This window comes from Silurus meridionalis, chromosome 8 (assembly GCF_014805685.1).
Source record: "Silurus meridionalis isolate SWU-2019-XX chromosome 8, ASM1480568v1, whole genome shotgun sequence".
NCBI classification, from domain to species: Eukaryota; Metazoa; Chordata; class Actinopteri; order Siluriformes; family Siluridae; genus Silurus; species Silurus meridionalis.
The window spans coordinates 2,542,405-2,686,583 of NC_060891.1; the positions used below are offsets into that span (position 1 = coordinate 2,542,405).

Below are 144,179 nucleotides of genomic sequence, written 5' to 3' on the forward strand. Positions count from 1 at the left end.
GCATCTCTAAGGATGCAACGGACACAGCAGCATCCCCCCACCAACACCCCCCTTACAACAATCACACACTCGCACAAACACAACGATTACACCACATCCACAACACAAACAACGACAGAGGGGCCGGGCCTGAGAGAAACGATAAGCATGCACACAATTAAACCAGCGGAGAAGAAGGAGGAGGAGGAGGACGACACGATGTGCTGAATGAAGACGCTGTGAACTCGCCTCAGAAACAGCACATGTGTGATTACATCAGCACTGACAAACAAAACACCTGCACACACACACACACACACACACACACACACAATATATATAAATATTAAAATGTTTCTGCAGGTTTAAACAAGTTAAATTTGACATATTAAGAATTAAAATTCAAGATCTATAATCACAACATCAAACGTATTCGCTAAACTTTTACTTCACCAAACTTTTCACCATTTTACGTTTGTGGTACAAACCAAGAGTTTTGCCGCAATAACAGGAAGCTGATTGGCTGTTGAATGTTGGAATAATTTATAGTCAGAATACAACAAATTATATTTAGACTAGAGAAAGAAAGAAATACAACTCTACAGACACTAACAACACAAGGAGCATTTCAATGAGCGTTTGAGGGAGCGTTACATGGACATCGGAAAATTAAGGCCTTTTTATTAATTTATAAATAAATGTTATATTATTTAAGACCTGCAACTTAAGAATTTAAGACTTTTTAAGACATAAAATTTTGATTTTATTGTAATTAGATTTTAGACTTTTTAATATTCTGCAGAAACCCTTTATTAATTATAATAATAATAATAATAATAATAATAATAAAATAATACAAATATATAACAAATAATCGATATTTTACTAACACGATAGATAGATAGATAGATAGATAGATAGATAGATAGATAGATAGATAGATAGATAGATAGATAGATAGATAGATAAAATAAAAAATAATAATAAATGAAGAAATTCAACAATAACGCAAACAAAAAAAAAAAGATTTATGAACAAATAATGAAATGACAGAAAATATCAAATAATCTAAAACAAACCAAAAAAATCTAACTGTAAAAAAAAAAAAAAAAAGATCTGATATAGAGCAATAAAATTTCCAACCCCACAGGTTTTTTTCTATTTATTTTTTTGTCATACTGACTGCAGTAAAGACACTGCAATGTGACGTAATGTGAGAATGTGAGTGAGAGCAGAGCGAGATGTTCTATATTTTCTATAAAAATTGAAATCAAGCACTTTGTTGATTATTTTCCTAAAATTTTCCTACTTCTTAGAGGAACTTTTGAGGCAGACTACTTTATTTCGCTTAGAACCCTGTACTCCTAGTGGTTCTGCTTTATTATCTCTCTCTCTCTCTCTCTCTCTCTCTCTCTCTCTCTTTATATATATATATATTTAGATATATACACACGCACATAGGGAAGGAGGATAATGATATATATGCAGAAAGCAGCTTTGGCTGGGTCTGCGCCAGGACTCGGGCTGCCTGGAGAGCTGCGCGGCGGCTGTTGCAGCGGATGTGATTGCGCTGCCAGTCAAGCCGCACACCCGCGTGTGTGAAGAGGTGATTAACAGACGTGGGAGATCACACGTATACGTGTCATCAAGCGGAGCTGTTGATGTTAGCCTGGGGACCGAAAGAAGTCGCAAAAAAAAACGCACGCGGGTGTGTTTGCATGCTCGCAGCAGGACTACGAAGAAGAAGGAAGAAGAAAAAGAAAGAGGATAAAGTAAAGCCAAAAAATAAAAGAATGAGAAGGTTGTAGGGGTGATAGTAGGAAAGACAGGAGAGGCAACGATGATGGTCGCTGTGGATAAACAGGAGGTGAGACCGAGCAGACACGCGGGTGCGTTCTAACACGGACACCATTAGATTTGTGTGGATAAACAACCTGTTACCCACAAGCCCAATTAATGACATGTTTATAGCGCAATTTAAAAAAGGTTCTCAGGCATTCACTTTCTCCTCCTTTACGCAGACCAGAAACACAGTCCCAACTCAATAATAAGTGGAACTTATTATAACAGGGCATAAAAAGGACATACGATCTTATAGCCAGGTGTCCACAAACTTCATCACATTTTATCAAATCGAATATAAATCAGTTACAATAGAGCCGTTTTTCTTTCTTTCTAAAAGCTAATACACAAAAAACATAAAGATATGTCATGATATGGCGGCACCGGAAATCCTCGGTTGGAATACAGTTACAAAGAAATACACTGGCGACTCCGTTAAATGTTATAAACGTCTAGATTTTGATGTGTTTATTAGTAGTGTATGTCAAGTGTCCTCTATATGAACAAGTTGTTGCTATAGAAACGCTAACATTATCACATGCATACATCCAGATTCATGTGCAAACTCTGAGCTTGTTCTTTACACTGGTTATATAAAAGGAAAAAGATTAAATAAATAAAAGGCGGCGTAGGAGAACGCTGAGGATGGAACCACCAGGAAGAAGGGAAAGAGGTTCATGGATGTGGTGAGGGAAGACATGCAGGTTGTTGGTTTGAAAGAGGCAGATGTAGAGGACAGGGTAGTGTGGAGACAGATGATCCGCTGTGGCGACCCCTAATGGGAGCAGCCGAAGGAAGAAGAAGAAGAAGAAGAAGGTACATGTCAGAAGCCATCCGCAGAACATGCGTTTAACTGTAGAACATGCACTCGCTGAAGATCTGTGTGTGTGTCGTATCATTTGAAATGCATATTGATTCGACTAATTAATTCCAAATATTTCACAAGAGTGAAGGAAGGAGAAAGAGGAAAACACACACACACACACACACAGTGTATAATTAACTTCTCTGTGCTTTAACTGTCCCTGTGCTGCAGCACTCTGACACTGGGCCATTGTGTGTGTGTGTGTGTGTGTGTGTGTGTGTGTGTGTGTGTGTGTGTGTGCACACGTGTGTTGCTGTCCTTCTTCCCTGAGGAAACGGGTGCACTAGCCGCTTTAATGAAGTCCCACAGAAGGAAAGCAAAACCTGTCTTGTTTTTTTCAAGCTCGCCTTTTGGGCCAAGAGCGTAATTGGGGACTGAGTATCCAATTAATGCTGAACAACCGAGAGGCCTTGTGCAGAGAGCATAAGGTGACTCGGCTAATATTGTTTGTACTTGCTACGTAATAGTAAGGGAGGAAGGACGAGGCGGAGCTTTGGGACACGATCACGCTTTAAGGACGCTGTAAATGAAATCGTTGGCCGGAGGGATGAGGGAATACCGAGGGACGCAGATTATTTAGCCTAAGTGGCCGATCGTTGTCTGGTGCAGCATTAGGGTCCTCACGAACCAGGAGGAGGACATCGACAATTTCGGGTTCTCCCCGGCCTAGCAACTAGGTCACAAACAAACGCGGTGAGGAAAAGCGGCGGCAGCGGCGACTACCGAGAACGAAATCACATTAATGCCGCAGGGACGGGGGAGTCCCTCAATCCCTTCTTCATTAAAACTAAATAAAAAAAAGCCGGGTCATTTATCTCCTTCCCTCTAAAGCCATAAACACAAATAGTTTTACTCGGCTATTTTTCTTTCACTCAGTGCCATGGCATAGATCATCGTCAATAAAAGTCTCGTCCTGATGATGCGCTGGGGTTAAATTGGAATGTAAAAGGAAGCGAAGAGTGATTGGAAGAAAGATGATGTAAATAATGACGCCGGGGTTAGTCGCTTGGAGAAGCGTGGGAAATTATAAAAAGGCCTTCAGGTTTTTCCTTTCGTGATGGCTACCTTTGCATCCTTAAGAAGGAAAGGAAAAAAACCACTCATTACAGGAACAATAGAACGGGGTGGAGAAGGGGGTGACAAGGCTTTACAGCTGGGTCCTCCGAAAAGCAAGCAGGCGGTACATTGTGTCTGTTATTAATTGCATTACAATTAGCCAGATTTAACCCTTATTAATGACGTCCCTGTAAGGATGTCAGGATGACACTGCACCTCTCGAGTATGGACCCGCAGGAAGACAGGCTCGAAATTCTAACGGTCTCACAAGCTCAGGTACGAGGATGAACTGCAAGAGTTTTCAACACGCGCTTATTAATGTAGCAATGTATCAAACAACCACTGGGGGAAAGGATTAAAAAAAAAAATCTCAAAAAGGCACCGGTGAAATTAAAGTGTGTTTAAAAAAAATAAATAAATGGACGTGAATAAATTAAAAATAGATATGCAGCAGGCCTGCCTGGAAGCGTAATTGTTTTCAATTATAAAGTGCTTACTAACACATTTAAAATGGTGCTAGACTACAAGCCCAGAGGGGATGAAGCTCCTAATTTGGGTAATTCAGGCTTTGACAGAATCCGAACACTTACAGCGAGGGTTTTAAAGTGTATTTAAAGCTCTCCGAATGTGAACGTTACCAAGGGGACTGTAAACTGGCCCGGGTCACGGCAAGGGAAAGGGAACGAGAGAACATTATTACCATGGTTTTGGCACCACGGGAGGCCTCCACACCAGGCTCATCATCATCATACTCTTCCTTTTCTTCCTTTTTTTTTGTTTGTTTCAAATAGTCCATTCAGGGTCGATCAAACAAAGCCATGCCTCCTGCTCGAGTCGTTTCTCCTTTTTCCTTCTCACCCCCCTGTCCAATGAGACTGGGGACACGTACGACACTTTAATAGTTTGCTTCATCTATCTTCCATTGTTGCTTTTGCACCTTTGATACTGAAGTTATTCAGTGTTATGCTGCACGTCCTGAAAGCAGAAGAACTTTGACTTTGACCTGCAGCCCGTTCCCAGTGTGTATAAATAAGTTACGGCTCCAACCTCGACATCACGGCAGCTATTTTAGTGCCCCGTGAAGATCCTGGTCCAGATAAGGGGCCGCCCGTTTGAATGACACCTCTGTTACTTGTACGGAAGGAAACGGTAGCGCAACCCTTTCGTATTTCAACTTCAACTTGACCTCTGACCCTGGATCGGATATCAAAACACGGTGCCATCTGGCCTCGGTCAGGACCCAGTGTCGGCTCCGGAGCACGAGGTTAATATCATACAGTTAGGGAGCGGGATAGAGACCGCAATTATCTTCAATTCCAGGACAGAAAATCCTATTATTCAATCGCAGCTCAGACAGATGGGGAGGCTGCGACGTCCTCTCCCATTCCTGAGCAAGCCAATCTGCTGGCTAAAGCCACAGCAGTGATGGGGAAGGTACACAATGGTGGGAGAGGGCAGGAGGGCAGCAAGGTTCGCTTTCGTTTTTTGTATCAGGGCGCGGTGCTTGGTGAAACCTGAGCTGGGACCGGCGGCTCCATCTCCTCCCTACAGCACGGACACCACAATAGAACCTGCAGGGAGCGTTTGAAACCCTTCAACAGCAACCGCTGGGAGGTGAAGCGACAGATGAACGCATCCCATGAGAACCACTTCTCTAAGGGGGTACACAGACCTTATGCGATATGTGTTGGGAATAGGCAGGAACCAGACTAAATATGGGGCACACTCTACTAAAATGGTCCCGAAATACATTACAGAAAGGCGGCCGGTTTCCTTTTACCAAAGGCGATGCTAATGCATGTTTCCCAGCCAGCTGAGGTCTGTGTACTTTCAGGCCCCAGAGAGCTGTTTTACAGAGCGAGAGCAAGAGCAAGACCAAGCCTGAGCTTATTAAAGGAACGTACACCCAATTTCTCAAAATATGTGCTTGTGGTTTAAAAAAAAGAAAAACTTCTTGTTGGAACAAAAAAAAACCCACAAAAAAAACACAACAGTATATGTACTATCAAGTCCACTGACTTATGAAGCAAAGCAAATGGACTTGAATGATAAATAGAACATCAATCTTAGCGACTCTGGACATGCCACCCACAAACCCTGCTTTCACCTGTGGTGAGGATTTAATAGCTGAGAACACCACACAAAAGGTTGTGTGTGAAAAACCATGAATAACCCGTAAGCACCATGGCTAGAGTGACCACAATGGTGGTGTTCCAGACCACAAAGCCATACCGTCATACCACGGCAGTGTGAGAAATTGCCCAAGGCATGCATTAGGGCCCCATCGTGGACTGTTCCACTGCGAGAAAAAAAAGGAAAAGACATTAGCGAGTCACTTTAAGTGAAGACGTAGCACAGAAAAAAAAAATCCATTCTGTCTTTTTCTACTAGTTTATGATCGACTCGGTTACGTGAACACGACGCCTATTAAACGGACTAGATAACTACATAATGGGCATTTTGCTGTCCGTATGCCGTGCCAGACACGAACCATGCTATCGGAACAGTGTTCGCCGTTAAAAGCCCTTCATCAAGAACGTAATTGATTCCCGGTTATTAAATGAATTTATTAACTAAATTGGTTATTAAATGTCCGTGAAGCTTCCGTAATGGCGCTCCCAGCATGAAGTCCATTAGTCGGCACGACCTAATTTAAGACGTGCACACGAAGCCGATTTAGAAGCGGCACAATTTTGATATCAGAAAGGCAGTGATCAAGGGCTAACGGCCCGGAACACAAGTTTCGTACACTCTCCTCAGGCTTCCTTTAAAGTTCATAATAAAAAATAAATACAAAAAAAACACAGCAAATCTCTGCGTGTGCAAGTGTCATGATAATTAAGATAGCTGCCTCCTTTGATGCCTCCTCGATGGCCCCAGCAGTTATCAAGGCCACGTCTGGAAGTCATCATTTATCCGAGAAACAGAAACACGGAAGGTGTCGAGAGAAGCGAGCGGAGGGGGCTGCTGGGACGCCAAGACAAAAATGAGATATTGGAACGTTCAACTTGGACGGTGAGAAGTAAGAAGGTTCCACTTATGCTGTCAAAAACGTCTTTTGATGCTCACTAAATCCTCGAATTGGATTCAAGCTTTGCAAGTCGGCTCGCAGTTTTAGTCAAAGAGGAGTCTGGATCCAAGGCATTAAATGCAAAGACAAAGATGAGCGATTACGACGTTGACAGTATAAGTGAGACGATCCCGTTGCATCTGAAACAATCTCACCAACCCCTTTTGCAAGCTTTGCGACTTGGCCTCCTGGTTCAGTTCGTTCTGGGAGAAGTCGAGATTAATGGCAAAGTACGTTAAGACAAATATAAAAAACAATATCCAAACGTTGCAATCAAGGAAACAGGATTCAAGTCGGGCCTCGATTTCAGGTTGAACTTGTGAGTAGATTTGAGCGGACGCATTTAAAGACAGTCGGAAGAAACAAAGAGCGATCCCGTCTGCCATATTTACTGATGCCTGTTAATCCTCCTTTACGGGGCCACCGAAGGCGAACTAAAATAAGGCCTCGGGTTGCGGTTTCCACTTGCAGCAGTCTGGATCAGTGGCATTAGGGGGGAAAAAAAACCTTTGCCTTTCCCTTAAATTACACCCACAAAAACAGTGTAGTATAAACTCACAAGGCACCCTGTGGAAGCAAAGAAAAAGAATGGCCTACCTGCTTATTTCGGTGGAGTTTCTCCATCGTTTCACCCAAAACAGAAATTAAACGTGTATCTACATTTTATCATGTCTGGTATCGCCTTTGAAAATTGCAGGTAGTGGTAGTGTTTAACATTCTCTTGTCAAGCATCCCCCTGCTGAGACAATAAATGCCTGTCCAGTTTTGCTCGCAGCGGCAGCAGCAGATTAGAAACAGCAGGAGGAACGGTGTAGTGTGAATACAATACCGATAAGAACGCGCCTCTTAGCCCCACTGCTACGCCTCGCTTCTGCGAATGTGAGAACCTGCTGTTTTCTAATATTTACACACAACTAGAATCGCAAATGTACCATAACTGCATTGAAAGAGCACTTTCTGTCAGCCGCCTAAAATCAGTCTATATAGTTCTTTCCATGGGTGTTTTCGAGATGGAGGGCACAGGGGGTGCGACGACAAATAGGAACACAATGAGAGTGAAATTTATTTTCATCTAAATGAGAACGAGATACATAAAATAAAATAAAAAAAGACTAAATTCATGAAGCCGGAGAGATGAAAATGAGATATGAGACGGCACTTCTTCTTCTTCCAAACACAATAGATTAACGTAAGAGATTTTTCAAGTATAACACAATTTAAGTTGATATTTTCAAAAGAAATTTTCTTTCTCGCCCATTTGCTCTCGACATAAACCTCTGATCGGATCTGTGCGCCCCGTCCCCTGCCACCCCACCGGTCCCGTATCTGAACAGTTCAATGTCAAGAACACCATTTATCAAGTGCATATGAATGGGGACAATGCGGTCCCATGACCCTGTGAACGGTATAACATTACCCGTGTAAAGCTGCCTTTCTTTATGAGGTATCAGAGTGCAGTGCCTTAAGGGCTGTTGATTGATGGATATCACACTACCATGCTGATCACACCAGCTTTCACAATCTTTTAAAACTAATCAAGGTTTTTGCACAGAGGACCTGACCCTTACATCAGAGTAAAGGCACACTATCTGGAGCTTATTTACTGATCCTGTGTCTCATCGGATAAAAAAAACAAAAAAAAAAAAAAACTACTATCATAGACCCGTTTCCTCAGTCATAGATTATGAAGACACATGAGAAACCAGCCCATGACTTGATCACTTTGGGCTTCCTGGACGGTCCACCAGGAGCCTTGACAAGCTTTGGTAAGAAATGGTGACTTTGTTTAAGTCACTGTTAGACATGTTCTATTTTGAGCATCAAATTTAAAATGTGATCCATTTCATACAATAAGAATATATTTGCATATTTATTTATTGCCAGCAAACTTGGACGTCTGACGCTTTCGAATGATTGATTCCAACATTTACAAGTTTCGAATCTACTTTTCCTCAGAAGCAGCACAATGAATCCAGGTACAGTACTGTGCAAAAGTCTTAAGCCACCACGTGTTTCACCAATGGTTTAAGGACTACACATAATTCTCTCTCAATCGCTTCAGTAGAAAACAAGCAGAAAACAGATTTGTATGTGGTATTAATAGAGAGAGAGAATCTTCCAGAGCTTCCACAGTCTAAAACAGCCAGTATTTGGCGTGACCTCCACTTACACTTGCGAAATAGCAGTAACATGCCTCTCGAAAACCTTAATGAAATGAAATCATTATAAATTTCAGTGCTAGCACCTGTATTCGTCCTACTATTTCAGGTAAAAATGATGGCTGTGAGAAAAGTCAATTGCACCAGGTTTGTGTAGGACAAACTTATAAGTTGAATTAATTTTAGGTTTGTTATTAAGAGCAACTTTCATTCACATCAGTCCAAATCAATTAGAAACATAAAGTCATCATTTTGCACCAGCACCATTTCTAGGCATGGCCACACTAGCCAATCGAATAGGACGCAACCAGCTGGGGGCGCCAGTGAGCACCTATGATGATTAATTTTACTAATTAGTAGTTTTTTAGTCATTTTTGTATTCCGTATTATGATTACTTGCGATTTTCCGAGACGTCTCTCTGGTGATAGTAGCTGCCGCTCAAATATGCAAATGTCTATTTATGTCCTTGTAGTTGTTTTTCCAGTTACATTTTTTCATCTTCTTCTTTCAACACTTAGCAGTGGATAACGCACAATTTTGTTGTGTTACCAAATAAATAAGTTTTTTTGCATTTAAATGATATACAGTATATTTACATATAATCTAAATTCAGGCAATTTCACAATGATTATGAAATCTTTTTTAGATGGTTGCAAATGATTTGTATGGTGTGGGGGTGGAGCTTTATGGTGGGAGGGCGGGGCAATTGAAGGGCCCTGTTTTGCACCATCAAGGCCACTCAATAGCAAAGCTAGTGGTGGCTTGAAACTTTTGCACGGCACTGTATACTGAGGGTTTTGATGTAACTGTGTGAGTTGACTGTAGTCAGAAAACACAATTTGCATTAAACACAGGTTTGTCATAATCGTCTTTTTCTGAATCCATTAGAAAAATAATAGAACAACACTAACCTGCTGTATTTGGATCACTGTATTTCCTCATACCCCAAAGCTGGCTGTATAGATCTTGGATTTATGAAACATGCACAAAGTTGAGTTTTTTCAGGTGAAATTAAATGAGATCCAAACACAAGTTTAATATTAAACAATGTTTTAAAATTGCAAATCAATGGATCAGTCAATCCACAAAAACAGATACTGCTAAAAAAAAAAAAAAATCCCACAGGTTTTCAATGCAAATCAAATTTAACAAACGAACTTCGGGGAACTTTGAGGAATTTGCATCACTGAACTACTGTTTTGGCAGCAGGAATGTCAGAGGAGCATCTCGTTCTTACCATCCTAATCCTGCCCTAGTGTTTTCTTCTTTATTTACACCGATCTGGTACCGAACCTCCTCCTGTATCTACCGCTTGATCTGTATTTGTGGATTCCTGTATCTCAAAGATCGTCCTGCTCATGATCTACACACCTCGGTTGAATTGTGCTCATGTAAACCTCACCATCAACGCTGACATACTATAAGTTCGCTACGTAGCCCAGAGGACGATGGGTTCCCGTTTTAACTCTCGGGTTGCTGAGTGTGTCCTGTTTCTGTCTCTTTCGCTTTGCTTATTAAGGGCAGGAAGACGGGTTCCTGTAAAGCTGCTTTGCAACATTGTCTAATGTAAAGGAAAGTGTGATCTAAGTACAGTAAAAAGTTTAATTAAATGAAAAGTTCAACAATGCAGTTTGTGTGTGAAGTAGGTGTGTGTGTTTGATTGAATTGGGGTCCATCTCACCCAAAAAACGTCAAAAATCCCAAGCTTGTTGCGCTTTAAGACATACAGTGACCTATAAAGTGAAGAATGTAGAGTTTAATTCTGACCCACGTCTCAAAACGGCAAAATGGTGCATCAGAAAACGATCTGGACACCAATATAATTCCAGTTTAAACACATTTACATTTGATTCATTTACTTCATCTGGACGAAAGTATCCAAGTATTTGGACACCTGCCTTTTCCAGCCGTTCTACAAACTATTACAGCAACGTTTGAGGCACACACTTCTACAGGACGTCTTTGGATGCTTTCACTTCAACTTGGAGATCCAAACCTGCTCCAGCTTGACAATGCCCCTGTGCACAAAGCCAGCTCCATGAAGATCTGCTATAGAGCTAGAAACCCTATTGCACACCTTTGGGATGAATGTGAACGCTGACTGCACCCCAGACCTCCTCACCTTCTCAACTTCTTCAGTTCCTGACTTTACTAACACCCTTGTGGCTGAATGAATCTCCACAAGCACACCCTAAAATCTAGTGAAACATCTTCCCTGAAAAATGGAGGTTTTTATAGCAGCAAATGGGAATTAAATGTTAAATAGGACAATCAAAAAGCACATACCAACCTTCTGGTCAGGTGTCCACAAACTTTAGTCCATATAATGTATGAAGAATATTTTAGAGGAGATTAAAGTGCTACTAGAATTGGTGTAATGATGGATGTAAATATTACAATACTATAAAAAAGAATAATAAAAAAAAAAACATTTTTAACCCCATTCAGAAAATATGATGTTTTTGATCATGTGGATAAACAATTAAAATATTTTTTTTAAATAACAGTTTTTAAAATAATTTAAAAGCTTAAATGATGTCAGGGAAGTTAAGTGGCCTGAAAATTTTCATTCAGCGGTGAAGGCTCTGGGTTATCATCAAGCTGCCACTCTTGGGCCCTTGAGCAAGGCCCTTAGCCCCTTTGTGTGTATCATGGCTGACCTGCGCTCTGCCCCCAGCTTCTTAACATCACTGGAAAATGCGAAGAAAGAATTCCACTGTGATGCACCTTTTATTGTCAGGTTACGCTCATGTGACTTTGTAACACTCGAGCATAACTTTTATAAACGAGGTCAAAACAATCGGTTTGTATTATTCTAATAATACAAATTAAACAGACAGTCAACCCCCCATGAGTCGCAGCTCGGAAAGTTCTTAAAACCTAACTAACAGCAAGTTGCGGATTATCTTAAAATCCGCAGCGAGACTGTATGTTCAGGAATGTTAGGAATAACTTTTTAACTGTTTTCACTAACAAATTTCACTAAAATTTTTCAAACACATTATTGTATTTAAGTAACAATGTCTAGATGAATTCACTAAAGGTACCATAGGGGTGCGTCCGAAAGATTTTCAGAACGTAACCCCTGCGTGTCCCGGGGGACGACTGTATATAATTGTGATAATACAGGGAATCGTATACGGCACTCAGATCTCTGTGATCGGACCGCAAATCTTTGATCTCCTCCGAATAGTCACACTGTGCCCAAATCCGCAACACTGAAATCTACCGAAAGTCTTTTTTTATATTGATTTTAAAACCAAAAACACGTCTTGTTGAGCAAAGCGAGAAGTTTCAAAACAATTCTTCATAAAAACTGAAGAACTTTCAATAAGGTCATCCCTCATCCTCAGCCTCGACAGTAAGAGATGAGTTCCATACAGGGCAAATTGGACCCGATAACACGACAAGGCTGTCGAATTGAAGACGAGCGAACCCGACATCCACATAAGTAAAAGTAGCGAGGGGGTCGCGAGGTGCAGTTTAAAGCGGCGCTGAGAAACATTCGTGGTTCAGCATGGAGCCCGTGCACCAAACCGCCTCTGTTTTCGAGAAACACTGGATATAAACGCGGGTCAATCAATGGCCGACGCTCAGACCCATCAAAGCTGCAGGCCTGCTCCGTGTGTGGCCGGTGGAGGGAACAGGTGGTAAAGTTGTGTTTAAATGCTCTGCCCCCCCTAAGTGCCCTAGTGCGCCATCATTATGTGCTACTGCCCCCTACTGTGAGGCAATGGCTCTACACACCCAAGGTCACCGGTAAAGGAAGGGAAGAAAGCAGGCAGGGGTGCACTTTACTCCGCACGGATGGAGCGATCAATAGCGCCCCTGCAGCTTGGCTCCAAAAACAAACATTAGCAGAAAATCTCTCTCTCTCTCTCTCTCTCTCAGTCGCTGGGCCCAACTTTATGGCTAACATGGCAGAGCTGTGGCCTGCGATTATCAACAACAAGGTCTCTAGATCTGGATAATTAGCACTCGTCCTAATTACCCCCCCAGAACATCCAGTACTCAATGGTTTAACATTACGAAGCACTTGTTTTGCCCGAGAGTGTGAACCATTCCAAGATAAAGAGTATGTTCCAAGAGAACCACAGATCTAACCCTTAACCCTTAAGGGTACAGAGCTAATACGCCTCGAATGCCTCCGAGTAACCAACCAGCTTAAAAACAATGCAAGTCACTCTATTCTGGGGGACTCTTTGGTTTTCATTTAAAATTTATAATTTTATTATTCCAGATTTTTCCAGACTTAAATATGCAGACTTAAGATTTTTAAGACCATATTAAACATCTGAAATAATGATTTCAAATTCCAACTATCACATGCATTACTTTACAATCTCTGATTTATGTCAGAGTCAGAATTTCTGATGTTTTCCATGTGTTTATTCGAACAATTATGGGTGCGGTACTGTTACCTCACAACTTAACCAATCACAGCTGTGCAGATCTTGTGGCAGCGCTGAGAATCTGCTCCAAACACTATAAAGAAACACCTTTTGCGCATGTACACCATGTTTTGTTTTGTTTCATTTGAAAGCGCGTATTTTTCTTTTCTCACACTGAGACGACGTTTTCAGTCAAACGAAAATTTTTGAAAACGTTTCCGTTTTCAGTTGAAATTGTGTTTTTTTAAAATGAACCGGATTATTGTAGATGCATTTCTTTTTTTTTTTTAGTAAAAAAAATATTTGTAACATTTTTTACATTTTATGTTTTATAAAAGCGAATAGCGAAATAGTACGGTACCACAAATATTTTTCAATACTCACTGCCCACCAAACACGCTGATCCAATACTAATCCAGAACTGAAAATCTCTTCAAAAAAAATAAATAAATAAATTCATAGTTTTCCAAAATGCATAGGAACCCTGCATACATTATACTAAAAACCTCAGCGCAAAAATCTTCTTTGTGAGAGGTCACCTGTTTAAGAAGCTACAAAGAACCACCACCCCCAATCTGATTTAGACGTTATTACATTAAGACATTTCTTTAGATAAAGACGAGTAAACCTAATTTGCACATTTCCTCAATCTCGGTTCACACCGATGTCAAACAATCCAGATATTATCTGCATTTATTATTCAGTGAAAAAAAAAAAAAAAAAAAACTTCTACAAAATGTCACCTCAATTCAGAGTGACACACTTCAGAACATTTATTTTTTTTAATCCGTTCTCATCTAGTTATTCTTTGCCCTCGGAATGACGGAAAGACGGTGCTTAGCCTTAAAAATCGCTCTCTCTCTCCGCGATCAAACCCCGTAAGAAAGTTACAAGATGCGATCCCGAGTATGACGCACCCGCAACTAACTTTTAATGATCGCTCTGTGAGGAACCGCGAGAGGGGAGAAGACTGGAGCTCTGGAGTGACAAACAGCGGGACCCAAGTGTTCGCCTTTTGTCTTCTCCTGATCAAATGGTGGAAGAGAGGAGAGGTAAGGCGCAGAGGCACACAGCCTCTTTCCCTGAAGAGCGTCTCAGCTCCGGGATCAAAGAGCAAAGAGTGAAAGAGAGAGAGAGAGAGAGAGAGAGCGCCAGCCGCACGTAGGCTTTCATTCGGCATCGAGAGAAGAGCGAGATGCGGCGTGGAAAGAGTCGGCACTCGGCAAGCTCCTTCGGGGATTTCCTTATCGAGGGCAAAGCAATCCCCCCCGGACCTCGTCGGCACGGGTCTGATTATTCACGCCATTACAAAGGGGATGAAAATAACTCGTAACTCAAAGCAAGCGTAGGGATTTTTTTTTTGGATATTTATTATTTTACTGAGAATGTACTCAACATCCTGTAGTGGGGGGAAAAAAAGTTAAGGAAAAGGAAATGTACAGCGAGGAAATCCAGAGTTAAAAAAAAGAACAAAAGAAGTTGTTAACGTTTAAAAGAGGAGAGCTACGCGGTCTTCTTGGGCCTGCCGCGGCTTTTCTTTACTTCTGCCTTGGGGGATGTCGGAGTTTCCATCTCTCGTATGGGCTTCTTCGGGCTGGACTTCTTCACGCTGGTCTTCCTCACGCTTGTCTTCTTCACGCCGTTCACTTCTATATGACGATAAAACAGTTTTAGTTTGAAATAAAGAAAAGCGGTGTGAGACAAGGACAAGACAAAAAAAAAACCTGCATCCTTTGATTCTAGAGCGTAGTCTTATCTATTCAAGATCATGATATTTTTCATAATCCATTTTTAGGCTTAAGTGATGAGAAGCAATATGACGGCTAATTATTTACGTAGCTGACGATAATATTGCATTATACACCAAACAGGCATAACATTATGACCACCTGCTTGATATTGTGTTGGTCCCCTTTTGCTGCTAAAACAGTCATGACCCATCGAGCATCAACAGCATGAACTTCTTCAGCAGTTTGAGCTACAGGCGCTCATCTGTTGGATCGGACCACACGGACCAGCCATTCGCTCCCCACCTGCATCAATGAGCCTCGGCCGCCCACGACCCTGTCGCCGGTTCACCACTGTTCCATCCTTGGAGCACTTTTGATAGATACTGACCACTGCAGACCAGGAACAGCCCACAAGAGCTGCAGTTTCGGGGACGCTCGAACCCAGTCGTCTAGATGCCACGATTTGTCAAATTTGCTCAAATCCTTACGCCCATTTTTCCAGCTTCTAACACGTCAACTTTAAAGAAAAAATGTTCACTTGCTTCCTAATAAATAAATCCACCCACTAACAGGTGCCATGATGAAGAGATCATATAACAATGTCAATGTTATGCCTGATCGATGAATATTTTTGGTGCGTAATCCTTATTAGAAAACAAATAAAATGACCTGGACCTCATACCGAAGAGCTGCTGCAGTAATCATAAAGACTGCTTCGTCTTGTTTAATACTCTGTGGGATTTTTTTCCCCCTCACCACTGTCTATTTTTGTAAAAAGCTGCTTCGTGGGAATATTTCAAATACTAGAGAAAATAAAATACAGTTATAAATAAAACCGATTCATAACCGTGTGCTGCTTCGGTGCATCAGGGATCTGATCTAAAGTAGAGAAAAGATCTAATCTAAGGTAGCCAGAAAGCTGACTGCAAGAAGTGAGCACTTACCCTTCTTCTGAGCCGGACGCCTCTTCTTTGCAGGAGCGCTATCGGTTTCATCATTAGATCCCTCTTTTTCTGCTGCTTTTTTCCGCTTAGGAGCCTTAAAAAAGAGGAGAGAAAAGAAATGGTCAAATCACTTGCCTACAGCGTCCTTAGGGGGAGCTTGAATCTAATATTAAAAAGGGATCCTTTCCTCTGCAATACACGAGGAAACTATTACGTACACCGTAAGCCTTAAGCGTGACGTCTGAGCAAATGTAATTACGACTCCAGCAAGGTTTAAAAAAATAAAAAAATAAAAAAATCCGGCGAGGGAAGGAATCATTGAAATATCAAACACAATAGGTCTATTTCAATACTGCTTAGAGTGATTTGGATTTTCAAGGTTATATCTGTGACTCGAGATTACAGGTCAGAGACGCAATTTCATTCCGCGCTTTAAAACCGGCAAACAATCGTTTATGTTTGGAGTTCATTTATTACGCTGCTTTTTTCCCAACGTTTCGGATCCTGTTCCGTGCTAATTCGAGCACGGGATGGAGAGAGGAGCGGATGGGTGGAAATCGCACTAAACTGAACCCGGGGTTAGCTCGAAGATGCACTTAACGACAGCAATCAAATTCCCCCCGTCCTCCACTCAGACTGCGTAATGGATGCTCGCCTGTCTCTCGGACTCGAACCATCATTCCTTATCTCTGTTTTTTTCCCCCTTTCTCTCTCGCTCGCTCCGTTTCCTTTCCATCCCCTCCTCACATTTCCCTTCCATTTTGCCAATTGCTGCCTCATGATTACCATCCAGACCCCGCTGAGCTGAACAGATTGGCTCGATAATTACATACAATAACTGCAGTGGGCAGGTAACCCTCAGCTGGCACGGGCCAGCTCCCTGGTGGCACCTTCCATATGCAAACGGCATTGTGGGAAGGCGAGGAGAGTCCGTCGCCTCCCGTGTCGCGGGCGTGCGCACTGATTGCCGGCCTGGTGCTCACTCCGAGGTGACCGTGTCAGCAAATTTGTGATACATTAGCAGGCAATAAACACAGGCACTCAGGACCTGACAGAGGGAGGGAGCGAAAAAGAAAGGGAGGAACTCTTTGTTGACAAGGTTTTTTTTCTTTTTGCACTGGACAATTTCGCTTTAAAGCAAATATCCAATACCATGTGACGTCTAATTTAAATTGAATCCCAAGTCAGTGCAATAATTTATTAAAATAAAGTCAACAATAGGAATGACAGCACCGTCAAGAGTTTGAGTTACTGATCGGAAGGTTCAAGGCCCTGCAGGACCAAACTGACACTGTCGGGCCCTTGAGCGAGGCCCTTGACACTTTCTGTTCCGACCCATGTTTCCTAACAAGCTGCTGTGTTTGTATGTGACAATAATAAATAAATAAAAATCCTCTCTTCTATCATGTAAAATGTGAATGTATAAGTGGTGACCCCCAATAGTGGAAGATTCGATGCTTTGATATGAGCAGCCTGATTTGACTACCAATTTCGCACTCGAAGTGGATCGTACCATTTCGGTTATACAGGGGTGATCAATGTCTGATTTAAGATAGAAATACTGTTTTTACCCAATAAGTTACTTTAGAGCCGATTATGATAATGCTGTAAATGTTAAAATAATTTTTACCCCAGTCTCACTCACACACACACACACACACACACACACACACACACACACACACACACACACACACACACACACACACACACACACACACACACACACACACACACACACACACACACACACACTTCTTACCTTGACTGAGGACGGCCCTGCAGACACTGAGAAGTCCAGCCGGTCATCGTCAGTGGCACCGGCGCTTTTCAGTCCCTGCTGCAGGATGCTGCGCAGCTTCGCGTAGTCGGGTTTGTCTGTGTATTCCAGCGTCTTCACCTCCTCCATGAACTTTATCATTTCCTCTGAAAGACGGAGAGAGGTCGTTACAAACACCTCATGGAGAGTTCTTACGTGTATACAGTACCACAATATTCCGTCTGTGTGTATTAATAATCCGGACGACTTTTCTAAAGACCAAGTAGCTTTAAAAACAACAAAACAATCCATTTGGTACAATCCAGAAGAGACTCACGGCAAAAACAGAAAACTGATCGGCTTATGCATGTTGCTCTCATTTGTAGTCGTAACACAGCGGATTATATTTAGACTAGCAACAGAAACTGAAGAACAAAAGCATTCTAAAGTGCCGTGGGAACATTTTAATGAGCATTGCATGGACATCGGATATCGGAGTTTCATAAAATTCAGGGATAAACCTATAGTTAAATCTTATGACGTGGGAAATTTTCAAAGAGTGAGTGAGTGTGAGTGTAAGTGTGTGTGTGTGTGTATTTCCCGACATCAGCCTCTGAAAGCGTCCTTCCGCACAAATATAATGCATTCGGGCATGTTGTTATGGATCAGTGAAAGAAACAACGGAAACGCACTGCACAACTGGCAGAAAGTAGAACTTTTGCCCGCCTCCACGTAAGGACCCATTTCCATTTCACAACCCGATAAAAGGAGGAAGGTGTGTGTTTAACACCGCACCAGGAACCGGGCGCGCTTCCTGCACTTCGCAACAGGCGCCGGCACTCTGACCTTCAGGCTAAGTTTAGTGGAAAAAGAGGGGGGGCGACAAAACATCACACGCTGTTTCGTATACTGCGCCGCTCACAAACTGTTGTTTATCGTCGGCTCCTCAAATTGTCACACCAAACAGAATTAGCCATGATGGCCTCGCTAAGCGCGCCGCCTCCCGTCACCTCGGCGTTGGGACGAGACGTGCGCGAGCAAGACAACAGCCTGAGGAGGGATCTCTCCTTCTGCTGTGCGCCTGTCACCGTGCTTCAGAAGTGCCATCGCATCATCCGGCGAGCAAACGGTTCCTCTGACGCCTTTGATAAAATAAAAAAAAAAGAAAAGAAAAAAAAAAGAGAAAAAACTACGGAGAAAAGAGCGGGCACATCCTGAAGTTGTGCAAAAGTTAAAGAATGACTATGAGGAGTAAAATCAAGATATGCACAATGCAACGCCGTGCTCAGAAGAGAACCTCCTTAACGTGTTTACATTTTGGGGCGAATCCCAAATGACTCGTACACAGTACACGCATAATACTTTCATTAGTGCTGTGACCTTCCGTCCAATCAGAATTGAGAAATGTACAGCACTTTAGGCAAGCGCACACACACACACACACACACACACACACACACACACACACACACACACACACACACACACACACACACACACCTCTGCCTTCCTGATCCACGGTGAAGTGGTCACACTCTCTGGAAAGTTGGAGTGAGAAGTTGGAGGGAATTAGCACAGGGTCGATCCATTAGTTCTCATTATTGCTAAATCAACGGCTGTGCGCTCATTACGGGAGCACGGACGCGCCGCGATGCTGTTTATGCGGCAGGATCGGGAAAGTGCTTCAGACCAATTAATGCTTGGCTGACGCACAAAAGCGCATCCTCATCTGGCCACATCACAGGTGCTCTTTAAAGGCCCTGGAGCTCAGTCCAGATTTCCGACTTGGCTTTAATTAATCTGGGCTACGAGTAGTTTGTTCAGATTTTCCCAGCATCAGGATGCTCATATAACAGTTAATGTTTTATATCCTTTTACTCAGAGAAATAACAGAAACGTCTTTATCTACGGGTCAGACTCTGAGATTGTTGGTTAATATATTTCAGGGTGGTATGATGTGGGATGGAGACAGCCTTGGAGAATCTGCAAGGACGGTGTTGTGTAAGGGACAGCGTTAAAGATTTAAAAAAAAAAGTAATAATAAATAACAAAAAATGCTGACGCCATAGTATGCATTGTCTGAGAAAACGGGGAAAGAGGCAGCAGAGTGTGGGTAGGTGAGGACTGAAGTATAGAGGGATGAGTTGATCGTGACAGGGATGAGGACAGAAATTGAAAAACAGTGACAGTAAGAGGACACTGATGGAGAAAGCAAGGGGACAGAGAACAGCAACTGTGATGGAACGGGTCAAGGATGAAGATGATGTTATAGTGAGGCAGGGACAGAAATGTCCTCTGCAGGGGAACAGTCATAGATTGGGGTTAAATTATGTTTGTTTCTTTTCCTGAAAAAATCCGAGAGCTTTGATTTGTCCAGCGCTGATACCTTATGGAGTGTTTCCCCTCACCTGGCTCATGTCCTGTAGTAAAACAGCTCTTCATGAAATCTCTAATGTTGCTGCGACATCTAAAAGAAAAAAACGACTTTATTCTGTAAATGGTATTAAATTATATCCAGCATTACATACGTAAATAAAGAACTGTTTAATAACAAATTGCATTTTTTTTTGTTAATATATGAAAAATGACTAAAAAACTGGCCTCATTAAAAATGCAACAATGTATGAATATGTATGATATGCAAATTAGACACATGCCTATGAAGTCCTGCCATGGTAAATCCATTAAACAAAAAAAATGGACATTAATATCTGAATCTCGTAAAGGAAACATCTGTCGGCCAACGCCAGGTAACTGCTTATTGACGTCCCTCGTTATCTGTGCTAGGAGAACTAGCTTACTTTCACAATGAGCGAATTTCAATATACCTGAATTGGCATAATCATGTTTTAATTATTTATTTATATTTTTTTGGGAAACAAATTTATAATAAAACCACAGTTTTAGCCCTGGCCTGCTTTGAGACGCATTAAGGCATTTAGAACATTAAACCCACCGTATTTTCGAGTCTCGGACATAAACAGGGTCCTGGAGTTTATCCTCCCAGGGCAGGCGGCTGCACAGCCACTGGATCATACAGTAGCCCAGGATTTCAAGATCGCCTCTTCTTGAGGGAGCTGTAAAGAAGCAGGACAGTAAGCAAAGCTGACCGTGACGGAACCAAGATGGCAATAAATCGGCACACTGGAGCGTCCCTTGTGCCCTGTGGGCTGGCTAATATTAAGTATAATCGGTTCATTAATTAAAGATTTCATATACACACAAACTCCGTGATGCGCATCGATGCTGGTGAACTCGATGGTTCCGTCGTGGCATTTCTTCGGGTCCTCCTTGTATTCCTTCGGCACGCCTTCCGGCGAGTATCTGTAGGCCAGTCCGTAATCCACCAAGTAAACCTGCCACGAAATACGCGCAGACAATTTCAGAATGATAAATTAGAAAAACAACGGGGGGGGATAAAAAAAAAAGAAAATAAATAAATCAGCAGTACCGAGCCACTAATCTCAAGGGGCCACTTTTTAAAAAATTCTAGTTTTAAAATAGCGGTTTAATAATACACTGCTGATACATTATTAATCTCTAAATTAAATGTTTGGCCGTGCCTCTGCCTACCTCCCCCCTCCCTTTATTTGCTTCAGACTCATCTCAGCAGTCATTTAATATCGACTGTTTACACGCTAAGCATAAAAAGCTTAAATTATGTCTCATTAGGCGAAGGCAGGAAAAGTGAAAATGTTGCAGTGATTTGGTGCTGAAATAAGGCTTCACAAACAAAATGTTTTTTTTTCCCCCAACCAGTGTTTACAGCAAAAGGCAGGAAACAAACACACACACACACACACACACACACATACATAATTACATACATACCTACATAATTATGTACTCCTTCTTTCCCTCACACACACACACACACACACACACACACACACACACACACACACACACACACACACACACACACACACACAACTACTTAACCTTTTGAAACTTAAATGGAATTAACTGGGATTATACTTCATGCATCAACTCAATGACCTATAATGACCAATTCTGGATTATTTTGTGTATGTGGGGGCGTGGCCTCAGTAGACCTGCAATAAGTGTGTTGTGTGGATCAGATTGATGAATGTGCAGTGGAGAAATTCAACAGAAATCTCATTAAATCTGGTTGTTTTAACAAAGATTATCTAAATGTAATTTCCCTGATAAGGGATAACCTGAAAATTTGTACATTTGCAGTTCATTGCCATTAATTCCTATATTTTCCCATTAAATCCCATGGAAAGTTTCCAGTCCTGATTGCAATTACATGGGATGTCATGAATTTACATAAAACAGCTGATGTGGAAACAGAAAATCAAACTTCACAATTATATCGAGGAGAACAAAACTGTCTGAAAAGTCTTCTTAGCAAATTTATTTTCAACTATAAATAAATAAGCTTAGTTTAATGCTACACGAGTCCAATTGGAGCAGGAACTAAAACCACAAAACCTCACATGCCAAAAGTAATCCTTAGTTCCAGTGGCTACACGTAATCTCTGCTAAATACAGGTAGTCGTCTTCTTACGACAAACCGGTCGTAACACAATTTGGACGTAAGTAGAGTAGGCTATATGTACAGTACTGTGAAATGATGTTATAAAAATCTTTAAGTAGTATTTTGTCATAATTTTATTTTATTATTGTTAAACTGTATATATCATCATTTTCTTTGTTCATTTTATGCCATTTGTATCATCGCTACACCATTTTGTTTCTTACTGTCGTACGCCGCGGCTAGCGATTGTGGTTGTATAGTCGAATGGTCGTAAGTCGACGACTGTCTGTACTCTGAAATGCACGTGCACAGAACTGACCTGATTGGGGTTTTTATGAGAGAGCAGGAGGTTGGAGGCTTTAACGTCGGCGTGGACGTATTCGTGGTCATGGATGTACTCGAGGATGTCGAGCTGGAGAGAAAACGGAGAGGAGTTGTCAGGTGAAAAGTAGTTACTGATATGGAGAGATCTATGATTATACAATTCATATTATAACATTTATGGCATAAAGAGTATCATATATATATTCACACATACACACAGTATCTCACATCTCAGTACACCCCGCGACCATTTGAGTGCGTCTGGAAAAACCTCTGCATGACCCTGGCCACTGTACTGTAACTCAGTTTCTCAGGGTAACTGAGGGTGTTACTGATGATCTTATAGCCTCTGCATCTTTGTGGAGAGCAACAATTCTGATTCCCAAAAATCCTCAGTGTCTTTACCATGAGGTGCCATGTTGAACATCCGGTGTTCAGTATGAGAGAATTAAACTCGAAGCAGCAAAATCTAACTGCTCTAATACAAAACACACAAATGTGTATGGTCCTGTCAAGCAGACAGACTTCGTTACACCAAGTACAGCTGTTATAACTTAAAGTGTACTCAGAAATCACCAGCTATTTCGACAATAATGGATGTACGAGTTATTTTTTAGAGGACAGTAAATCTTTAATGCTGTACAAGCTGCATATTGACTCAAATATAACCAACCTATATCTCTATATATATTTATTTCTATAGTATTTTTTGAGAAGATGTACTATAATGGTTGCTGAAATTTCATAAGTGTACTCACTGTGGTTGTGTCTATGTGTGTGTGTATATATATATATATATATATATATATATATATATATATATATATATATATATATATATATAGCTTTTTCCCAATCTAACTCACAAGTCTAAGGCCTAGCTGTAGAACCAGCTTGCGTGGAAATCTCTTGCCGCCTTCCTCAAACTTCTTCTGTAGATCCGTACCGAATCGGTCCATGACCATGAACCTGTACCTAAAACATCACATCGTGTCATCACGTGTCATTTACTCATCAGTGCGATATTGCAAAAAAGTAAAAAAGCCACTCTCTCAACCTCATCTTACCTCTTTCCTCCTTTCTCATGAAGTCCTGAGCCCCAATATTTTGGCACCCCCAAGTATTTGAGTTTCCGAGACTTTATCCAAGTTCCGACTGGAAAAAAAAACAAAGTCAGGAATGTATGTTTCTTCCATAAATATGCATATATAAATAAAACAGGGAAAAAAAAAAATCAAGAAATTGTAATAAGGACTATTCTGTATTCTGGGAGTTAACGTCCTATCATATGCAGAAAAGAAAGAAAGAAAAAAATCACCACTCAAAAATAATATAAAGGTAGAAACCCCGGAGGGACGACAGAGAGAAAGGCAGGCGCAAAGTAATCTGCTGGTGGGACAAATATTTACCAACGTCACAATATCCTAATGAATAAACCATGAGCACTGGTTAGTAATATAACAGCTAATTGTCAAGGGATGGTGACATTTGGGTTGTTATTAAATAAAATGCATTGCTGTGACCTCGAGGCAATCGGTGTTTGTGCATCTCTGCACGCCGAGCCTGGAACTTTCTTTAATTAAGGGACCAGCTCTTTTTTTTCTTTTAGATCAGAGTGTTTCATAAAGCCTGAGAGAGTGAGTTTGGAGTCAGGAGATCGTACTTAGTTCAGGTTTGGCGGCTCGCATGTAAAACTTCAGCTCGGAGAAGAGAGGGCCGTTATCGCTCGGTTCCTACAGAAAAAAAAAAACATCAGATTTAACAGCAAATCACACTTTCAGAAGTAAGTAAAATAACTAGATCTTGGACTCTAACTCTCGATCTGGACTACAACTTTCTGATTTCAGAACCAAACTTGCGCAAAAATTGTGTAAATCCATAGAATTTCGGAATATTTTTCCGTTTTGGATTAAATCTGCTGAAATCAGAATCTTCTGACCAATCGGAATTGTGGAATTGCCAAATTTCTGTTGCTGGATATAATGAATTAAAGGATATGGACATTTCTGGTTCTGCAGAAATACTGTAGAGCTCTTGCATAGGAAGAAATGCAGCCCAAATAAATGATAAAGTTCACAGCTCACCACTTTGATGACGTAAGGTGCATCGGGTCCGACGGCCTTTGGCGTATTGTCGCTTGCTGAATGAAAAGAGCGATGAATGTAGTTCATGTGTTGGCAACGTGATTACGTCTTAAGAAGTCGCATTAAAGGGTGTGGAGATTCTTACCCAGATACAGCAGGCCGAAGCCTCCCTGGCCAATAGGTGTCCCGAGCTTCCAGGTTTTCTTCGCCGTGTCAGTCAGAACCTCTCCGGGGGGAAACTCCTCGGCCAGCTTTCTTTTCGCCGGGCCTTTTGCTTTCCCAGCTGCCTTGGCTTTGGGTGGCATTTGGACCTGTTCTTTAACATTACAAAAATGTACCGATTAGCTGAGAATGGCACTAATGCATTCATTTAGTTCATTATTTCATTATCAATTGTATTAAGAACCAAACTATAAAATAATGCGATAATTTGGGGAAAAAAAACATTAAAATAGCTGATCGGTCAGATCGGTGTTGACTGATTTGCAATAACAACTTTCTTTCGGCTTCTCCCGTTAGGGGTCGCCACAGCGGATCCTCCGCATGTTTTGATTTGGCACGTTTTACGCTGGATGCCCTTCCTAACGCAACCCTCCCCAATTTATCCGGGCTTGGGACACTGAGAGTGGCTGGGGATGGTTCCCGGACCGGGAATCAAACCCGGGTCGCAGCGGTGAGAGCGCTGCATCTTAACCACTAGACCACCAGGGGAGACTGATTTGCAATAACAGCAGCAAGAAAATCCCAGGTTAATATTAACACTCACTTTAATGCTTCTCGTAACTGTTTATTGAGAGACGACTCGTACACAAGTGACTACACAGCAGACTCTTTACATGATCAGAGTGTAATAAGATATGGATGACGAGGTTTCTGGAATGAGTGTAAGCGGTTTGTAGCGGTAAATAACTTTTCCACCACAGGAAAGTTTTCAGGACAGAGGGGATCACGCATTTTCTTGGTGACAGTATAAAGCATGGGCAGGTGGTGGTAGTGAAGGAATGGCTGTATTTAGCCGACATAATGGAATAGAAGTGATACAATAACTTCTTGAACTTTGAACTTTTTGGCATTAAATCCATAAATGAATGAAAAGTAGAACGTATCTGTGAACGCAAGTGTTGGCAAACTGAAGCTGCATAACTCTGAAAAATCTTCCTTCGACATTAAACACATGATATTTAAACACTGATAATTCTTTGAATATGTGTAGAATCTCAACTATTCCCACCCCCCACTTTCCACAAAACTTAAAAAAAAGCAGTACCAGTGTCTATTACATGAAACCGAAACAGGTGTTTTATCACTATTGAGCACTGAAAGTCAGTCCTCTTTTCGTCACGTGATACTTCTGACATGACATCATGGCTTGTACATGATATAATTTGCATATTATTTATATAAATACATTTATATTTAAAACAAAAAGATCATTATTGCAACCTAAAATGTGATTTTTTTACTATTCCTAAAGGTTCCTCAACACTGCCTAGGTAGAATAAAGCATAAACAATTTTTAATGTTGATTTTAACTTATAATACAGCACTTTTATAATACTGCAAAAACCGCATCATTCGAAATCTCGCGGAATCTCGCGATATCTCGACATTCAGCCTGTTAGCGTAGAGACTTGTCAATATCGTCAGTTATTAAAAATTAAAAATAACAACGTCACGTTCACGTTCCTTTCGCCTCTAGCATTCAAGATATAATAAATAAGTTACAGCAATAATATAATAAAGCAATAACTTTATGCAGCATATTAAAGCATTTATATATTACAAATAAAAGCCTAAACATTCAGGCGCGCGCGTCGGTTGAAGTTAGCTCGCTATGCTAACACTGCGATGCTAACTTCGCTAACAACTTCAATAACAAACAGCCTTAATAACTCAGTGTATCTTTTATATATGTATTAATAAACGACTACAAAACACCACAGACCTGAATACAAACACTTAGTGAGAATTAACACCGCCGCCTCAAACCTCCAAACTTCCCGCACTGCTCTCACTGCGGAAACGAACCGAGACACCTCATTGGTCAGCACGGAAACACGCAATTTCCGGTTGTCACGCAGGGATTTGTAGTTTTTTTTATTCACCCGCCCCTTTCCTTAGAATAGATTTATTCGTTCCACTATTTAATGCTTTTCATTACACACACAAAACTTCAGACATGCAATGGGCCTAAACAACAAATAAACAAATACATGAATACACAATCAAATAAATAAAGATCATATGTGGGAAAAAAAAATTAACCATGTATAACTATCAAAAATAAATAAACTGTGTAAAGACATAAAATGTGAAAATAAATAAAATGTTTGTAAACAAAAAAAAAAAAAGATTGTACGGAAATAAAAATAAAATAAATAAATAAATAAATAAATAAAACAAACCAAATGTGGGAATAAATAAATTATTAAAAATAATTTGTAAAAAAAAAAAAAAAAAAAAAAGAGAAAGAAAATACATACAAAATCTAGCACGTGGGATAGATATATAATTTCAAAAAAAAAAAAACAGTAATAACGTGGCAATACATAAGTTACTGTTTAAAAAAAAATTCACGTAATAAATCATTTGTAAAAAAAAAAAATCAAATAGAATAAATAAAATATTTGTTAAAAGAATAGATATAAAAAAAATCATGTGTAATAAATAAATAAGTTCTTTAAAATTTATCAATCACATGTGGGAACAATGAAATTATTTGTATTAAAAAACACGTTAAATAAAATAAATAATTAGAAAAAAATTATGGGAATGTGGGAACAAATAATTCATTTGTAAAAAAGAAAAAAGAAAAAAAGAAGTGAAACAAAATAAATCATTTGAAAAAAAAACAAGTCTTTGGGAATAAATAAATCATTGTTAAAAATAAAAAAAAATGCACATAAATATATGTTAATAAATAAATAAATGTATTTGTAAAGAAAATTAATGAATCATGTGGAATAAATGTTAAAAAAAATATTACAAATGGACATAAATAAATCATGTAAAACTAAATAAATCATATACAAATATATTAATCATGTAGAATAAATAAAGAATTAGTTAAAAATCTTATATAGAAATAAATTCATCATGCTGAAATAAATGGATGTTTTTTTTTTTATCACAGAATCACATTCAGGGTTTGGTTCTCTTGGTTCCAGGTTGTATTTTTAAGCAGTGTGTTTACTCAATGCTGAACTACAAGGAGCTCCATGAAGCACTCGGGTCATACATTATTGACATGGTGGTGTCCTGTAGCAGCTTTGTAAAGGCTTTAAGCACAGGTTTCTTGTTTCCATATGCCACCTGACTGCTTCGGATCTGTGACAGAACCCTTTCTGTCCTTGAGTGGACATGTGGCTGTTCTTTGTGGACCCAAACTGTCCTTCGTAATGACTGCCGATATCGCAGGAGTGATTCGAATTGATCGTGGGAAGCCTCTAATATCCGATCGACAGCAGTGATGACGATGAGCGACCATGCTGAGGAAGAGGAAGTGGCACACCGGCTCGGGGGAAAAAGTCGAAGGGAAAAACGTGTCTCGTTTCCCCCGGATGAGGAGATGGTTTCGGGATACGCTGAGAGCAAGGACGCGCGACAGGACGGTAATGCATCCTTAATCATCATCATCATCATCATCAATATATATCACGCCATGGTGCTGTTGCATTCTACATCCTATTTGGTCACGAGGTCTTGATGACGTAAGAAGTAAAACACTTCTGTTATAGAACAACCCACGACAATGTGATACTGTGTTGCTACTCGACTTACGTTACAATAACTTGCAGGTTCGCAATTTATTCACAAGGTAAATGATGAGTAACAGGTTGTACTTATACTATTTTCATACATTTCGAGTTCGTTATATTTGTCAAAATGCTTCGAAATATTAATAATACCCCCACAAAAAGATTTCAAAACAACATATAATGTCGCCTTTGACTTTTTTGGTGAAGGGCGCCAATAGTTTTGCATTTGACACTATACACTAGAGAGATGCATCTCCATACTATGCATAGTCTGCGATACAAAACATTATAGATACATATGAAGCAGCTACTGATGCGATGCGATGTGATGCGATTCCCTAAATTACGAAGATCCGATTTCCATTTCGATTCAACACTATACGATGCAACGGAAAAAACATGATGCTATTATACGCGATTTAATGTTTCTTTGAAAAGCAAATTGTAAAATTTACTTAAGTGCCTTCTCACTTCTAACACAGCACTTTGTAGTATAAAAGAAAAAAAATGAGAATAAAACCAGACGTTCTTTTCCTGTTGTGTCTGCAGGAAGTTACAGCTCTACCTCTGCCATGTTAATCTGTATTCTGTGTGACTCTCAGGACCCTCATCCGTGTTACATGTATTTCATGTTATAAAGCATCTGCGCAAAAGGTCACTTTTCTCACTTGCATCCTAAATGCAACTAAAAATGGATAAAAGCTTTTAGGAATAAAGCCCACAGAGACTTCTATAAGAAAAAGATCAACTCTGTTTAATGAGGATGGTCCTAATAGCAGCACACTTCATTTTTATTCTTCATCTTCTTCTTTCGGCTGCTCTCATTAGGGTGCGCCACAGCGGATCATCTGTCTCCATCTGTCTTCTACATCTGTATCTTTCAAACCAACTACCTGCATGTCTTCCCTCACCACATCCATAAACCTCCTCCTTGGTCTTCCTGTTCTCCTCTTTCCTGGTGGCTCCATCCTCAGCATTCTCCTACTGATATACCCCATGTCCCTCCTCTGCACATGTCCAAACCATCTTAATCACTTCTCTCTCACTTTGTCCCCAAAACGTCCTCTAATAAACTCATTTCTAATCCTGTCCATCGTCGTCACTCCCAACGAACATCTCAACATCTTCAGCTCTATAAACGTATGAAAAGATGCTACCGGTGAGGAGGATTGACTCGGGTTTGGATTTTATTTATTTTTGTACACAATCACGATTAAGAGAATTTCAGCGGCTCATCCGGCGGTGACCTACATGTTTTGAAAGAGACGGATTAAATCAAATGAATGTTAATTAAAGTCCAGGATTTGTGCGATGCGAAACCGTGAGGCATGCGCACACACACACACACACACACACACACACACACACACACACACACACACAAACAAACCACGTCTGTACTTTGGGTAAAAGTTTCTTCGCCGTGTTTGTCTTTGTTTGTGAATTCGCGAGTAAATCAGGAGTTCATCACGTCTCTTGCGCTCTCCGAGACGCCACCCCACCCCCACCTCCCGAACGCATTTACCTTGCGTTAATGAAGCATAGAGAAGTGTATTAGGTTGAAAAGAAAAAAAAAAAAAAAGAAAGAAGAAGAAGAAGGAAGAAAACATTTTTAAAATGCGCTTTCATCAGTAGGGCTAATTGTAGAGTGCTCATTAAGGCACAATAAACACTGGATTAGTGGATAAGGAATGAAAGGCTGCTGTTGTTGTTGTTGTTGTTGTTGTTTGTTGAGTCTTTTATTTCTCTATCCTATTTTAGGCGACAGTCGAAACCTGTCGGATATCATTTCGGCCTACGAGCGGAGCTGCGCGAAGCACAAAGTCGCACCCGATCCCAGGACACTGGACCAAATCAAGGTACGGCGAGTTAAACGCTTTGTTCCGATTCATGTCACGTGCACAGTCCGATATGCGAATCGCACGTCTTGTCACGTGATATAGAATCGTACGAATCGTACAGTATATATTATATTATGAAACTGAACGATCGCTTTCATAAAAACACTGCAAGAACCAATCATGATTCAAATCACTCAATCATGAAACATACACTGACCCGACACAACATTAAAACCACCTGCCTAAGACTGTGTAGGTTCCTCCATGTGCCTCCAAACCAGCCCTGAGCTGTTAAGGCCTGGACTCCACAAGGTGTCCTGTGATATCCGACACCTAGACATGAACTCCAGGTCATTTAAAAGTCCTGTAGGTTTTTGGATGAAGCATCTATGAGTTTGACACATTTGTTGAGTGCTTTGCATGGATGCTTGGTCAGACTTGTGGAATTTGGAGGCCGGATCTCACTGTTATGCTCCTCAATCCGTTCCTAAACACAGTGCAGGTGCGCAGCGAGTGTAATCCTGCCATTAGAAAACACTTGGTAACTTGGTCTGCAAGATGTGTTACGTAGGACGTGTCAAAGGAGCATCCACATAGACACCCCAAGTTTCTCAGCAGAACATCACCCAGAGTAGCACACTGCCTCCACAGGCTCATCGTCTGCCTTTTGTGCATCCTGGTGCCATTTTTTCCCCAGGTAAGCGACACACACACACACACACACACAGTGTCGTACACTTGAAGAAATCATGCTTCATCAGACCCTCTTCCGTTGCTGCATGGTCCAGCTCTGATGCTCACCTGCCCACTGGAGGAGGCTTGGCGAAAGCATTTGGGTTGCAGGAGCTTTTCGATTTGGTCCGATCCCTGTCTCAGGTTCACCACTTGTCCTTCCTTGGAGCACCTTTGGTACGTATTAACTACAGAACCCCTGGAACACCACCACAAGCCCTAGTGTTTTGACCCAGTGGTCGATCCATCACAGTTTGGCACAGATGCCTACACTTGCCCATTTTTCCTGCTTCCAACACATCAACTTCAAGGACTGACTGTTCACCAGGTGCCTGGTATATAAACCCTGTGAAAGGTACAACAAGATAATCAACATAATGCCATGTTGGGCCTGTCAGTGTTTTTAATGTTATGGCTGATCCGTGACACGAGTCACGTGATGAGAAAAAAAGTAGGAAAAATCACATAGGAGATAAAACTGGAATCTACTGAAAACAAGTGAAAAATCACATGGGAGAAAACGAATCTCTTGAGGCAAGAAATATTCATGACGGAAAAAAAGTCATATGAGAAACCACAGATGAACAAATAAATCATTTTATAATGGGAATAAATTCGGAAAAATTTAATTTTGTTCCGAAGAATCTAAAAAAATCAGGTGCAAATCAGAAAAAAATTCAAATAAAAAGAATAAATAAATAAAAAATAAATAATAATAATAATTATTATTATTATTATAATATATAATTAATATATATAATTAATAATTAATATAATAATAATAATTATTATTATTATTATAATTATTATATATAATTAATATATATAATAATAATAATAATAATAATATATAATTAATATATATAATTAATATATATATAATAATAATAATAATATTATTATTATTATTATTATTATTATTATTATTATTATATAATTAATATAATAATAATAATAATAATAATAATAATAATAATAATTGCATGTAAACTTCCATGAGGATGATTTGTGCTTACCAAAAACTTCAGGCTCAACAAGACAGAAAATCAAGAAAACACACACACACACACACACACACACACACACACACACACACACACACACACACAGAGGCATGCATGCATGCATAATTCAGATCGTGCATGCGCTCGCTCCTTTTCCCTTTGACCAGCCATGTTAAGAGCATCGTTTCCCCCTCTGCATAAATTGACGATTAGATCAAGGGGAATTATTTGCAGAAAATGAGAGACTTAGCGGTACTTACATCAAGCGCACACGATCACTATTAGCTCTGAGGTGCTAATGAGCACGGGTGCGTTTAAACAAATGTAGGTGGTCCGACCCAAAAGAAGAAGAGGAAGAAAGAAAAAAAAAAGCATGGGGAGAAAAAAAACCCACTGTATTGCAGTAGAGATATTTAGCCGAATCTCTAATAAGGCCTTATGCAAAATGCAACTCGCTGCTTAAAGAGCAAATTGATCAAATTAGGTATTTTCAGGCAGGACGGCCCCTGGAGGAAACTATTTAAAGCTTTTATCGTACCCGTGGGCTTTCGCTTTGCTTTCAGATGGTGTAAGAGGATAAAACAGTGCTGCGTCTTCATACCGTAAGAGTGGAGGGAACAAGAAGAAACCTGAGGACCATGAGCCTAATAATGTTCTTCTTCTTAGTATTATTATTATCATTACCACCAATCTCATCATCATCATCATCATCATTATTATTATTATTATTATTATTATTATTATTATTATTATTATTATTATTATTATTATTATGTACAGTCTATTCATATTTAACATTTAATATTAAGGATTCAATTACATTTCTAGGGCATTTTTTATCAATGGTCCCAAAGCAGCTTTACAGAAATAAATAGGTTATAAAATATGAATTCATATGTTAGTGCTTATAATTTAATCCCTAATGAGCAAACCAGTGGTGACTGTGGGAAGGAAAAAAACCCTGATATGGCATGAGGAAGAAACCTCGAAAAATAACATCATCCTCAACATACATTCATAACAGTTCCATCATTGTTGAGGTGTTTAAAAACACAACTGACCGCAGTCGTGACTAATATTAAATGATATTAACAACAGTCCAAAACCAAATCAAAGTTCGTGAGTTGCTCAGTCACTTCATGGATCCTTAAACTTTTAGATGGAACCATCTCCAGCTGCACAGTGTCTCCAAATGAGGAGTCTTCGCTTTCTGAACAACGTACTCACAAACTTCCAAGCTGGGGATCACAGATTCTGTTCAAATCTACAAAAAAAGGATTCTATTTATCCAATACATTTTTGAATTTTTGATTTTTTTTAAATACAGCAGCAGCTTTGATCTTAGTTCATGCTGTGATTTTATCTTTATTTGAAAGTTATAGTTTCTGTGGTAATTACAGTATCAATGTCGTTAATATATTAACGGCAAATTCAAAATCTAATTGGTAAAAGAAAAGACAAAAAGAGGGGGAAAAAAAAAAATCATCGCTGATCCAGGGAAGGAGTCTCCAGTGTCAGCACCTCTTTATTTGTGTCTTATGAGAGACAGAGAGAGAGAGAGAGAGAGAGAGAGAGAGAGAGAGAGAGAGAGAGAAGGTAGGCTGTTTATTAGCGATCACAGGAACCAACTTCCATGAATGTAGCTGCAAATGGATAAAAAGTACAGTGTGCCACTACATTAATGAATTACAAAAAAATTTAATTGTTCACAAATTGCTGTGTGTAATAATAATAATAGATTTTTTTTAGATGTTTTTTTTAAGTGTGCTAATTCCTCTCAGGAGAGTTCGAGGCTGATGGTATCTTAAAAAGAAGCTAAAGGCCTCTGCTAAATGCTCTGAATGGAAATGGAAATTATAATAATAATAAGAAGAAGAAAAAAAAAAGAAGACAAGAAGAAAAAAAGAAAGAAGAAAAGACTTCAGATCCGATTCCAAATAGTTACTTTTTTTGGTACACAATAAAAAATAATAAAACGCGCTCGTGCGCATTGCGCTCTCCACTTTCTTGATTGGACGTCTGATCCGAGCTCTCGTTTCATCACGGAGAGAAAATTCGGGCGTATAAATAGCTTTAATGCGCATCATGCTCCCCGGACCGTCCTGATTCCCTGATTAAAGCCTCCTCCTGCAGGGGTGTTCATTCCTCCTGCACATCCTTTCACATCAAATGTCCACATTCTGTATGCATACTGACAATAAAAAAAATACGTCTTTTTGTCCACTTCTGAGACGAGGAGCGAGACGCGAGGCAGCGTTGTTTTCTTTTCTTTTAAAAGTCAATTAAAAATTTGGGGTATTTTATTTTATTTTTTAATGATAAATTAAGTTACCCATTTTGTTCGTGCTCTTTCTAGACACTGCGGGTTTAATTGCTAATTGTTAACTGGGAATGAATATATTTGCATATTAATTAGCACCTCCATTTGCATTTTTAATTTGCTGCCTTCAAAGGGTGCGAGATAAAAGGTCGTGTTTTTTTTAATAATTTATCCTTTATTGCAGAAAAGATGCTGAAAGGAAAAATGTGCAAGCGATTTTTAACCCCTGTGAGCTTTTCCTGTAAATTCAGAATTTTTTTTTCTTTACAACTAATTAATATTGCAAAGAAAAAAAATTTGTGCATCCAAAAAAAAAAAAATGCTGATTTTCTTTTTTTTTTTTTTTGTTTTGGAAATAATGAGAAATGCACCAGAGAAGGTTTGTGTCAAAGTCTGCCTGATAAACCGCGTCCCACATGTTTTGTCTCTACGTTTTGTCCTCTGCCTCCTGACACATCACCTCCTTTGGCACGTGTCCATTTCATTTTCGGCAGTGGGCGGCGCGGGACGTCGCTCCGTGTTTATTACAATGAAAAGCATAAAAAAAAAAGGTTCGAATGAAGAGCTCAGTGTCATCGATGTTGAGATGTGGAGCAGCTACAAGCTCCGTTTGTTTTCCTCCTAACACACACACACACACACACACACACACACACACACACACACACACACACAGTGCAATCAGAGATGTTTATAGCAGACTGATCCAGGACCTTGATTAGTCTGATACCTATGAGTTGCTAAGAGCCATCTGCTGTCTGTCCGTGAGATAAACGTCTGCTGTTCTCATCGCTTCATCAATAATACTTCAGTCTTCTGACTCACTTCCAGAAGGATCAGGTGAACTTGATTCACGCGATTCATATGATTCACATTTGGTTTTAAAACAGTTCAGTTGTCTCTTATTATTATCTAATTCCTTCACCCCACACACTCCCCCCCTACATGATTCATTCACCCATTCGATTCTTTTCCCACCACGATACGATACCAACCACACATTCCCCCTCACACACACATGACTCCTTCCCCTTACATGATTACTCCCCCCACATAATTCCTCTTCCCCACATCATTCCTCCCCAACACGATACCCACCACATCATTCCTCCCCTACACGATCCCCCAAATGATTCCTCCCCTACATTATTCCTGCCCTAAACAATACCCCCAACATGATTCCTCCCCTACACCCCTCACATGATTCCTCCCCTACATGAACCCCCACATGATTCCTTCCCTACATGAACCCCCACATAATTCCTCCCCTACATGACCCCCACATGATTCCTTCCCTACATGATCCTCCCCGACATGATTCCCCACATGATTCTTCCCTACATGACCGCCACATGATTCCTCCCCTACATGACCACCCACAGGATTCCACCACCTATATGATCCCCCACATGATTCTTCCCCTACACGATCCCCCCATGATTCCTCCCCATACGATCCCCCACCGGATTCCTCCCCTACACGATCCCCCCACGTGATTCCTCCCCTACATGATCCTCCCACATGATTCCCCTACAAGACCCCTCTTATTGATTCCTCCCCTACACAATTCCTGCACCTACACAATCCCCCACTCAATTCCTTCAACCCTCCAAAACGATCCCTCCACATGACCTCCCACTCGATTCCTTTTCCACGATCCGTTCTCCCAACATGATCCACCACCACACACGTTTTATTATTTTCCCACATAAAATGAATTTTTGTTCCCCACATAATCATTTCTTTTTTTTTTTTATTGTATTTTTTTTTTATTTACTCAGGATTTTGTCTCAGGTTTGGTGGCGGGTTTGTCAGAAGGAAAACCGTTTTCATCACTTTTATTTGAGATGCAGTCGTATCAGATTTATGCACCACGTACAACAGGGCTAATTAATGCGTCAACAGATGACCAGCTGTTTCTAATGAATAAAGCCTGCACTAATTAATATAGAACATTTGAATCGAGTCATAGTTAGTGTTTTAGTGTAGAAATGCATTAACCTTTAAACCATATCTGTCTGTCTGTCTGTCTGTCTGTCTGTCTGTCTGTCTGTCTGTCTGTCTGTCTATCTATCTATCTATCTATCTATCTATCTATCTATCTATCTATCTATCCATCCATCCATCCATCCATCCATCCATCCATCCATCCATCCTGCAGGAAATCACCTGCTTGACTAACAGAGCCAGATGTCTTGATCTCCAGGGTGAGTTCACTGATTGATTTTTTTGTTTGTATCCTGTAAACAATATATTATGTCTAAGCTCGCCTGCTTCCTCTCATTCCATCTAAAGAATAAAAAAGTGGTACATTTTCATGGTTTCTTTTTAATTTCATTCCTTCATTTCCTGCTCCTAGTGCTCTCATGCGCTCCGCTCCCACACCAGTTCATTCAGCTGGTTTAAACCCCCCCTTTTTTTTTCATAATAATTATAATATACTCACTTTGTGTCTTCGCTTCAAACTTAATGAATTACTGCTATGGATAAAAATGTTTCTTTAGAATCACTTTGCGCTTTTCTTATCTATTTACAGTGATATCTGTAACATCTGTGGAACGATTCCTGCTCCCACTTGCATCAGAGCAGCTGCAATCAGACCTTGAAAAAATACATAAGAAAAAGTCACAGCTTTACCCAGACTCCTTATGAGACTCTTTATGAGACTCCTTATGAGACTCCTTGACACACAACCTTTCTACTGAACGAACATCACAAGGTGTCGTTCCAATCCCACAGCATCCTCCCTACACTTCTTATTCAGAATAAGAATCTGCACTAAATACTCAGTTACACTGTAAAGAATGTACAATTTAAAATAACGACAACATTATTAACTATTAAATCATAACAAATAAATGGTTGCCTATAGTTATATTGTAAATAATAAATAACCAAGAAATATGGATGTTTTGCGTATTTCCCCAAATCACATTAAACAGCTTTAATATTAAATCTCCTACACAATGACACCATCTGCATCTGTAACTTCCCAAACCGTACACAGCCTCATTTACACAGTGGTGCATGAAATACACAAACCATGTAGTTGAGTTACACTTGGTAAAATGTGACTCCAGTAAAAGTAAAAGTGTCCCTTTAAACTTTAGTAAACATACAAAAGCATTTGTCTTCAAATGTACTTAAGTATCCAAAGTACTATAATTTATTATATATTATGGCTATAATGTTTCTATTATCATTTTAGTCACAAAACTCAGCTCAGTTGATGTGAAAAGACTCGAATGTGACTCTCAGCACACTGATCTATTATTAGAATGATATTAATGACAAACACTGATTGATTTCTATTACAATGATCATGAGCTTGAAACCAACTGCTTTAATAAAATGGTGTAAATGAGGTCACGTGTGTTGTGGTGAGTTCGAGTCTTCATCATTAATTCCTCTCTAAATGCTGTTGAACTGATGCTGAACTGTACGTTGATGATCGGTTCGTTGGTGCCACCAAGCAGCGATGAAAACAAGTTCAAAACGGAGCTGGCGCTCGACCGTGATCGGTGGCTCGATGCGTGTTTGACCGGTTACGATTTGATTCGCTCATAAATAAAAAGAAACTGTAATTTCCGGACTATAAAGCGCACCCATATATAAGCCCCACTGAATTTGACAAAGATTGTTATTTTAAACATAAATAAGCCGCACCTGTATATAAGCCACTGAAACTAATGAACTTTACACAGGCTTTAATGAAAGACAGAGTCTGTTACACGGTGTAACAGGTGAAATATGTTGCGCTTCCTTCAAGAGCATAGCTGTATTTTGGGAATAGCCTGCTGACGCATTTTTCCGCTATTACTGCATGTGTGCAAGACCGAGGAATATGTCCTTATTATTTTTTGATGCTCATTTCTAAGTTTCTTTGACTAAACCATAACGCTGTTGCCAAGAAAAATAAAAAAGCACGAGTTTTGGAAACCTGTCTGTGCTTATATGATTTCTGTTGCAACTGGAGTTAGCGAGCTCTCCCTTCACCCAGACGCTACAACGGCTTGTATCTAAACAGTAGCCGACCAAGAAAGTCATTGTTCACTGTCTTCCTCCTTCCTTTCACAACTATTTTTCTTTTAGCATCGCGGGGTTCAAAATGTGGGAAAAAAGTAGAGGCTTATAGTTCGAAAAATACGGTAATAAACCTGGTCCTTACTTGTATGCTTCTTTCCTGACCTAACACCTGCATGGAATCTCAGTCCAGGTGAAGATCTCCAGTCTCACTCTTGTGCATATTTGGTCGAAATGACGATAAAAGCTTCTTGAATTGACTTGAAAACAAGAACAAGAAATCTACTATGCTATGTCTGCTATGAGTATTTGCATTAATTTGAAAAACATTATTACAACATCCACTTGAGGTAATAATGAGATCAGGCCTGATTTGAGCCTGCCATGACTACAGCATCCGCCCTGGGACTGTGTGTGTGTGTGTGTTTTTCAAATTTTTATAAGTTTGTTTCATAATTTCTTGAGATTTCATCGCTGGAAACATGGCGGTTTTTTTTCCGCTGATCCCGTCATGCGGGACCGGACCCAAATCTGGCAAAGCGAGATACCATCAGGAACTCCGTCAAGCCTCTTAATTGAAATCTGCACCCGGATCCTGCAGGGCTTGGATTAAAAAGCGCGGTCGCTTTGATGAGAGGGGAAACGGCGGTTATTGATATCGATATGAGCGGATGGCAGATTTTAAACGCCGGTCAGCGCCTTGCAGCTTCCTGCTCCGTCATACACTGATGACATCTTGACTCCGAGACGCCGTATCATTATCACGCAACGGCAGAGGGGATTAGAAAAATGGGATTTCAGATCCCGCTATGTAGGGTGCACTTAAGTGATTATTGACTTTTTTTTTATTTAACAAATGATTATGCTAATGATGAATAAATTATCATCTCTCCGGCACATGGCTGTAAGAGATCTGGCTTCTCCCCGACCACGAAGATAAGAGTTTATGAGGGGATGGGGGTCCAATAAAGATTCACCGCTGTGACCATCAAAGTGTTTCTCTAGGCTTTGTTTGGGAGAGAGGGAAAAAAAAAGTTCCTGAAAAATGACTTTGATTCTCCTCGGCGTGGCGGAACGTGATCGCGTCCGTGTCGAACATTCCCATTGCTCCTTAATGAACGCCAACTGACAAGTCTCATCTGTGGAGATTCAAAGTGCACGTCGAAGGCTTGCGGGACAAGCGTGTCGCCGTCGTACGCCGATTTTCTGACTTTGAATAGTATATATATATATATATATATATATATATATATATATATATATATAAAATAGTTGTTTGGTTTTATGTCCGTTTTTTACTCTCAAAAAATGTCTTTCCCCCCAGGTGTTCGTTTGGATTATCGCATGTGCGAGTCTCTGGAGGAGATCCTGAAATCCGTCCGCTTTAATCTGATCAACCTGCAGGGGGCGGAGCTTGAGGAAAATGTAGGTTCGCTCGACAGAAGTGTTTTTTTACACAATAGTATACCTAAATAGGGTTGCATTTTGATTCTGATAGGTCAGTGGGTGTTATATAAAAGTGTTTGCGGTACTGTGATCATTTTTACAGTAACACATTTTTCAAGGAGTATTTTTAAATGGAAAATAAAATAGCTATTATCCTTTTTTCTATAGGGAGCCTCGTCACTGATGGATATGATTTCCTACTACGAATCAGCCACACATCTGGATGTGTCCTCTAACACGGATATGGGAGTCTCAGGGTGGCAGGCCCTCTCACGTTTACTCATACAGGTGCGAAAATAGCGAATGTATGAATTTCAGATGGAATCTAATAGGATTTTGGTCGATGAGAAGTGAAATGGCTGGTCTGGTTTGCCAACTATCTTCTTCCTCTTCTTCTTCTTCTTTTTCGGCTTCTCCCATTAGGGGTCACCACAGCGGATCATCCATCTCCATACCCCCCTGTCCTCTATATCTGCCTTTTTCAACCCAACTACCTGCATGTCTTCCTTCACCACATCCATAAACCTCCTCCTTGGCCTTCCTCTTTTCCTCCTTCCTGGTGGCTCCATCCTCAGCATTCTCCTACTGATATACCCCATGTCCCTCCTCTGCACATGTCCAAACCATCTCAATCTTGCCTCCCCCACTTTCTCCCCAAAACGTCCTACATCCTACATGTCCCTCTGATAAACTAATTTCTAATCCTGTCCATCGTCTTCACTCCCAACGAAAATCTCAACATCTTCAGCTCTGCTACCTCCAGCTCCACCTCCAGTATTTTACTCAATGCCACTGTCTCTAATCCATACCACATCCCAGGTCTCACCACAGTCCTAAAAACTTTCCCTTCTACTCTTGCAGATACTCTTCTATCACACATCACTCCTCCCACTCTTCTCCACCCACTCCACCCTGCCTGCACTCTTTTCTTCACTTCTCTAACACACTCTCCCTCTCCATTACTTTGCACTGTTGACCCCAGGTACCTGAACTCCTCCACCTTCTCCACCTCTTTTCCCTGCAACCGCACCACTCCACTGCCCTCTCTCTCATTTACACACATGTACTCTGTCTGACTACTACTGACTTTCATTCCCCTTCTCTCCAGCACGTACCTTTATCTCTCCAGGCTCTTCTCAACCTGCTCCCTACTCTCACCACAAATCTCAATATCATCTGCAAACATCATAGTCCATCATCCTGTCCATCACCACTGCAAACTCAAAGCCAATCCTTGATGCAGTTCCACCTCCACCTTGAACCAGTCTGTCGTTCCTACTGCGCACTTCACTGCTGTCACACTGTCCTAATACGTCCTGCACCACCCTCACATACTTCTCTAACACACCGCTGCCATCTCCCCTAAACACCTCCATGCTTCTACTGATATGTCATCTGGTCCAATCGACTTTCCACTCTTTATCCACTTAGAAGCTATAATATTATGCTACTCAAGATGGTCTCCATTTTTTTTTTTTTTTTAAGATTTTGTTTTATTGAAGAAAGTCCATGACCATTTAGAAGCTCCAGTTTGAGAACAGTACCTCTGTGAATGACTGATTTCCCACAATGCCCTGGCTTTTTTTTTCTTCCCCTCCTGATGTGACCTGCTCGACTTAATCTAGTAGTTTTTGTAATAAATATTTAACGCAGTTTTAATGAAAAATAAGACATGTAATTTTGTCCCTGCACTGATTTATAAGCCGGAAGAAAGGGACCGAGCCCGTCATCAATGCCTTTTCCTGCGCTCTCACGCTCCGTCCTCTGATCTGATTTGTATTCGAAGCGCGGCGGAAGTAATGAATTATCGCGCATCGGAGACGAAAATATTCGCACAGCGAGATATTGCTGTATTCACACTTTGATTTTAATGGCTATCATTACACTTCACTTTAGTTCGCGGCGATATTATGTTCAATTAGCGGCGTCTCTAGATGAAAGACAGGCAAGCTACGCCCTCGTGGTTCTTCACGGACGTTCGGCGGTCAAACCGAAGGCATGCTCTTAGGCGGTATTATAGTAGATCAATCGCATTGCTGTCGACAACAAAAGAAAGGGTTGTGGAGAGAGAGAGAGAGAGAGAGAGAGAGAGAGAGAATCTGGACACTTTTTGAAGCTGTGGACTAGGGGATGGAGCCTAACGATGGCCGCCAGATCTACGGCAAGTCCTCAGGTCATGGGTTGTTTTTCTAGTTTTTGACATTTCCTGCTTTTTCAGACAGGCTGTGCTGGAATTAAAGAGGGGTAGATAGAGAGGCCGGGCCAAAGTAAGGGCATTCTCTTTTCTACCTGTTTAGAGCGGATGCTTGTGGAGGTTGGATGCCTGTAACATCCCCATCGAGGATTATCCTGCACAGGCCCTGTCGAGAGCCCTGCTAAGCAGCCGACTGACAGTACTGCACCTTGAAAACACTGGACTGAGTGGAAAGCCGCTCTTCACGCTCGGTACGGTTGTCCTACACAAACACACACAAACTTTGAGGAAGACTCACAACAACAGAACTAATATATATATATATAACAATCTAACAATCTCATATGCACAATGACATATTATTATGATATACAACACACAAAGCGAACTATTCCTGAGCAGGTGTATGGAAATACTTTATTAATTATAGGTGTGTTACATATCATATACGTGATTTAACATTATATACATGTTTTTACAATGTTTTATGAATAAACGGAGTGCTATTAATCTTTGAGGAACGCCTCGCACTGAACTGAATCAAACCTGTTCAATGGTAAATGCTTCAAAAATGGCCTCTGAGTCACTATTGTGTGCATTCCTGCCCCTGCTGGCTAGGTAATAGGCCTGGAATAAGGTGTGTGAGTGTGTGTGTGTGTGTGTGTGTGTGTGTGTGTGTGTGTGTGTGTGAGCATTGTACGTACACGGCTCCGGCCAGCAGGAACAGATGAAGAAGAACAGCGAGAGGAGTGGCAGATTTTGGCCCCGTGACCCTAACAGTCAGACTCGGCCAGGATTAGATGTCCTAATCTTCTTGCCTGTCAGTTTACACGCTGTCGCACCGGTCCGTGTGTGCGCCTCCGTGTCCAGATCGCTGTGAGCGCCCACTGGAACAGTAATATTAGATCCTTTAAGGATGCAATACTTGACCGCATAACTAGTTAACTTGAAAGTCTCGGTGTGTTGGAAATTGCCCCTTTATTTACTCACTTCTTGTATATACAGAGCACTGTGTGGGACAGGCAGGAGACACTTCAGAATTAAGTTCAGGCAACAACTGAATACCGAGTGCCCTGAAGATGCACAAGTATATGTATAAATACGTGTACATGTGTACATGTGTGTGTGTTGGGATGTGCTGCTTTTGAAAAATAAAAGCGCTTCCTGAAGCACATCCTCACATATTCATCTTTGGTAAAACAAAGAAAAAAAAAAGAAAATGCATGATGAGCAGTTTAACATTAGAATAAATTGAGAATACAGATGAATTTAGGGTTTGCAGAACATTTTGAACGAGATGTTCAGCCAGATGTTAGCAATAAAGAAACGGTTAAAATTTGAAGAAGCCAGGTCGCTACTCTCATCTCTTCTCTTCTCTTCTCATCTCTTCTCATCTCTTCTCTTCTCTTCTCTTCTCTTCTCTTCTCTTCTCTTCTCTTCTCTTCTCCCTCCTGTAGTTATCGCACTTTTGTAAGCGTTTAATGCATGTACACTTGTCAAGCCCTTGTCCCTTTGGCTTAATGTCCACATCGAGCCGAGTTGCATCTGTTTGATCGCGGTAATGTCTCAACGGAGAAGAGCGAGAGCTGCTCTGGACATGGTCCATTAGCGAGAGCAGTGTGAGAGGACCTTAAATGAGTGGGAGGACTCGAGCGGCACATCCCGCTCTGTTTCTCTAAGCAAAGCCTGGATCTGTTTGATATTTTGGTGCCGTGCCGGCGCCCCCTGTGCTTCTCGCTAGAATGCCCAGCTGCTGATCGTGGCCATCGATCGGGCGCGTCCCTTGATTAAGGGGACTTGCTAGCTCACACCGTGGAGTCTGTCCGATCAATCCAACGATCCCACTATTCACTTCCCGCTGTGTGTGATGGCCATGTTGGCATTCGGCATGCGACCAAAAGAGTCTGATCGGATCTGCCGCATTGATCCGGACAGCAGGACTGTGTGAGGCCACGGACAAAAAGCCCATGAAAGGGGTCTCTGTTCTGAAAGGACACAAAATGTTGTTGATTATAAAGATGCCAGCAAGTGATGTAAATAATAAAAAAAAAAAAAACATGAAAATTTGATTCGGAATCTCTATTTATTTTTCACCTGCTATTTTTCACGAAGGTCCTTCTTTTATATGTGTTTGTTGACATGTCCTAGCGGCTCCACACGCTAAGATTATTTCCCATTTCTTTCTCGGAGTTTGCTCTCTAAAGAAGAACATCGCTCTGCAGGAACTCTACCTGTGTGATAACGAGCTCAACAGCTTCCACGACGCCATGCAGTTAGGAGAGCTTCTCAAATACAAGCGCACTCTCCGAACCCTCGACCTTACCAATAACGCCATATCAGACTCGGGTATGGCCATTTCTTTGTTCCCAAACTGCACCTATGTGTAAAGCTTACTTTCATTACCATTACATTTATGTGAAACTGAGCTCCAAAAATGACTTTTCTCCTTCCTGGAGCTGCAGGTCTTGAGGAGCTCTGTGATGGTCTGAGAGTTCAGAAGTCTGGTTTGAGGACGTTAGTGCTGCATAACAACCGGATTACTCACCGCGCCATGACTCATCTAGGAAGTGTTCTGGTGAGTTGCAGCGCGTGTTCATTATGAACGCTTTTATGCAGCGCCGTTTGCCAATTAGTCTGATGAAGTGCGTAATATGTTAATACATTATGCCCCGATTTTCCAGACAAATGCAAAGACTAAAAAAAGAAAATTAAAGCAGCACTGTAAAACCCAGGCCTTTTAAATACTACAAAATGTTAACTACAGTTGGGTTTTTAAGTTTTTGTGTAAATGTTCCACTTTATAAATCATACAGTCGAGGAAACTGGGAAATAACAGACATTGGGAATTGGGGAAATGCTAAACTACAGAAAATGGCAATTAAAAAAATGTGGTAAACTTTAAAGATTAGGTAATTAAAGATTAGAGATGACCATTAGTGATTATAAATGATATATTAAAGATATAGCGATTAAATATTCCAAACTATAGAAGCTGTGATTTTAGAAATCGGTCAAATAAATAAATTTGGAACATGGAAAACCTCTAAAACTGGGAATTGGAAAATATGTTGGGATAAATATTTATATGTATATGTTACACTTTAACCTTCACTGAAAAATCCTCCCTTAGCATGAACATCAGCTTTACATGCTCTCAGCATCCGGACGGTTAATTTCTCCAAACATTCAGCTAAAAAAAGGTTCTTCTTCACTAGTTGGAGATCTCTTCTGACCTTGGGATTCAGTTCATCCCAGAGAAGTTCAGGTTTAGGTGCAGTGACCGGGCCGTTCCATGATAGATCACACTCCAGACGTCTGTTTGCTCTCTAAATAACGTTTCGGCTCATCGTCTTGTTGTGCGGTGAAGTCGGATCCGATGCATGTTGGAGTATGGATTAAGCATGGGTTGCCATGTTGGTTTCTTTCACCCAGATCCAAAACAACCCCAAAACTATAATCCTCCACCTCCATGTTTGACTGTGGGGTGTGAGGCAGTCTGATCTGATCTTTCTCTTCTTCTGTTAGAGATAAAAATGTCACATTTGTACTTTTCTGTACAACTTTCTTCCAGTCATTCACTGTCCATTGTCGCATATAAACCAAAGGAACGTGGACGTGTCTCAAAATCCAAAATGTTTCCAAAAATTTTACATTTGTATATAAAGAAATAAGGAATTGGGAAATGATAAACAATAAAAACTGAACATTTTCAAGACAATAATTATAGTATATTTGGTTTCTAAACAAGGCAATCAGTTTGATCGGCATGTTGTTTGTTTGTTTGTTTGTTTTTAGTTAATTCCATCCAACACATCTACTCATCATGCCTATTATGCCATGACACGGATGATCCAGCAATAATCTGCATTGGCGCCAATTTATTTCAACACTGTGACCATAAAGATTGTTCTTCCAGCTGTACCATGTCTCTGCATAATTAGTTTAGTCATTTGCACAATTGTTGTCAGCAGTCTTAACAGGTTCATGTTCTTCACAAATCTTTTTTTTTTTTTTTTAAATTGAAAAAAGTTCTCAAACCTCTTCGTGACAGCTCCTGGAATCTTTTGTCTGAGACGGAGTTTGACAGGATGGCAGGGGAAAAAAAACGACCAAAAAAAAAACCAGGGAACAAAAAAAGGAAGCGTCTATCTTTTCTTCACTGGATGGCGGCTTATGTGTAATCCTTAATAATATCCATTCCCCTTTAGTAGCTCTGATTGTCAGAATAAACTGTACTTTTTGTCATTTGAATGGCGATCCAAATCAAAAGGGTACAAATTAAAGGGTCGCTTTTGTCTCCTTCTCGGCCGCTGGCACGTTCGCCCGCGAATCCATCCAGGCCAAAAATAAAGCTGGCTCATTCCATTTTGCCTGCACTAAATAAGAACAGTTTGATTAAATAATAGATATGTGTTTAGTGGGCTTTCCCATGCGCTGTGTCATTAAGAAGGATAAGTAGACATCCATGCGACCATAATGAATATAATTAGTGCAATGGCTGGTCGTGTCGAATATGACACAGGAAGGGCTGTTATTAACCTCTCCGTTTTTTTTTCCTTTCTTTTGCATTTCTTTATTCCGGGCGCCTTTAAAAGAAGGCGAGAGCAGGAAGGATAAATGGGTTAGTCGGTCAGATGATGAAGTCTGGCTCATGTCAGTAGGCGCTAATTAAATCATTATTTTTTTTTCCCCCCTGCCCATGACGTTTGCGGAATCCCTTCACGTTCCGGATGAATGTCCTCAGACTCGTATGACGGACCAAACCGTGGATGGAACGTGTATTTAAAAACCACACGCTGATGCTCTTTTAGTGATTTAAATATGTATATATGCACAACGATCATGCTAATGTGTTCTCGGCGTACTCTTTGTCGTAGCTATTAACAGCTAATTCTTCGAATCTGTTCAAACTTTTGTGATAATTTGTGCTAACTGGTTGATTTGCATTTTGACGTCGATTGAAATTTGATGAACGCGATTGCTCTCGTTCGTCTCCTAGCCTCTGTTGAGAACGCTGGAAACTTTGGACCTTAGCGATAACGACCTACAGGACAGAGGGATGCACGTGCTGAAGGAGGCGCTAATCAGTAATCGATCGATTACGCGACTCGGCCTGGCCTCCGTAGGAATAACGTGTGAGGGTATGGATCATCCGCTTTCCCTATTTCAACGTGTGTCATCAATAAATTAAATTCCTGTAATTTCTGTTCGACTTCGATGCTCGTTTCAGGTGCCGTAGTGTTGGCCGAGTTCTTGGCGGAGTCTCGGTTCCTCCAAATGCTGGACGTGAGCCAGAACCTCATCCTCACCGGAGGCCTGATGGCTTTCGCGCTGGCTCTGAAGCTCAACCGTACTCTCGCTCATTTAGACCTGGACCGAAATCCAAACGAGGAGGAGGTAAGGGAATGCACTTCATCAGAAGAAACCAAAGTCTTCCCATGGTGTAATTTGAGCAAAATGTTGGAACATTATACATGATGTGAATTATTTAGTGGGAAAAGCCTGTTCCCTTCGAGCTCATCAACAGTGACTCAAGCCAACGGTACATATTGCAATGCCAGAGACTTCATAGCACTTCACAACATGTAATTTTGTCAGTCATCTCCCTGACTAAGGCCTCATCCAAGGATAACACTTGGCTGCCTTGGCTTGTCTGAAACATACTACAGGACTACCTCGCCATCATCGAGCCATGATTTATTTCATGGTCTGACAGAACTTGCACCACCTCACAGCACCACCTGCAGTACTGGAGCACATCTACATGATGGCCAATATAAAACCATAATCCGAGCGCAAGTACTTAATAAGAAGACGACGCTGATTGAAGATGTTGTTGGTTCATCTTTGCATAACTAATGACATCTACTACAATCACTCAGGACCACTGCACAACGTAACAGTAATGAACTGTAATGAATGGACATTTGGTGCCACACAGATGAGGATGAGGTTCTATTTTGAGTCTGGTTCCGCTCAATGTTGCTTGCTCATGCCATCTCAGGGAGTTTTTTTTTTACCACAGTCACCACTATCTCGCACATTAGAGACAAACTTACAATTATAAGGAACAAACATATACAGTCTTTTATTACCGATTAATTTGTTTAAAGCCCCTTTGCGACAATGTCCGTTTTAAATAAAAATGAATTGAATTGAATTAATGGATACATCGATCAGGCATACCATTATGACCACCTGCCTGATATTGTGTTAGTCCCCTTTTACTGCTAAAACAGTCATGACCCATTGAGCATCAACAGCATGAACTTTTTCAGCAGTGCTTCAGCTGCTCACGACCCTGTCGCCGGTTCACCACTGTTCCAGGAACAGCCCACAAGAGCTGCAGTTTTGGAGACGCTCGGAGACAAATCGTCTAGACGTCAACCTTGCCCATTTTTCCTGCTTTTAACACGTCATCTTTGAGGACAAAATGTTCACTTGCTGCCTAATAAATAAATCCACCCACTAACAGGTGCCATGATGAAGAGATCATCAGTGTTCTTCACTTTACCTTTTAAAATGTTATGATGTCATAATGTTACGCCTGATCAGTGTATGTTCAAGTCATCCATAATCGTCTAATTCAACAGATTATTATTATAAAGTGTTCATTATTAGTATAACGTGTCAATTCATGGCCACTGAAAGTCCATCCGTTTAGATCGTCCTTTCTCATGTCCTAGCTTTAATATTAAGAGTGACAGATGTAGCAGGATTGTAGTGAGTACAAGTGAACCAAAAATATTGCTTTATTGTAATAACATTACTTGCAGCACTGGAACTGTTGCACTGTATATGACAGCCAATGGGAAACCACAGGGATTATCCAAACTCACATAGGTGATGAATTTGTTGATAAAGGAAAGGGCAAATATTAATATTACAATAAAGCCAATGCTGAATTTGAATGTGTGTGTGTGTGTGTGTGTGTGTGTGTGTGTGTGTGTGTGTACACGTGTGTAGTTTTTAATGCTTAAACAATGCAGCGTAGTTTCAGGTTCAGACTAAAACACTTTCAACGTTTAATACCCAAACTTTCAGCTTCGATACTCACAGACCTGCCAGATATCCCACTACCCCCCAAATAAAAAAAAATAATAATGAAAAAACATGATGTGGCGGCTTTAATGCACGCCCCAGCTCGATTAGGAGAAAAAATAATTAAGCTCAGTTGCCATCTGTTTGTCATGATTTTATCTCCTCTAACTTATTTGCATATTAAAGCATTAATTAAATTCTCAGAGGAAAGTAACGCTCACTTTAAAACACACTCCAAAGCCTCCGCTCTCGTTTTGGAAACGGGAAAGGGTTTTTATTTTATTTATTTATCTAATTTATTTCTGATTTCTGATGTATTTTTCTGTGAATTCCCTTTTCCTGTCAATCAGTTTACGCTTTATAATATTTCGTAAAGATGGAGCATCTGTCGTTTATATAAAAAAAAAAAAAGGTGTATTTTTAAATGGCATGGATACACGTCGGCGTATTATAATCGTTTTTGGAAACGATGGATTACAGAAATAGTTTGGAGAAAACAAAAAATGATTTTACCCAAAATATGTTGTACTCATGACTGCGTTTTCAGCATTATATTATAATTAATTGAGCGAAATAAATTCGAAGTGAAACAATTGTGGTTCTGCTTATCTAATATGGCCGCCCCAAACATTATGTCATCGATGCATAGCCACGTTTTCAGATTATGCAAGAGTACCTATCTTTTATACAGAGCCTGTCAACAGTGTGGAAACGTCTATTTTTTATGGTTTTTCAGATATTTTATGGAACAAACTGGGGTAACCTAATGCCATTAAGGTAAACTTTGACCAAACAAATATATAAATGTCAAAACCCTCCCTTAGCATGAAGAACATCTTCACACATTTTAGACGTAGACGGTGTCATTGTCTTTTTGAAGTCGGTCTTTCCGCAGTCCAGGTGGAATTGCATGGATATTGATGTATGGAATGGTTGCCATGTTGATTTCTTTCACCCTGAATAAGACTCCAACATTCTCTGCTCTAAAACAACCCCAAGCCATTCAGCTTCCACCTCCATGTTTGAACGTGGGGGTGAGGCAGTCTGACCACATCTTCTCTCCTGTTCTATGCCTTACAGAAGTTTTTCTGTTGGAGTCAGAAATGTCACATTTGGATTTGAAGTTTTTTTCCAGTCCAATTCTTGTGTTTATGTCTACCTAGCTTGTAGCACAGAAACAAAAGAAACATGCATGTGTCTCAAAAACTTTTTGAGAAAGTAAACATCGCTGCTTTTCCAGATGTGTATAATAATGTACATATTATTGTAGATATTATGATTTAAGCTTTTTTCTGGAAGAGCGCAGCATTTTGTGTCAGAAAAATGCTTGCTATAGGAAATATTCGGTGAAAACTTGACACGTTAATTATCAGCTAGCTGGGATTATTATCTTAGCATGGGTGCGAGTAACAAACACGTCCGTGTACGTGGTTACGGTAAAAAACAACCCCCAAAATATTCCTTTAAACCGTTTTAAGGAGGCATATTTTACTGACCGTGTGTGTATGTATGTGTGTGTGTGTGTGTGTGTGTGTGTGCTTGTGTACCCTACTGGGATTTGTCTAGGTCAGGGCACAACACAGCAGAACGAGTGACACTTGTATTAAGTAAATCTTATCATCAGAAATCAGCAGGCGATCAGATCGAGTGTTTCAGAGATTCACTCTGGTGGAATTCCCTTCGGCCTGAAAAAATCCATCTTTCAAATGAAATGTGTATGTGACAAAGCGTGCACGTCTACGTGTATATATGTGTGTGTGCGTGTGTGTGTGTGTGTGTGTGTGTGTGTGTGATGCAATTTGGGATGCACATGTTTAAAAAGCTAGGAAGGTGGCAGGGAGGAGAGAGAGAAAAAAAAAAAAAGTCGGTCCTCGGGTCTTTGTTTACAGCGACTGATTTGGCATGCGTGTCGATGCTCGGCTTCATTTGATCGTCGGCCCCTTGTTGGCGTGAATTATTAATTATTTACCCGTCTAAAATATTCATAGAAGGAGTTTTATGAAACATTCCGGGGACAAGCTATCAGTGGCTGTAGCGTGGTAGTTTATTCTCGTTTTTCTTGTTGGTGTTGCTTATCAGAGGACCATGTTGACACGATGTTCCTCACGATCGTCCTCAGCTGAGGGTCAGACCCTGCCAGGTTTTAGTGAGTGTGTGTGTGTGTGTGTGTGTTTGCTCCTCGAACATGAGTTTGGAGGTGGTCAGTGACAACCTGGTGTGGGCTTTAAGCTCCTAGGAGTTTGGGGGGGGTAAATTTTTTTTTGGTTGGTCAGGGTGTGTGAATCTTTGAAAGAGGAAGCTCTGAGAGAGCAAACAAAGAACAAGAGAAAAAAAGAAGCAGAAAGAGGAAGGAAGAGAACCAACTCATCCTGGGCCAACCAGTGAGCTCCTGAAATATTGGCTCCCTTCTTTATTTTCCTGTAAATGACACAATTTTGTCTTTTTTTGGTGTTTGTTTTTGCTTTAGTTGAAATGCTCCTTTCAAAAATACTGGCACCCTGGAAATTGGCCCTAAAAAAAACATTTCACACGAATGCAATTTTTGGAAAGCGTAACCTCTTGGCAGAGGCAAACAGTGGTCCGGGGTCGTCCTTTACGTCTTCCCACAGGCAAATTATAACCCGGATTGGCCTGATTCTGTAGCTTTTTTCATTCTTCAGTCTCTTTTATGTCTCTTTTAAGTCTCGTTTTAAGACTGTTTAGTCGTTTTGTTGTTCGTCATGGTGATGTATTGTATCTCGATTTAACATCAGTACATTAGACGGTCCCAAATATGACCACATCTAGTTTTTGAGGCGAAATGCTGCTCGGTTTGCACATGAAATTTTTCATTCTCTTGTGGGGTGCCAATAATTATCGCATAAACTATCAACAAACACACACAGTGAACTGTATAGATACAGATGGACTCACATACTGTATATTTCACACCCACATACACAAATACACTTGAAAACACCCAGCACACACAACGTAAAAAAAAACAGATATGGGCGACGCGAGCGCTGATTACATTAGTTACATTCAATGCAGCTAAAATGAACTCTAATGCAATCACTGCAACAGGGTTGGTTTTTACCTTTTTGTTGTTTTTTTTTATCGATGGTATGATTGCGACCGAATATATCATCGCGCTACTTCATCTCAGGTTTCCTGTCGGTTTCTGGGGGAACGAGAACAGGCGTGATATAGAAAAATAACGTTCAGGCGTTCAAGGTGTTCATCAGAATCAGCCCTCGGAGACATCTCACATCACGTCTACCGCTTCGGGTTGGATAACACCCTCGCGGCTTGATTAATTCCGATCTGGTATTGTGGAACGGTTTGGAGTGGAGTTTGTATTTTATATCATTACTTCTCCAGGTTTTGGGATCGAGTTTGGTGGTTACACGTGTATTAAATATCACATCGATGAAATGCTCTAATACAATATGTGGAACATATGAGTGGGATTTCTGACTTTTCTGCAGCATTACATTTTTCATTCACTCCAGACAAGACAATGCCCTAGTATACAAAGCCAGCTCCATGAAGATCTGCTTTACATGGGTTGGAATGGAAGATCTCCTGCTATAGAGCTTCAACCCTATTGAACACCTTTGGGATGAATGTAAACACTGACTCCGCCCTGGACCTCCTCACCTCACCTACATGACTTTACTAACACCTTTGTGGCTGAATGAATCTCCACAAATCTCCACAAGCACACTCCAACATCTAGTGAAACATCTTCTCAGAAGAGTGGAGGGAATTAAAACAACATAAAAAAAATCAGCATACTAGAAATGTACAACTTTGTCATGGCAGTCCAACAAATCCAACCTTATAAATATGAATATATCATCATCTACACTTCCTCAAAATGCTCCTGCATATCCTGTAAAAAAAACCCAAATTGTTCATATCCTGCTACAGTAGTAGCAAACATGCTGCACAACATGTTAAACAAATTACAGGAAACAGAAATACTCTCAAAAAAATCTGAAATCACAGAGTTCCCAAATCCACCAATAGAAGAATGGAACTGATGCATTAATCACAGGAGCGCTTTAAAGAAAAAAAAAAATCCCTAATAAATAATTAAATACATACATAAATTAGATTTTTACTGAATCCACAAAACAATTCTATCAGCAAAAAAAACCTCCTGAATGAATTAATCTGTTACACATGGAAATCCGTACTATTGAGAAGTCCCACGTATTTACAGGAATGCTTATAAGTGTGGATTCTTTTTTGTCTTTTTTGTCCTAAAATCATCATTTTTATCCATGAATCTCTGCCTGGGAAGACGGAAAATTCTGGATGACCGAGTCCTCAGTGAGACAAAAAGCAAAAGGATGATATACAACAGATAAAAATGAGGGTTTGGAGCACTTAAGGCTTTATTTTTGCAGCAGGAGCCGGAGCTATTCAAATCTCCGCCAAAAAACAGAAGAAAATCTTCCTCTCGTTCTTTCCATCTCTCTCTCTCTCTCTCTCTCTCTCTCTCTCTCTCTCTCTCTCTCTTTCTCGTTGCACCCTCAATCCAAACAGTCTTGCTCAGTTCCTGGTTTATTTTCAGGGGCAAAACAGGCATATTTGCCAGCTGTGTAATTTACTGTGGCGCTCATTTGCATATTAAAGCATTAATTAGCCCCTCAGAGTGCGCGAGCGTGTATAGTGTAATCACTGGCCGTGTAGTGTTTGGGTCGGGTGTTTGCGCCGTCGGGAGAGCGCGGGGGTCTCTGGGTGCTCGTGTTGACCGTGCGGTGCATGCTTGTCGGCTTTGTTTCTCTCTCTCTCTCCCTTTTTTTTCCCTTCTTGTTCTCTTTTACTCTCTCTCCCCCCTGCTGGAGAGGGGGATGAGGCGAGGTTGCGCTGCTCAGTTTTCCAGCTTTTTCTGGGCCCTTTGATGTGTCACACTCGATCTGTCTCCCTGTCATTTTAATCGCTCTACTTTACCCCCATCAGTGCAGTCAGAGGTGTGACCTACAGTTTCGCAGGAAGGAGGTAGCTTTTCTCTCTCTCTCTCTCTCTCTCTCTCTCTCTCTCTCACTCTTGCTTCTTTTCTTCATCTTCTTCATTTGATGGTGATGGAGTGTGGGGGTGGGAAAGAGGTGGAGGAAAGTCGGAAAGACAAACTGGCTTGTGAAAGACAGGATTTGTTTAAAGGCCACGGCACAAGTCGCATGTCACAAATCCAAACCGGCAACGTGACGTATTCAAGAGCTATGCGTAGGAATGGTTACTAAGCGATAGATGATTGATAAGATGCCGAAAAAAAACAAAATAAATAGGCGCTCAAGTGCATAGAAGAAAAAATATTTTTGAAAGTTTATCGTAACTTTTTGTTCTAAAACACTTTTGCGACTTCGACGCGGCGGGGAAAGGCATCTCTTCGTCTCCTCGGCTGGAAATGGCCCGTCGGATGAGCCGGTCCGTCAGAGTTCTTTGCATTTCCCTTTGGGCATGTCCTCCGACTGTACGCTCAAGCGCTCCGAGTCACCAGTCAGCCGCTCTGAGGCTCATCTGAATATCATGAAGCCCTCGAGTCGCTGCTTTTTTTTTTTTATCGGGGCTTCATCCAGCTACGATCCTTCCTTTCCCTTTCAAATATCCACCATGCTGAAGCACCCCACCTCCTTTTGAATATGGATGCTTTATTAAGTGCGAGTGACATGACACACGTCTAGGTGTGTGAGTGATGGAGGAGCTCTTCACGACAGTAAATCAGAACTTCTGGCTTTTGTCATGATCGATTTGCGAAACGAAAGTTCATGCATCGGACGAGGTCCAAGTAAAAATGATACCAAAAATAAAATCACGTGTCATTTAATTTTTTTTATGAAACGTACACCCATGGTGGGAAATATGGTGGAACTCGAAAGATTACTAACTTGAAAATAAGCACAAATTGAGTCTAAATTATAGAAATTGTAAAGCGCTGTATATTACATAAAGAATGACACACGGTTAAGGAAAAATATTTAAAGGCACATTTCGTTATTGAGCTCAGCCTTCCTTTCCTATTGATTTGCTTTAAAATCAATAACTACAAATAATAAATCAATGGTTTATTTTTTACTTGATCTATTACACACACACACACACCCCACCCCCAACAGTATCCATTCCCCCCCGTTTTTTTTATTTACGGGTGCAAATCAGCAGTCAACATGTACCGAGGCTCAAAGGCTCGTGTTGTGTCTGAATTGGGAAAGTTTCACAACAATACCATGTGTTGTGTACGTTTAACACGTCTGCGTGGAATAGTTTTGTCTGTTAGTGAAAACACCTTGACTGAAGTGTAGCGCCACTCGCCGCGCCTTCGGCTGTCTTCGGGTAACTTTCTCGACTGTTCTTGATTCGAGACAATTGAAACGAATCAATCATCGAGATGAGAAGTTAAAATGAGATCAGTTTTTCTATCCCTCCCGTTGCCGTTTCTCACATGAGCATCCGGTGTCGCTAGCAAGCTCGCTCGGTTCACAGTCCTAAACAATGGCTGAGAAGAACAGAGCTGCTATGAATTAACACCATCACCTTTCGGCTGACACATTTTCCGGTGTGACTTTGAGAAGATTTTTTTTTGCCTCCGTTGCACTGTCGCATGTCCTAGAGTGGATCTAAGGAGTCCTGTTTTTGTTCTGCTCTCCCACCTGACTGAATTGGCGGCACGCTATTTGTGTTAGCGTGACCACAGAGGGTATCTGTGGAGTGAGCTGGATGGGGTAGGTAGTAGGGCACTGGATGTCCCCGTCCCTGTCACACCGGCCCAGGCTGCCTGGGCACCATGGAGGGGAGATAATTGGATTTGTTGTCACCTCCAGTGGCTGCCAGGAGCGGGCGTCTGCTCTGCTTAGCGATGAAGACATCAGCATGACAGGGACCCTGTGAAAGGATCAGCTGGCATAGCGGGCACCACTAATAAAGTGCCAAGGTTGTCACGTCCAGGCGGGCAAGAGCAGGCCAGCTGTTCAAGCGCCCCGTGTCCCAACGCCAGGCCAGAGGGGAGCGAAAGTGGGCATCCATCATTAGTTGGCTCGCCAGAACTCTCAGTTCAGGAGGCACGGGTTTGATCTCTGGCCCTCTGACTCATGAGCCGAGCTGGGCACTGTGGCAGCGGCGGCGCTGGAGGCCAACGCTACGGCACCATGTCATTCCATACTCATGTATGGCACCTGTTTGGCGTTGGGCTGAGATGATGATGGGCTAGCAGGTGAGACGCCCCGGTGGTAATCAGTCCCTTGCTGTCCATCGCTCCATCATCGCTTCGCCGTGTGCCATGTCCTACAGAGAGCAGTACTCGCTCTTCCACACACTTCACACATTGTTCTTTTTACTTTGGAGGCGTGCGCCATTTTTCGGAAGCCTTATACTGGAGCCATAATAGTAAAGTGACTAACAAACAACAGAAGATTTTTTTTCTCGCCAAGTCTACAAAAACCTCACTTAGCAAATATTTCCAGTTTATTATTTAGCTCAATTTCCTAGATTTGTATTGTAGCAAACGATGCATGGCCTTACTCTCTCCCCTAGCATTGTCAGCCAGTCGTGGGCGTCTGAGTGCGCCGTTTATGCGAGAAAGTGTCCAGGAGAGCTGGGTGGTGGGTGGAACTTGGCGGGTGACGAAACAAGTGGTTTAACCCAATCTCACCGAATAACCCTGTGTTACAGAAACGTGGGACATGAGAGAAATTTGTTTTAAAAAGATCTATTGTGACTTGAGTTAGGATCCACACGTCCGCTGTGTTATAATTCTATGTAAATTGTGAAGACAAACACGCTCATGGGTTTGCTCTGTACATGAAACGCGCTGTAGCTGAGGCAGCTCCGTCGTCGCATGTACTGCATGCTTGCCTGGCCTCGTTTTAAAAAACTGTGTCCGTAATTGGGGGAAAACATGTTTGTCGGGCCGAGCCATCTCTGTTTTCCCCAGGGATCAATTAGAGAAACACTCGTTCAGCGTGCTCTATTCAAATGAATACCTGAAGAGTTCCTTAAGAGCTATGTTTTTTTTTTTTTTTACAGGATAACCACTCACGATAAAGACCTCATCAGCAGGACTGTGTATACGTCTAAGCAGAAAAAAATGACGATTTGCTTGACTAGGAAATTCACGCGACAAAAAAAAAAAAGGACGACGTGTTATAGGACTTTAAATACCAAAGCTATAATGGGCTCTGTGGGTCTCCCGTAGGCTTTTATTTGCTTGGGTAAGTTGGACTAAATGTCCATAACCTGATTATGTTCTCATTTATGTAAATCCAGCCAAGTGCATATTAACCCAGCTCCATTCACCAGGAGTCACAGAAGTGTCTTTTGTGTCTATTAAGGAGGGAAATCTGTGCTTATTTTTGTGCTAAGAGGACACGGACACGGACACTAAGCCACCCGTTTATTAGTGACTCGATTACTAGAGGTATGTATTACAAGCTTATTGGATCTACAAACCTGTCCTTATAATAACTGCTTTACTGAGGGAAAGATATACATTTCCCATGAACAGGTTCTTGAAGAAACAGCAGCTTTAAACATGCCTTCATTTACCCCTTGACTGTTACAAAGTGTTGGCACTGGAGACTCCTTCCATACAGGCATTGAAGTTACGCATGTAATACAAAGACGAAAGTATTGGGACACCTGACTTTTCCAGGCTTCTTCAAACTGTCACACAATTGTATAGGATGCCTTAAGATGTGGTAGAATGAAATTTTCCCTTTACTTGAACAAAGGGACCCAAACCTGCTCCGCCATGACAATGTACATGAAGATATTCTATACGTGGGTTGGAGTGGAAGTTCTTGAGTGACCTGCTATAGAGCTCTGACCGGCTGTCCAATCAGAAGCAAGAATTATTACCATTCTACGCAGCTGCGTTGCTTTGAAAATTGCGCCGTCACTTTATTGGCTTCCCGAATACTTTTCTTTAAAACCCATGTGGTGTGTGTAGGCATTGTATATATACTTCACCAATTTTCAAAAGACTTTGCTTAAATCAGGTTCAGATCGCGACTATCGCTCTAACTCGTCTCAGCATATAAAATGGTCCACCTGACGTAACCTCGCCATGCCGACGAGACAGAAGGTACATATACCTACATTCTTCCAGCTTACAGACGGTGCTTCATCGAGTCCTAATCTTCGTAGCATGTAGTAAAACGAGTCATTAAAATCAGCGCTGCGGTTTAGTCTCTTCCCCTTCGTCCTTATTCACGGTGCAATGATGCTGCTCTGCCTTTTATTTCATATTTGGGATTTAAAAAAACAACTTTTCCTTGTACTTAATTTGTGAGACTTTTTGAAGCCTCTTTTAATGCTTTCAGTCTTAAAAGTGCTTATTTTTATAGCATTCGCAGCTGGATGATATATATGAGGTTTATTAAAGCCTAAGAAAACATTTCAAAAAACATTATTTGAGAAATAAGTGCATTAATATGGGGGACAGTTTACTCTGAGGAGACATGAAAAGTGTCCATTTCTAGTGCTTTGTATCAGTGAGTAGGTTTTTTATAATTAACGGTTTGTCGTTTCTTAGTAACGAAAGGGTGAGGGAACAGCTGTGTAAGCGCTAACACGTGCTAACTTGTTCCTTGACGTGATACGGTATACAGATAAAAAAAAAAATCTAGGAAAAACTGCGTGACCGTGACAAACTGTTATTGTGCAAAAATCTCTGACTGGCTGTGGTTTGCAATATATTAAACAGTGATTCAGCTTCATTGATTATTTTAGATTCAACCCTACGATTGCCGTACGCTTTGAGAAACCATAATCTTTTCCAGCTAATATCTCGTTAAATGCCCCAGACTGATGTCATAGACGAGTCATAGGGTGAACAAACTAACGAGAATCAGGTCAGAACTGCACGACGGATCGTCTCTCGGTGTCGCGCTCAGGGAAACAAACCCGTCAGTTCTGGTATGATATTTAAATGTGAAGCTGCGGAGATCAATTAAATAAGCGGTGGCTGTAGCCGGTTCCACTCGAGTCTGCCCCGGAGGTCACAGCGGGGTCGTTTTCCAGCACTCAACCCTGATAATCGCTGCAAATCACGGCTCTCTTAAGCGCCGGGGACTCACCTTAATTACTGGGTGAAATTTCACACGACGTGTAATTCACAGATGAAAGCAAATTGATAACAGACGACTGAAAGATTTTTTTTTTTTTCGCTGTCAAGAGAGCAGAGGCTGGACCTCGTAAAAGTGCACATCGTTCGTACGTGCCTTGAAATGCGAACGAACCCGAAAGCTGGAAAATATGAGGTACGAGATATGACGTGCGCTTGTTTATTTTGACGCGATGTCACGTTTGTGTGCAGCACTTTTGCGAGAGAGTCCTCATTGCTAACGTTTATCAGACGTACTTAACGATATGTTAATGAGCTAATTAGGAGAATCAGGGAAGAAATTAAGACAGGACTGTCTACTCATTCGAGTCAGCCGGAGTTTAAATGTATTTTAGAAACTTTTTTCTTTAATTCTTTGGCTCAATTCAATTTGATTCGAGTAGCGAGTTTAACCAGTGGTGACAGTGGAAAAAGAAAAACTCCCTGAGATGGTATGAGGAAGAAACCGTGAGAGGAACCAGACTTGAAATTCAAATTTGAATTGGAAATTTGACTCCAAAGGGAACTTGTCCTCATCTGGATTTATTCCATCACTGCTCCCTCATGAAGACTCGAGTTTGAAACTATACATCGTGAAAATGGATCTCACACGGTCGATCGACGGTTTAGTAACTAAATACGTCGTCGTTTATTTTTATAGTAAAACATACACATGATTGTTACTTAACAATGAAATACCTACAAATGTCCAATTAATTTTCTTTAGAATTTATGATGGTGTCAGCACTTTTTTAACAGTAGCTTTACCACTAAGAGATGTTCCTGAGGAACCGGCTGTTTGTAGCTGCTATAAAGTCAGAGGCTGTTTGTTTTCCGGTACGTTCCGCAACAGATTTAAGACCGAGCTCGAGCAACTGCAAACAATTGAAGTTGGAGCGGGCTATAATCTCAAATTAAAATAAAAGATTAGACGGCCGCCTAATGTTTTCTGAGGTTTTTGTGTTGTTCTCCAGAACCATAAAATTACTTTTTAAAAGTGAAAAAAAAAAAAAAAACCAATCACATTAGAAACAAACAAACAAACAAAAAGTCTCATTTCGAGTCACATCCATTTCAGGAGCTTGTGCCTGAACATCCATTTTACATACAACAGTGACATCTACAGTCAGAGGCAGACGAGTCGCTTTCGTACGTGTGTGTGTGTGTGTGTGTGTGTGTGTAATCGTCTGAAAGGATAAACACGACAGTGCGAAGAAATAAAGTGCTGCTAATTACAGCCCTTTATGTTATCGAGTCAAACAATCCAGACGTTTGAAAAATGCGTTTGATTGGAATTTATTTATGCTACATGTTTATCAGTGACTCTTTTCATTCTTTCTTACAATAATAAAGTCACAACACGATCGTCAAACGACAGGGAAAAAAGCTCCTCTGTGCTTTAAAAAAATTTAAAAAATTGAGATACAGCATGATTGTGGACTTTATTTGACATTTTTTTCCTGTATTTTGTTAAACGTCTGTATAATGGATAGTCTACAGAGTTGCGGCGAAGCGATCGTGTCACAAATCCTGTTTTCCTCAACGGGCCTCGCATAGAACCTCAAATTTGATTATGCGTTTATTATTATTCGTTTATTACTAATTGATATTTATCAGCACTGATTTTTATTCATTTTAGTTATTATTTAATAACAATATCAACAATGATAAATTATATAAATTGAATAAATTATTTAAATGTATTTATTAACATTTATAAAAAATAAATAAATAAATAATAATAATGAAAAAATATTTTTAAGACAGACAGACAGACAGACAGACAGACAGACAGACAGACCGACAGACCGACCGACAGACAGACAGACAGAATGATAGAGCGCATTTTAATAAATGTGAAAAAATTATTTTGAATAAATAAAAGGCCGACGCATGCGTAGACCTACTTGTTACTGGCATCTGAAAATGTTTGGTAATTTACATATATTAGCATATAAAGTAATTGGCACAGATGCCAAGAAAACAGTGGAAAACAGATTAATTGTCATCCACCAGCCATGGTGACACAGTTAAAAATGAGGCCCCCTTTTTAAGAAGCCAATTATCAGAAAGTTTCCGAAGTAGCCGTTCGCGTCACTCTCTCCCTCTCTCTTTCTCTCTCTCTCTCTCTCACACACACACACACACACACACACACACACACACACACACTTCTCCCTCCCACACAAATTGATGACTTTAGACATTATAGACATGCTGCCATTGTCAGTTGGACTCGTGTTCTTTAGATTTCTACTTGTGATCTTTCTCATAAGTTGTGTATCTACAGTAAGTTGTTGTATGCAGTTGCATCTGATAGAGAAAAAAAGACACTCCTGTGATTATTTTATAAGGAATAAATCATCAAAAAGTCTCAGCATCAAGTAATACAGGTTGAAAAAAAAGGAAGGGCGTTAAGACAACATATGGATGCTGCTTTATACTCTCTACTTTTCTCACACACACACACACACACACACGCGCGTGGTGATAGATTCGGCTCTGGCGTGCCGCAGCTCTACTTTTAGCCCCTGTAATAATTGGATAGTGCCTCCATTTATAAGGCTGTCTGAGAGAATGCAGAGCTAACAAATGAGCTAGTTTAGTTGCCAAGACCAGAGCAGAACAACTTAAACGACTCCTTTTCTTTTTTCCTCTCTCTTCTTTTTTTTTTTTTTTTGCTTTTGTGTGGAATCAGATTACATAACGGGGAGACGTGAATGATTTATACTTTATCAGTAATTACAGGAATAAATATGTATGGATAGCGAATCGAAACACACACACACACACACACATGCGCACAGTCTTGTTGTTTGATTGGCACTGACTGTGAGTGTTTGTGTAAAGGCTCATTCGGCTCTGAGACCCTTGAAAACCCCTGGCGCTCTGCATCGGCCTGCTCACGCTGCCCCTCAACGCACAGCCTTATTTGTACTCGTTAATGACTTTATAATTCGTGGCCGGCAGGAACCTGCTTTTATCCCGATTAGTTTAGCAGCCTGGCAAAAAAATAAAAAAATAAAAAAAGAGCCTGTGTAAGTGGCACTCTGCCAGGAGGATCTCGTGCCACTGAGCATCTTGTCCATCTGCGTCGTCCTGGTGCAGGCAAGAGCAGAGTTTTTCCCTCTAGATGTTCACAAAACCAGTATCGATCTCTGTGAAGCCTAAAGAAGCCTGAAAAGACTTTTTTTTTTTTGCCATAGTTTTTTTTATACCTGTAGATATACCACATTCATTGGAATTGGAGCTTTGTGAGCTTTTAAACATCAAGTAAAGTGACTTCTGGTCCTCTACTGCTTCTCTTTTTTTTCTGAGTGTCTTAACATTAATAATCTTTTTTTAAAAAGATACGTCACACATCTTTTCATCACGAGGCCTGATGGTTTACTCGTCTCTCTCTGACACGTCAACCTAAACACTTTCCTCTTCTGTGATCCTAAGAGATATATATATATATATAGATATAAGATATAAGATATATATATATATATATATATATATATATATATATATATATATATATATATATATATATTCTACCTGCATGATAGTTTGATCTCCCTGAAGACATGATGCAGAATCCCCCGACCCTCCACCCCCCACTTTTCCCTCCACCAGGAGCCCCCCCGTCTGTGCGTCTTTTGCATGCATTGTCTTTGAACAATGCGCTGTTTGAACAGAGCGCTCGTGAGAAAACAGGCACGATCGCTCGCCGCCTTCGCCTTTTATCACCCGCTTCTCCCGGTGACGCTATTAAAGCTTATGTTTCATTTAAAAAAAAGGGGGGACGCGGCCAACAGGAGACAGACGAGCGCGACTTCAAACGCGCTGCCGCATCGCACAGACAGCATCTCAACCGAGAGGACAGACAAAGCAGGGCCCAAAGTGTGTCTGACTGTGTACTCATACCTGAGAGGTGTTAAATCATTAATTAGGACCATTCCAAACGCCTCCCCGTCCTTCTATCGTCTTCGGCACGCGTGCTGCCTCGAATATCCATGACGCTCAAAATTTCCAGCTGTGAGGCGTCTATAAATTAGCGTTCAGACTGTAACGATCATTATGAGGGGGATTAATGGCAGGTCTTAGCACAGGTTCGAAACCAATTACACGGTAGAAACACACAAAAATACCTCCCTTCAAAGAAACGTGTACTGAGAGGCATTTTTTCTCCTCCGGTCTGTGCCTCGGAAACGAGGTCACCATGGTGTGCACGCATTTCTGATTTGAAGTATTTGCAATGTGTAAATGATCACCTGTTATAACCAATAGCTACTCCAGAATCCAATTCTTCCCTCTCACAATCTTGCAAATAAAAAGCAGGATTTGATTGTCTGCACTTTCGACTTTGTTTGTGTAAGTTAATTTCGATTTCACTCACTGCTGCTAAGCGAAAAGCTAATAAGAACACATAGCTTTACTTCACTAATGATGGAAGTAGCTAAACAGATACCATTACATTTTTAATATTAACACCGTAAAGTCGCGGTGGCAGAGGGAAATGAGATGCAACTGTCAGGAATGTCAACAGACTCCTCCGATGTGTCAATAAACGAATATAATTAGACCGTGATCCCACTTACGGCCGACTGCTATCCGAACGTGCGTGTTTCTTGGAAAGTTTGAAAACTCACCTCTCGGCTGTGATTGCCGCCAGACTGTAAAGGTTTATGTAGAACCGTTCCATAAACCTAGTGAACTCTTAAAACCCATAGAACACTGAAGAGCGCACGTCTGATGCGTCTGTGAATGGAATGAAAATGGGTGCTGTAACGAGGTAATGAAAATGGAGATGCCTGGTTTGTCGGGTCACAAACGAAAGCAAGTCGTCCAATTAAATAATCGACCTAGGAAAGGTCAGCGAGAACTCTACTGCGAGAAGTTTCCTCGTGTAACTTTCGGAAGCGCTGGCCCAGATGTTGATGAGTCTCCTGGAAAAGCAGGCGAGGCCTAAGCGCGGTGTGAGTACATGCGAGGAGCGTGCGAGCCAAGCGGAAGGGAGCGCATGGCAGAGCCGAACTCTGACTCTGGCAGCGGAGGTGTGTTTTGCAGCCGTGGAGCTGCTGCTCCAGAAGGCGGTGGCTGTGCCCGCGGCGGGTTTCCCTCCCCGCGTTGGCACTGTGCGGGTGGCGCGGCGCTGCTGCTGCAGCGAGCCGATCGTGCCCTCTGTCACTCACGGGGAGCGGCCCCTGTCCAACTGTCACTTCCTGACAGTCTGATAATCAATCTCTTTATTAACTGCTCTGCTGAAAACAGGCTGGCACGGCGGGCATCGCCGTGGCATCACTCCGCCGGGGTCGGGAGGTTGGCACGGTGGGGTTCGACCGCTAAAAACACACCGGTGGCTTCGGAGGCCTCGTCATCCCCGGTGATAATTTATGAGCAGGGAAGTGTGCGTGTGTCGCCAGTGCTGTCCGCAAGCCAGATCCCCACCCGCTACTACTGTCGATGTGTGTGTGTGTGTGTGTGTGTGTGTGTGTGTGTTTCTTTTTCTTCCCATCTTTTGTTCTTGAGCAAATTCAGCAGGAGCATCTGTGTTTACAGCCTTGTTCGTTCACATACCAAATGAAACTGACGAATAAATGAAAACCCTGTTAAATATCCGCGCTGTGCTCTTGTTTCGCAGGATGAGTTTCTGATCGAAACCCAGAAGGACCTACTGAGCAGGATCTCGGATCTGTGCGCGGCAAACGCAGAGGCGGCCTCCGAGATGGACCGGGGCTCTGCTGCTCTGTTCAATCACGACGACTGCGACGGGAAAGATAACAGCGGCGAAGCCGTCGCTCGCCGGGTCCCTGCCCAAACACTTGCAAGCGCATAAGAGAAATAAATACGCCACGAATAACCCGTAAACTCGGATTAATAAAGCTGAAGCGTCTCCCGTTCCTAATGAAGCCGTGGCCTCCCTGCTGTTTCCAACCTAATGTTCCTGCTGAGGGCTTTTTTTTTCTTTTCTTTAGAAAAAACCTGCTCCGAAATGTGAATTACCTTGAAAACCAACAGAATGCTTTTCTTTCTTTTGCGCTTTTTGTCACTTTATTAGAGCGCTGAGTCGGTTCTGTTCGCCAGGCTTCCACCTTCGCTTAAAGTAAAAGACCAAAGTGTGTGTGTGTGTGTGTGTGTTAATGTAGTAAAACACCGCATAATTTACCAAAAAAAAACACTATTTCTATTCTCTCACTCGAGGAGAGAAACACGACGTGTGGGAAGACGAACATATGTGAGGACGAGGAGGCCGCGATTTACGTCGGCTCGTATCCGAGTCTGCGATTAGCGTGTGTAGCGTGTTACTCTGCGCGCTGAATGCCGCGTTGAAAGAAAGAAAACGAGGTACGGTGAAGCTTCGAGCTGTGAGTTTAAAAGGTATTGTTTATGGAAAGAATGTTGCAATCACTTTCGGTTCTTTCTTTTTTTTCTTCCACTTAGTAAAACTCAATTATTACACGGAACCTATGTTTACAGCGACGTGAAATATATTCACTATATATAAATATATAAAAAGTGGATCATATTTAACGTAAACAGCGTAGTGTAATTAGCGTCTATTAGTATGGTGCGATTTCTATTCGTTTCGAACTCGTTCTCTTTATTGAATCAGTGCGACTAAAGAATTTTTCTAGAAGGTTTCGTTCTTGTGCGGGGAAGGAGATTATCGGGAGCGATTCGGGATGCGTTGCTGAGGCGTTTCGTAATAGATTTCTTAATTGTTTGACCGGAGGAAAAAGGAGGAAGAGAAAAATGTAACCCAAGGCAAAACTCTTAGTGATGGATGTCTAATCCCAGGCAATGCAAATTTAGAGTATAAAAAACAAAACAAAAAAAAGTACAGTTCTCAGGTTCAAACACTCGTCTGGGAGAATCCCAGATTACTCCGATGTGCTATGATTGGCAGGTGTGTGTAGAGAAGTGGGTGTAGATGTGTAGATCAAGAACACACACAGTTACTGATGTGATTTCAGTTTCATGCAGGATTGCAACCCCCCTTTCGGTTTGTGCCCCTCGGCACGGGGCAGGGGCAGATTGACAGAGCAGCATGGTGCCGAGCCCCGCTGAGCCGACGTCGCCCACCCCACACACACACACACACACAAAAAAACACACACACAAGATCTACCTGATGTTTTCAAGAAAGACTTCCGTCTCTTCAGCTCTGATGCCGGTGGCTTTGGAAGTGGCAGAACATGAAACAGATGTACAGACGATGGGAGAGACGCTCTCTACATCAATACGCGAGGAATACCATTTTTAAAGTCGTTTAGTTTCAAGCGCGGGGACGGACGCGACGGTTACCTAAGAGCCGACGGTGACGATTTCTGGAGGACGTGAAGATTAAACTGCAAAAGAGGTCAACACAAAAATAAAGCATTTTACAAGAAATAAAAAAAAACAGAGACAAAAAATATTTCAAAATGAAAACTGTCATGCCAAGACATGCGATACAAACCCCAGATAATATTTAGGAATACATCCAAACATGTTGGCCTTAACAAAAAAGACTATAGATTTGTATTATATATTTATTTAGCATATTAATCCTTATTTTTTTATCATTTCCTATTATCTGTGATGCAATGCGCTTTTACCGAACGTAATCGGGAAAATCTAGCTACGTTTGACGCTGCGCGGCGGGAGCGATGCTCAGCGCTGTAATTTCCATGGCGACGCGTGTTAATTGTAGGGGTGCCAATAGTTTTGGAAAGCATGTTGTGTGGAAAAATCACTGCTGAAATTATTTAATTGGATTTTGTGTTAATGTGGCGAATAGATGTATTAAATAATAACAATAATAATAAAATATAAATAATAACAATTTGTCCTTTATATTCCTAAATGATTATTATCATTCGGATTATTCTAATGATGATGATTATCCAGGTGAGGAATCAGCGAAGGTCTTCCACGCCGTTAATAATGAGTAATGCTGTAAGTGACCCGCTCGCGCACTCTCATCAATCACCTGAACGTTTCACTGACTCACCAAAGAGACAGCGCGCGAGGAGCTCGGTGCGCGTGACGCACGCTTCTTGGAGGTGTTCCCCCGGTTTGATGGATTTCCGGCACGCTCTCCCAGCAGCCCCGCTGACCGCGGCCCTCTTCTCCTCCTTCCTCCTGTCAACACGATGCTGAGCGCGATCAGTCGTGAGGCGAGCGCTCGCCGCGGGCCGCTCCGATTCCTCGCCGTGTCCTCTGGCCTCTGCCCCAATGCGCTTGCGCGCTCGTGATCTCCGCCGTCTGCTCACGGGTGTGTTCCGGTGTGGAGAACCGGCCCTCGCTCACTGCTCACCCTGAGAGACATTCACATAAATACTCAGCTCATCAGCGTTATATACACACCTTATATTATTATTATTACTATTATTATTACTGATACTACGACCAGTAATAATAATATAATAACAACTTAATTACTGCTTAATAATAATTGATATCCAAAATATAAGCAAGTTACTGAAATTTACAGGGTTTTTTATTAGTGTAATTCATTTATTATGAATTATAATAAAATGACATAACTGCATAAATGCATGCCTAATAATAATAATAATAATACATATATTATAACTAATAATAACAATAATAATTACAGCACAAGTTACATTCTGCTAATTCTTTAACATAATTAATATTGATTATATGTAAAACAGTCAAATGAATTCAAATGAAAAGCTAATTAGGCAGTTTTACTAGTGAAATAACAATAATGCTAATAATAATAAATGTAATAATAATAATAATTACAGCAGTTATATTCTGCTAATTCTTAAACATAATTAATAATGATTATATTTACAACATTCAAATGAATACAAATGAAAAGCTAATTCAGGAGTTTTACTAGTGAAATAACAATCACCATAATAATAATAATAATAATAATAATAATAATAATAATAATAATAATGTCGAAGCTGTACTGCTTCTTTTGGTAATTAGTGTTATTCTGTGTATCTGAAGAATGAACGGCGCTGAAGAAGCCAATAAAGAGTGTGAAAGTTTACTTTCGAGAGAAAGTTTAACTTTGGGTCGTTCTTCTTAAAAGAGAACGATTATTTAAATGCAATGTTATTTTTGATCGGTCGTAATGCACAACAGTGTGTGCCCTCTGATCAATGAAAGCATTTTCTGGCCTGAGAGAGAGAGAGAGAGAGAGAGAGAGAGAGAGAGAGAACGAAGCCAATGATAAATATTGGCAGTTCAAGAAAATGTGCTTTACTTCGATTGAAGAGAACATAATGGTATTCACATGGGAGACGTCCCGCTGAGACAGACATACACACATACAAACACATGCGTGCACACACACACACACACACACACACACACACACACACGGTTGTTCCTAAGCAACAAAACACACTCATTCTGTAAGTGCCAATGTGTTGATTGTCAATGGCCAGTGAAGTCCATGAATAGCAACAGTGGGAAACTTAACAGCCAAATTATGGATATGAACACACACACACACACACACACACACACACACACACACCTAGTTTATATCAGTGTTTTTATCTTCCAGTGGCATCAGGTAACTTTGCATTTGAATTAAGAAATTTATATTACACACATTGCAACTTAAATATGTGTACTAACAATAATAATAATAAGAAGAAGAAGAAGAAGAAGAAGAGGATAATTTACATTATTACTTACAATATTATAACTTCTGTGTGGCCTTCTGTGAATGAAAAACATTGTAAAAGCTGAAGCTTCTGATTGCTTAGGAAAGACTGCCATCTAGTGAGGAGAAGACGCTCTGACGTGCTCATACGCCCGCTTGCTTTCAAAGTATGCGACTGAAAATTTCGCAAAAAATAATAATAAAAAAAAAACCCAACAAAATAAAACTTTAAAGAAAGAGTATCTACAACCCAGACTTCCAGTCCTGATTTTTAAAAAGTTAATTCAGTAGATATGTAAAGAAGCTAAAGGTCATTAGATATGAGCTGTATCTCATTCAGGACTGATCCTCAATCTGGTTTAAGTACTGACCTGCAGGAAGAAAACGAAAAAAACAAAAGGAGCGACCTGTTAAAAAGCGCAGCTTCATGCACAAATATATCAAATGACACTATTTTAGAATGTGAGATATAAGAGCTAAATATATCAGGGAAATATTTTTTTGGGAAATATCAGGAATGGCTGGAAAACACGCTGAAAAAAGGCACGGCGTAGTCGAAAAGTTCTTCACAGGGAGGAATGGGGACAAAAGGGGACAAAAGAAAAACAGGCCTGGAACTAAAATAGCGTAAAACGTAAAAAAACGTGTCGACAGATGTGACCTGCGGATGTGACGTGAGGTGAGGTTTTCATCTCTTGATACTCTTGGAGCTGTTGATACTGAGGAAAACACTGTTCGTTTGACTCCTGATAATCCAATGCGTTAAACTTCGAGAAAGACGTTTTTTTTCTGCTTGCACGTGAAATAATGAAGGCCCTTTCTGACAAGCACGTCCATTAAAGAAGTCTTAATAATGACTCGGTACTTTATGACTCGGTCTTAATGACTCGGTAATTAGCACTTTCGGCGCTGCGAACGAACGACTTCCTGAAACAATGGACTGGATGAACGTTTGGGGGGGAAATGGAATAATTTTTTTGTTTACCAATGCAATTCATTTTTCTACTCTCCGACTTGCGTTGAAAATATTCAATTATTCGCCATTTGTTGCACTGATCCTTCTGAAACCGTACAGCGGATCAAAGCAATTATGCCCCGCAATGTCTACTTTTCTAGTTATCGAGCGCTACCAAAATACATTACCGTTAATGAACTTTTAATTAGCAGCTGGCTTTTGTTTGTTTTTTTCCGAGGCTTTTAAACGGTCAGGTACACAAACATCAAGGTCAGAAACGAGAAACTTTACAATCAGCTTTTACTGACTACAATGAAGATCAGAGCTCGAAAGGGTGTGCTGTTAGAGGAAAATAATCAACGACGGAGCGGTGTGAAGTGTCCCGCGTCACCCTGGAGCTGCTCGTTTCGTGTCCTGGAGCGTTTCTGTTTCTCGAATCCCGCAAAACTCGTGCTTTATTCCATTTCTGGGTTGTTGTTGAGGATATATTCGGCCTGAAACACAAAAAATATTCATGCACCAAACACATATGGGGGTAAACTCATTCTCAGTCCATACACGAGTATACAGGAGCACTGGAACATAAACGGTGAGAGAACCTACCAGGAAGTCTACTGCGTTACTTGGCCGGATTCTGCATAACTCGCTCAGGCCTTGGGACAGAACGGGCATCACGGTACACCTCAGGTACTGCTTGGCAGATTCTTCTTCCGTCATCAACAGCTCCTCATCCTGCTGCTTCGCCTCTTCCAGGCGCCCGTTCTGACAAAAGCGTGCGCACACACACACACACACACACACACACGCGCACAATGGCAAGCGTGCGGCAATGCAGCAAAATGAGACAGCGATGCTAGAGAAAATTTTATCTTACCATTATGGTACGCTATATCACCAAAAGTATGCGGACACCTGGCCATAAAGCATCGCGTTTGATATTTAGTCCCAGTTTGCTCTAATAAATCCCTCCACTCTTCAGGGAGGACATTTGTGGACATTTCAGTAGGGTTAAGAGATCAGAGCTCTACAGCGGCCACTCAAACTCTTCCACTCAAATATAAGAAAATAAAACTTTCGGAAAGTTTCCTGAATAAATTTCCTGAATAGCTGTAGCTGCTAATGCTGAAATACGCCTAATAATAATTTTGATAATAAATAATTGTCATATGCAATAAATAGAAATGGAATATAGAAGTCGGAAGTGCGGAAAAAGTCTTCTAAATATCTTGTCTTCTAAGAAATCTAAATATCAATTATATATTCATGTTGCTCTTGAATGAATGGATCAAGGTTCTAGTGTTATGTGTGTTTGTACCCATTCTTTCCAGCACTGTGCTCTTTGCTGCTCCTCTTCGTCCTCTATGTGTCCAGCTTCGGCCTGGCTCATCTCTTCTTCCTCCCTCAGCCTGATCTCCGCTAGCTTCTGCTCCTCGTCTAAATGTTTTGTGGTGGAGCTGTAGTTCCTGGCCTTCCCCACACTCTTTATCACCTTCTCCATGACAAGAACATACTCTGGGTCTTCACCGTTGATCTCTAGAACACGAGAACATTTTGTAAGTTTTTAGCGCCCTCTGTTGGCCATGGCATGAACTGCAAATGCAATGGAAAACAGTTCGGGTGAGACCTATATGCTGAGGTGGAATCTCCTGTTCGTCAAAGTAGTTGATCACAATTTCATCATCTGAATTGTTTTTTCTATACATCTCCAGTCGCGAGAGAAACGTATCGAAGGAGTACGAAGTCTCCTGAACCACGCTCTCGGGCAGGTCCAGCACACGTTCCTTCAGGAACTCGTCGGTGGCGTCAAGACAGAAAACATATTCTATGCACACGAAAATAGAGAAGTGAAAAGTGTTAGCGTAAGCAGCATTGGAGATCTCTCTGCATTTACATTCCCAGAATAATGGACACACCTGGGATGATTTGGATACTGGATTGCTTGTCTGCATTTTCGTCCTCCTCTACTGTGAGATATAAAAAAAAATAATAATAATAATTAATTAAATAAAAACCTTAAGACCAAATAAAATGACTTTTTATTTTTATCCCTCCTACCAGAAAACAGCTCTTTCGCTTGATTGTATGTCTTCGGAAAGGCGTCCAGGACAAAGCCCTGATTTATGCATGGTTTAGTCTTCAGCTTGTCTTTCATGATTTGGAGAACACACTGTTCATCCAACCGACCTGAACAAAGAGGTGATTACTAAAAAAACGAAACTATTTAGTTCTGCTTGATGCGTCTGGAGAGGAATATCACTGAGCATCGCTTAGAACCGTTCCTTCATTACCGTCGTTCTCTTCCATGTTCGTCTTCAGTGTATTCAAAAGCTCCTGTGCTTCTTGTGATTCGTCGTCCTCATTGCTTTCCTCCATTTGGACTTTTGACTCCTGACCGCAACCATAAGTGAAAGTTTTATACTATTAAAAATCCCCACCAAAACAGTATATAGTCGGCTTTCCTTATTTTATACACTTACCAGGTGAGCGAGCGTCTCGGTGATGGTCTCTTTGAGTTTTACATGGTGCAGTTTGTAGTGTTTGCATATTTTTTTAGAGACGGTGCTTTTCCCGACAGCAGGAGGTCCCAAGACACAGATGCGAATAGGCTGAAAAAAAAAAAGAAATCAATACAGCTGGCCCTCGCCCAGAGCCTGTTATTAATATGGACACACTTAATAATTCTAACAATCCCACTTTGTCTGTCGCTTACCAGCAGGCCTCGCGCGAGCTTGTATTCCTCCACGACTTGGTCGATGTTCTCAACAATGCCTTTCTTTGAAACCCACTTGATGCTGAAATTGTATGTGACAAAAAAGGCTTCCATTCGAAGGCTGATAAACAAATGGTCGATTTCTGCTTGCTGAGAGAAAAAAAAAAAAAAAAAAGCAACAACAACAAAAAAGAAATTGTGCTAGCCATTATCAACAGGTTTTATTACTCTAATTAAAAAAAACTTCTTTGGTATATTTAGCGCTCTCTGTTGGCCGTTCAGCAAACTGCAATTAAATCCATCGCAATTCGTGTTTTTTAAAGATCATTTCTTTGACTCACTGTCAATTCCTTTAATAGAATCAGGTCCTCTATGGGAACGTTCCTGGTTTTTCCTGGTCCGAGTGCCGCTGCTATTGCCTATAAAACAACACGGAAAGGATTGAGCAACAGAAAAATATTTGGATATAAAAAAAAAAATACGATCGCTGCCATTAAGGAAACTGACACTGATGATCTCAGCGATGGTGTTGTGTGATTCATCCACTGCAAGTAAATACTGAGGCTTGGGATTATAGTCGATTACGTTCTGCACAATCCTTTGGAAAAAAAACAAAAAAAAAAACAGAAGGACTTTCGGTGATCTTTAATCTCTTGGGAAACAAGGCACCACGTCAGCATGATGAGATTAAAAATCATTTGAGTTGATTTACTTAAAAAGAGTAAATACATCACTAAGAGCAATCTGTCCATCACTACTCACCCTGCCAGGTCAGTGATGTGGATGGTTGGAACGAAATTGGAGCCGTCTCCGAAGATCGGCACTTCCTGTTCCTCTCCCATCCAAGACGTCTAAAAGAGAGCAGAGCCACAAACGCTCAGTTATACACTGATAAATATCAAAAAAGATCAGAATATAATCCCAACTCCAACATCAAAATGATCAGTTACAGTAGCGTGAAAATAAAGATACAAAAGAGTAAAAATGTCTCAATTGACCTTGAAAAAAAAATGAAACGCCTGCTCGCCCATTCCATACTGCAGTCCGGAGGCCACCACATAAGTAGAAAACTGGGACTGATTCTGAAATTGATGTTACCATACTATAAATATTACACAATACAGAGCACAAGAAACTTGTCAATAAAACTAACACCTCCAGCAGCACTCACAGATCGTCCCAGTTTAACCACGAGCTTCTCCACAGCGATATGATCGTTAAAGTTGTGATGCGGTTTCCGTCTCTTGTAGTCCTCTTCCGTAAACGGAGTCTTGGCATCATCCTACAATCCGATAAAAATTAACACAAGCGTTCTCGTGCGGATGAATTCACGCTACACGATATGATCGCTTCCACACTTACCGTATCGAGTGGCTTAATCAGAGCCCATGTCATGAGCGTGGAGATCAGGATGAAGGTCTTCGGTCGAGGAAATGAATTCATGTCCCCGTGAAGAGCTTTAAACAAAGACTTTTATTAAAAAATGTTTATAAAGAAAGTTAATATGACCCGATTTATTTTTAAGCAGATACCTGAGACCGCCCAAGATGCTTCTTCTATCTGATCAGCATTCTCGTTGTAGATGTTATAAACGACAACGTCCGACTCCTTCAGGTGATGGAAAAGCTCTTGACGTGTTAAATTCTACGGAAACGCAAATCACAATGAAAGAGCGTCGACAGCGGAAATTACGGGCAACAAACAGATGTTTCACTCACCGAATATTCTTCTACTGCAAAACCAGACTTCTTCTCACTTCCCGAAACAGTTCCAACAATCTCAAAAGTACCTCCTTGGGAACTTGGCTTGATTTCCTCCTCATCCTCGAATTGTTTAGCCACGTAAGATGCTCCAGGAACACACGAGGATAAAAACTGGAGACGTAAAAAAAAAAAAAAAGTCAAACTAGAAATAGTTTTGGTAAATCATGAACTCATCCATGGTCGATTTTCTTTTTTCTTTCGCAATTACGGCACATGAATTTCAATTTAATTTCTTGGAAACGATGTCAATGTCTTACAGTCTCTCATATATTCTATCTTTCCTTCCTTTGACAAATCAGAGACCTCCAAATACCAAAAAGATGTCGGAAAATAAAACGAAAGCTTTATTATCGCTCTGTAGTTCTATATAAATATACTAAAATAGTAAAGTCCTGGCACTGGAGACTCCTTCCATAAATGTTAAGTAAAGATCTTACAGAAAATCTCACCGCATCGATGACGACACGGAGCTTTCGCACTTGGAAAGAACCAAATACAATAAATATTCGTCAATATTTTATAAATGGCATAAGTATTTATTTAACATTAATGCAACAGCTGTCCATCTTTTGGTTAAAAAAGTAAAAGAAAATTTATTTGACACTTGTTTGAACAACATTTCATTACAATTAACAAATAAAAACCGGACCAAAGAAAACAATAATATTTTTATTCATTTTGAAAGCTGGCTAATCAGCTAGCATTAAACAGTTAGCTAGCTGTGGCTAATTTACCTCAGGAAAGTGAAGTGCGGTTTCCAAAAGATATTTAATGACTTAAAGGTTACCTGTGCGACATATTTTGAGGTATATTTGTCCACATTGTTGATAAAAACTCGTTTGGAACTCGTTAATGTTTCCATATCTGCAGCCATTTACGTTTCCCTTTTGTATTTTATTTCTCCGTTTGTTCCGTTGCTTGGCAACTATTCCCGGGAGTCGATACATTGAAGAGTCGATTCACTGAGTTGACTCCGCAAAAAGAGATTCGGTTCACGTTTTAACTATGGAGAAAGAATGGAGAGGAAATCCAGTATGCCCAGAACCAGTCAAAAGTTTGGGGACACCTTTTTTATTTAGTGTATTTGTCTTATATACAATATAATAGTATATTATATACTATATACTACATGTACTTTGTATCCTTATTTAATACTCATATGTCTATATTGTCTCAAATTGTCTGTATTGTCTTGTATAGTCTGTTTTGTCTCGTCTTGTCTTGTCTGTTTTGTCTTATATAGTCCAAGCTATATGTGTAGTGTTATTTATGTCTGTACATTTGAGAGTCACTAACGGATGGAACCAAATTCCTAAACCTGATTTCGATTCTGATTATTATTCAGTTGAACATATATGCAATTATGTAACAAAATCGTTTTAAAGTCTGTGGTGGGCCGTGAATTTTACACCTAGGAATTAAGTGATGTCCTCCCTAAATAAATCCACTTCTTTATACCGTCATTATGGCACCGTGGCTACAGAAACCATTAACAGTATAGAGAAACACAGGATAACAGAGCACTGCATCACAGACAAGTATCTCATGCAGAGAGAATGAATGAAAGTGTACTAAAGAAAGAAACTCAATGAACACAATTGTAAAAGTCTCTATTCACTGTATCTACATTCTTTGGCAGAAGCATCGATATTAACCTTGTAAAATTAGCCCGGGTTTTCCGTGCATTTTTGGTTTTCCTGGGGATTTGAAATTAAGGCATTCCTTTTTTTTCAAGAAATGAAGAGTAAACTAATATAAACTGCTACGATGGCTTGGAGCTGCAGTTGTCATGAACAGGTTTGTATTCAAGTGTCCATCAGTGAACCGTTGATGGCCGCAACAATCATGGAACAATATTGAATGGAAATAAACGTATAGGAAGTAGTTTATAATGCTGAAATTGATATTTGTAATGTATTTATTTCTATAAAGATGCTTTGGGGTCAATGTCCTTCGTTAAAAGCGCTAAAACCTATAACATTGAATTTGATTTTGCACTAGGAAATTGGTCTTTACAAAGCAATATCAGGGGTTAAAGAAACTAATCTATTGGCTGCACACTCTGCTGTGAGTCTTGCATCTGCGTCGTGATCCCAGCAATCTTCGAGGAGCTCGTGGAGAGTTGATCCCTGCAAAGGAGGGTGATGAAGTTAATACGAACTCACGATACAACTATTAATGGTGAAACAATTTCAATGGCATGAACTATATGCAGGTGATTGTAGTAAATCCAAACAACAGGCCCATATAGCTGTACAACCTGACTGAATCAGCCCACCTTTCTATCATTACATATTGTATAAGGACTGTGTACCTGAGAAAATCCAGCCCACACATGAGGAATGATTGGACGCCGTTTCTTCTCTACCACAAAAGTAAGCATATGATCGAGGGTTGGACTGCGTCCCAGCTCTGTTTCATAAGGCAGCATATGTTCTGGAACAGGAGAACCTACAAACAATGAATGTACAGTATAGGTCAAAGTAATATAACACTCAAATACACAGAAACATGAAAGATGTAGCTAGAATATGCTGTACGGTCTGTTCATACATTTACATTTCATGTTAGATCATGTTAGATCTTTAAGCATCTAACATCCAAAACCTTCCTTCAACATTAAAAACAACCAGATGTTCTAATCTATATTTATTGTCTCAATATATTTTTTCTCTGCATACATTTTAATGGCTCTCACTACGAATAGTCCTCGATATTTTAACTATCTGCATCTACATTTTTATGTGAATATATACCTTTGCAGAGATCAGAGCAACGCATAAGCAACTCCCAAAGCAGAAGTCCTAATGAATAAACATCTGCCTGCAGCAAAAAGCGACTGCTCCTCAGATTAGCACATCCCTCCAGGATCTCAGGTGACATGTACTGCAGAGTCCCCATCTGAACTGTGCTCTGTCAAGTGTCAGGAGAAAAAAAGTTAAGCTCATGGGGTTTTTATTTATTTTTTGTTTCGTTTAGCTAGTAACCACTAATCCAATGCTGATGTATTCTATAATAAACTCCATTAGTACAATATGAGATGTGGTTTGATATTATGTAAGTAAAACAAACCTTTATTATGCCAGAATATCCCTGCGGCGCTTGGCACTGTAGCACCGTACTGCATCCAAAGTCACACAGAGCGCATGAACCATTTGCTCTCACCAGAACATTTCTGCTGCTGAGATCACAGTGAGCCACTGCTGGTTTATAGACTCCTGCATAGACAATGTAAAAAACAAACAAACGAAGAGTATACACAGAGCACAGCCAGCTCCAGAATCATTGGCATCTTTCAAAAGGACAAGCTGATGGTATAATTCAGAGGTGAGACGTTGCCAGACGGCGAGATGAGAGGGGAAGGAGAGCAATGCACAAAATACAATAAAACTTTATTTGAGCTATAACTAGAATAAATAACATTATTAACAAGCTCCATTAGCGGTGCTTCTGGATTAATGAACTTTACCTGGACCTTAATCATCATTAAAGCAGAACTGCAACAGAAATTTGAAATAGAACTTTGCAAATCTTTATTAAAGATACTGCACAACCAAAATCCTGAAAGGTCCCAAACATTTATTGCACTCCAAGTTGGATCATAAGCTTTATTAGAGCTGTAAATGGAATCGAGAACTTCATGAAGCTTGATTAGAGAACTTAATGAAGTTCTCAATTTCATTTACAGCTCTAATTAAGCTCCATGAAGCTTATGATCCATTCATGAAGCTTCATTCGAGCTGTAAATAGAACCGAGAACTTTATGAAGCTTAATTAGAGCTATAAAGTTAATCAAGAACTACATAAAGCTTTATTAGAGTATTTTTTTTATATCAAGAATTCATTAAGCTTCATTAGAGCTATAACTGGAATCAAGTACTTAATAACGCTTCATTTGAGCTATAACTGTAATTACGAACTTTATTAAACTAAATTAGAGCTATAACTGGAATCAAGAACTTTATAAAGCTCCTTTAGGGCTATAACTGTAATCACGAACTTCATTAAGCTGCATTAGACCTATAACTGGAATCAAGAACTTTATAAAGCTTCATTAGAACTATAACTGGAATCAAGAAATTCATGAAGCTTCATTAGAGCAATAACGTGAATTACGAACCTCCTTAAGCTAAATTAAAGTTATAACGAATCAAGAACTTTATAAAGCTTCCTTAGAGCTATAACTGGAATCAAGAACTTCATGAAGCTTCTTTAGAGCTATAACTGGAATCAAAAACTTAATGAAGCTTTATTAGCGCTATAACTGGAATCAAGAACTTCATGAAGCTTCATTAGAGTTATTACTTGAATCAAGAACTTCAAGAAGCTTCATTAGAGCTTATACCTGAAATCAAGAACTTCATGAAGCTTTATTAGAGTTATTACTTGATTCAAGAACTTCAGGAAGCTTCATTAGAGCTATAACTAGAATCGTGTACTTCATAAAGCTACATTTAAACTATATCTAAAATCATAAAAAACACCATTAGACCTATATCTTGAAGTGCACCATGACCAATCTCAAATGTCTGTCCATTACCCAATCATCATTATTCGTTTGCTCATTCTCATGAAGGGTGTAAAGAATTCTGGAGTTGACTACAAGAAAGTATAAGTTTTACAGATCCTCACCATTCATGTTCAAATCAGTATGCAGATAGGCCAGTCCTTGCGATAGAGTTTGAGCTAGTTTTAGTGTACATGCCCAGTCACACACTGTTCTAGACAGAAATGCATTCAAAGGACCCTAAAAAGACATAAAGGTTTGAGATTTATATCAGAGATACTGTCGTAAATCTTTATAGGAGTACAATATACTGCTTATATATTGTTGCTTGAATCACACTGATCACAGCCAGTTTGGTTCAATATAAAATAATGTCTTTTGACATTATTATGTAAAAATGCACACAGCAGAGAGTAAATCAAGGTCATAAAATCAATCATGATTCTGACAAAGAGCTCTCATTGACACATTCCCAGAAAAGAAAAAAAAACGTTACTCACTTGGGTTGCCAGTTCCAAAACAAGCACAAACCCATTCCTAATTTTTCCATCTTCGAGAAGTCGTATAATCCCAGAATGCATCATTAAAGGCAGCTTGTACACATGTTTCTCTTTAGTGAACTCTTGTTGTCGTATTGTAGGAAACACTTTCAAGGCCACTGACAATCCCTGGAAGGTTCCATGGTACACACTTGCAAAATGGCCGCAGGCAACTTGCTATAAAAGAAAAAAAGGTAAAAAAATAATGCACTTGGAATGGACCACTTTTTCAGAATGATATAATAATGAATCTTTACCTTTTGTATCTCTAGGTGTTTGCCCAGGTCATTATAACATGTGTCCAAGATGTCATATGCATTTGTTGGTGTTTTAGGTCCTTTTATGGATAAAAAATAATGTATTTGCATAATTGTATATTGCCATCATACACCTTTTCTAAAACAATGTCTTAAAATCAACAGGATTTGAAGTTTATCATTATGATTATGATTATTTTCCCCTAACAGCATGTTCTGCCATGTTCTATTTCACTTATGCCACATAACATGTCCTTTTTTTTTCTTTTTTGTTATGGGATGTATGCGAAACAAGTCTGTATCCTTTTATCGCTTACGTTATAGCAGCTATAAACAATATTCCCTTAATATCATGGCTTTTTGAAAAATAAAAACACCTGAAAAAGCGTGTAATTTTTTTTTAAAGAATGTTAACGTGAACATGACAGAAAAATCAATAAAAATCAATAAAAATAATCAACAGATTCTGACCAATCAAAATTCAGAATTCAATAAAATTGTGGTACAATTAATTTACTACTGTATAGTACAATAAGCGTAGAGGACCATATAAGGACATTTCACTTCCAATTCGAACATGACATTTACAATACAATGTTAATGAGTTTATAAATTAAAAGAGAAACTATTAAAAATGGGAATCTTACGGCAACATTTGGGAAAAATCTTCAACTTCAGCGCAATGATGAAGGAAATTACCAGAATCACAGCTCCAGCAGGAATAATGATGATGACGGCACTCAGTACATCTAACATAGACCAAGACAGCATAGGATTTCCTTCTCATTTTTCACAGAGCTGGATGTAATACTTACAAAGGTTTTAAGCTCATCAATGTTCACAAAAGTATAAGCTACAGCAAAAGCGGCAGTGACACCAGAGCAGAAATGTTCTTATATTGTTCCATTAAGTTTGTGAATGCAGGAAAACTACCTGTAGTATCTGAACTATTCTCAGGCTGTTTGTTTTCAGTTCGTTTGGACGGCCAGTTTGACGTGATGTTTGTGTTGCAAAAATCGGAGTTGCACACACACCCGATGAAGTTCTGCTGATGTGTTGATGCATAACATGTCCGATTTGGGCAGTAGTCTTGCATTATACTACAGCCTTAACAGGGAGGGAGAAAGAAATACAGACAGACATTAAACACAGACAGACAAATAGAAACATACAAGTGTCATAATGAAGTCCAATGGAGTCCCTGTGATGGAGCTATTACTTCAGAAGCGATAACAAATAAGACCAAATAGCATTAATATAAAGCCGCATTAATATAAATTAGCTAGGATTATACAGTTATATGATTTGAGTTTTTAGTAGTGCTGTGGTTTTACCATCTATCTTTTCTAATATGTGTGGAATGAGCAGCAGGTTTGACCTAAATTTCTAACGATTGTATCAATTTTGCGAAGGCAAGCAGAAACAGCATGTTGCACACACCGGGAGTGAACCCAAATCAGGCAGGAAGGGAAGGACCTGAGCGTAAGACGTTAATGATGTTACCTAGGAGGACAGGCGTGAGCTTTCCACCCTCCAGCCGGAAATGACCCATGCAGCAGTCAGTTCTTGCACAGTGCTGAACAAATCCGCTTACGTTCCCTGCACTTTGTGTCAAATCAGTGTTCTGTGGACTGGCCAAGAACATGCATCTCCTCTCTGTAGTGACTTGTGCTGATGAGGAGCATGTTGCAAACCAAGCTATGGATACTACAGAAAGAAAGACAAAAAAAATGTATACTGCATGATCAAATTATTCTTTTTATTTCAAACAAACCCTTAATTTGATCTTTTATTGTATTTCATTTTTGTCAGCTACATTTCTTTTTTCAGTCCACATTTTCTCTCATATTTTGGTTTTAAAAAGACAAAAAATTTGCTCTTCTTTTTCTTTCGGTTGTTTCTTTTAGGGGACGCCACAGCAGATCATCCATCTCCAAATCACTCAGGTTTGTGATCTGCATATTTTATTTGCCAACTGTTTTGGGACCTGCACTAAGACTGCACTGGCTTGTGCAACCCTAATGTCTGAGTTATTTGCTAAAAACATCTGGCAACCCTGGGATTTTCAATCTGATGTTAACTTCTACTGAATGAGATTTTTTAGCAAGAAAAAAAATTCCTTTTTCAGTCTGCATTTTCAAGCCGTAATTTTTGTACCGTTTGTTTTTGTAAAAGCAAATAATGCTCAATTATTTAATACAATTATTCTCAAGAATTTCTGAGTATTTAGGTATTGAGTTTTTTTAAAAAGGGTAGTGAATATTTAACACACACACACACACACACACACACACACACACACACACACACACACACACATATATATATATATATATATATATATATATATATATATATATATATATTTGTGTATAAATTACTATTCATATATATAGATTCATGAAAGTCTCATACACAATTTTCTGCTTCAGTGTTTTTTTTATTTTTTTAAATAAACATTTCAGTTTATCTCACGCTACATTACATCAAACCATGATCGATTCTATTCCTCCAAGTCTGCGTCATATAAACATCCTGTCCTTAATGATACACACTGGTTTAGATTCTTAAATTTATATGTAGAATAAAGTCAAGCCTTTACCTATAAACTTGCGCATGGAAGCAAAGCTCCAGGATTGTCGCATACCTTGTGTGGGACCAGACAGTAGAATGATCTACACACATGCTTTCAGCTACAGAAGAGAAATGACCTTGAAATGCTCACTCCCTACATTCCAGCTAAGAGGATTTTTTTGTGACCTGTGCAAAAAAAAAAAAAAGGATCTATGATAGTAAAAAATCTTTTTCATATGTATTTTATTCATGTGCATTTTCCAGACATTATTACGCACAATGCAATACCACAATACCTTTATGGAAAAAAAAAGTGTGTGGACACTTGACCATGTGATTGGTACATGCTTATCGAACATCTCATTCCACATTTTGTCCCCATTCGCTGTTACAAAAACCTCCACTCCTCTGGGATGATGTTCCACCAGATTTTGAGGAGATATGGATGATATTCATTGTCACAAGGGTGTTAGTAAAGTCAGGTACTGGTGTAGGTGTAGGTGAGGTGAGGAGGCCTGGGGTGCGGTCAACATTCACAATCAACCTGAGATCAGAGCTCTGTATAGCAGGTCACATTTACATATAAATACTGATACAACCGAAAAGACGTTGTTTTTTTTCAGACATTCATAATTACATTATTCAAGTTTTCCATGTTGTTTTCTACAATATCCTTTTTCATCCAGTTTCCTGTGAATTCTTATTTTCTTTTTTGCATAATAATACACATTGAATGAATATGTATGGTCGAATTTGCATATTCCTTATGCTAGCCCCAAAACCTGGAAGCTGATTTTCAATCACATGACCAAACATAAAAAAAGCTAAAAAAAAATATCAGACTGTAAATTCACATTTAATTCATTTTAATATTTATTAAGGCATTTTCATTTATAAAATGTCATCTTTTCAGTGCAATTTGCAATCAAATGTCTCTCATCTTTCACACCTTCACACATGCACAGTATTTTATTAGTAAGTTAAATCACATCATAAAAAACAACAACAAAAAGAAAAAAAAAAACCCTGATTTTTATAAAGGCAACCTTGTACGATATCAGCGTGTCCGTATTCTTAGTATTGAGAGGCCAAAAATCCCCCGTTATTTCTCCATACTGTAAATGAAGACTAGGATGTGCTGTTACTCCGCCTGTAAAGCAAAGTTATCAAACTGAGCCAGTTCGAATGCACTCGTCCCGACAGCAGCCCATCCGTTTTTCGGTGTCAAAACGATCGCCTCCTTCCACAACACGTAGCCGTTGAGTTCTCCAGAGGCGTAAAATCCCTGTGGATAAGAACAGAGTCATACACTCTGTTTCGGGGTTCCTGTTTTCTTAATTTAAATACACAAATAAATCACCAAACCTGGACAGTCAGAGTCAGAGTGTACCAAACATGTGCTCTGGTTCTGGACAGTCCCTCAGCCAGGATAATTTCTCCACCTTTTAGAAATTAAAAGCATTAAAACTATACGCATTAAAACTATACAGTAATGTTATTGCAAACCGAGCTTACTGAGGTCATTGGTGACTTTATATGTTCCATCAGCGAACACCCAGAAGAAGATTCCACGTGCGCTTCTGATCGATCCTCCTCCTTTATCCACTCTGGCTGCCACAAACACACCTCCAATGTACTCCTTCTCCATGTACACGTCACAGGAGACGCTCATGTTCTGCCTGCAAAATACATCATTAAATACATTTTACAGACTTTTCTAGAAGGAGGTACCTACTGAGGTACCAGTGACCAGTCTTACTGTCCCGTTCTTCTGTTCGGATCCACCTGATTTTAGACCTGTTTTTGGACCTCTTCACTTGGCACTCTGTGCACCTGAGGATGGTTCAACATCACTAGCCTAAAGATCCATGAAGTTACTAAGCAACTCAAGAACACTGAAGATGGATTTGGACTGTAATTAATATCAACAGTGTACTACAATAGCTTCAGGACCACAGGTTGCATTTCATCGCCTTTCACTGCACACCTTCACAATGATGGACCTCAAATTAATGGACATTCGGTGCCACCCAGATGGGGATGAGGTTCTCGTTTGGTTCCTCTCAAGGTTACTTCTCTCTCATGCTAGCTCAGGTAGTTTTTCCTGGCTACAGTCAGCACTGGTTTGCACATTAGGGACAAACTAATACATTCTTTCAATAATACAAATGTATTGAATAAAAATTGAAGCTGGTCTGAATACCTTCTGAATGCACTTTACATGTAAAGTACTGTAAATGTGGGGAAAACTGCAAAAAAAATCAAACCCATGTAATTGTGTCATTGTAATTGCATATAATTGTGTTCGAAGCTTCCTGAACAATCAGGGAGCACACTTCAAGCAAACGTCATCTATATAAGAGAAATGCTGATCCAGTCCATGGCGTCATAATAAAACAATAAAACAATGATTATTTTCCTTTACCAACACACCCCCTGGAGCACATAAAGAAGAAACAAGGCGAGCAGGTCAATAAACTGCCAATACACACCAGTTGTAATCTCCGATCACGCTGATGGTTTGGTCCGCGTCTGCCGCCCACGTGACCGGCCGCTGAGTGATCACCTGCCGAAGCGTGTAAACGTGAGCGCCGGCATCCGACAGGTTCATGAAGTATTCAAACACTCCGGTTTGATCGGCGAAGTTCGGCGCCTCTGAGAAGTCCGGGTTTCCTTTTGGAAAATGGAGAAGAAGTACACAATATGGAAATGAGCACGTTTCTATAGCAACGGGGCTCATTCACAAGGACTTGGATGGCCACATAATTAAACTTAATAATAAAAAATGTTTAAAAACATTTTTTTTTTTAAAGTCTCCAGTGTCAGTGCTTTGTGATGACGTGAAGCACATTGTTTTTTCTTACTTGTTCTCCACATTAAATTTGGATATAAATGGTTTTTTTAATTAATCAGAAAAATATTTGCCTTGATGACGCAGAACTCCACCGTCCAAGACCTACTTTTTTCCTGAAGCAAGAATTTGTACACAAGTTGTAAGAATAATAAAAAAAAAAAAAGACACTCCCACGTACTGACATTGAAGTCGTCTGTATATTTTTTAGGAAAGGGAGCGGAGGGAGGAGGCTCCGGATAACTCCCTTTATATCCTGTAGTAATGGTGGTTAGTGTGTAAACTTCATCAACATCCAGGTCCAAGCTGAAGGTCCCATTAGATACCTGTGATGGTCAGATTTCATTATAGAACAGTGTATGTAAAATCATTCAAATATTTCAAATTATTTAGGAAACAGCTACATTTTAATTCAAATTCTTTCAGAACATTTTCAGAATCATCATCAACATCATCTGTATAACTTTCAGATTTTTGAGACAATTCCATATTGTACAAAAGTTACATAAGCCTCCACAGTGTGACATGATCAAGCTACACTAGGAAGCCGTACCGTATCCAAGCCCAAACCAGCAAGCTCTTTGATGAAACAGATTTCCGGTACCTTCTAGCAATTTTCAGCTCCATACAGTAATTATTGGCACCCTTGGTAACAAATGGCTGTTAAAATTAATTACCTGAATCTCACACTGGGATTACGACAGAAATCAATTTAAATAGATAGAAAAAGAAAACAATGGATATATATTTTTTGTCGTTTGACTATTCACTGCTCATCATTGGAAGGTTCTAGGATACTCATCAGAAGGTCTGGGGGTTGAAGCCCCAGAATTGCCAAGCTGCCAATGTTGGGCCCTTAAACAAGGCCCTTAAACCTCTTTGGATTTCTCTGGGGGTGCTGTATGTTAATTGACCATGCGCTCTGACCAGGGATGACTGAGATAATTATCATGATTATGAATGGCTAAAGGGAATTTAAAAAAAACTACTTTGAAACTGAAGTTAAATAAAAAATATAAAAAATATTTAAAGTAAAATCAAAACAGTGACATGACATTTAGTTTTTATTTTTGTTAAAAAAAAAAAAAATTAATAAAAAGTTCTAAACCAGTTTAAAAAGTGTGCAATGTTTTCATAAGGCAAAGGGTGCCAATAATTTCTGGAGCTGACGATCCAAAAAACAACATCAACAAAAAAACCCCAAAAGAATAATATTTAATCATCTGCATTTAATTTAATAATTTTACCTTTACAGGACCGAGTTTTTGAAAAAAGACCGGCTTTTTCGTCTTGAAGTCGAACTTCGAATGCCACACTTGCAGTTCGCTAACAGAGGCCTGCAAGCAAAACAAAATTCTATAAATTGCATATAAAAAAAAAGTTATTTACATAATATCGGTGATGAAATATTTGATCCTACATACAAACGATCCCTTTAAAGAGAATATCGCGCTCTGTGATGTGACGCTGTAGTGAGGCAGAGGAGGTCGTATACACACGGAGTGATTGTGAGTCTAAAAGGAAAAATACACACAAATGCATTTTAAGTTATGGTCTTTTGTTTTTCCATTTCCTGAAAAATAAAATCTTACCATGGTCTCTATAACTATAGTCAGGTTTCCGTTCTGGTCGGTCAGAGCGACATAAGTCCCACCATTTATCAGGTGACCTACAGTCTGCAGATATTTCCATCCAGGCTGAGTGAACTGTGTGGTGTGGGCTAGAAGACATTGTTTTTGTTCAACATTTCATTCTTATGCTTTTTTATCTCTGTTAATTAAGGGTATAACTACCGTACTATTTCCGGACTATAAAGCGCACCCAAATATAAGCCGCAAAGATTTTTATTTTGAACATAAATAAGCTACACCTGTCTATAAGCCGCATAGATTCATTGTCTACATTGAAACTAATAAACTTTACACAGGCTTTAATGAAAGACAGTGTCTGTTACACGGCTTGTATCTAAACAGTAGCCTACCAAGAAAGTCATTGTTCACTGTCTTCCTCCTTCCTTTCACAACTATTTCTCTCGAGAGTTTATCTTTTGGCATCGTCGTGTGTTTAAAAATCACCATCGGTGAAGCTTTTCTCCCGATGCCGTGCAGCTCAGAACACAGGTGAAGTGTGTTTTTTTCATGACCCGTTGTTTTCAGCGTAACGAATGATTCGCATTTCCTGTAGACAGTCTGAGTGAGCGGCAGGTAAAACGTCAGAGGAACATCATCCATATTTATGATGTGGTGCGGCCCGATTCAGTGGGAGCGCATCTGATTTAATATAAAGATTTTCATTGGTTCACCTGAACCCGTTCAGCAATTTAATTGGTCTAATGTTATGGGGCTCAGTTTTTTTGGCATGAAGCTTGTGAAACCGGGAAAAACCCAGAAAAAATCCATAAATTAGCCGCTTTTTTGTTTAAGGTGCAGGGTTCAAAGCGTGGGAAAAAGGTAGCAGCTTATAGTCCGGAAAATACGGTAACGAAAAAAAATGTACCCGTTATCCAAATGGGGGATTCAACAACATAATTTCCACTCCACGGCTCTTGGGCAGTCATCAGCCCGTCTCTCCCGAACGGAAGATCCTGATAGTAACTGGCCACCAGGTTCCAGGAAATAGTTCTAAAAAGACACACAAGAATCTGTTTTATTATTATTAATATGATGATGACTGTGAAACATTAACATTTTAATGAATATTTTATACTAAATAAAGTAAAAAAAAAAAAAAAAAGTTCAGGTAAAGTGAAATAAAATTCTGTTTCGGACCTTCGTTTCTATTGGGTTCGAATGATTTTATCAATGATGTTGAATGATATTAAACTTTTCGCATTTAGTCCTCATTTGTTGTTATAACAACCTCCATTCTTCTGGGAGATTTGTCCTTAATCAGCATTCCAATTCATCCCAATGGCTTTCAATAGGGTTAGGATCAGAGCTCTATAGAAGGCCATGCAATACCTTCTACTTTAACCCATGTAAAGCAGATCCTAAAGCAGAAAATTTCATACTACCACATCCAAAGATGTTCTATACAACCGTGTGGCTGCTAGTTTGGAGAAGAGCCGCATATGGCTGGAAAAGGTGTCCCAGTTCTCCTATGTTTTGAATAGTAATATCTCTTTGTGGCTGGAAAACAATAAATAAGGCGGCGTACGCGGTCATCCTGCCGTTGACGTAGTTCTGGTTGAGGATCCGCGCCCAGCAGCCTCCTCCCACATCGTCGTTGAAGGTGCTGTAGTCTTCCGAAGACCACAGCTGCTTCTTCAGGAAGAAGGCTTCAGGTACCGTGTGTGTTCCAGGATAATGAGCCCTGCCAGAACACATACACATTTGTGAAATGTCAGTCCATATATAAACACTCAGCCAGGAAAAAAAATTCTGAAGTTATTATATTGGGAGAAATCAAATATTTTTCTGTAACACTGATCAGGCTATCACCTGCTGTTTCTCAATGCTTCCTCATCTGAAACACCTTTGGTTCTCAGAAACAGATTCTCAACAATGGCAGCTACACCGGAAACTCCTTCCATTAACATTACATAAAGATCTGCGTGGCAAAGGGCCGAGCGCCGGTTTTGTGACTAGGAGGTGAGTTTTGAGGTTCAAATACCTGAGTGATTTTCATTAATGTTTCATTGAAGATCAGAGAGAATGAAAAGGGAGAAAGACGAAAAGCCGGGAGGAAGACAGAGACAGCCAGCTGAGCGTGTGCACATTTTCGACGTGAAGAAAAAAAAGAAAGTAATTGTAAAAGCATATAAATGTGGACTTTTTTTTTATTTGTGAACCTTGCCTGCCTCCCATTTCTACCCCTTAAGCCAACAAGTTCTCCAGACTGTTTACACAAAATCTTTATATATATATATATACATTTATTCTTATTCTTAGACTATAATAGTAAGTCTGCCACCCAGGTCTCTGTAATACAAATTGTTACCGCAAATGACAAAGTATTAAGAAACGAGTGTAAAACTACTGTCAGAGCTTTTTAAGTTCTTTATTGCAAGTTCTTCTACAGGTCATAACATATTGAACAATTGTCTAACCAAAAACAAGCCAACATGCAATATCAAATCATTCAGGACTTCAACAAGTAGTGAAGCTTTTAGAGAAAGATGAGAAAGATCCTGATCCCTGATAATAAAGTCCGTTTTTCCTCCTTCATCACTTCAATATATATTCATCCATGTTTCCCATGTGGATAATGTAAGAGTGTGTGTGTGTGTGTGTGTGTGTGTGTTATACCCAATCACATCCACGCTGCTCCTGAGTTCATAATCCAGGAGAGTAAAAATAGTTATTGGCTCCCACATGTTGTCACTGGCGATGATTTTGACTCTCGTCAGGCCGCTCTTATCCAGAGTGTAGCGCAGGATCTAATGATGGACCATTCAGAGTCACGCAATGACTGACAATAAAACAGTCCTTGACCTTATATGATACCTGGACGAGATGCTTACCTTTATATATTTGGAGTTAAAAGACCTTTCGTTCCATATCTGTGTAAAAATGGAAAAAAAATATATATATTACTACATCAACAGCAATGATGAATGATAATAATAATAATAATAATAATAATAATAATAATAATAATAAGATGAAGAAGATGATGATATTCTGCTCAACAAAATAAATTTTGGGCCAACAAATATTATACAAAAAGTCACCCTGTTTCTCATTGCTTGTAACTAAAGATAATATAAATCAATAAATGTATAAACTAAAAAACAACAAAAAAAGTAAATAAAATAAAACAATAATAATACGTAAAAAAAATTTAAATAAATAAAAAAAATAATTTCAACAGCATTTTATTATAACAATTATTATTAATTAATTATTATTATGATTTTTTTTTCACATTACCATAGACACATTAATGCCTGCTGAAACTTGATTGGCTAATCGCGTTGATGTTTGTTTAGTAACACAGTCATCGTTATTAATAGAGTTATAGATTAGTAAAACCTCCAAATTTCACCTGATCAACCGTTCCTGATGATAATACAGAAATTCATTACCCCAACGTAATCAATATCCAGGCCATGGTACTGCTTCGCTCCAATAATCCAGGACACCACATAATACGCTGTAACATCAGGAAAGTCATAGGGCCAGTTTTCCCTGTGACCCACCCATCCAGGAAACGCCCACGGCAAACCTGCATCACGTCAAATGTCAAACAGCATCTTGCATTTCGAACATGTTCATGTGACGACATTTCAGTTCAGTTTGCATAGACAACATAATCCCAAGTGACAGATTACTACCAATTCATTTCATTTTCCTTCCCGGGATAAACGCTGGTGCAGTTAATGATCGGCTGACCACAACTCCTGCTCACGTGGTTTCTATTGGCTCATGAGATTGAACATTATGAAAGGTAGAAGGACATTTTGAGGACATTTGAAAAAGGACATTTTGAGGATAAATACATCCATTGGATGGAATCAACCGCATCAGTCACCCCTTCATGGGTAGAGTCAAGTCTAAAGGTCTAAAAGGCGTGAGTGTTTTTCAGACAGGATGAGTATGTTTTAAAGTTCAGTTTCACATTCTACAGCATTATGGAAGGTTTATTGGAGGACTACGACCAGATCCAACTGCAGTCTCTGGATATTTGGTCCTCTCCAAGAAGAAATGTTTCACACTCCATGCCCCTGTCCCCTTTAGTTAAACTTTTTTTTAATGTTTTTTTAAGCCCCACTTTTCCTCCATCACCCCATAAGAATAGTAGTGAAATATTTTTACATTTTAATATGACTAATTTATTGAAATATCTAGTTCTAAATCAATAACATCAAACAGCATCAAGTTCAAAAAGGGATAAAATTAAAGTGTACCCTAACTGATGTTGACCTAGTTGTTTAACAGTGTTTGCTTTATATGTTTAAACTTTGTTTAATACAGAAAATTATCTTCATAAATGAAGATTAATGAAGAACACAAAACATTTATAGAAATTCTGCAGTTGTCATGTCTTTATCCCCCCACTAGAGGGAGCCCCACGCTTTGAGAACGGCCTTATTATGATGAGTAAAATTGGGAACTCTCAATCAAAGTGTAGCCCACCGATAAGTGTGATGTTCGGATTCCTCTTCTTGGCCTCTCTCATCAGCCACCATTCGTATCCCCGGAAATAATTCTCATCATTCGGGTAGTGCATGTGGGACGGCTCCGTACCATCTGTACGAAAAACAGCACAATTTATGTAGTGATGTAATGTCTTCCCTGCACTTTATATCCAAATCATTATTTTTTTCAACCAGAGTTCGGAAAATCGACCTGTTGACTGTGCATCACCTCCGATTTCAACTTTTAGGATTTGTAAAGAAGCTCCAAAATTGGGCTATAAAAAAAAGAAAAGAAAAATACATTACAAGAGATTATTTGACTTTGTGTTAATAACTCAATGAGTGTCAGATCATTTACCTTGAACAGGTAATCCAGAATTTGACTCCTGTACGGTTCATCGTAGTTAACGAGTAGGCGAGATGTTGCCTGCAAAACAGGTTGATCACAATTCAATAAGCATTAATACACAATATATAATACACATGAAACATAAATGTATAAAACACATGAAAAGAAAACAAAATCCTAAATTTACCACCTCAACAAGGTGATAGTGGTGCGTATGGGATCGATATACTTCATGTCTACCTAAAGAAAGTGATGCAGCAGAGCTTTAGTGGTCAGGACAGGTTTGTTTTCACCTGTTTTTAAAGACAATTGTCTCAGCGTTTAAAGATTTCCAAAGTTTGTTTACAATAATGCAATCAACACCACACCATTTTAATGGGATTTCCTTCAGCCACCATATTATACACACACACACACACACACACACACACACACACACACACACACACACACACACATTGGATGATGCATTGATGCATTGGATATATTGAAGCAATATATATATATATATATGAGTATGGCCATTTTTCTGGATTTTGTATGTTATATTTTCTTTTACAGGGAGCTGTCAAAAAATTTCCCCAACTCATATCATCAGATCTTCAGATCTTCAGCTTTGAGGGACAGCATCAAAACAGGTTCCTCTTACCCCCCCACCACTCAATCCTCCAATGCCATCAAAAGTCCGTCCAAATCCACGACCGTCATCTATAATGTAGGTCTCATCAGCCGAACACACAAGGACACACAACGAAATGATTAAATATACACAAGTGTTTGTTTTTCCCATTGCAAACAACACAAACAAACGACCTGCTCACATAATCTCTACTTCCGCATTGAAGCCGGCCTGCGAAACCACGCCCACTACGCTTACGTCATCAGCATTACGTTCATATCGGAAGTATTTTCTTTTCATTTCATTCTTTAAAAAAGAGGCATGTTAAAAATAGTTTAAAACGATTTTTTTTAATTAAATAAATACTTCATATTTTTGGTGTAAATACACGATTTCTAACTGATTTGTCACAATCAATTTAATGTACATATTTTATTTCTTAATAGTCAATAAAACCTGTCATTATTATTATCAATGTGATTTTAATGTCAAGAAATGTCCATAATCATTGTATAGTACAATATGGAGACTAAAATGCTCTATGTGGCCATAAGTTTGTGGACAAATGACCATCCAGTGATATAAATGTTCATCTTTTATGTCGTAAATTGTGGTGCTCGTTAAATAAACTCTGAAAAGTAAATGTAAGACCTGGCGAGTGGCCTCTTTATTTTTTATAGCACTTAGCTAAATTAACAAGAGGGGCTTCTCTATTCTTTTTTAGTTTTATGTATTTTATTCCTATGTGTCTGCCATTTGCATGCTTGGTACTACTGCCATCTGGCGGACAATAACAGGAATTTCAATCACGGAAGTAAATGTGTCTTTTTTATGTCATAAATCTACATTTTTATTTAATAATTGTCACTTTTTATACCGTAAATATCACTCTTGACAATGCCAGCTGCTTTTAGTCCGACAGCTACAGCACAAATCCTCCCCCTTAAGAACGAATCAATAGAGTCGACTCCGAAGCTCGACACTCTCTTATAGAGCGTTATGAGGAATCGACTCTTCAAGAGTTCAATTCGCTTCAAGTTGCCTAGCGACAGATTTAACAAAAGTATGGCTGCGAATTCGGAGGAACATGCGCCCAAACGCGTCTTTATCAACAATCTGGATAAATATACATCCAAAAACATAGGAAAGGTTAGATTTCTTTTTTAAAATAATCTTTTTTATTTCCAACCCAACTTGAATTAGTAGTTTGAAGGTTATTTATTATATAAGTAGTTTGTACCGTCCAGTGTCATATACAAAGCATATAAACGTATTATGGTTTTATTGTCATTTAATCATTACAAATATAAATATAATTGATTGAAATAAACATTTTAAACCCCCAATTAAAAGAAACCTCAACAAACATCTCATTTCTATCAATATATAATATAACACACACACACACACACACACACACACACACACACACACACTCATTATGTCCATTATGACACTGACTGTCCATTCATTATATTTCCATCATTGTTGAGCTGAAGATCAACATGTGCCGAAGCAATTCTGTTGTAAAGGCTTTCCATATTGAGCCTTGAGCTATAAACTGGGACAAAAAGTCATGCAAGCTGTTGGTTTATTGGCCATCATGCGATGATTTAGCACAGCATCCTTAGTATCAGCCTGGTCAAGCTGCTAGTCTTTTTATATTTAGGGAAGTACAACCAGATCTCAGGAATATGCAATATATTACAATATATTAAAGCAGTCCAGCACATCATGTAGCTGAGATTAAGGAAATGTAAGAGCCAGAATTCACATGCTAACAACAAAAGACAATTGTTTATGTCTCCAGAGTTTTTTTTTTTTTGCATTTTGCTGGTGGTTTACTATTAGGGTGTATTTAACACAGGTGCTACACTTTGCTGCTATTAATTACACTTTGATTTGTAATTTTCTTTTGCTTTCAGTTTTTAGCCTCTTATGTTGAACGGGAAAATGAGTCGAGTTCCCGAGCAGGAGCGTTTGAGATTGTTGGAACTGTTTCGGGAAGCGAGGAGAAGACTGGATTTGCAGTAGAAGAATATAAAGTGAGTGGAACATCGGCTGTGTTTGTTTTGTTTTTTTTACATTGCGATGTTCTTTTAATAAAGACATTGTTTGTGTTCCTGTAGAATTTAACACGTGAGGAGCTTTTCCATCACCTGATGGAGTCGGACGTGATCGTTTATAACATCTACAACGAGAATGCTGATCAGATTGAGGAAGCCTCTTGGGTGGTCTCAGGTATTTTTCGTTTAACGTTTGCCTACTGATTGAAATTTGATCTTGAACCCTTTCATCAAAGGGTTTGTTGCTGTCTGTTGTCATTGAAGCTCTTCACAGTGACATGGATGCATTTCCTCAACCGAAAATGTTCATCCTGATCTCTACGGTCATGACCTGGGCTCTGACTGAGACACTCGATCCAGTAAGTGAGACAGAGATTCCATTATAGAGCGAATGCCGATATAACTTTCAGTGAGAGTTGTGCACTTTGTGTTGTTTTGATTGTAGAACGATCCCGAAATTCCTCTCGTGGAATGGGACTTCAGGAGACGGAAACCGCATCCGAGTTTTCAAGATCATATGGATCTGGACAAGCTCGTGTTTAAACTGGGAAGATCTGTGAGTGCTGCTGGAAGTGTTGTTTTATACGCCGCACTTCTTTTTTATAATTGTTTAAAGTGTTCATGTGCAGTGACGAGATGTTTTCCGTCACTGTGTTTTTCTGTATTGTGTCATCTTTATAATATGGTGTCATACATTTCAGAATAAATCCCAGTTTTCTACTTTTGTGGTTGCCTCCGGACTGCAATACGGCATGGGCGAGCAGGCGTTTCATTTCTTTTTCAAGGTCAATTCAGACTCTTTTTTACACTTTGAGACACGTTCACGCTTTTTCCTTCCGCTCTGTATTGTGCTGCTGCTGTAACTGATCATTTTGATGTTGGAGTTGGGATTATATTCTGATCTTTTTTGATATTTATCAGTGTATAACTGAGCGTTTGTGGCTCTGCTCTCTTTTAGACGTCTTGGTTGGGAGAGGAACAGGAAGTGCCGATCTTCGGAGACGGCTCCAATTTCGTTCCAACCATCCACATCACTGACCTGGCAGGGTGAGTAGTGATGGACAGATTGCTCTTAGTGACGTATATTTACTCTTTTAAATAAACCAACGTAACACATTTTTAAGCATAAATGATTCACAAGTGACAGTTTTATTCGATCAGATCGTTTCAGCTCTCAAAATATTTCATTCAAAAGAGTCAAATGACTGAAGTGAACACTGATTATTATCAGGAATCCTGAGAGATTATCGATCACTGAGAGTCCTTCTGTTTTTTCAAAAGGATGGTGCAGAACGTAATCGAGCGTAAGACCAAGGTGCCGTCTTTACTTGCAGTGGATGAATCACACAACACCATTGCTGACATCGTCAATGTAAGTTTACGTAATGGCAGCAATATACACAGTATATATTTATGGCATATTTATATATATATATATATATATATATATATATATATATATATATATATATACATATATATATATATATATATATATATATATATATATATATATGTATATATATATATATATATATATATATATATATATATATATATATATATATATATATATACAGTACATACTGTATTTATTGCTGTTCAATCCTTTCCTATTGTTTTAGGCAATAGCAGTGGCGCTCGGACCCGGAAAAACCAGAAACGTTCCAAAAGAGGACGTTTTTCTATCAGAGGAATTGACAGTGAGTTGAACAAATGATGCGTTTTTCAAAAAGCAGATTTCACTTAAATTCGATCGATTTTTTTCCTGGGTTGGAAACGAGCTCCACCCTCAGACACAATAGAGGTTTTTTAGCTCCACCTCTTTTAAGTAAAAGGCTAAACATACCGTAATTTCCTGACTATTAAACGCACCCATATATAAGCCGCACCCACTGAATTTGACAAAGATTTTTATTTTGAACATAAACACGCCGCACCTGTCTATAAGCCGTGTCTACACTGAAACTAATGAACTTTACACAGGCTTTAATGAAAGACAGTGTCTGTTACACGGCTTGTATCTAAACAGTAGCCTACCAAGAGAGTCATTGTTCACTGTCTTCCTCCTTCCTTTCACAACTATTTCTCTCTGGAGTTTATCTTTTGGCATCGTCGTGCGTTTAAAAATCACCATCGGTGAATCTTTTCTCCTGATGCCATGCAGCTCAGAACACAGGTGAAGTGTTTTTTCATGCCCGGTTGTTTTCAGCGTGACGAATGATTCACATTTCCTGAGTGAGCGGCAGGTCAAACGTCAGAGGAACATCATCCATATTTATGATGTGGTGCGGCCCGATTCAGTGGGAGCGCATCTGATTTAATATAAAGAGTTTCATTGGTGCACCTGAACCCGTTCGGCAATTTCATTGATCTAATGTTATGGGGTTCAGTTTTTTGTCTTGAAGCTTGTGAAACCGGGAAAAACCCAGAAAAAATCCATAAATTAGCCGCTTCATTGTTTAAGCCGCGGGGTTCAAACCGTGGGGAAAAAGTAGCGGCTTATAGTCCGAAAAATACGGTAATGTTTTAAATCTGATCAAAAGGTTCCTTTAATGACACAATAAAACCATGACACAACTGAACCATTTATTTCTGGAAGTAACTGTAACTACTGTGCACTTTTGTTAGACATTTGATTGATGAGCACATTTGCAGCATTTGGCAGGCGTTCTTCCCAGAGACACTTATATTTATGTCACTTTTACGAATGAGCACGTTGCGGGTTGAGGGTCTTGCTCTAGGGTCCGGCAGAGGCTGTAGTGCTGTAGATTTGAACTCTCGACCTTCTTTTAGAAATCCAATATTTTACCCACTGATGTTGTTTTTTTACATGTTTCTCAGCAATCGGAAATCGACCATTTGTTCGTCGACATTAAAATGAAAGCCATATATTTGGATAAGTTTATGAGTCCCGAGAAGTTCGACTTCAACTGGGTTTCACAGAACGGTTTCGTTGGGAGCATCAGCCAAATTGTGGAGGAATACAAGCTCAATCGAGGCCTGCTGGTAAGCGACTGAGAAACTGGGACTGTTCGAATGATTACTTATGACTGTGTTAATATCAAACCCTGGTTGCTTCAGAGAGATTGATTTTTTTTTTCAGCCTATTCGCATCTGTGTCTTGGGACCTCCTGCTGTCGGGAAAAGCACCGTCGCTGAAAAGATATGCAAACACTACAAACTGCACCATGTAAAACTCAAAGAGACCATCACCGAGACGCTCGCTCACCTGGTAAGTGTCACACTAGTGCATATATCAAATGTGAAAAATTTTAACAGGCTTTGCACCAGGATCACTATTGTTTTTTTTTAATGCTACAGGAGTCACGTGCCCGTGTGGAAGAAGCAGACGGGAAAGAGGACGAGGAATCCTGTGGAACATGGGAGCTTTTGGACACACTGACCAAGAACCTGGAAAAAAATGGAGGTACTGAAGAAATAAAGAATCCTTGTCTTTTTATAGGTGCTATAAACCAATAAAGCTGGATCCTAAACTTAAGTATGCATGAAATATGATTTAATGCTCGTCTTTTCTTAAATATTTCATATGTCCCACGCTTCTCATCTCTGACATCACTTCGCCGATGTCATAGTGTTGAAGATTTAAGATTTTCATCACAAAACCTGCCACTGTTGGGCTGTAAAAGGGTTTTTGAATTATTTTATTTTATTAATATTCACTTAAAGATAAATGATCCAGTAGCTACTATAAATTAAACGTCTATTTTATTACTTTTATTCTCATTAGACTCATTTCTTGCTTTTAAAACCCTATAGTGTTTGTTATCAGTGAAAAAAATGAATGATACATTAATGAACGTGTGTCACCTTTTTGTTCAGGTCGGTTGGATGAGCAGTATGTCCTCCAAATCATTAAAGACAAGCTGAAGACTAAACCATGCAGAAATCAGGGGTTTGTCCTGGACGGCTTTCCGAAGACATACAATCAAGCGAAAGAGCTGTTTTCTGGTAGGATGAAGAAGCGCTCCTTTTCCAATGAAACAGTGTCAGAACGCTTCTATTCAGTTTTTAATGCTGTTTGTGAAATCACACAGCCGAGTCTGATCAAGCTAAAGACGAGCGTTCGAAGATCCCTCCGCACAACAAGGAAATCATCCCGGGTATGTGGAGTTACAGGAATGTACAAAAATTAAAAAATGTTTCCAGTGCTGATCGTGATAACACTTTTCACCGAATCTTTTTGTGTCTGTAGAGTTTGTGTTCTCGCTGGATGCCACCGACAAGTTCCTGGAGGAACGTGTGCTGAATCTGCCCGAAAGCGTGGTGCAGGGGACATCACACTCCGTGGAGAAGTATTTCCCACGTCTGGCCACGTTTCGAAAAAAGAATTCAGAGGACGCAACCGTGCTGAAGTACTTCGCTGAGCTGGAAAATCATCCTGTGCATATTAGTAGGCCTCAAAGAGACTTTACGAGAGCAATTGAGATCTTCTCGTTTCCGTGCTGACGTGTTCTGCTTTCCAAGACAACAATGTAAACCTCCTTTCTCATCCCTTCTAGAGATTGAAAGTGATGACTTGGAGAACGTCCTGGTGATGGAGAGGGTGATGGAGAGTGTGGGGGAGGTCAGGAACTATGGCTCCACCACGAAGGATTTGGAGGAGGAGAGGAGACAGGTGGAGATCATTCTGAGCAAGATGGAGGAGGATCGTCAGGCCGAAGCCAAGTGCAAAAAGGAAGAGGAGGAGCAGAGGGCAAAGCAACAGGAGGCTCTGGTACGAACACATGCTACACTGGGGCCTTGAGTCAAGTCAAAGTTGTAAGTTGTAAACTTTTCATGAAATCGTCCCGTTATCGCAGCTCATTTTGCCTGTGCACGTCTTTTTCATGTCAGAACAAGCGTCTGGACGAAGAAAGGCTTCAGGAAGAGACGCAGTTGATGGCAAAATCGGCTCCGCTCAGGCAATATCTGATGAACAGCGTGTTGCCCACAGTGATCCGAGGCTGCCTCGAGATCTGTCAGCTCCAACCAGACGATCCAATATACTTCCTGGTAGGATTTCAGACCCTTTTATCTGTTTCAGTACAACATCTCTTTCTTCATGTACAATGTTAATATAGTGTAGGCTTTTGCAATATAAGAGAGATTTTCTCCCCCAATAATCATGAGCCAGCTGACATTTTCTTTAGAGGTCTTTAATTTTATAAAGCGCATAGTTAGCATCAGTTACTGGAAAGATATTTATCAGAATCAGCCACAGAATAATTATATGAAATAACTGACAGAATAAATGAACAAAGTACCAAATTATCACTTGTTAGTATTATTAATTATTTATTTATATCATTATTAAGTATCCATAATCCATCATTAAGATGTAATTAAGTCCAAAATTATGACTTTTAGATGATTTAATATTACAGTTTACTGCAGTTTTTAACACAAACAGTAAAAGATTTATGTTTTTTTTCTTCATCTGTTACTTTTCAGGCTGAATATATCCTGAAAAACAAGCCAGAAGTGCAAACAAACACATCAACGTAAAAAATGTTGGGGCTCAGTTTTTTGGCTTGAAATTTGTGAAACTGGAAATAAAAACAGGAAAAATCCATATATTAGCCGCTTCGTTGTTTAAGCCACGGGGTTCAAAGCGTGGGAAAAAAGTAGCGGCTTATAGTCCAGAAAATACGTTAAATTTGTTGATAATATTGAATATTTTATTAGACTTACTGTAAAAATGACATCCACTTTAGTTGTTTACTGTAATGATAACATAAATGCCTAAAATAAATGTGATATTTTCTCTTTTTTTGGAAGTCAATTTGTTTTTTTTTATAATATTTTTTAGCGTTATATATTTAAATCTGCAATAGATTCAAAAAACAGGATCATCTAACTAACTGGGGTTATGTCAAGGCCACTGTGGACTATTTTCCTCCAGACCACCAGAGGGCACTCTCTATTATGGACCGACTATTTCTTATAACCAAAAGTCTGAACATAATATTGGTTTGTGCTTTTTGAACATCTCATTCGACATTAAAGTCCACATTTGTTGTTATAATAAACTCCACTCTTCTGGGAAGATGTTCCACTATATTTTGGAATCTTCTTGTGCAGATTTTGCTCAGGTGCTAGGTGAGGAGGCCTGGGGTACAGTCAGTGTTCTAGTTCATTCCAAAGGTTCAGAGCTCTTAAGAAGGAGCTGGCTTCGTGCACAGGAGCATCGTCATGCTGAAAGGCAAAATTTCATGCTAATACAGCATGTAGTTAGCTGTCAGACCGCACCGTGAAGGAAACGTATGCTAAACTAAAAAACTCTTTAAATACTTGAACACCAGAAATACTACACAGAAAAAAACGTATCGTCAAAACCAGAAGTTACGCTACAATGCATTTGTATTTCTTTCTTTATTTATGAAATGTCCCTGTCTATTTCGCGCATTCCTATAACATTAGCCTAAACTTCCCCCACTTTTAAAGCCTATTTTACACCACGCAAATAGACTCTGCCACATGAGCACTGGAGCGGCCACGCTTGAAACGAGTTTTAAACCTCCAAGCTGTTTAAAAAGATTTTTGCAATGTTTTTTTAGACTATCGTTCTTTTGTTTTTTTTAAACGACTCATACTCAGTGGCTCTAAAAAGGAACTAGCGGGTATGCTGACACTAGTGCGGCTTTCGGGGTTGCTTTCTGGACATAATTCTCAGTAAACTTGCACAATGTGTCATCCTTTATCTCGGTATAATGGGCTTCAGGAGAAGAAGCCTTTGAGAAGTTGTAATTGGTGTCATTTTTAAAAGCAACTCCAGCTTTCCAACAGTACAGAAATTCTGACTAAGGTGGAAGGAGATGATACGACTGGCAGCCATTTTGGCCCACGTGCCGTTCATTTCCATTGACACGACGAAGTTATGGGTTCAAACATCATTGAAAAGAACTTCTTCTCAGCTTCTGGTAATTAGTACAGATCCTGAGACACGAATAAGAAAGTGTTTAGATTCCTTTTCATGGTCTAAGACACGGTATTATCCCTTACCTTCAACCCTGCCGAAATCAATAGCGAGAGTCGACTCGTAATTAAGCTCTCCTTCACTGTTTAGAGAGGAACCTGAAAAAGGGCATCGATCGTCTCTCGTTAAGCGAGAAAATCATTTGTGGGGTTACAATACAAGAGACTCAAAAAAAAATTTAAAAACTAAGGTAAATGTAAAAATACACCAGGGTCTTGTCAAAAATTAGCGAGAAAAAGTTGCTAACGCAGCAGATTCCTGTGCTGACTCAGCTATGAGGAAGGAGATTTTTTTTTTTAAATGGTCAGGATGGTACCAGGCTTTTGACACACAGCTGAAAGTGTCAAAAAATAAGTTGCTAAAAAGGTGTCTGGAGAACAGGACCAGCCAGTGTAATGATAATTCAGGTCACAGTGATGGAAAATGAACATCGTATTTCACTCTACAACATTATTCGAAATGGTGGCCTACAGAATCTCGATCGTTTGAATATATCCCAATATATCTTTACCACCGGTTTGCTAGGACAAGCTAGCTGGATTAGCTAAGAACAACCAAAACGATAGTTTTCAGCAAATTTAAGAGATTTTAAAAACCCTACACCATTTTTTTTAGTTTAGCTGGTAAGCTAATATTCCAATTTAGCTAGCAGAAAATTGTTTGCTGTTTATTTAGATGGCTATATATTTAAAAAAAAGAATATATCCCAATATATATTTACCACTGGTTTGCTAGGACAAGCTAGCTGGATTAGCTAAGAACAACCAAAACGTATAGTTTTCAGCAAATTTAAGAGATCTTCAAAACCCTACGCCATTTTTTTAGTTTAGCTGGTAGGTTAATATTCCAACTTAGCTAGCATAAAAATTGTTTGCTGTTTACTCAAATGGCCATATGATTTCTTTAAAACCCTTTTATTTTTTGGGTTTATACAAGAAACAAATGATCATGTTTGCTAGTTTTGTACGCTTATTGTCTTAACAGCTTTTCTTCAGTTTAATTTAGTTCGATATTATTTTTATACTATAGTACTTTTAACAATGGACGTTGTCCCAAAGCAGCTTTACAGAGATAAGAAGGTATTAAAAAATTTGTGTTTATCCCCTATGAGTGAGTCTGTGGCAGCTTCCTGAGATTTTATGAGGAAGAAACTTTGAAAGGTTTTCAACATATATTTCTTACTCAATGACTGTACAGGAAACAGTAATTATATACACATAGACTATATTTATATATATAGTGAATACACCCTCGCTGACCACTTTATTGGGAACACCAGAGCATCTGCTCTTTCACAAAATGATCTTAACAAATAGCAATAGGAAAATTTCTATAGCGCTTTTTACGATGGACATTGTCTCAGAGCAGCTTTACAAAACTTAAGAATTAAAGTGAATGATATGTATTTATCCCTGATGATGAAGCCTGTTATGAGAAAGAAACCTAGAGAGGAACCCGATTTCAAAGGGGAACCCATCTTTATTTGGATGATATTAAGGGTGTGATTATAAATCTTAAAAAACAATATAAAACACTAGAGATTGAGAACTTCGTGGTCAGCATCTACTTCCTTGAAGGTCCACAATCTTCATGAGGTGGGACACAACTGGAGCTGGTGCAACCTCGGGATGCCTCAGGATTGGTAAAGAAAGAGAGGCAGTGAAGAGGAATTAGCGTAGCTACTGTTTATAATATTAACAAGCACAAGTTGATAATGTGCATCTGATCAGATGTACTGGAGCACAAGGTTATGATATGTGACGTGTGTTATGTGCAGGACTCGCTAAAAAGATGTTTTTAATCTTCGCTTAAACTAGGAGAGTGTGTCTGAGGTGGTAATACATATATAAGGCTCTTTACTATACCAAATAATTTGAAATAAACCCTTTCAATATTAATAAGTTTATGTGTAGTGGTTAAAAAAAAAATCAATAATAAAAAGAACCCTGTTTAGTACCGAAATTGTCCACTAGAGGACATTCGAAATACAGTATAGTGAACTCAAGGCAGTGTCACTTTTATTGACATAAAGACAAGTTTATTAATTCACTTCTTTATCCTTTACTCAGGAATTCAACCATACACACATACTCGGTCATGCCCACATAGCATAAGTGGTTTCAATCCACCTTTGGGGCGGTGGAAGGAAACCGGAGAACCTGGATGGAAACTTACAAGGGTGAGAAGAACATTGTATCAAACAGCAGATTCAGTAACTCGAACCCAGAATTGAACAGCTGGTCCTGGAGGTGTAACATCACCCCCTCAATTTAAAGATGTTCAATTTTGCAAATATTCACAAACCACATTATGGAATATTATAGGATACGACCATAGATGTATTTCAGAAAATCCAGTACGAACTCGTGTAAAATAATCAAAAAAGGTGACGTGATCTTCGAGGCACATCCATTCACAGTGATCATGTATAACCACTTGATGGCAGAAGAGACTAAGTGTTGGGGGAAAGAAAAAAAAAGAGCCCAGGCTTTTATTTCTCATTAAAATCAATTGATCTTCTTGGATGATATATAATACCAAATATTTCCTGTCATTAACATTTCTGTTTCTCAGACCGGGACAAGTAGGACACTGCGTTAGACGATTAAGGGTCAGATTAGCGAAGAATCCAGAGTCGATGGGTTTTACTTTGTAGAGCGTAGCTGCTCTAAATTAGCTCAATGATGGTGTCTCGTTTGAATTGAAGCTCCCATTAAAAATAAGAGGTGATGACTCAGTGCTGTCCATCAGCCGCACTCGCTCTTTTCTGCAAGGATCAAAGAAGTCCAAGACGCTTTGTAAGAAGCATGTTTTTGCTGCTGAAATATCGCTCTGTATTGCTACTGTGGAGTAGCATAACCTCGTTGATGTGCAGGGTTAGAGATCGACCTGCGTAGCTTTACACATAGATTGGTTGGGTCATGTGACGCGATGCAGGGATTTATCCACTACGGCGCAGGAACTTCTGCTCTCGAATCGTGGAGCTTTCTCGTCATGATCCAAACACTCGAAAGCACATTAAGGGTTCGGTTAAAGGCCCGATTTGCTTTTCACGTCATCGCAAAGCTCACAAAGGCCGGGAATAAGGACGATTAAACACGGCACACTGGTCTTTACGGAATAAAATAAATCCCGTTTCAAGCGTGAAGGTGTTTACATTGTGAGGTTTATAGCTGCTATAACATAAGCGATAAATTTGCTTCGTTAAATGTTTCCATAACATTAAATACAGCTATAAATCCATAAAAAAATATGATGTGTGTGTGATTTATTTCAAATTGTTGGCAAACAGCTAATGAGGAAGACAAACACAGGAAGATAATCAAAATCACGCCAACCCAGGGTTCATTATTTTTCCATAAAGGCGCATTCACGAGTGATGTATTCCTCATACAATGGATAATGAGCAGGACACAGCAGGTGAGACGGCTACATGGGTTCCTTAGCTGGGAAATATGAGGAAGCTGGAGAAATATTTTGGACTACAGGGAATGTGGAAGGTTGATATCAAAAGGATAGGCAATGCAATTATTGCCTCTGAGATGTTTGGTATCAGATACAAGCAAATGAGAAAAACACTCACAGGATTATTAAATATATTATTATTATTATGAACAGGATTGTTTGTGGACACCTGACCATTAGATTGGTCAGTGGTGGACAGTAAGGAAGTAAATGTGACTCGTTGCTGTATTTAAGTAGGTTTTTTCACATATCTGTAATTTACTGGAGTACACCAACATGCAGTTCAGCATCAGTTCAGCAGCAAGCAGAACATTTAAAGCAGTGGTAAAGAAGGTTTTGGGCTCATGATCATTTAAATAGATATTATTGTTTTCTCATTAATATTGTGTTAATAGATCGATAGGTAAATCCCTAATAAAATTTTGAAGGCAAATGTAATTTTAGTCAAGTGAAAGTTTAAAGGGAGGACCTTCTGTAGTCATATTTTACCTTCATGTACTACTAATTTGTTCACTTCGTCCATTGGTACATTCCTTAAGAACATCCGATTTCACATTTACGGCCTATTTGTTATAATAACCTCCAGTCTTCTGGGAAGACGTTCCGCTTGACTTCAGAGTGTGCCTGTGTAGATTTAGTGATTAATTGTAGTGATGGATCACATTGAACAATAGTGATTGGTGATTCGAGGCCTCACAGCTTACGATAGAGTTAAAATTTGTACACCTACATCTTGTTTCAGCGACACACACACACACACACACACACACACACACACACACGCCAGTGGCCCAGCAGTTCTGACAAGAAGCAACTCCACCTGAACAATATGTGCTCCGTGGTTGGTCTTGTGCTGTCTATATGGGCTGACACATTGTGCACGGCAACACAGTCGGTAATTATACGCCTACAAAGTGTACCTATATGGTAGGATCCAATTTTTTTTCTGGAGGCACACAAACTCGATAACGGCTCACATTTAAAAACAGAACAGAGTAACTGCGGTGTTACTGGCACCAATTCAATCCATCATCCATTATTCACTTTGATTTGTGAATGTCATGAGATTTAAAGGAAATTTGTCGGCCTTTTTAACTGACAAGACGTCCTCCTGAGAGGTTTTGACACAGACCGCTAACGACAGTGCTTTGGCCCTATTTAATGATTTAATATGAATGAAATCACACACCGTTTCAAGTACAGCTACACCAGTGCTAACTCTTTTTTTTTTTTCCAGCAGACCTCTACTGTGACCTTTTTGTGTTTTATTATGAGTCCATGCCCTTCCCTGTCGTTAATGGCTACAAAGCTAACCGCGTCAACGCATTTTTTTTTACCCTTTTAGTATGCCCCCAGATCTCGAGCACATGCACAACGTAGTTCGGGTTTGTTATATTGTGCGCATTAGACAGCAGGTCGAAATGTCATCGCTCGCCTTCCTGTTGTTTTTTTGTGCATTACTTTAACAGTACACAACCTCTCTCTCCGGATTTGATTCGGTACATACACAGGTCAAGGCAAGTCTCCTGAAGACTGTTCATTTTTTATTTTTTTTTTAAATAGTGAATTAGAAAAACTTTTTTCATAAATATTTCATGAGATCGTTCTGCTCAAACTTCCCTGTCAAGCCCTAAAGGTGTATACGGAGGAAGGAGAAACGTTCGGAAGCAAAAATTTTATTCAGAATAATAGAAATATTTAAAAATACAAAAAAAAAAAAAAAAAAAGGATTTGATAATACAGTGTCGTGGTAGAGGTACGGATCAAATGCACGTGAATATCTGAATCGATTTAGATTTTTATTTGACATTTTTCTGAGCTCTATTTTATCTTTGGGAAAACTTACAAGAAACATGAAGATAAATCAAAAACATATGCTCAAAAAATGGGAATAAAAAAGACAAAATGTCCACACTTTAATGACAGTATCCATAGAGTTAAAAAAAAAAAAGTAAATGTATTAATTAATGTTTTATTATTTTATCTAAATCAATAAAAAAAGATACAGAAAATCTACAGTGTAACACAAACAAAACCCCCAAGATAAATAAATAATTCTGGTCTGTAAAGATTATTAGTCATCCAGGTGCAGTTATCAGGAAGTTGAGTCACGTCTGCTCAGACGGGTAGCGTAACGTTTCGATCGAATCAGATAGCAGTCCAGATGACATGACTTAGCTTCCAGACAAACAGTTCTTTGTTTCTCAGATGTTTTCCAACTTGGAATTATAACCTGAAAGAAAAATTGGCTGCAACAACAATATATTTGTTATTGTATATTAAAATACAACTATAGTAGTTTGGTTCTGCAATGTTGTGATCTTGTGTGCACTTTCTTACGCTTAAACTATTGTGTAACATAATTGTGGTGTCAAAATAATGTAGTAAATACACGGACAAAGGGTTTTTCCGTTGTGCAGAGAAACGGACAAGAACCAGTAAGAATAGTAAGAACCAGCTATGAAGCCCTAATGACTGATCTAATCATACTGTACAGTGAGATACTGAAAGTATGATACCATGTGTGACATATCTGTTTTGAGAACCAGAAGTATATCTGCTATAAGAATTCGTCACCTTTGTGATCTGTATAAATGTAATACAGGAAAAGCCACTCGGTTCCTGTATTTATTGAACGGCCAGGAAAGGAAAGTGACGAGTAAAATAAAAAATGTTTTTTTTTTAACAAATAAGGGCAGAGCTTTTAAACTGCTGCACCAATATTGCTCTATCAACAAGGCCAATTTGTCTCAGCCGTAGCGCTAGATGATGGACCAGGCCTGAATACAGGAGTGCATTTGATTCCAGGCCTAAAAGGGTGAAAATCGTCATCCTCCACCTGCACGAATGTGAAATTAAAGTAAGTGCTCATCACCGACCGTATAAACCACGAGTTCTTCGGACACTACGAGCAAGGTCATGGTGACTGCTCGTGTCTGTTTTGTGGTTTACGGTGTTTGCAAAACAAAAAAGAACAAAAAAAAAAGAGAGAAGTAGCAGTGAAGAGTCTTGATATGGGCGAAGGAGATTGGAAATCAAACTCACTCTGCACTGAAGCTTGTTTTGGTTGGATTTCTTGTTGAAAGTAGTCTGAGAAAAGTAGGGATGTGATTTGAAAGCCATCGCCGATCTCTCATACCGCATGAGCGCAGAGCTCTTATATATATATATATATATATATATATATATATATATATATAAAAACAAATAATACAGTATGAACCTGAAAAAATAAAACCCCAGCGTGTACAGCCATGAGGAAATGCATTCAAGCTATAGAGAAGGGAAAAAAAAATCCATTGCTGCGTTCTTATGAAGTGTGTCCACTCGGTTTTTCCGGAAACAATCAGCGAAAGAGAAGGCTATACATTCGTCTGTGCGCATAGGCAAAGAGCTACGAAAAGGTCATTCGTCTTGATTAGAAATGCATTGGCACCAGGTCAGGGCTGAAGACAGGATTCTGAATTAAACTGTTCTGCTTCAGAAATTAATTTGATAGCTAGCGGTGTGAGTGTGTGTGTGTGTGTGTGTGTGTGTGGTCTAGAATAGTCATTCTTTTTTCCATTAGTGAAGTGGATGTGACTGCATTCATCACCAGTCCAGACAAACTACAGCTCCACTGTTTATGGCTGAGGAGTGAGCTGTCAACAAAGCGCTCGCTCTTTCATTTAATGCAGCTCCATGCTACTTTTTTGACCAAAACTTTCTGTAAAGGATCGTTCATTTACTATTATCATGTTTCTTTTCAACTTTTATCTTTCTTTGGCAGAGATTTTGGAGACTTTTACAAAGTATGAAATGACAGTTTAGCGGTAATTAATCATAAAGTCAAAATGAGTAATGATTAGTGAGTTTCTATAAGAGGCTTTCACTCTCTCTCACACACACACACACACACACACACACACACACACACACACACAAACATCACACACATCGTGCGTCATCCTTCAGGGTGTATCATTAAGCCAAAAATGTTTTTTAATGGACCTGGAAATGTAATCTCCAGCCTGAATAATTAAAATAGGTACTGATTTGTATCATAAAATATTAAACATTTGATGTTATATTAACCTCCACTTTTCTGGGAAGATGTTCCACTAGATTTTGGAGTGTGCTTGTGGAGATTTTGTGTGATTCATTCAGCCACAGGAGTCTTAGTAAAGTGATGTAGGTGAGAAGGTGAGGAGGCCAGGGGTTCAGTGAGTGTTCACATTCATCCCAAAGGTGTTCAATAGGGTTGAGTTCTAAAGCAGAAGATCTTTCACTCCAACCCATATAAAGCAGATCAGTAGGTAGCTACTTTATTCATCCCAATGAGAACTTTACAAGGAGGTTTGGGTCTCCTACGTCAAGTGAAGGGAAAAATTCATACTAGCTTATGTTACATATGGCTGGAAATGTAGTCAGGTATCCCTAGATACATTTACACCTTATACCTTTCCATTTATGGCATATAGCAGACACACTTATCCAGAGTGACGTACAAAAAAAGCTTCTCTATCAATGAATAAATCAACACTGGTTCACTAGGTTGTGTAAACTTAGCATACCACCAGGTTGGAATCACACTATTGTACATAAAACACTTCTGTTTTCTCGTTTATTATCATGTCCAGAGAGCTAAGAAAATAAAGAAATCAAACAGAAAAGCTCCGTGTTTATGCTCGCGCTGTCAGATCGTGCAACCAATTCACGAACGTGCCCTGGTCCACACCATGCTGCTGGCGCACAGACACAAAATGTTTATCGTGATCACCGTTTAATTAGCATCGGCGTGCCCTTGATCTCGCTCAGCTAATGATTAATTTATTACTAATCTAGACGGAGATTACCATTGCTCATATTTCTGGGCAATTGATTCCCTTTCTTCCACCACCCAGGCTATTAGACAGGACTGGCTCCTACTGGATATGTGTGTGTGTGTGTGTGTGTGTGTGTGTGTGTGTTTGTTTATGTGTGTGAGGCCAGTGACAGATCTTTGGCTGTGTTTAGTATTCTGTATAACCAGAACATTATTCACCGGGTATAAATAGCTCATCTTAATATCGAACATTAAAAAGCGATCGGCGGGAATTGCGTTCGAATTGATATCAGCGAACACGACTAAATAAGCTCGAGTGAATCTCGTTAGGATTATTAGATCTCCTTAACGTCGACGTGACCTGAGCCCAGGTTTAAAAGCCTTTACAATAGATTTCCTGCAACGCGGATTGAAACAGAAACACGGCCGATCGGATTAACGACAAAATCAGTTCGAAATCGTTCGCCCCGGCCTTGCGTATGAAATCAATAAAACGTCAAACAAAACTAATTAGGTCGAGCCGAGCTTTAATGCATTGAGGGTTGGATATCGATTATAAAAAAGGGTCCGTTGACGGACACGAGCTTCCGCTCACGAGCTTCTCTCTCTCATCCGTCGGTTTATTTTAAATCAAAACAAATGCATTACACAAGATTTCGTCTGCATTCAGAAATGTGCAGGAGGAAAAACAGCATTCGGCTCTCAGGAATGAGAATACTTTTCTATAATCTTTCCATTCTCACCCGTTCGGTACAATCACACCATTCTTTTGCTCAGCTAACAGCCTGTATTCGTGTTCAGGACAAATACAGAGAATAAATAACATAGGCGTGGGAATAATACATAACGGCTTGATATATTCATGAAAACGAAGCCTTTAAAGCATATTCGAATGCTCGCCTACAAACTGTGTACAACCTTGAGGTAAGTGAGAAACTGCCCACTTCCCCTTATACTATAGGATTAGCTCAGAAAAATCAAAACACCATTACAGGTTACGACCGGTGATCCCTGAATTGGAAAATTTTCCAAGAACAAGACTGACAATCAGATCAAAACAAACAAGACAGCATTGCTCCCATTTGCTGTTGAAATTTGATGAGAAGGTATCAGGGTGTGGGTCCAGGTGCAAATCAACTTTCGCTTCTAATCTGCTCGTTCTCTTGTTTTCTTTTTTAAATATTAAACCACGTACTTGTTGAGCGGTAAGTTGGACCCTCTGTGGAAATTGGCTAAAGAAATAGCTTTAATGGAAAATGTTTAATGTTATTTAAACTTATGTTACATGTAAATCGTAACACTTTCAAACTTTTCATCTTCTGTCAATTTTTCAAAATACATTATAAATAGATATAAATATCGTAAGTTAGATTTCTTTCGGCTTCTCCCATCAGGGGCGCCACAGCGGATCATCCGCATGTTTGATTTGGCACATGTTTTTACGCTGAATGCCCTTCCTAACGCAACCCTCCCCATTTATCCGGGCTTGGGGCCGGCACTAAGAGTGGCTGGGGTTGGTTCCCTGACCGGGGTTCGAACCCGGCCCGCAGCGGTGAGAGCGCCGCATCCTAACCACTAGACCACCAGGGGACCTGTAATGTAAGTTCGATGATGTGCACTATATCATCAAGTGCACTAGGATCTGTGTACAATAGCTGTTGGTTGTAAATCCTTATGCCCTTTTTCCCGCTACATTTCTCGTTTTAATTAGATGTATATAGGTCATTATTTAGATATTAAAATTGGATTTGTAGGTTGTGAGTTCAAATCCCAGCTTCACGAAGCTGCCACTCCTGGGCCCCCAAACAAGGCTCTTAACCCTATTTATGGGATTAAAATAGGTTGCTCTGGATAAAAGATGTCTGTCAAATGCCATACATATAAATGTAAATCTTGTGTCTGCACCCATTTATCAAATTCACTGTTTTTGCTATATAGGTTACATAACATTTCAAAATCACATTTAACTCAGAAAATGTATCAGAATCAGAAAAGGTTTTATTGCACTTTACACGTTATAAGATGGAGAATTCATGTAGAACCCTGATTAAACTGAGTGTAGCTGCGTGTTTATAATGTAAAACGATGTAGGTGTAGGTTCCAGGGGTGCAGTCAACGTTCCAGTTCATCCCAAAGGTGCTCAATAGGTTTGGAGCTCTATAGCAGGAGATCTTCCGCTCCAACCCATTTAAAGCATATCTTCATGTAGCTGGTTTTGTGTACAGGGGGAATTGTCATGCTGGAACAGGTTTGGGGTCTCCTAATTCAAATGAAGGAAAATTTCAGGATTTCAGGGAAATCGGATTTTGGTAACAGTTTGGGGAGGAAGCGTATGGCTGGAAAAGTCAGGTGTCTATTTACTCTAGTCTATATCGTGTATATTTATTTTTCAGCAGCCATTTCATTTGTAGTGGACTGGAGCGAGGAGGATCTGCAGTATAAACCACTAATCATTAGATCTGTGTTTAGAGGGTTGAAATGGGACTGAAGCTCCTTTTTACAATGCTTGAATGTGCCGCATGGAAATGTACTCGGTCGTCCTCCTATCAACACATCACTTTATGATGGACTGCCTTCCAATTTAAAAGCAGCAGCTTACAGGGAAGCGTTCTATCAAGACTAAACCCGCTGAAGTCCAACGGAGAGCTGAAGCTCGGATTGCTACAGACGTAGCCACAGGGACGGATTAGCATAATACCTCTAACGATTTTTCGTCTCCCGTCGCCTCTGAAAAGTTTCGCATTCACTAAAATGCTGTGCACATCTACAGCCTTGCGAAGCATTCTTTCCTATAATACTGTCCGTATCGCTGTCCTCCCATGTGTCTTTGCTTCTTCTTTTGGCCATGAGCTTGTTGTATGTTTTATTGACCCTGACATTTCATGGCTTTCTCCAAGAGACACACACACTCAGCAGGTTGCTGATGACCTCGAGAAAAAGTAGACACCATTGAAATTTTCATGGGAAAAAAAACAAAATTGTTGTGCGATAAGGTCTCTGGGACGAGCAAAACTGCATTGGGGAAAAAATCCCTCTAAACACAAGAAATTCAGCACTTGTCCTTGGTGCACTTTCAAACATCAAGGATCTGTGGTCAGGAATAGAATAAAAAATTATAGCCGTGTCTGAACGTGTTTCTGGCTGCCACTGAGTTTAAAAGTGTAACGCTGACAGGTATGGGATAATTGTACCCATGACAAGATGGACATGATTGACAGTATAATGCCTGCGCTTTTTGGACGTATTATTATTTACTGTGGTGGCAGAAGGAGAAGAAAAAGTGCTGGACAAGCGTATTTTTGTTTCACAAGCTCCAACAAAGAAGGAGAAACGCCATCTCAAAAGGAAAGCTCCACTCTAAAGTATGATTATGAACTCAAAAATATACGGTGTTTAGATGTGCAGCATTATATGGTATAACCTAAGAACATAAAAACCCATTGAATGAGGAATCAAATCCAATTTGGATTATGAATGCTTATTAATGACTTTACATATCATTATTTTGGCTTGGCTGTGAGAGAAAGTAGGTGCGGTATATTCTTCTATATCTGTCTGAAAAAAGGATAAAGGCGCCGATCAGCAGGCTTTCGGTGAAGGCAGCAATCATGGAAGCTTCATACTTGCGTCTGGGAGCTGATGTTGCGCAGACGTACTGCTCAATGAGCTAAGACAGCTTAACACTATAACATTGATTTGAATGTCCATGAAACGTCACTTCTTCTTCTTCTTTATTTTTTTGTAAATCCTTCTCTTTACTTTCCTTGACGTGACGAGAAGTTTCTCAAAAACATCTGCTCGCCTTCACATCCTTTCAGAGCTGTTGGTTGCGCCGCACGGTCGAACGCCTCACAAACGCGCCGTCTTGAAAAAAAAATTTAAAAGCTCAACTCCGTCTCGAATTCGTGGCAGATGTTCGATCGGTCGGTGCGCGAAAAGAAGATGAGCGCAGGACAAGCCAGATTCAGTGGTGCCCTTTAACCCTGAGTTATCAATGAGCAGAGCTGTTTTATAACAACTGTAAAAACTTCACATCAACTCACATACAGCTCGGGGAAAAAAATGGCTGAAATTGTGGGGAAAAAAAACATTCAAAAGTGTGCACCTGCTTTAAAATACTCTCTGCCTTTATATACGTATATACTGTATATACATACAAACACGTATAAAGCAGGCTTTCTGCCTCAGAATATTTTTTTAGTTGTTTTTGTTCTCATGACATGTCGCCGCCAGAGCGAGAGAACACAAGCAGATGGTGCTCTTTATTTTGAATGTTTCCGTCCTTTGATATTCGGCAAGGAAACAAAATGGACGATTTTTCTCGTCTCTCTTTCATGAGAGTCGCACATAAAAAAGACGAGCTGTCTCTTGTGTATTGCAAATTACACAAATGCATCAAAACGTAAAGAACGGTGCAGTGGGTATGGATATACATCACTATGTGGATCAACCGTCTTCCGCTGTACGGAACAATTAGCGTTTAAGCGTTTAGTGATGCAGAAATGACAATCAAAAACGATCCATTTAGCTCAGAAGAGTCATTGGGAAATGTTTACAATTGCTGTCTCACTCTGTATTGACCTGTAAAATGTCCCATTTTAACGTTTTCTTTGACTCCGATTAACATAAGAGTAGCACATAAGAAGTCTGTTGTGTATTCCAAATGACACAAATACACAGATTAATTGGTATATTTTAGACTATATTAAAGCCCAGTCCATGTTTTTTTTCCATACTTGCCACCATCACAACATCCATGATACAGATTTTATTACCAATATTTAGTTACAGCTTCCTAATTATTAAATACAGATCTACTTATCACCCTTTCTGGTAATAAATAAAAAACAAAATTTCATTGTAAATAAAGGGATGAAAAGAACGGACGAATGTCGTGAAAGCAGAAAACTTCTAATAGATTGATGATAATCAGGCTGAAGTTACGTGTAGAATGTGGTGCGAGAACAAAGAAAAGGAAATCAAGTAGCCACGGCCGGCAACAAATCTACCATCTTGCCACTAATGTCTTTTAAAATATACTTTAATCAGGAAGAAAGCTTTGGGAGAAATATACCTGACCTTGCTGTGACCTTGACCCTGTTTGAATCAATTCCTACATCGAATCTGCTGATTAGGAGGGTAAATCCATCAGTCAGGTTTTTTTTTTTTTTTTTTTTTAAATAAGTTATTACTTTCAGTACAGTTTCTAAAATGAAAAAGTTTTAAAAATGAGAAAACTAAAACTTGAAAATCTGAGTGTTGCGTGTTTGCACAAATTGAAATAGTCTTGAGTGCAGGTGAATATTTGTAGTAACGTTTCCTCATTGTTTTTAATTTCTTGTTATATTTGCTTGATTAAATCAAGTGCCGTTTACTTCAAGTGATTAATTCCAACCCCCAGCTAATCTTGTTCCGTGTGCATGAATAAATTATGTAGATGAAGCCACAAATGAACTGCGTGCGAGTCAAGTTACATTAAATCTACATGCATTACACTGGAATATAATCAGTTTCAGTTATTTAAACAAATAAAACGCTTTGCATTCGCATTTATTTTCAAGGAAATGCAACTTCATGGCATTTGATTTTAAATGCATATATTCAGTTGTAAAGTCATACTGAGAAACACAAAGAGTGTGAACTATTTAAATTATTTTACTGGAAAAAAAAGCAAAATATCACAATCTCAATCAAATCATTTTGAAGTTCCTCAAAGTGAAAGACACGCTATCGACAAAAGTATTGGGACACCTGAATTTTCCAGCTATATGTGGTGCTTCTCCAAACTGTTACCACAAAATCAGCATACATTTGAACAAGACATCTTTGAATGTTCTTTACTTGAACAAAACCAGCTCCATGATGATCTGCTTTCCATGAATTAAAGTGTGGAAGAACTCCTGCTATAGAGCTCTGACCTCAACCCTATTGAACACCTGAACTGGTGATGAACTGGAAATCTGACCGCACCCCAGGCCTCCTCACCTTCTCACCTACATCATTACCTGACTTTACTAATATGACTGAATGAGCTCAAATCTCCACAAGCACATTCCAAAATCTAGTGGAAAAATTGGGCATAAACCTTTTTTTTTTTTAAACTCGTTAATTTCAGACTTTTTCTCTAAGGCACATAACATCAAACAACAAGCAAAGCCCAATTATACGCCATGATGTTTCTGTACAACCACAATGCCAGTTATGCCAGTTCCATTTTTTTGTCCAAATAAACCTTTTCACTTTTTTTACAAGCTCCTGTTTCATAAATTATAAGCCAATTTAACGACAAACTCCCTAAACTTGAATCAGTTATTAAAAAATCCAGGTTTCAGCCAGCAACATCAGTGTGCATATTAGAGCATTGTTTATTTAGTCCTCAGATATTTATTGCTAATTAAAGCGCAGCCAGATGCCTCCTCTCGAGATGACTTGTTACACTCCAGCGGAAACCGGATGCACGGGGTTATGGGGAGTCACGCGCTGTTATTAACTCGCCATTTATACGAGTCAACATTCATTACTGGCGATCGCTCTGAATACTGATGCGCCCTAGAATATCGGGCTGGACTGTACAGTAGACTGTGAAGGAGCCTCAGAGCACCACTTGATCCCTAGAGACTTGAATGGCTCGCTTGATAGCGCTGATGGCATCCGAGTCGATTTGCTTTAGCGAAGCGGGCACGCGGCGTTGCCGATCCCGGCCGGAGACTTCCCCGGAATTGGCACGAGGGGATTGGAGCCAAAGGTCATCGGAGGTTGATTAGGAGATGTGGAGAACACGTGTGTGTGTGTGTGTGGAGCTGGCCACGGTGCATTTCATTAGCACTGTATCAGATAGCCTGGACCACAAAGCTCCTATTCAGAATTGTATTTCTGGATGCAATGGATTTGGCGGCAAAGCTTAAGGGGCCAAGTGCTTTTAGCGGTGGATGCTCTAATGAAAGATGAGTATCTGCGTCTCCCCAGGCGGTCTCTGTGGTAATGAGCATTTTCGCTTAAAATAAAGTAGGGTATTAATCTTTTTTTTTCCCACACGCTCCCTGACTGTTGGGGTAAACATTATATATTACATATGCAAATGAACCATTTGCCACAAAAGTATTACTGTAATTTGTTAAGAAAAAAATACTGCATATTGCCAAACTAAAAAGGCATAAAAAAATTAAAATAAAAAAAACAGAGGTGTGAAAACTATTGGATCTTTCACCCCCCTCCACCTCCCTCCCACTCCCACACCACCACCCCCCAGGTTAATGACAACACGGTTTTCATGTTTTCCTCTTCCAAGGAACAGCGATTAACATTTAAAGCGCAATTTTGTTCGACAGCTCCGATAATTGAACACTTTACGGTCATTATAATGCATTTGTGCTCGCTGGATGCTTGTGCCTATGTTTCAGGGTAACCTCAGACGCTTAACATTTCATTAATGCGAGAAATGAAGCCAGATTAAAAGAATAGATGTTAAGCAGGCTGAACAAATTAGGATCTTAACCAGGATCAGCGATTCAATGCTTTAACCTGCTTAATGACTTTGATGAATCCACTCTTTAGTACTGTATATGCGTCATTCGCGGAGTGACACCTGTGTATTGTGATCCAGCGGCATTACTTTTTTCATTCAATTTTACTATTATGGTGTCAATTTCCTGTTGAAAAGCTACCGAGTTCACATTCGGTCTTCTATTAGTAATCCTTGTATCAGTTCAACCAAGCGGTAAATAGTTTATTTATTACCCGAATTCCGGAAATTTTGGGACGTTTTTTAAATGAGCTCATTTTAAATTAGATGCCTTCTACAGGTCTCAAAAAAGTTGGCAACAAAGGGCTAAAAAAGCCAGAAATTTGAAAATATTCAGCTGGAACAACATCTCGCAACTAAAGTTAATTGACATCAGGTCTGAAACATGATTAGAAATTTAAGGGAGGTCTTAGAGAGGCAGAGGCTCTAAAGATGGGCGGAGGCTCTCCAATCTGTGAAAAAGATTTTGGAATACTTTAAAAACAACAGTCCTCAATGTTAAATGGTTTTGCAAATCATCATCTTTGGTACTTAACATGATCAAAAGATGTAGCGATACTGGAGAAATCTCGGGGCGTTTGGGGCAAGGCCGAAGACCTTCGTTGGTAAACACAATCCGCCGTGCCAGATGCCAACTGAAGCTCTATCGTGCAAAAAGAAGGCCATAAAGGCAAAAGGTGAATATGGTCCAGAAGCGCCATCGTGTCCTGTGGGCTGAGGCTCACTTAAAATGGAGTGCTTCAAAGTGGAAAAGTGTTCTATGGTCAGACGAGCCCAAATTTGCCAAATTTCTTGTTGGAAATCACGGACGTGTCCTCTGGGCTAAAGAGGAGGGGGACCTTCCATCTCTGATAGTATGGGGCTGCATAAGTGCATATGTTAATATGTTATGGGCAGCTTGCATTTCTTGGAAGGCACTATGAATGCTGAAAGGTATATAAAAGTTTTAGAGCAACATATGCTCCCTTCAGATGACATCTATTTCAGGGAAAACCTTGTGAAGTTCAGCTGGACGATGCAAAACCACATACTGCAGTTATCACAACAGCATGGCTTTGTAGTAGAAGAGTCCGGGTGCTGAATTGGCCTGCCTGCAGTCCCGATCTTTTACTTTGAAAGAACATTTGGAGCATCATTAACCGAAAGAAAAAACACCAAAGACGACCAAAAACTCTTCAGCAGCTGGAGCAAATTCCAACAGCAAAACTCCAGAAACTCAACCTCAATGCCCAGACGTCTTCAAACTGTTTTAATAAGAAGAGGAGATGCTGCACCATGGTAGACATGCCACCGTGCCAACTATTTTGAGACCTGTAGCAGGCATCAAGTTTGAAATGAGCTCAATTTGTGCATAAAAGTGTAAATTTCTTAGAGAACATAATAAATGTTTAAACTATGTTCTATTGTGAATAAAATATTAACTCATGATTTGAAAATCTATTCATTTTATTCAGATTCAAATGTCAAGATAAAAAATAGATAGATAGATAGATAGATAGATAGATAGATAGATAGATAGATAGATAGATAGATAGATAGATAGATAGATAGATAGATAGATAGATAGATATTTATTTTATTGATTTCTAGCACTAGACTAATGTGACAATTTATCTTTTATTCAAAATCTTTAATCATTTGTATGCATGAAAATAGGATATTAATTAACAGTATTGAAACATCAGTAATAAATGGATTAAAAGTTTTAATAATAATAAAAAAATAACTGTTACTCAACATCCCAAACCTACGCTTTTTCCCGGTGTTATAAAACTATTATATGTATCTGATATATTTTTCTTTTACATAACACGCCCACTGACTATCTGGATAAATTCTTGATTTTGTGAAATTCTGCGTAGTTATCGCCATATTTACTGCGCGAGCCTCATTAATATTCGTAAATCCTACACTTCCCAACAGTACATTTTGCTTCTAACTTTTTTTGCTGTTGGATTAAAAAGGAAAGCAAATAAATATTTAGTTTATACCTATTGTTACACTTCTGAAGTCTTCAACTCGGAGGTAAAACATTTTTCACTGGTAGGATTGTTTGCTTGTTTTTATTTCTGTGCAGTATTCCCGAGAGGAACGTGGTCAATCAATATGTGAGCAGCAGCTCGAAAGCTTTGTGCATAGGGAAACCGTATCAATAAATAAGGATGCAGGGAGAGCATAAATCAAAAAATAATTTTTTTTTTGGCTTTAGAAGTGCGGAGCAGTGAAGCACAAAGATTTCTTATCGTCGACTAGCGTCCCGCGCACCCTCGCAATAGACGCGGCGGATGTGGATGGGGTCAACGGTGCAAGAGCATTGCCCGAGGGCTTAAAAAACATACGATATTCCACCGGGAGCTGAAGAACAGCAGTAAGAAAACGTTTGATTCTATCCAGCAGAGTCAGAATCAGCTACCCCTGGAGGCTTCAGTTTTCTTTTTCGTTTGCTTTTCCTCTAGCCCGCGATGCAGACTGCGCCGATTAAAAGCAGAAATGAGCATGAATTTATGCTAATATTTGCTTTAGCATCAGGGTTGGTGGGTTTTTGCTTTCAGGATGAGAACCCTGAATTGTTTGTTAGAACATTTCGCAAGTTGGACAGAAAGAAAAGGTGGCTTTATTGACCTTGGGAGTTGAGGCAGCTTTCCTGGCCTACTACCAAAATGCTTAGCAAAAGGAAGATCATGCCTCATGAGGCATCAGGAGCACTTCCTGCCTCGCTTTCCTTCACCCTGCAGTCTTTGATTTTGCAGTGTCATAATAGCATGGGTCTCCACAAGGTCATCTTCGATTGTGTTTTTTTCCCCCTATTGCATAATAAATAATAAAAGTATCGTGTAGATCATGGATCATTAGTAGATCGTTGGTTTTGTGCCAATGCTTTTGTTTTGGTACATCTGTCACTAAGAATTGAATACTTTATATATAATGTTTGTGTATGTATTTTTTTGCACAGTACAACAAAATCTCATTAAACATATTAATGAGAAATCCATTATAGAAGTAGTGTAGCTTTCCATCTATACAGTGATTTATGGTCCAGATTTTTTGGGAAAGACTAAAGGATTAAAGAGCTGATGCATCTTTCTCTTTAGGTCCAGCTAAATTGCATCGAATCAAATGGCATTGTGGGTAATGGAGGAAACTATCAAACAGATACACTGTTGTTGTCGCTATGCTAGTACACACAGAGTAATTCACCTCAAATTGTCTTTTGTTTATAATTTGCCAATGCAGGAATCCAGAAGCCAGCCATGTCCATATATCCAGGAGTGATTTTTTTTTCTTAATGCTGCCTTTATGCTGTTCGTTAAAAAAATAAATTGCTAGCATCAATCATTAGCTAGTTTAGTCCTGGCATCCATATTTTTCTAGTTGCCTTGCAACAGCACGCTTTTGTTTTTTTGTCTTTTTTATTAAGAAAGCCCAAAGTTCTATTAAAATGCATCTACCACCCCACCATCATTGAACATGTCAACAATTTCTAGGAGTAGATCCGAAAGGTAAAAACAATGTCCTCTTGCAAAACAGCCTTCCACTTTTTGTAGTCTTAGAAATGAAATTTCATATTTCCAGCTCCAATTCATCATCTTTAGCCAATATTTCAAACTTTGTCCTACACCGTCTAAAAAAGCCCAGAAACTGTTCCTTTAGGAGTACAGTAGCTTATCACTGAGGCAGTACCATCAAAGACCATGTCCACACTAATAAAACGCATCTTTTTCTCTCGGGTTTGACCTTCAGTCCACACTGAAACGTAGCTTTTTAAAAACGCTTTCCAAAGTGGACACATTTGAAAAGTGTGGACTGTGAAAACAAGGCTTTCGAAAACGATGACTTTTTTTTTGCCTTTCCACGACGTTGCCCGAAAGTTTCAAAGAGCCGTAAAGTAAATAAATCAGAAATGACGGAGGTCGAAACGTCTTTACTAATGCGCAGTACAGAGATGTTTCAGTGTGGAAATGGTTGAAAAAAGATAATGTGGGGAGTTTTTAGACGAAAACAACATTTGCAAATGTATCCGGATTTGTATGGAGGTAGCCAAAGGTACACCTGCTGTACCCACTTTAATCTGAGTATATATTGGTACCCATGTACCGTAGTTGGTACCATTCAAAGATAAATATGTAACATTGGCGACTAAACTGGACCTCATGCAATTAAGTACAGAACAAATGTCATTTTCACTTTTATCAAGTCTCTAGTACAATCAAATAAATCAAGTGGTCCTGGAGATATACAAATTTGGGGTAAATTAGCGACAAATATCATTAAGACTGTCATCAATTCTATCTTCTATAAGGGTCCCGTACACTTAATTAGAAAATTTTACAGATTTTTGTACCTAATTAACCTCAAATAGCACATTTATAATTTAAGAATTAATATGTAACCCAATGAAGGTACAGAAATTCTTTTTTTCTGACACTGTTTTTTTGAAAAGCAGAAGCCTCCTTTTTTTGGACTATTCCATTTCTCTTGAGATTTCCAAGGTGACATTATTTCAAAATCCTGCACATCGAATCCGAGGTAAAGTGTACTTATTCGGCATAAAACATACTATGATTATCGCAAACACTTTATTACGGAATTCTGTATTTATTCTTATCAGTATGATGGCAAGCGATGTTTCCCTGCAGCTATCAGCCTTGGATTTTGTGTTGCGTGTTCTACTACAGACCTTGAGACATAATATTTTGTCTCGGTGTATACAAGCATATGGACACGACGGCAATAAAAATGGACTCGCCTCGACTTAATGGACATTACGAAGTGTTTGACAGATAGTTAATGGCGCGATTTTCCGTGCGCTCTCCGTGTCCTTGCTGCAAAACGCCGGGACACAAGAGAAAGTGGCTCAATCTAGTCAAACTCGCCAACTCAGCAGACCCAACGCTTGAGATATGGCTTAACTTATGATATCTTTTTTTTTTTTTTGTCTCATAAGGACGCTTCTTCTCAGCCACCAACTTTTTTAGAGCACGCCATGAACTTCATTCGAGGTCATAGCATTTTGACAGCTTAATAATGTCATTTCCATTTAACTGCAGAGAGAGAGAGAGAGAGAGAGAGAGTTGCTCATTTCCCGTCTGCTAGTGTTTCCCCTTCCTGCATTTTATAATTCCTCTCCGGTGGTGCGTTGATTTACACCTTGGGGCATTTTTTTCATGAGTTTTTCAGTATTGCTTTTTTGGTTTTGTTTTATTTCTTCCCCTTAACTCTGTTTACCTAACGGTGGGTGATGGGTATCATATTACTTCCTCAAAATGCCTTCAGATAAAAATCTGCCAGATGTTTGGGAGAAACATAGATGCATAAAAGACAAGGTTTGGGTTATTTATATCATGGAGAATAAAATATCTTTGCGATCTATAAGAGTAATTCTGTTAACTACATGATATGGACAAAAGTATTGGGATTCCTGACTTTTCCAGCCAACTCCAACATAGGATGTCTTTGGCTGAAGTAGCTTTACATTTTCCCTTCCACTTAAACTAGTCAAGTCAAGTCAAGTTTATTTCTATAGCGCTTTTCACAACAGACATTGTCTCAAAGCAGCTTTACAGAAATTAACAGTGAAGGTGAATGGTGTGCATTTATCCCTGATGAGCAGCCGTGGCGACTGTGGCAAGGAAAAACTCCCTTAGATGTAATGAGGAAGAAACCTTGAGAGGAACCAGACTCAAAAGGGGAACCCATCCTCATTTGGGTGACATCAAGAGTTTGATTATAAATCTTTCAACAATACAGAACACTGGAGAGTGAGAACTAACATGAGCACTGGAGTATAAGATTATAAGTAATGTTCTTTCTACAGTCTTATACAGTCTTTATGGTTATAAAACTAGGAGACCCAAACTTTCTTCAGAGTTCTGATGTCAACCCTGGTGAACATTTTTGGGATGAATCGGAACGCTGACTGAACCCCAGGTCTCCTCACCTCGCCTACACTTTACCAACACCCTTGTGGCTGAATGAACACAAATCTCCACAAAAACACTCCAAAAACTAGAGGAACATCTTCCTAGAAGAGTGGAGGTTATTATAAGCGCAAATGAGGAATAAATGTGGAATTGGATGTTCAAAAAGCACATTACAATCTTATGGTCTATATAATGTATATATACCTGGTCCAAATCGATCTACAGAGTCATAATAGTGTTAAAACAATGGTATAAAAATCAATTTCCTGAACACAAATATGTACCACATTTTAAAGAATGTGAGTTTTCTTGATTCTAAATAAATCGTTGGATTTCACTGAGGAAATGTGATGAAAACGTTTTCCATTACGATCCACGGTATTATTTATTTATTTAATTATTTTCTAATGCTGCAATTGACTGTCCCCAGCATGGTGCATTTGATTAATCTGTTGCCTTTTGAAACGCTGATCCGCGGAAGACTGTAAAGACTATCGATTTTTACTCGCAGTTATATTATCTCTGTCTCACACAGTTAAGGCATTTCTCACATTCCCAGACAAGACATTTCCAACAAATCACATGCTTTGAACTTTCATCGACGCTGACTAGATGAGACGTCATATTACCGAAGTAATGTTTGAAATAAGACTGGGTTTTGCTTGAGTGGTTAAAAAAAAAGGACATGAACTAGGAGTTGAATGAATGCCTTGTCGATACAGTAAAACCCCGCTGTACGAGTATAATTCGTTCTTAAAAATTGCTCGTGTGTCCATTTGCTCGTATGTTCGAACTGATTTTCCCCATAAGAATGAATGTAAAAGTGATTTAATCCGTTCCGAGATCTCATTCGATCGCTTATTTCTGCACTTAAAAATTATTTGTAGCCTATTTTAACAAACAAATACACCACAAATTACCGTAATGTAAACATAATTTAACACTTACTCATGTGGTAGTGGTTGATTGCGAGTGTGAGACACACGTAACCTCCTCGGTTTCCATGGTAATTCTATTTACTTTCGTTTTCACAGCACCATTACTGATTTTCTTAGGAGACATTTTTCAAGATTTCTAGTGAAATAAAAATATACAACTGAAAAAAGTTACGTTTTTGCTGCACTGAACAATGAGAGCGACCAAATGATGCGTCATCAACTAAGCGACTGATGCGACCCTCTGCCGAAAAAGGGGAACCTGCAGCATGGGTTTGCTCGTGCCTTCGAAATTTGCTTGTGAAACAGAGTAAAATTTTGTGAGCAAGGTCGCTCGTATCTCCATTTGCTGGTACTATAGGTTGCTCGTACAACGGAGTTTTACTGTACGTCGAACGGCCGAATGCGGATGCCGAAACGGCGTCTACGGAAATGCATGTCAGAATGCACAGTATGAAACCACTTTGAGGAGGACGAGCTACAATGGCTGAGCCAAAAAACATAAATCTCATGATAGAGTGGGCAAGGTGAAATGGTGATAGCAGAAAACTGAAAAAGAAACATTGCCTGGACACTCGCACATGATACTTTTCACCACAGGAACCACGGCATGAAGGAGAAATGCAGGTCTGTCAGAAATAGCAAACTGCAACTGCCTTGTGGTTTAAAATGCTACTCTTCACTGAATCCTCCATCTTTATAACTACTGTATACGAGTCTGTATTTTGTATATTACTATATCTAGAGATATTGTTTGTCCCGAATAGTGCAATAACAACAACAATGTAATATTTCTTGGTCCACACATTACTAGAGCCAGCAATTTAAACTTCACTCACTTAATCCCGTATATTCCTGATAGTCTTAAGGGGCTGCTGAGTGGGCAACAGAGAGGTCAAAAGGGGAGGGTGGGTAGGTGGGACGGGGGGTTATAAGCGTAAAAACCAACCCCTTCCAGGTCAGAATGCTTACACATGAGTGCCGGCTGAGTCATCAGGTTCATAATCCTAATAACACACTTTGGTGAAATGATGTAGAGATCGTCTTGAAGCGCACCAGGTCATGGCCACGGGGTGTTTATCTTGCCCCGAGGAATCTTTTTGGCTGATGTTTTAATGTGCGAAGGGCATATTTATGAGCATGCAGTGCGCGGTTAATTCCGTGCAGCGAGCATTTATATTAAAAGGAGGAAAAAGAAGAGTCAAGGACTTCTCCCCAGGTGTTTCCTGGCCCGTAGTAGATATGAATTGATCCCCGAAATCTCAATCAAACGAAAGGCACGTACACTTCTTTTCCTCTGGCAGATGTGTTCATTTAAGGGAATAATAAGTAATGCAAAATGCGCTTCTAATATGGAGTTGAGTAGGTCAGGGTTATGGGCCATGGGTAAAGGCTTAAAACGGCAGTCCTGGGATTTGAACTAACAGCCTTCCTGTTAGAAACGCAGAACTAATGCCTCATTCAATTACAAGCCCTCTTGCTCCAGCAGATAAGTAACTCTGTGAAAAAATAACATTGATTTGAAAAGGAAGAGATGCATAATGCAAAAAATAGAGGGATTTTTACTGGTAGCAGCTCACGTCTTATAGGAAACGTGTATGCACCCCTAATACACCACGCTTATCATCCTCCAACATTAGGTGAGTTAGTCAGAATACACAGTGACAGGGAGGAGCTAGCAACCAGTCTGAAAAAAAAAAGGGTTTAAAAGAAATCTGTGAGTAAAACAAAAGGGTTTAGGAGGGATAATATATATATATATATAACATTTTTTGTTCTTGCTGCACAAGCAATGTGTTTATTCGTCCTCTAGTTTCGTCTGAAGCTCCATAAAGGATGATAATTAGCTCATTTACTCTGATATGATGTATATGTTGTTACATAGCTGTGAGGTTGTTAATTGCTGGAGAACTTTTGATAGTTGTGTAGTTACTAATGATGCGTCTGTGTTTTTTTTTTTTCTCTTCTTTTTTTAAAGCATTTCTATCTAGCAAGCGTGAGTCATGCAGGGTGTGTATTTATTTCCACTCTACTTTATCTAGCATGCTAACAATATCTGACTCATGCTTGTCAGTGTTTCTGACAGTCTGAAGATCTAAATATACAGATAAGATGATACAATATACAGAGAACACAGATCGAGTAATAAAAAAAGTACAGACAATGTGAGTAAGTGATGTACGTAGCTGGGCATCACTCAGTGGTGGTTGGGTTCTCTCCTGGTTCTCTGGTTTCTTTTCACTTTCCTAGAATGTGTAAAATATATGTATGGTTGTTTGTAATTAATTCATTGATTGATTGATTGATTGATTGATAGATAGATAGATAGATAGATAGATAGATAGATAGATAGATAGATAGATAGATAGATAGATAGATAGATAGATAGATAGATAGATAGAAACTGTGGTGTAGAGTGGTGTACATTGTAGTGTAGAGTTCAGTGTGTTGATGCTGATGCTGGCATTGAAGATACTGGTTCTAGTGCCAATATTTATGGGTCTCCTCTTGGATTCAGGGTGGTTGAACAGACAGTTGTGAGTCCCTGAAGATCTTGTGTGCTCCACGCAGTCATCAGCTGTAATGAATATGTTCAACGGATAGTAGTTGGATGCAAATGATGTGTTTGGAGGTTTTTACCACCCTTTTTCTTTTACACACCGTCGAGCTGCCATACCGCACTGGAACGAATTTGGTCAGGATGCTCTCAATCAGAAAATAGAAAACGTTAAGATCTAGGTGGAGTTTCCTTAGGAAGCACAGACTCTGTTGTACCTTCCTAATGAGAACTGTAGTTCTATGGTGCCAGAAGAGATCCTCAGAGATGTTGACACCCAGGAACTTGAAGCTGTAGAGACTGTATTGGACCAGCATATCTTCCAGTGTGTATTCCAACCTCAAGGTAAGAGTTCCTGGAATAGGCTCCAGATCCATCCAGGGTATTCAGAGGGAACAGACTTGGAGCAAATCAGTCCTACAGTTCCCAGAGATTTGCTTATGCTCCATGGGTGAACGTGATTTCTGTTTTTTATGCTTCTAAACTATGGAATTACTTTGATATGTATGCTTATTTTTTTAGGATTCTTAAATTGGGTTTTATGTTATGTAAATCGCCTTGAGAAGCTACTCTGAATTAATGATTGTTACCTGTACAAGAGAGTAACCTGAGGATCCAACTCCAGAACCTGCAATTGTGAGGCATTAACACTACCATCTGCACCAATATACTGCTCCATTAACAACAACACTTTGGTTAAACATAAAGATCGGCTCGAGGGGTTTATTGTATCAGTCTGTCACGGCCCACTGCCCTTTGTTCCTATTTAGAGAAGTAAACAAATGCCTATAGACAGACATAACGATAGCGGCGGTGTTCTTGCGACACCCCAGTTCACAACCCACATGCCTTTACCATCCTGTTTCCCGTCAACAAGATGGGCTTAAAATCCAACAAGCTGTGAAACAGCTAGATTACACAAGGATTTGCTAGGAGAAAATTGTGCTGTGCAACACTGTTTTAAACACGAGCACATTCACCTCCTGGAATGCTTTGGTGCTATTAATGGCTGTAAAAAAAAAAAAAAAAAAAGAGGTCCTGTGTGTCATTGTCACGGCAGTCTGTTCTTAATTGCTGAGCAATAGCGCATCTCAGTGGCTCCCGTGAGAGCAGGCTTGTGATTTTGGATAGTAATGCAAGGTGATTGAGAGCTACAAGAAGTATAATTTTGCCGTCGGGTGTCTTCATCCCCTCCGTTTTAATTCCCCGGTCGAAGATCGGCGGGGTAATTTGGACGGGGCCCCGGTGGAAGACACAGCTCATTACAGTGGCCTTGCAGGGTGGATGCAGCAAGCAAGGAACAGTAGTATTGATTCTCTGCCAAGAAACGTAATTTTGAAACCCTACGGGCGAATTCCACAGAAAGCAGCATGTCAGGGTGCAAACTCTCCTCTCATTCTTCTCCGTATTGACGTAAACGAGAGAAGTATCTGTGCTCAAAACTCCCAATTTATCCTGAGATAAACACACTGGTGCTGAACATCAGCCTTTCTCTAGTTCTCTTTGCACAGCCAGTATCGTATATCTGCACGATAATTACCAATCACCACAAATGGCGCAATTCCATTATGTCCGAAAGACGGTAAAAATTAATGCTGCACATTTGTGGATGGAAAGAACAAAGATGTCAGGAGTGAATCTCCAAGTTTAGTGAAGCACAGTTTGACTCCAGGATGTGTTCTAGTAATTAAGAGAAAATTACAGGGCTGTTACTCTGCTCTTTCTGTGCTGTGTTCATGTCTTGCATTTTAATTTTAAACAGAGTGCCACCGGTTTAACTCAAAGCCTATTAATGACTAATGAAGTGGACTGTGAACTCCAAATTCCCGATTTGTCTAAAGGAAGGCAAAAATATATTGCGAAATTCATTCATGCAAATTACAGAGCACGGTTCCTGACACATATTCCATCCATTCAGGTTTTCTTTGTCAGCACTTCGCAGCTTTTCGATTTTTTTCCTCAGTTCTCCGGATTTCAGAAATGTCCAGACTTCTTTATTCCTTTCTTTTATCCATGCGCACCATTCAGTTTCATGTTCCCATCACCCATCCATGGACTGATCGAGTTCAGCTGGTGAGTATGGGTCATTTTTTGATTTTTGATTTTATTTTGGAGGGAGGGGGGGTTGCTCTCTTGTTTTTTTTTAAAAAGGTTAGATATATTAATGAAATGTGAATTTCCAATGCGTTTTGGTTCATGATTTACCACACTGTCTGGCTTTCTTTCAATTTCTGCGTCCAACTTTTGCGACTGGCAGCGAAAAGGGCACCAAGTCAAAAACCTACTTTTCATCAGTGCAGAAAGGTCAAACCAATTTTTGTAGTTATTTCAAAAGCATCATTAAATGAATGCCTGGCATTTCTGGTCCTGTTTAAAAAGCTTAGCATGAAAACCAGCCGTGTTTGCACCAAACGGCGCACCTCAAAGTCCATGGCATGCCATTTATGTAAAATTCATAGGAACAAAAATGTAGCTTTGCAGAAGAAGGCGCAAGAATGTTGGAGGAGAAACAAAGGAAGATGTGACTAAATTAGGAGTTTCATTTATTTGTACCTGTTTGCTAGCAAAACCAAAGAAAAAGTAATCAACTAGCTGTCACAAACTGAATCAGATCATCACTACGTTTGGGATGTTATTATTTATGAATGCATCTAGAACACACTTAACTGCACTCCAATTAACAGCTTTGCATATGCTGCATATTACATTTTAAGCTCCAGTGACTTTTTACGTAAAAAAACAAAAAAAAGAAACACACCAGCAAAACATATGTGCATCATAATACATTTTTTCCTCTGTTACAATTGATTGAATGTTGGATCAGTTCATGTGGATCTGGTAATGGACTTCTTTGGTTCTGGAAGTGAGATTGGATAATGACATGAGGAGATAAGGAGAAAAAAAAATCCTAATCAATTCCTTAAAGAAACCATTAAGACGACTTTGGACTTCAATTCATACAAAAGGTTTTGTACTTAAAGCTAAAGTTCGTGGACACCTGACCATAAGATTGGTGTGTGATTTTTAGTCCTCCACCCTTCTGGGAAGATGTTCCACTAGATTTTGGAGTTTGCTTGTAGAGATTTGTGCTCATTGAGCTAAAAGGGTGTCAGTGAAATCATGTACTGATGTAGGTGAGGTGAAGAGGTCTGGGGGATGCCGTCAGCGTTCTGGCACACAATTGTATAGGACGTCTTCGCTTAAACTAGGAGACACAAATCTGTTCCAGCATGAGGATATGCTTTACATGGGTTGGAGTGGAAGATCTACTGCTTTAGAGCTCTGACTTCATTCCTACTGAAAATCTTTCACCTTCATTAATGACTTGAATCCAAAGCCAAAATCCAAAGACACACACACACCAACACACACACACACACACACACACACACACACACACACCTTGCTTTGAACCCAGCCTCATTATGTATTTGCTGTTCTGATGCGCTGCTCCACTGTAGTCACATGCAATTAGATGAGCCAGTCGACTTCTCAGCAGTGATGAGGGCAAGGTCCTTCTGCAAAATAAACGGGCACATCTTGAAACACACATTTTCCATTTTCTGCTTCACTGAACTGCTTGGCGACAATAATGTGAGGAATTATTTGGATATGCACGCCGGCTTTTGCTCGGGAGTTGCAGCTGAGTCTGAGAAGTCATCGCTTTCTGTTTTTTTCATCTTTTGCGGAACAATTGGCAATCGTTGCAAGGTCACCTCATCTGCGTGTGCTTGTTTTAATGCTTTTATTTACAATTTGTTTCAGAGGAAGAGTAAGCAGCAGGAGCGTAACATTGCGTCTTTATCTGTCCAATGCACAAATTCCTCAGTCCACTGTGCAGTGCTCTAAACGCATGTTAATAAATGTAGACCTTGTTTTTATTACTTCCTGTAGAATCTGAACATTCACATATAAATGCCCTGTAAATCTTGCCAAAAAAAACAACAAGAAAATACATAGAATATTGTGCCTCTGATTTGTATCTGTTTCAGTAGCCAACATATGCTATGTGGGTAAAAGTTTATGGACACCTGACCACTGATTTTTAAAAAGACACTTCCACATTCAGCTCTCGTTTGCTGGGATAATAACCTCCACTTTTCTGGGAAGATGTTCTTCTAGATTTTCGAAAATCTTATGATGTTAGTAAAGTCAGGTGCTGATGTAGGTGAGGTGAGGAGGCCTGGGGTGCAGTCAGTATTAACATTCATCCCAAAGGAGTTCCATAGGGATGAGGATCAGAGATCTATAGCAGGAGATCTTTCACTCCAACCCATGTAAAGCATGGCTTTGTGCACAGGGGCTTGTCATCCTGGAACAGGTTCGGATCTCCAAGTTCAAGTAAAGGAAATATTAAATGTTACGAAATTCAATGTTACGACGTCTCATACATTCGTGTGCCAGAACAGTTTTCGGAAGAACCACATATGCCTGGAAAAGTCCGGCGTCCCAATACTTTTGTCTATATTGTGTAGAACCTATTCTTCAAATTTCTTCTAATAACATCTTTATATTCGGGCTGCATCCCTAGATGAACAGAATTCGTGCTGCACTCACCAGTCGAGATTTGAAAAGTGCTTTGTATTGTTTAATGTGATCAATTATTTTGCGCAATTAAGGATGATCGATAGAAAAATCCACAACATTATAACCGCTCTATAGCCGAACGCCAATGACGTCAAAAATCCCTTTTAAAAAAAAGGTCCAACATGCCCCCAGGTCACCGTAAAAGAGCAACTTGTGAAATTCTGCTTCTCGTAACTGCTGAAAACTGCTGGCAATTACCAAAAGCAAGTCCTGTTATTATGTAAATGGAAGTCGTCGGCGCAGCTCGTCTTTCCAAGGCATAATTTTCATAAACATGGACCTTTTGCACATCACTCTTACCATATTTATGGCATATAAGTGCAAATACACAGTGCACTTACAAGTACAAGTCTTTCCTGAACTTTACTTCAGTTGTGTTTACAGTGTAACTGTATATACTTATTATCATGTGATATATATATATATATATATATATATATATATATATATATATATAGAGAGAGAGAGAGAGAGAGAGAGAGAGAGAGAGAGAGAGAGAGAGAGAGAGAGAGAGCAAAGAAGTCAAAAAGGAGTCAAAAGAAATTCCTTGTACATCTCACACAAATATAGTTAATCATTCTATGCCGTCGTTCTCCACTTTTCTTCTTTTAATATTATATGCAAAAAAGACTGAATGCATTGTTATTAACTGCGAATCATAAAACAAATGAACGTAATGTACAGAGGCTGAAAGTACAACATGTAATAAGAGGACGTGTCTATACAATGCGGTAAAAAAAAAAAAATATATATATATATATATATATATATATATATATTCGCACGTTGTTAATTAAGAGTTGGAATTAGTGGAGCAGTGCAGTCTGAGAGCCGATATAAAAAAAATTCCACATGGTTAAGCACTTCTCTGAAAAGCCAGGATCAATCAATAGCACTCACAAAACAGCCTACATCTTCAGTTTGTTGTAAAAGGAGAGGATTAGTGACCGCATGGTTCATCTTTAATGGTGAGGTCGTGTTGTATGATCTGTACAAGGCCCATCGTGCATACGGCATTTATATTAAGGGAATATTATATGTGAAAATGACGATGGGAGAGAAAGAAAAAATAAAAATATATAAACTGTGAAACATAAACTGTGTGGAAATGTACTGGGACGCCGGACTTCTCCAGCCATATGTGGTTCTTCTCCAAACTGTTATCACAAAGTCAGAGGCACACATTTGTACAGGTTGTTTCTAGATGAGGTCAAATTATATTTGCCCTAAACTTGAACTTGGAGACCCAAATCTGGTCCAGCATGACAATGCCCCTGTGCACAAAACCAGCTCCATGAAGATTTGCTTTACATGGGTTGGAGTGGAAGATCTCCTTCTAGAAAGACCTGACCTCAACCCTGTTGTACACCTTTGGGATGAATGTAAACACATTAAATGCACTCCCAGGCCTCTCACCTCATATCACTTCCTGACTACACACACTCCAAAATCTGGTGGAACATCTTCCCAGAAGAGTGGAGGTTATTATAACAGCAAATGGGGACTAAATTTGGAATGGGATGTTAAAAAAAAAGCAAAGTGGTCAGGTGTCCACAAATATTTATCCGTATAGTGTTTGTTTAAAGAGAATGACCTCTTTAAGCTTGGACCAGAGTTTTTATGGCTTTGTGCCTCAGTGGAAGAATTTATTTGTTTGTGTTTGAAAAACCAATTAGGGACGTTTAAAATGATGAGATTGAGATTCTCTGAATGCTGATCTTCTCTCTCACTAGCTGGAAAAAAAAAACATCTCCTGCTTACCCTTCACTTGTATGCCATCAGCTTTAGGGATGCAGGATTTGTTCCCCAGGATCAGACAAATCCTGCAATGAAAACAAAAGCAAATATTCCTGTATTTTTATTTTATTTTTTTTTCTGCCACCACATCTCTCCAGACACAATCTTATTCTTCTGGCTTTATGGGCTGCCTTTTGAATCTCTCCAGTCCTGCCTTGTACTTTGTGCATGGTTTCAAATAAATAGACTGCCTTCTCTGAAGCAATGAAAATTTCTGATGCTCTGACAAAGATCAATCTTGCCTGAGAGCTATAGAGTCTCGCACCGAGAACCGACACAGCAAGCTCCATTTGAGCCCACACAATATCCATCCAGCTCTTCATCTTCACTGGTGCCTTTTAAACCTGCATACCGAATGTGCTACATAAATAAAGACCATGGACAAAATGCATTCACGTATGCTTAATAAATAGATAAATAAATAAATAAATATTGATAAATGAATGTCTCGTACTCACAAGCTTGAGTGTTTGAGTGGCGTACTGATAGTGTAGCAGCATAATGACCGTTCTCGAAAGTGCTTGTCCTTCAAGCTCAGAGATGACTGCATTAGATCTGTGTCAGGTTTTCAACGTGAAATGTCAGAGAGAACTGGGGGGTAGTGAGCATTTTCTTAGCTCTCTGTCCAGACAGGAAAAAAAATATGCACTATATGTCTACAGAACTACCGAACTTACCATCAGAAGAAATCTCCAGCGGAGGCATCACTTAAGCCGTTAACATTAATCAATGAATTGCCTCTCACTTTTTCAAATGACCTGCACTTATCAGCCTTCATATCGCTCTAAGCTAATTTTATAAAAAGAAAGAGCCTCTTTCATTACGTAGCATTTCAATTGTGAATATGGAATTGAACAATCTATGGAGACTGACCCATTCGCTTAAGTGCTTACATTGTTATTTAAGGAGTGTAGTCCCATTTGTTATATATTCATCCAAGAAAAAGAAAAAAAAAAAAGCTGGCAGGGAGAAAAACTCAACTCGATCTCTGTTGAGCCTCATGTGCTATCCTTCCGCTAACATTTTTATTTTATTTTTTTAACTCTGTCCAAAAATCCAAAAAATAAATGGGATTGATCACGAGAGCTGACGCAGAAGGTGCCTTGTGTTTCATACTGAGTGGACTTGTTTTGACAGGTCTCACTTTCGGGTTTTGGATTTCAGCGCCTCTGTATAACAGAACAGGCAGCATGGCAAGGTTCAACTACAGAGGTGAACTGAAAATCAAAATACAACGTGAAATGATAAAAAAAGAAATAATAACAAAATGGCAGCCAAAAAAACATTTGAGTAACCTGAAAAACGAAAATATGTAGCAGGGGCCAAAGTATCAAACATATATATATATATATATATATATATATATATATATATATATATATATATATATAAATAAATAATGCTTTGATTTTATTTTTATTGATGAAGCATTACAGCTCTATTAGACCTTGTTAAAGCTCATGTTACTGTCCAGTTGGAGCTTCACAATTTTTCCAAGTATCTATATATATACTGTATATCTATATATCCTTAATGTGGTTTGTGAGGTGGACTTCTACTGAAAATTGTCCATAACTGTGAATGTGTTTGCAAATTCATTTCATTTTTAAGCACTTACAGAGGACAAATGAAAGAATATCTGTGCACAGCGAACTCGATTTATACCTAACCTAACTGATACGTCTCCATCTGTTAGACTGCACTCACGTATACAAGCATTAAGAATTGAGAAACACGGAAAAAGGACGTTTTTCCAAAACAGAGTGGAATTTTGCTATTGTTTGGTGAGGATAAAAGTTAACTAGTGGGCACTGATCAAAGCAAAATTCAAATTTAAATTGTATTTGTCACATACATATTCATATAGAGTATGATATATTTTGTGAAATGCTTTTTATGATTGTCCAACTTGTAAACATGAAAGAAATACAATATATGATTAAAAAAAATTGAATAGCAATACAAATAAAACTAATGAAATAATAAATAAATAATAAACATAAAGAGTAAAGTGACAAAAATAAATAAAATAGTATGAAAGTATAAAAATATATATATATATATATATATATATATATATATATATATATATATACACACATACACTAGCAAAAAAAATATATACATGTACATACATACATAAATTAACATTAACTATGAACTATGATGCTGTTAGGACCTAAAAAGGTGAAGGAGTCTACGTGTATGGTATTAGTAATTCTAATTAGTTATTATTTTTAATAATAATTAGCAATGGAAGATTGTATGTCAGGAAATCGACAGCAATATGACACCAGGCACTTTCTTGTACCAGCAAGATGTTGCAGAATCTAAAATTGATTAAGATACAGTTCTTTTTAAAAAATCACTAAAGGCAAACATACTACATGCTCACATTGTGCATTTGATTTCTTCGTCTGTTAAACTCTGAATTATAAACCAACTGTAGCAGTGGGAAAGACACCAAGACGAAGCTGTATGTTAACAATGCCAGATGGACTTGTTTATCAGTGTTCTCCATTATGTCCCATTGGACTCGAAGGACTATACACAATGGTGAGACAATGTGTTCGGAAACCGTGTAATTAGACATTAGAATAAAATGCAAATAAGTGTAAAATAAAGCTAAACTTGCACACTGGAGCGCTGCGAGTTTTGGCTGATTTTGAAGAACTTTATATATATAGAATAGAACAACGAGCTCCCTCCAGCCAGTAACTCCAATTTTATGGCCAGAAGTTCTTTGTTTCTCACAATATATTTTGTTTCAGTGGTCATTATTTTGCAGCAGAAGTAGGCACAGGAATGCCATGGCATTAAGGCTACATTGCACTGGCTTCATTTTCAGAAGCACCTTCCTTGACTATGAATCAGGGGGTCAGGATGTGTGAGAACAAGGAGCAGGAAAAGAGATGGTTCAGTGGCTGACTCTGAATTTTGGATTGCCTCAGGGCTTCGATGGAACAATGAAATAGTACCCTCACTAAACTAACTCCAAAAAAGTGAACATTTAAAGAGAAAAAAGAAACTTCAGAATTTAGGAAATTCACTAAGAGGAAATTTGTGTAATTGACATGTAATTAAAACACTAGTAGGCTCAGTAGTAGATGTTGCCCACTACATAGAGACTAACGTTTATTTTAACTGTCTTCCTGCATAGATCAGGTTCCTGCATAGCTTCTTAAGGTTCTTGAGATTTTAGGAGTTTCTCAATATTTCATTGAGAAAATGTTTTTTGTCTCGTATTCCTGGAAGATAAACGCAGTTGCTACACCTTATGCCATGACAAGAAATTATTCAAAATGATCTATGTGGATATGAATGTCACTAACTAATTATTTTATCTTGCTCTTTAGGTGCTGCAAATAAAGCAAGTAGTTTTCACCTGCCCTCTTTTTGGAAGTCTCGCTTCAATGTTGTAGTTTTGAATATATTTTCTTGTGAACTTCTTTCATGTACTCCTCCATAATCCCATTTTAAGGCCAATATACTGTATAGTCTGTCTAGAGATGAAGCAGGAAGCAGGACGCGATGCAATTGTCCCAAAGCTAATATTTGGGTAATAGCAAACATTTTTGGCATCGCTGCTTTCTATGGCAGAGGAGTGTCTGGGCACGATCCAAATTCAACCTTTTAGACAAAACAGATTTCCACATTTTTATCAGCAAAATAACACCTATTATTGCCAACTGCTGGGGATATTCAAGAGTGCTTCGGTTTTTAAAGTTTTATATAAGGAACGATTTTACAATTTAACAAAAATCTCCAGGCTCAAAATCTTTTTGTTTTTATGCTACTTTGGGCCAATCGGCTGCCCAGTGAATCATAGAAGGATATGAGTGTCTCTGAGTAGTGTTGAACAAGTAGACAATTAGAATTGGGATTTGAAGGACACAGATTGTGTAAACAACACTCTCCAAAGGGTCATCAAGGTGGTTTGTTCAATCCTTAGAACACTCCAATAAACCAGATTATCAATAGAGAATGACAGGATAACACTTCAACAATCAGGGTATTCATCTTATCGCTCAGAAGTGATAAAAACAGGAAGAGATAATAAAGAAGTGCTACCTAAAAAGATCTGTGGGGGGCAGGACCTCTTCTAGAGGGGGCCAGATTCCCTGGAGCACATCCTTCTATGCGTTTCTCATGATGACACAGAGTCATGCATCCAATTTTGCTAGGTCCACGTGACAAGGTGAACTCTTGGAGAATACCCGAGGCAGCGTAGGAAAAAGTAGAATCCAAGTGCAGGGGGTTTATTCAGGGGCAAGTTGAAAATGAGACTCTGCACGACAGCTCAAACAGCATTATAAGGCGTAATTAACCTACAACTCTAAATCACAAAAATAAAATGCAAACCACAATGAGACACTATGGATAATGGCTATGTATTGCAAAGCACTTTCTGCAACCTTTCACAAAGAGGTTTAGGGAATTTATTTTTATTTTCTTTTGTGGAATCATTATAGGACAAACTGCTGAGTCACACTTTTGACAATTTCTGAATCCGAATCAAGAAGAAGATTCAAATCGAGATTGCTGAGTCGCTTCTTATACTGTTCCAGAATTTTGTATTACTGCGTTTTAATTGATTGATTGATTGTTTTATTTATTTATTACAATTTCAACGGCGGATTAAGCAGCAGGTGATTTAGGTGCAGCCGGTTTGGCGAACCATGAAATTCCCTAAGATAAAATGCTTTGGCCCGGTCCATGATTTGTTTATTTATTTACTTCTTTACAGACTTTAATTAAAAGATATGATCTCCCCCCTGAGCTCTTATAAACTTTTAGCGCACTATATCAGCAGGTTATCTCTACAGGCAGAGCCGGAGAGGCCATGCCAGTGTGCGCAGCTGTGCCAGAGTAAAACCTTTCCATGAGCATTCCAATCTAGTGACCAGGAAGAGCATCCATCTCCTTTCCCACATTTTTCTAACACTAATCCTTGATCTAAGAAGATTAAATAACACATGGATGTAGAAAAAAAAGTAATAAAAATAGCATAAAATAGTATTCATGGAAACTAAGAGTGGTTTGCATTATATTACCTTTGTTATTTGTTTATATTAATGTCATATACTTCATTATTTTATTGGCTTATGATTCTTTTTATAGTATTATTAAAGGGGTGAGTACTGAAGGAGTGTAGACACATTATTGTTATTTCTTTTTCTTGGTTTTTCTTCTTCTTCTTCTGACTAAACAGTTGTTCTAGAACTCTAGCAAACCATCAAAGCAAAAATAAGTCTCATTTTGTCAGTAATGTTTAAGGTCATAACTTTTAAACCCGAGATAAAACATGTTAAGACCCTCCATAGCACCCGTTTCCACTTAAATAGATCTTTTGTCTCTTCTACTTTCTTTTGCAATTCCATCTACAATTTCTGCTCAATCATAACCAAATTTGGCAGGCCTCATCTCCCTAGTAAGCCAAACAAATATTCAGAATACTCCAAACAGTTTGCCTGTAATTGGACAACAAATCTGCAGTGAGGCTGTATCTCAGCAATGAACTGGCGCAGAGTTTGTTGGGCGCATTCTGGACCGTGACTTGAGGCTATGCATCAAATTACAGCATCATATCCTTGTCAAATATTGTCCAATTTTCATCAGATTCCAACAAAATGTTACCATAAAAGAGGTTTTCCAGTAACACATTGGCAAATACAAGAACACAGGATGCGATGCTCTTATCCAACAACACTGATGAATGATCACAAATCTTGCCCTGAATGTACCCAAGAGGTTTCATGGCTGTGTATCTGCTGTCTGATTGCATAGACAACAGCTGTAGCTTATCTATGAATGTGTGTTCCACACAGTCTGGCTGCTTGGCCCTAACATTCTGCTTGCAGCTTTATTTTTACAATGTTTTGGTGATAAATGTAGACCTGTTAAAACTAGATAGCTAATCGTGTATGGAGTAGTAAGAGTTTGAGTCCTGTCTCTGGGCCTTCAGTAACAGGAGAGAGAACAGGAAGCTTATTGAGAAATGCTTGTGCGCATGCAGCCCTTGGGTATGTGAACTCTGTGGTTTGAGCCCATACATGATCTTGAGCCTTAAGGATGTATGGTGTACAATAAAAACCCTGGAAAAAACCACCATGCATCTGAAAGCCCTAGTGGCTCAGAGGGATGACCGTATGTACCTGTAATGTTTATGTCCAACTTCAAGTCTAATCCTGTATTGTATTACATCCATCAGTATGTGGATTATACAAAAAATAAATCCCTAAAAAATGTAGTTGGTGTTTAGTGGGTTAAACTTGTTGTTTGATGTCAGTGCTGACAAATTTCCCCCTAGTAAGTGGTATAAAATGAATAGAAAAAAGTGTATTTCTATAGGAAATTTCTCTTTTTGCTGCCAGAACTGTATAACAAAAAAATATATCTTCTAAAAAACAAAACAAATGGTCTGCTATGATGGTTTTTAACATCTAGAACTATCTCAACTATGAAACCTCTGCTGAGCGAGTTTAAACCGACTTTTTTCTGACTGTTTTTTTGGGCAGACGTTTTTTTTGTTGTTGCGTTGTACTGAGAATTACTTTTCTATTCTTAAGTAATATCAACAAACATTAAAGCTGAGACTCAAAGCAGTGATATAATGCATCAGAAACCATGACTAACCACTAGACCACATGCTTCATCTTTAATATACTTCTATCCAGCAGAATATTAATGCAAAATAAACCTTATAATAATTGCACACTTTGTCAGCTCTGATGGATCAGTGGGTAAAATGTCTATTCCTTTCATAGACTTGATCTTCAGCCTGTGTTAGTCACAGGTACTGTATATGGTACTGAACTGGGGTAAATTCTGGCAACGAACAAAAACAAAAAAACAAAAATTAAAAATAAAGATAAAAAGAACAGTTTATCTTGAATAGCAGCTAAACCCTTCCCTAAAGCCCCGGGTCTGTAAAATCCAGCAAAGTATAAACAAGTGTGAGTCTTTAGCCCTGAGCCTCAAGCCTTCATTACCCTTCAAAAGAGTCCAAATTTTATGTTAATTTGAATATTGTTCATATTTAGAGGTATAAAACAAAAACAACCCCCTAAAAATAGGGCAGTCATCACCTCTGATGGCCCAGTGGGTTTAACAGCTGTATTTCTCCTAGGCAGGAACCTCAGTTTGTCCTGGATGATCATTGTTTACAATCCAGGGAGTATCTGGCAGTAAAAAGCAAACAAAAAAGGAGAAGGGCATGAGGTGTGAGCATTCCTCTATGCTGCAATCATTACTGTATGTGTCATGAATAACAACTGAGCCACGCCCCACAGCCTGGGATCTATAAACTCTGGCAGAATAAAAAAAAAGTAAGTGAGTCTTTACCACTGAGGCACAACATTGCATTGGACCCTTAATGCAACGGATTATCATTAGCTCTGATGACTCAGCATTTTTAGTTAAACGTTTATACCTGTGTCAGGTATGATTTTAGGTTCAAGTCCAGTGAGATACCTGACTCAATCAGTGCAAATAAATAAAATGGATATGTGGTGGGAGTGTTTCCACCAGTGTTGTGCTAGTTACTAAGAAATTAGGGTAACGCACCATACGGTAACGGTAACGGAGTTACTTTATTTTAAAAGTAATGCGTTACAGTATTAGTTACTGTCAAAAGTAACTGCGTTACAGTAGCACGTTACTAGTAACGCGTTATTGCCCAATACTGGTTACCACTGAGCTGCAACAGTTTTGTGTGTCTTTTTTAAAAAGTTATCATCAACGACAACAGAGCCACAATCTTGGAGTGGGAAAAAAAACATGAGAGTATCTTTACCATTGATCCACTTTACCTTTTAAACAATTCTTGTCAGGTTTAAGCACCTTCTGTATCTATCAGTCTACAGTCAAATAATGAACAATTTTCTTCTGGGATCAATAACGTATTCTGAATCTGACAAGGCATTGGAGCTTTACCACAGAGCTTCAAAAGTTTATAATGAAAAGCAGCTGAGCCACGTCCCACAGCTCAGGATCTGTAAAATCTGGCGGAGAGAATAAAAAGTGAGAGGGTCTTTAACCACTGAGCCACAACACATTAGTATTTTAGTGTCATGGCAGGTCAAAGTTGTGTGTGAAATCCAGCAGAGGGTAGAGGTGTAAAACAAAATACAAAATCTCATCAACTCTGAAGTTTCAGTGGGTTACGTATCTCGTCTCAGGTATGAGCCTGAGTTTGTACCTGTGTGAGGTATGATCCTTGGTTTAAATAGTGAGAAGCTGGAAGGACTACCTTAATATGAAAGTTAAAAAAAAAAATAGCAAAAGGATATGAGGTGAAAAAGTTACCACTGAGCTACAGCCATTAAATGTCTCCTTTTTAACAGTTTATCATGAATAGTGACGGAGCCATGCCCCACAGTACAGGATCTCTAAAATCTGGGGAGAGCAAAAAGTGAGATATTTTACCACTGAGCTAAAATGCTTCATTAACCTTTGAAAAGATTCGGTCTGGTCAAAGTTTTTTATTAAATCTCTCAGCAGGTAGAGGTGTAAAACAAAAGATAAACCTCAGCAGCCTCAGTCAGTTAAGTCCAGTTTTTCACTCAGAGTTTGAGTCCTTGTTCAGCTGATGTAAATATTTTGAGCTGCTGGGAGAGGTGTAAAATGAAGAAATCAGTTACGCATCCTTTCTGATGGCTCATTGAGTTATAACCCTCGGTTTGTACCTTTGACCTGAGATACGACTCTGTTGTACAGTATCATTCTTTATCAACAAAGCCTGCTGGTCATAGTGGCTCAGAGGGTTAAGAACTATACAACTTTGCGTTTGTTAACTATGGATGAAATCCCATTTCAGAGCTTCTGTCGCTGTGTTTGTCATTGTCAGGATTGTTGTGTCCTGATGGTATTAAAAAAATAATAAATTCCCTAAAAAAAGGAAGTCTTTACCAGCCTTAATGTCTCAGTAGGCTAAGACCAGTTCCATTCATTGTCCTGTTTCAAGTCCTTTTTCATATAGCACTGGGCGTTTATTATTTTTTTGGTGGATTTTCAATAATTTCTTTCTCAGTTGGTTTAAAACAAAGTCCTCGTGTGGGTCTCGGTGACGTTCAGGTAAAAGCCTTGCTGCTGAATTTAGCAGTTGCTGGTTCAAATCTGACATGAAGTAAAGACTTGGGGTAGTCTAAAGGTTGTTATCATGAAGGAAATGGGTGTTAGTAACCCCGCAAAAGAAAGTGGGTGTCAAGGACTGAAAGAAAATGGCAAACCGAAACCACTCCATTGAGGATTAGAATGTGATAGAAATTAAATTTAAGAACAGGGATGAGGTTATAGCTGAGCCATAACACTTTAACGTTGTTTAAGCATGGCTTGAGCCTAAGCTTTATGTTAATAACCTGCTAAAGCAGGATCACAGTTAGCTCTAATGGCTCAGTGGGTTTAATGTCTCTCTCTATATCAGACTCAGCTTTGAACCTCAGTTCATATGTGTGTCAGATATGATGCTTGGTTCAAGTCCTGAGAGGAGCAGAATGTACTGGACTTAAAAGGCAGTAATATATATATATATATGTGTGTGTGTGTGTGTGTGTGTGTGTGTGTGTGTGTGTGTGTGTGTGTGTGTGTGTGGGGAGATCACCTTACCACTGAGCCCTGATGCTTTACTATTGTTTAAACACGTTTTGTTGGGTCGAAGTTTTATATTAAACCCAGCAGAAGATAGAGGTGTAAAACACAAGATAAATGTCCAAAAAAAAAGGAAGTCCTGAGATGTGTTTAGTGACTTTCTGGTAAAAAAAATGTGCTTCTGTGCTTAGGTTTCTGGTTCAAATCTGGCCTGTGCTCATACGGCGAAGTTTTTTGTTGTTGTATATTGAATTCAGCAGCAGGTAGAGGTGTATAATGAAATACAAACCATCTTAAAAATAATAATAATAATACAAAAATGAGGCTGTTATCATCTCAGATAGCTCAGTGGGTCAAATATCTCTGTCTGTGTCAGGTATAAACCTCAGGTCGTACCTGCACCAGGTCAGGTCGTACCTGCACCAGGTCAGGCCCCAGTTCAAGTCCAGTGAGGAGTAGTAAGTACTGAAATGGATAAGGCAGTAAAAAATAAATCAAAATAGTGTGAGGTGAAGACATTATGACTGACCCATAATGTTTTCTTGTTGTTTAAGCTGTTTTGTCAGGTCTTAGTTTTATTTTTAATCCAGCAGGTTGACGTGTAAAACACAATAGGAGCCCCCTTAAAAGAATGTAAGTCACTGCTTCTGATGGCTCAGTTCAAGTTCACTGAGAAGCAGAAAAGGATATGAGGTGAAAGTGTTTCTACTGAGCTGCAATGCTTGTGTCCCTTTTTCTTAATAATTGATCATGAATAACAACTGAGCCACTCCCCACACCTCAGGATCTGTAAAATGTGGCAGAGAAACAAAAAAGTCATTTCAATAGTCTTTACCACTGATCTACACCACTTCCTTACTTTATAAAAAAAGTCTTGTGGGATCTTAGCTGTATGTTACATTTGGCAGCAGGTAGAGGTATAAAACAGAAAAATACCCCCATAAAAACACAGCAGCCTTCAGCTCTGATGGCTCAGTGGGTTAAATGTCTCTCTATATCTACCTCAGGTTTGAACCTCAGCTCATACATGTGTCAGGTATGATCCTCGGTTCAGTCCAGAGAGGAGCCGAATGTACTGGACTTGAAAGGCAGTTAAAAAAAAGAGACAGGATATAGGAGGACATGACCACTGAGCCATAATGCTTCTTTATTGTTTAAGCAAGTTTTGTCAGGATTGTTTTACTTTGAATCCAGCAGGTAGAGATATAAAAATTAATACTAACACCTTTGAAAATTCAACACTCATTGCTTTTGATGACTCAGAGAGTTAGTTCTTTATCTGTCTCAGGCACCAGATCTGATGGCTCAGTGGGCTAAATGCCTATCTACATGTTTATTATGAATAGCGACTAAGCCACACCCCACAGCCCTGCATTCATCCAGTCCATGTTCAGGCTTTGACCTGAGATAGGACTCTATTGTTCTGTAGCATTAAAAAAAAAAAAAAAAAATGCCTAGAAAACACTCAACAATGCTGGTCCCAGTGACTCAGTGGATTAATGCCAGTACCACTAGCTGTGGTTTGAGTCCTGTTTCAGAGCTTCACGTCTTATCGGTGTTGTTGCTCCCTGGTGGTATAAAACAAAAGATAAGTCTCCTAAAAAAACAAGTTTAATTTCAGACATAATGGTTCAGTTGGTTAAGGCCTGTACCTTTCAACATTTACAAGCGATGCCTAAAATCCTGGTTCATGTTTTTTTATTGCAGTTGGTATAAAAGAAAAGATCTCTCTAAAAAAGGAGGGTCTTGGTGGCTTCTTAATGTGCATGGGAGTGGGTGTGGAGAAAGTGGTGCTTGAGGGTTGCATGGTGAGTGGAGTGGAGTGGAGTGAGACATGAAGCCAACAAAAATAAAAATAAGATCATTGAAATGAAGGTGTTTTTTTTTACCCACTTTATATGCAAAACGCAGTAGCAATTCCTGATCAATTATCCTTTGAACAAGGGAACTGGCAACCTCTCAATCCTCCAATT

General features: G+C 39.4%; 6 protein-coding genes across 9 annotated transcripts; 2 read left to right on the plus strand and 4 right to left on the minus strand.

Moving 5' to 3' along the window:
- Positions 1-14,709: 14,709 nt before the first annotated feature.
- On the minus strand, positions 14,710-26,794 carry vrk1 (VRK serine/threonine kinase 1). Of its 3 annotated transcripts, none has more exons than XM_046856552.1 (13): positions 26,654-26,794; positions 24,854-25,024; positions 24,709-24,764; positions 24,288-24,357; positions 23,692-23,779; positions 23,491-23,599; positions 22,620-22,712; positions 21,020-21,152; positions 20,753-20,873; positions 20,205-20,263; positions 17,800-17,963; positions 16,038-16,131; positions 14,710-15,012 (listed from the first exon to the last, which is right to left on the minus strand). In XM_046856552.1, exons 2-13 carry the CDS (start codon positions 25,011-25,013, stop codon positions 14,867-14,869), a joined length of 1,293 nt encoding a protein of 430 aa, XP_046712508.1. In that variant the 5' UTR covers positions 25,014-25,024; positions 26,654-26,794; the 3' UTR covers positions 14,710-14,866. The 3 variants fall into 3 exon arrangements, with proteins under 3 accessions (XP_046712508.1, XP_046712506.1, XP_046712507.1); XM_046856550.1 differs by having other exon boundaries at positions 24,854-25,019; positions 26,654-26,785; XM_046856551.1 differs by having other exon boundaries at positions 26,698-26,713.
- Positions 26,795-28,177: 1,383 nt separating this feature from the next.
- si:dkey-288a3.2 (protein phosphatase 1 regulatory subunit 37) lies at positions 28,178-65,658 on the plus strand. The gene is made up of 12 exons (XM_046855734.1): positions 28,178-28,319; positions 30,228-30,325; positions 30,905-31,004; positions 39,711-39,811; positions 40,001-40,120; positions 42,130-42,277; positions 43,484-43,496; positions 44,167-44,372; positions 44,489-44,601; positions 47,026-47,167; positions 47,257-47,423; positions 64,787-65,658. The coding sequence occupies exons 1-12, from the start codon at positions 28,178-28,180 to the stop codon at positions 64,979-64,981; spliced, it is 1,545 nt and encodes a 514-aa protein (XP_046711690.1). The 3' UTR covers positions 64,982-65,658.
- Positions 65,659-70,020: 4,362 nt separating this feature from the next.
- ak7b (adenylate kinase 7b) lies at positions 70,021-75,959 on the minus strand. Of its 2 annotated transcripts, none has more exons than XM_046855858.1 (18): positions 74,998-75,959; positions 74,166-74,321; positions 73,980-74,091; positions 73,810-73,904; positions 73,619-73,729; positions 73,446-73,529; positions 73,210-73,298; positions 72,955-73,045; positions 72,789-72,866; positions 72,448-72,597; positions 72,215-72,343; positions 72,026-72,125; positions 71,793-71,921; positions 71,651-71,698; positions 71,362-71,559; positions 71,053-71,270; positions 70,341-70,499; positions 70,021-70,231 (listed from the first exon to the last, which is right to left on the minus strand). In XM_046855858.1, the coding sequence occupies exons 1-18, from the start codon at positions 75,082-75,084 to the stop codon at positions 70,193-70,195; spliced, it is 2,073 nt and encodes a 690-aa protein (XP_046711814.1). In that variant the 5' UTR covers positions 75,085-75,959; the 3' UTR covers positions 70,021-70,192. The 2 variants fall into 2 exon arrangements, with proteins under 2 accessions (XP_046711814.1, XP_046711813.1); XM_046855857.1 differs by having other exon boundaries at positions 71,651-71,701.
- A 151-nt stretch (positions 75,960-76,110) lies between these two features.
- LOC124390129 (bone morphogenetic protein receptor type-2-like) lies at positions 76,111-82,204 on the minus strand. The gene is made up of 11 exons (XM_046855859.1): positions 82,116-82,204; positions 81,017-81,220; positions 80,447-80,620; positions 80,161-80,262; positions 79,514-79,593; positions 79,218-79,433; positions 78,843-78,957; positions 77,283-77,428; positions 76,967-77,123; positions 76,525-76,661; positions 76,111-76,339 (listed from the first exon to the last, which is right to left on the minus strand). Exons 1-11 carry the CDS (start codon positions 82,156-82,158, stop codon positions 76,223-76,225), a joined length of 1,491 nt encoding a protein of 496 aa, XP_046711815.1. The 5' UTR covers positions 82,159-82,204; the 3' UTR covers positions 76,111-76,222.
- A 732-nt stretch (positions 82,205-82,936) lies between these two features.
- On the minus strand, positions 82,937-92,217 carry galcb (galactosylceramidase b). Its single transcript, XM_046856535.1, has 17 exons — positions 92,016-92,217; positions 91,376-91,444; positions 91,229-91,292; positions 91,016-91,129; positions 89,965-90,104; positions 89,401-89,439; positions 89,186-89,316; positions 88,095-88,250; positions 87,435-87,559; positions 86,531-86,658; positions 86,363-86,452; positions 86,186-86,275; positions 85,120-85,264; positions 84,580-84,760; positions 83,603-83,766; positions 83,453-83,529; positions 82,937-83,372 (listed from the first exon to the last, which is right to left on the minus strand). Exons 1-17 carry the CDS (start codon positions 92,154-92,156, stop codon positions 83,229-83,231), a joined length of 1,998 nt encoding a protein of 665 aa, XP_046712491.1. The 5' UTR covers positions 92,157-92,217; the 3' UTR covers positions 82,937-83,228.
- Positions 92,218-93,062: 845 nt separating this feature from the next.
- On the plus strand, positions 93,063-99,810 carry LOC124390245 (adenylate kinase 7-like). Its single transcript, XM_046856072.1, has 18 exons — positions 93,063-93,134; positions 93,911-94,030; positions 94,115-94,226; positions 94,316-94,410; positions 94,497-94,607; positions 94,753-94,836; positions 95,010-95,098; positions 95,333-95,423; positions 95,677-95,754; positions 96,896-97,060; positions 97,158-97,286; positions 97,376-97,481; positions 97,895-98,023; positions 98,110-98,175; positions 98,268-98,465; positions 98,575-98,789; positions 98,909-99,067; positions 99,506-99,810. Exons 3-18 carry the CDS (start codon positions 94,148-94,150, stop codon positions 99,557-99,559), a joined length of 1,848 nt encoding a protein of 615 aa, XP_046712028.1. The 5' UTR covers positions 93,063-93,134; positions 93,911-94,030; positions 94,115-94,147; the 3' UTR covers positions 99,560-99,810.
- Positions 99,811-144,179: the final 44,369 nt, after the last annotated feature.

What these genes read in the sequence shown, in the direction of transcription:
- LOC124390129 (XM_046855859.1), bottom strand. Translation starts at nt 82,158, where the DNA reads ATGCGACAATCCTGGAGCTTTGCTTCCATGCGCAAGTTTATAG. An exon ending in GCTCACGCCTGTCCTCCTAG is followed by an intron (nt 80,621 to 81,016) that starts GTAACATCATTA and finishes CTCCCTGTTAAG; the next exon opens with GCTGTAGTATAATGCAAGAC. An exon ending in TTTTGGAACTGGCAACCCAA is followed by an intron (nt 78,958 to 79,217) that starts GTGAGTAACGTT and finishes ATGTCTTTTTAG; the next exon opens with GGTCCTTTGAATGCATTTCT.
- ak7b (XM_046855857.1), bottom strand. Translation starts at nt 75,084, where the DNA reads ATGGCTGCAGATATGGAAACATTAACGAGTTCCAAACGAGTTTTTATC. An exon ending in CCATCGCTGAGATCATCAGT is followed by an intron (nt 72,867 to 72,954) that starts GTCAGTTTCCTT and finishes GTTGTTTTATAG; the next exon opens with GCAATAGCAGCGGCACTCGG. An exon ending in CCGAGACGCTCGCTCACCTG is followed by an intron (nt 72,126 to 72,214) that starts GTAAGTGTATAA and finishes GGTTGCGGTCAG; the next exon opens with GAGTCAAAAGTCCAAATGGA.
- LOC124390245 (XM_046856072.1), top strand. Translation starts at nt 94,148, where the DNA reads ATGGAGTCGGACGTGATCGTTTATAACATCTACAACGAGAATGCTGAT. An exon ending in TGTTTAAACTGGGAAGATCT is followed by an intron (nt 94,608 to 94,752) that starts GTGAGTGCTGCT and finishes CATACATTTCAG; the next exon opens with AATAAATCCCAGTTTTCTAC. An exon ending in ACGATCCAATATACTTCCTG is followed by an intron (nt 99,068 to 99,505) that starts GTAGGATTTCAG and finishes GTTACTTTTCAG; the next exon opens with GCTGAATATATCCTGAAAAA.
- si:dkey-288a3.2 (XM_046855734.1), top strand. Translation starts at nt 28,178, where the DNA reads ATGACGATGAGCGACCATGCTGAGGAAGAGGAAGTGGCACACCGGCTC. An exon ending in GGGCGGAGCTTGAGGAAAAT is followed by an intron (nt 39,812 to 40,000) that starts GTAGGTTCGCTC and finishes TTTTTTCTATAG; the next exon opens with GGAGCCTCGTCACTGATGGA. An exon ending in CGTAGGAATAACGTGTGAGG is followed by an intron (nt 47,168 to 47,256) that starts GTATGGATCATC and finishes TGCTCGTTTCAG; the next exon opens with GTGCCGTAGTGTTGGCCGAG.
- vrk1 (XM_046856552.1), bottom strand. Translation starts at nt 25,013, where the DNA reads ATGCCACCCAAAGCCAAGGCAGCTGGGAAAGCAAAAGGCCCGGCGAAA. An exon ending in AGCCGCCAAACCTGAACTAA is followed by an intron (nt 23,780 to 24,287) that starts GTACGATCTCCT and finishes TTTTTTTTCCAG; the next exon opens with TCGGAACTTGGATAAAGTCT. An exon ending in CAGGGCCGTCCTCAGTCAAG is followed by an intron (nt 16,132 to 17,799) that starts GTAAGAAGTGTG and finishes CTCTTTTTTAAG; the next exon opens with GCTCCTAAGCGGAAAAAAGC.
- galcb (XM_046856535.1), bottom strand. Translation starts at nt 92,156, where the DNA reads ATGGGAAAAACAAACACTTGTGTATATTTAATCATTTCGTTGTGTGTC. An exon ending in AGGTGATGCACAGTCAACAG is followed by an intron (nt 91,130 to 91,228) that starts GTCGATTTTCCG and finishes TTTTTCGTACAG; the next exon opens with ATGGTACGGAGCCGTCCCAC. An exon ending in TACAGACGACTTCAATGTCA is followed by an intron (nt 84,761 to 85,119) that starts GTACGTGGGAGT and finishes ATTTTCCAAAAG; the next exon opens with GAAACCCGGACTTCTCAGAG.